This window comes from Schistocerca americana, chromosome 4 (genome assembly GCF_021461395.2).
Source record: "Schistocerca americana isolate TAMUIC-IGC-003095 chromosome 4, iqSchAmer2.1, whole genome shotgun sequence".
Classification (NCBI taxonomy): Eukaryota; Metazoa; Arthropoda; class Insecta; order Orthoptera; family Acrididae; genus Schistocerca; species Schistocerca americana.
This window is the reverse complement of record NC_060122.1, coordinates 64,620,092-64,764,270: the sequence shown is the minus strand read 5'-3', so window position 1 is coordinate 64,764,270 and position 144,179 is coordinate 64,620,092. Positions and strand designations below refer to the sequence as shown.

Sequence of the window (144,179 nt, the reverse complement as noted above, 5' to 3'; positions counted from 1 at the left end):
ACAGCTCTTACGGGTCGTTGAACATATAACACATGGCTTCAACACAAACAAAGCAACAGGGGTGGTGTTCCTGGACATCGAAAAGGCTTTCGACCGTCTATGGCACAACGGCCTCATTCGCAAACTCAGCGACGCGAGTTTCCCCGACGGGCTGGTACGTCTCATACACTCATTCTTCACAGACAGGAGTTTCAACACTGACGTGCAGGGAAAACAATCAACACGACACAGTATACACGCGGGAGTACCCCAGGAAAGCATCCTAGGGCCCCTACTGTTTAACCTCTACATAAACGACCTCTCAACCCACACAACACAACGATGGCAACCTACGCAGATGACACAGCCATCCTCGCGCAAGATTGGAAACCACCAAACATTACGTCACGCTTACAGACCACACTCAGAGTAGCTGAGCCTTGGTAAGAGAAATGGCGTGTAAGAGTAAACCTCGACAAGTGCGAAGCCGTTCTGTTCACTAGAAGACCGAAGCAGCTGCGCAAACACCGATACTGCAGACCAAGAACTCTACATGCACGCCCAATACGTTTTCGCGAGAAGGTCAAATACCTCGGTGTTTGGCTGGACCGGAAATTACTTGGGGGGACCTCATACAACACATGACCAAGCGAGCAAGCGCGAGGCTCAAACAGCTCTACCCTATGCTCAACAGGCGTAGCACACTGAACAGAAGGGTGTCGAGGTCCATGTACATGACACTTATTCGACCCCAGATGACGTACACAGCTGCTGTATGAGGATACGCTGCGCCCACACGCCTGCGCCGTCTGCAGCTCATACAAAACAAAGTACTCAAAATCATAAGCAATGCTCCACGATACACACGTATCGCGGACCTTCACCGGGAATATCGCCTTGAGACTCTCACGGAGGTAATCCACAAACTCACCACAAGACTATACAGAAACTCCAGACATTCGCAGAACCTGTTTATTCTAATTTTGGGGAACTTCGACCACAACCATAGATGGAAACATAAAAGATCAAAAGACATACTTGTAAGGACCTAACATCTATGGCCAAGTACACGCAAACACAACGGTACAGGTTAGGCCCTGTTAATCAGACGCCATTACTGGATATCCATCTGGAACACACTTGCCGAATAACCGGACCACGCAGGGAAGCCGTACCGTACACTACATGCAGACAAGCTCCACACACACCCCACACACTGAGATTATCTATGACCGATCTCCCGCTACTATATAACGATCTTGATTGTTCCAGGAATGCAGCGGCTGCACCAAACTCGGATACATCGTCATCGCTCGCCACGGTAATGATGCATGATACCCATACTAACAAACTCAACCTTGCATGAACTATCGCAGCTAGTAAGCCACTACTGCTCTTACTACCCATCCTACTGTCGCAGAGGCTTTTTTCCCACGGCCCGAGCCTTGGCACTTTTTTCCCCTCTGTTCTTCAAATTGCTACCCTCATTCGCGTTTCGTCCACTATCTATCACCTGATGGACCGTGTTAATGCGTACGCACGGATAACGTCACAGCTCAGCACCCTGTGATCCACCTATTAGATAACTAACATGTTGACGGAGGTGACAGTAGAACTTTTGGTTTGGTCACCACGTAGGTGCGGGCGTGGAGGGCCCCCATCTCTATTATGCGCCTAGCAGCGGCCAGCTGCCTATTGGTCCACATCGCAGACGATGAGCCGTGATCAAGTCCAGACCTGACAGCAGCGGCGTCCCACTTATGTAAACAAACAGCGTAAATGGGATGGTCGGACAGAGGGGGAGGCGGACCATCCGAAGTCGAATTAGTGAGGTTCTGCTGTAATTCTGTTCTGTGGGTTACTGGGAAACACCGAAGCTCCAGTCTTTTCAAAAGATGCAGCAGGGACCTGTGAAAAACAGGCAACGCAATCAAACAGTTTCGGCTATGTAACCTCACGCAACTGTAGAACCTCGCCTACTGTGCGAGGGGCGCGGCAGCTTAGCCGGGCGCTAAGGAGCGGGTGCCCGGCGGCCGACCGGTGACCTTTCGGGAGAAGCGTGCCAGCGCTGTTAGACCCGTTTCACAAATATGTGGATCCATTCGGATGGTTGATTCGGGGGAGGAGAGCACCAAACAGTGAAGTCAGCGGTCCCAACGGATTAAGGATGGGTGGGGAAGGAAGTCGGCCGTGCCCATTCAAAGCAACCATCCCGTTATTTACCTGAAGCGATTTTGGGGCTATCACGGGGGAGGAGAGCACCAAACAGTGAAGTCAGCGGTCCCAACGGATTAAGGATGGATGGGGAAGGAAGTCGGCCGTGCCCATTCAAAGCAACCATCCCGTTACTTACCTGAAGCGATTTTGGGGCTATCACGGGAACCCTAAATCAGGGTGGCCGGACGCGGGATTGAACCGTCGTCCTTCCGAATGCGAGTCCAGTGTGCTAACCACTGTATCACCTAGCTAGGTGTTCCTTTCGGTTCGGTTCCTTTTAGGCTGCAACCGAAAACGAATCAAATCCTTTCACACACACACGATTTTCACATAGTTCATATTAGGTTTTGTATTTTCTTCCGTACATAGACTCAGTAGTTGAAAGATTAGTCCATGACTAACTTCAATAAGTTGGCAATTTTCTAAAACCTGGTGTACTGTGTTACAATTTGATATGTATGTAAAATAAATGCCATTGTTTATTTCGCTGATTTGCAAATTATTTGCTGTTGAATTTCTTCAAAATGCTGGTGAGTTCTAACGTACTACGTCTCTTATTCGACAAAAATGAATTTTTCACTACTTTCTCAATTCCATTTTTTAGTGACGGAAGATTCATCAAAGTCGCTGAAAAATTCAACACAAACGTCTATCCATGTTTTTTGCGTCTTAAATTTACCCTTTTATTCTTCAAAAGTTAAGTCCCACAGCAGTGGGTTGGACTGCACTGCAGAAATTAACCAATGAACATCAACATCTGGTAAACCGCCTCACTTTAACATAAAAACTCGGACAACAGTTTTGAAAAAATGATAATAAGAGGTAATTTTTAAAGAGACCCACTCACTTTCAGTTTAAAACGGAAATTGAACCGTGTGTGTGTGAACGCCGTGATTAATTTCTGTTCGCTGGACAGGACGGAGCATTCGCTGGTGTACTCTTTCTATCAGGCAGCGAATAGAAACCGAAGCACCGTTCCACACAGGTTGGCAGCTGCCGAAAAAGGTACCGAAAAGGAACCGAAACGGATGAAACAGCATACGTGTGAAGCAAGCCTTAAGCCGTCGGCACACGGACCGTGCTGTCGAACGTTAACGTTGAGAGTGCAAAGTTCGACGTGCTGCTGAACTCTCAGTAACGATGCGACTTGTGCACATGGTGCGTCGGCCCCAACGTGGTACACGCGATCGCAACGCACTCCAGCGGTATTTTTGTCATGTTTCTAGTCGTAAATTACACTGTTTCCTCAACGGGCGCGCGTAAAATTCCCACGTTAGCTCTGTTAAAACGCACATTTCCTCTATCGTCACACGAGGATTATGAAGCGTAAAAGAAAAAGGAGCAAAAAATATTTATACAAGTAGCGCAAGGTGTCCTGTAGATTAAGCCAATCGAACAGCCATCCCCTCAGAAGGAGAACTTATATTTACATAACATCAAATATTATAGTATATATCTACATCTTCATCCATACTCCGCAAGCCACCTGACGGTGTGTGGCGGAGGGTACCTTGAGTACCTCTTCAGTTCTCTCTTCTATTCCAGTCTCGTATTGTTCGTGGAAAGAAGGATTGTCGGTATGCCTCTGTGTGGGTTCTAATCTCTCTGATTTTATCCTCATGGTCTCTTCGCGAGATATACGTAGGAGGGAGCAATATACTGCTTGACTCCTCGGTGAAGGTATGTTCTCGAAACTTCAACAAAAGCCCGTACTGAGCGTCTCCCCTACAGAGTCTTCCACTGCAGTTTATCTATCATCTCCGTAACGCTTTCGCGATCACTAAATGATCCTGTAACGAAGCGCGCTACTCTCCGTTGGATCTTATCTATCTCTTCTATCAACCCTACCTGGTACAGATCCCACACTGCTGAGCAGTATTCAAGCAGTGGGCGAACAAGCGTACTGTAACCTACTTCCTTTGACCGAGCGAGGTGGCGCAGTGGTTAGCACACTGGACTCGCATTCGGGAGGGTGACGGTTCAATCCCGTCTCCGGCCATCCTGATTTAGGTTTTCCGTGATTTCCCTAAATCGCTTCAGGCAAATGCCGGGATGGTTCCCTTGAAAGGGCACGGCCGATTTCCCTCCCCATCCTTCCCTCACCCGAGCTTGCGCTCCGTCTCTAATGGCCTCGTTGTCGACGGGACGTTAAACACTAATCTCCTCCTCCTCCTACTTCCTTTGTTTTCGGATTGCATTTCCTTAGGATTCTTCCGATGAATCTCAGTCTGGCATCTGCTTTACCGACGATCAACTTTATATGATCATTCCATTTTAAATCACTCCTAATGCCTATTCCCAGATAATTTATGGAATTAACTGCTTCCAGTGGCTGACCTGCTATTTTGTAGCTAAATGATAAGGGATCTTTCTTTCTATGTATTCGCAGCACATTACACTTGTCTACATATTAAACTAATAATAAAGTATCAGAACCTAATAAAAACGCGAATGTTAGGAAAAATTTGAATGTGTCCAGACGCGAACCACCGCCCCCACAATCAACTGAAGAGTGGACAGTGACGCTAAGCATTACGCTATACCAAGAACCGCTCATGTTGTATCTAATTACATTATGTTACCCCTTGCTGAGCACCTTAATCGTAGATTTGGTACTATTTGAAATTTAATTGTAACAAATTGTACCAAGAACAATGCGTTTTGGGTGGATCTTCAGTGTGTCGCTGCCTTCAAATAGCCTACGCTCATAATACGCAAGTTACAATAATTCTTTTGCCACGAATATGATGTTTCTCATTATTTTATTGGGACGAATCACACAGTTAACAACGGGTTTTCCAGTGATTCTCAATTTGCTGGTGCTCTGAAACGGCATTGAAATTAATGCCAATATGGCGCCTCACAACTCTGTACTGAAGGGAGACGGCGTGCGTGTGACGTAGATGGCGTAGTGCCATCTCATTGGTCAACGCTCAGACGCACGCTCAGAATATCTGACATGGCAGATATTGCTCTGCACGTTCGGAAAGACTCCCGAACGTGCTATTCCACGGTATGACGTCAGAAACTCGGCACGCTCAACGTTCGGATGCACGGTCCTTGTGCTGACGGCTTTAGCCTGCTGGCTGCGGCCGCCCTCGCTGGCGGTCAGGGGGCTGAGACCCGCCAGCTTCTGCTCTGTCTCTGGGGGGGGGGGGGGGGGGGGGGGGCGCTGCTGCGACGCCTTCGGTAAGAGAACGTCGGCTGCTAATCGCACGTCTGTGCACTGTAGCTCACTATGAAATACCCACACTATGATGTTTGTGTGGTGTGTGCATTCACAAAACCCGCGACGTCACGCCTAAACTTCGCATACCTGTTATCTCCTCGATGAAGCCAACTCACATCACCAGAATCCATAGCACTGTGCCCACACAGATGCAGGCATTCGTTCAGGATCATTTCATACGAGCATCGTCAGAGATTACTGCATACAGTCATCGAGGTACTGAGCTCTAAATGCAGAAAAATGTATGTTAATGCCGATGAGTAGGCGACACAAACCCATAATGTTCGAATACAGCAGTAGCAGAGTTCTTCTTGGCACAGTCACGTCATTTAAATATCTGGGAGTAACGCTGTAAAGCGATATGAAATGGGATGAGCAGGTGAGGATTGTGGTAGGGAAGGCGAATGGTCGACATCGGTTTATTGGGAGAATTTTGGGAAAGTGTGGTCAACTGTAAAGCAGACCGCATGCAGGACGCTATTGCGACCTGTTCTTGATTACTGCTCGAGTGTTTGGGATCCCCACCAGGTCGGGTTAGAGTAAGACATTGAAGAAGTTCACGGGCGGGCTGCTAGATTTGGTACCAGCAGGTTCTAACAACACTCAAGTATTACGGAGATGCTTCGGGAACTCGGCTGGGAATCCCTGGAGGGAAGGCGACGTTCTTTTCGAGGAATAGTATTGAGAAAATTTACAGAACCGACATTTGAAGCTGACTGCAGAACGATTCTACTGCCGCCGATATACATTTCGCGTAAGGACCACAAAGATAAGATAAGACAAATCAGGGCTCATCCGGAGGCATGTAGACAGTCGTTTTTCCATTACTCTATCTGCGAGTGGAATAGGAACTAAAGTGACTAGTAGAGGTGTAAGGTATCCTCCGCCACCCACCACGTGGTCACTTGAGGAGTACGTATGTGTCTGGAAATGTGGAAAGAACAATTTACGACAGGGACTACGTAATCTTAAGCGATTGCAGCTCCGACGAATGTGAAACATGTTTCTCGGATTAATCCGCTAATCGGAATGTGAATTAACCTGGTTGAATTTAAGCATCAAAGATCGGTCAAATATGGTAATCGGATGCGTCTGTAGACCGACTGGATCAGGAGTTGTATTGGGAGAGCTGCTTCAGAGAGAATTTACAGAATATCGTTAATGACTTTCATGACCATATCGTTGCAATGGAGGGTGACTTCAATGTGCCGCATGTAGACTGGGGAGTCATGCTATCAAAACTGGTTCCAGAGACTGGGATTCGTCGACATTATTTTGAATATCTTGTCCGAAAATTGCCCCGAGCAGATAATTAGAGAACGAACTCTTGAAGGTAACGCCCTAAACCTCCTGGCAACAAACAGACCCGGACTAACCGAATCAGTTAACGGAGAGGAAGATATCAGTGATCATAAGGCTGTGATAGCAGCTATGACTACGAGTATCTAAAGGAAGGCTAAGAAAGGTAGGAAAATACTTTTTCTGAGCAAGAATGACAGGGTACACAAGTAGAGTGAGGGAGTAGTAGTCAACATTAGATATCCAGTTCTGTGCACGAAGATGTGGAGCACAAATGGAAAAAAATCCAGAAGTATCGCTCAATATGCCATAGACAAGTACGTTCCGAGCAAGGTCTTAAGGGATCGAGAAGAGCCACCGTAGTTTAATAGCCGTATTAGAGAACTGCTACGTAAGCAAAGAGATCTTCATCACAGATTTAAGAGAATTCAAAATCTAACAGACAACAAAAGCTGAACGAAGCCAAAGTGAGCATCAGCAAGACAATGAGACAGCCATTTAATGACTTTGACAATAAAATTTTATCAACCGATTTCACTGAAAGCCCTTACAGGTTTCGGCGATACATACAGTCAGTAAGCGGTTCGATAACATCTATTCAGTCACTCAGGGACCACACTAGCACCGATACGGAAGAAACGGAGAGAAGGCCGAAATACTGAATTCGGTCTTCCGAAATTGTTTCACTGTGGAAGATGGGAGTACGACCCCACCTTTCAATCATTGTACGGTCATCGAAATGGCAGATATTGAAATAACCGATTGCGGAACAGAAAAGTAACTACAATAGCATACAAGGGAAGAACCTCAGACAAAGACAACCGGTTCATTTTTGACAGATCTGTTGTGTGTGAACAGAAAGTAAGGGCTGTAAGATATTTCGGCTCGTTACCTCCCAAAATTTGAGAAAAACGCCCTTAAAGTTCATGACATTAAATCAACTCCAAATTGACTGGATCGACAGATAATTGTGAACTGAATGTTTTTCATCGTCATACATGTCGTTCGAAAACGTATATTTTCCGAGAAATCAAGAAACTTTTACGGCTGTCACTTTTACACGCATGAGGGTAAACATGCTCCAGCGAAAGCGCTGCTAACAGAAGGAACAAGACACCTGGTTCCTGAGCGAAGATTCCGTGTTCGATTCCCATACGGATGCTGCAGTCTTTGTTTTTGCATATGTAACTTTCTTGATTTCGGAATTGGTAAATTCATAAGGAAAATAAGTCAATAGATAATAATAACAGGGCAGGTGAATCAATCTCAAGCAGTCTCAATAGTGGAGAATTAATCTTTTAAGCCTTGCTGTATGAAAACAGTTCCGAAAAAGGACTACTGTGTGTTCTTCACGAGGAAACACAGTAGCTGACCACGAGACGCTTTGTTCATATCGAGAAGCGGCAAAGAGTGAACGCAGATACAATAACCTACGTATGTTGCCCTTGTCATTGGTTGTGAGTAGTTAACATTCGAGGAATGAGGATTTTCACCAGGAAAGAGTTGCTTTCCACGGTTAGTCTGTCGGAAGCCTCTAGCGTATTTTGTATTATAATAAAAAAATAATTAAAGGAAAAAATTAGAGGAATTGATTGTTAATTGCCCTTCGCTTGCAATGAAAAGAGAAAATTAGTACGATTGCATTATTTTGAAATGTTCTGAGTGTACGAAATTGTGCTCTTTTTTCATTCACTTTACGTTGCGTCGTTTCTTTCTCTGTGGCCATCACTATATATATTTTGATTATATTTCTCGTCTTCTGAAAGCTTCTCCTGTTAATTTTACGAAAATATGACCGTGGACTTCTTTTCCTCCGTTTCAATTGTACATGCAGGCAGCCGACTCCAGGGAACACCAGTGCCTCTCAAGATGATTTAAAATATTAAGAAGGAATTCTTGTTTACCTGGTTCTATTTCACTTTAATAAAAATACTGAATACTGTTATTAAGTCTTTTCTTATTCAGAATCACACATGATACAAAGCACTCTTAGCCCGTCATACTCCGAGCAGTACAGCTTAACGAAAGAGAGTGAAATAAAATCGGGTACAAAAAAGTGAATGATGTCTTATGGTCATTTGTCTACGCTTTACTGCGCATTCATAACTAATGTCTTTGCCGACGCTTATAGTCGGTCTTTGACGCTGTCGTTATCGCTGTTTCATTTGTTAAATAAATTTTGACTTTACCATACCCGGGGGATCTTCCACCATGTACCTGCACAACTTGCAGTGAACTGTTGTTACATTGCCGGCTGTTGTGGTCGAGCGGTTCTAGGCGCTTCAGTCTGAAACCGCGCGACCGCTACGGTCACAGGTTCGGATCCTGCCGTGGGCATGGATGTGTGTGATGTCCTTAGGTTAGTTAGGTTTAAGTAGTTCTAACTTCTAGGGGACTGGTGACCTCAGATATTAAGTCCCGTAGTGCTCAGAGCCATTTGAACCATTTTGTTGTTGCATTCCACGGAATACAACACTTTTTGTGAAATAATACAGTGATCTTTCGCGAGTGATATATGTCTACGCCTAGTGCAGTAAGTAAGTTGAGCAAAAATCCATGTGTTGCATCAAGCAGTAATATCATATTGTTTACCATAATGTTGCAGTTGCACAGCTGTAATAATGGATGGCGTGCAGCCTGCGGCCAGCGTCGCATGAGTACTTGTGAGCCTGTCACAGAAGCAGTTTGGCTCTAAGGGGTTGGGTTGGGTTGTTTGGGGGAAGAGACCAAACAGCGAGGTCATCGGTCTCATCGGGCCAGGGAAGGAAGTCGGCCGTGCCCTTTCAAAGGAACCATCCCGGCATTTTCCTAGAGCGATTTTAGGGAAATCACGGAAAACCTAGTCCGCCCCCGGTAGCTGAGTGGTCAGCGCGACGGACTGTCAATCCTAAGGGCCCGGATTCGTTTCCCGGCAGGGTCGGAGATTTTCTCCACTCAGCGACTGGGTGTTGTGTTGTCCTCATCATCATCATTTCATCCCCATCGACGCGCAAGTCGCCGAAGTGGCGTCAAATCGAAGGACTTGCACTAGGCGAACGGTCTACCCGACGGGAGGCCCTCGTCACATGCCATTATTATTACGGAAAACCTAAATCAGGATGGCCGGACGCGGGATTGAACCATCACAGAAGCAGACAAGTGGAGAGTGGCTGTGTTTCGGTTTGTGCAAGATTTACGGGACAGATGCATCATCAGTGCAAATTGTCGTCTAAAGTTTTCCTGTGTTTACAAGAAAACTAGCGTTAAATTTTGTTCTGCAGTTACACAACCGGTCAATCGCTTAACTGATTCTCTAAAAAATGTTTAGCTTTCCTGCTCCAAATCCAAGAAATCGACAAATGCAATTTACAGAACGTATCTTTTGAACGTTGTAAAACCGTACACTGCCGATAACGGGTTTTGTCTCACACTAAATTCCTGGTGTGAACGAACTAGTACTGTCACATATGATACCATGTTTACAGGCGACGATGGTCAACCGACTCGCACAGTAAAAGTAATACCGCCAAACGGTATACCTATGTGCCAGCCGCGTGATGTTTATTTTTATAGCCAAGTCAGAAACTTTATTTCAAGGCGTCAAAATTGCCATTGGCTTCTGGAAAACAATAGGGAATTTCACAGCCGTGCAGACGCTATCACAGTCTGTAGCATTATTCATGATCAACTTTCGGCAACGTTTTTCGGGCGATGTTATCGTATGCACGGTAGGCATCAATATTAATGCCGATAAAGAAATATTTTTAAATGTTAACCGAGTCTGTTTTCCGCCGAATCTTGGAAAGGTATCCTATAGTTGCTTGGAAATTGCGTTAAGTAGATGTGTTTAGTGCAAGGAATATACAGGATTATTACAAATGATTGAAGCGATTTCACAGCTCTACAATAACCTTATCATTTGAGATATTTTCACAATGCTTTGCACACACATACAAAAACTCAAAAAGTTTTTTTAGGCATTCACACATGTTCGATATGTGCCCCTTTAGTGATTCGGCAGACATCAAGCCGATAATCAAGTTCCTCCCACATTCGGCGCAGCATGTCCCCATCAATGAGTTCGAAACGGTAAGGCTTCTGCTTTAGCCTTTTCCGTAAGATTTTCCAAACCGTCGGCTGTGGTACGTTTAGCTCCCTGCTTGCTTTATTCGTCGACTTCCGCGGGCTACGCGTGAAACTTGCCCGCACGCGTTCAACCGTTTCTTCGCTCACTGCAGGCCGACCTGTTGATTTCCCCTTACAGAGGCATCCAGAAGCTTTAAACTGCGCATACCATCGCCGAATGGAGTTAGCAGTTGGTGGATCTTTGTTGAACTTCGTCCTGAAGTGTCGTTGCACTGTTATGACTCACTGATATGAGTGCATTTCAAGCACGACATACACTTTCTCGTCTCCCGTCGCCATTTTGTCTCACTGCGCTCTCGAGCGCTCTGGCGGCAGAAACCTGAAGTGCGGCTTCAGCCGAACAAAACTTTATGAGTTTTTCTACGTGTCTGTAGTGTGTCGTGACCATATGTCAATAAATGGAGCTACAGTGAATTTATGAAATCGCTTCAATCATTTGTAATAGCCCTGTATTTGCTTCCAATGTTTGTACGGTGAGAATCATCCATCTACTTGCTCGAAGAACTGTGAGGATAAGTAACAGTGAGCATTAGAGCAACTGCAAACTATTAGGATGAAAAGTGTAATTATTCAGTAATCAAAGTTATTCCAATATCATTTATTTGTTATATTCCCTATTGATTTGTGTATTGTGTATTGAACTGGGGACCTAGAAGCGACGGAGAGGCTTCGTCCTGCCATAGCCCTCAGTGGTCCACAACCTCACAACAGGCCATAGCGGTCCACCCATCCCACCGTCGCCGCCCTACATCGAACCTAGGTTTATTTTGCGGTTCGCCCCCCCCCCCCCCCCTCAGGGAACGTCTCACACCAGACGAGTGGCCAATGTTAGCGTGGTAGAGAACTGAGGTGGAATAAGGGGAACCAGCCCGCATTCGACGAGGCAGATGGAAAACCGCCTTAAAAACCATCCACAGACTGGCCGACACACCGGACCTCGACATTAATCCGCCGGGCGGATCCGTGCCGGGGATCTTCACGCCTTCCCGCTCGGGAAGCAGTGCGTCAGACCGCACGGCTAACCGGGCGAGCCTCTTCTGACTTAGTAGCCTTATGAACCCCTCAATTACAACCAATTCCGAAACAGAGAAAGTTACATATACAAAAACAAAAGCAAAAAAAACTACAAAAAATGCGGTATCCATGTAGCAATCGAACCACGTGTCTTCATCACTCGCTTCACGCCACCTTCGCTGAAGTATGTTAGTTTCATGCGTTCATAAGCGGCAGCCGTGAGGTGTCGTTTCATGATTTCTCAGAAAATACGCCTTTTCGGGCAACATGCACGATGATGAAAAATGCTCATGTTACAATTATCTATCAATCCATTTAATCCTGAGTCGATTTACTGTCAGTTTTCTCAAAATCTGAGACGTAGTGAGCCAATGTCTCTTACACTCCTTACTTTCTGTTCACAGACAAGAGAGCTGTCAAAAACGAACCGAATTGGTTGGCCCTGTCTGGGGCCCTTCCCTTGTTAGTAGTGGAAAGGCATCGGCAGCAATCTACAAAGATTATGCGAAAGCAATCGTTTATCGTACTTCGGTGCAGTATAACACAGCGACTAGATAAAAACGCCGGTCATTCCCGTTTTCAAGTAGGGCAGATGCACGTAATTATAGGATTACATTGTTGACGACAATCTGTTGTAGAATTATTGAACACTTTTTAGGCTCAAATTATGACGTTTTTGGAGAACGAAAATCTCCTCTACCAGAATAAACATGCTTCTGCAAACAGAGATTTAGCGAAATTTAGGTCGCTCTGTTCCTCCATGAGATCCACAGTGCCGTAGACAACGGCACTAAGATTCATGCCGTGTTCCTTGACTTCAGTGACTTCAGGAAAGCATCTGACACCGTCCCGCACCGCAGTTAACTGAAGATAGAAATACGAGCATGCCGAGTATCGGACCAGCTCTGCGACTGGATTCAAGACGTCCTTGCAGACAGAACTCAAGACGTTGCTGTTAACGGAACAAAATCGACAGATGTAAAGGTTATTTCGGGAGTACCACCAGGAAGTGTGACAGGACCTTTAATGTTTACGGTGTATGTAAGCTGTCTAGTAAAAAGCGTCGGACGCTAAGACTGTTTCCGGATGATGTGGCTGTGTATAAGAAAGCAGCAAGTGCAGAAGACAGTATCGATTTGCAAAATAATCTACAGAGAACTGATTCTCTGGAAGTTGACTGTGAACGTAAATAAAGATAACGCACTGCATATTCATAAGAAAAGAAATCCACTACTATACGACCACACTATTGATGACAAATTGCTGGAAACAGTATCTAGCGTAAAATATCTAGGAGTGACTGTCGGGATCGAGCTTACGTGGTATGACCATATAAAACCAATAGTTGGGAAAGTAAATGCCAGACATATCCATACAGAGTCTTAAGGAGATGCTACTCATCCGCTTCTTGAGTAATGTTCAGCCGTATGGTATCCTTAGTTACCAGGTAGGACTGATAGAAGAGAGAAGGAGTACCTTCGGGAAAGAGTCGGATAACATATTACTTCCTTCAACGTACATCTCGCGAAATGAACACGACGAGAAAATTCTAGAAATGTGAGCTAATACAGAGGCTACTGTAATGCTAAGGGATTGGAGGGGGGGAGGGGGGGTCAGTTAGTGGTACCAGAAGTACCTTCCGCCACACACCATCAGGTGGTTTGTGGAGAATTGATATAGTTGTGGATGTGGATATTGTGTATTGTGCATTGAACCGGGGACCTGGAAACGACAGAGAGGCTTCGGCCCGCCGTAGCCTTCAGTGGTTCACAACCTCACAGCAAGCCACAGCAGTCCACCCACCCCACCGCCGCCCCACACAGAACCCAGGGTTATTAAGCGGTTCGGCCCCAAGTGAACCCCCCCCCCCTCCCCGGACGAGTGTATCCCCAAATGTTTGTGTGGTAGAGTAATTATGGTGTATGCGTACGTGGAGACAGTGTTTGTGCAGCAATCGTGCTGGGGACCGGCACGCCATCCTGCTCGGGAAGCAGCGCGTTAGACCGTGCAGCTAGCCGAGTGGGATGGATGTGGATACTACAGCAGATTGGAAGATACGTCTGTTTCCTGACTGATTTTTTTGGTAGTGAATGATACTGAGTGCAACATCAGCACTGTATCAAATAGAGCAGTAGAAGGCGTTAGTTTGTGAGTTGCAGAAAAGAAATTGAAGATAAATCAAAATAGGACTCCGCCGGCCGCGGTGGTCTCGCGGTTCTAGGCGCGCAGTCCGGAACCGTGTGACTGCTACGGTGGCAGGTTCGAATCCTGCCTCGGGCGTGGATGTGTGTGATGTCCTTAGGTTTGTTAGGTTTAAGTGGTTCTGAGTTCTAGGGGACTGATGACCACAGCTGTTAAGTCCCATAGTGCTCAGAGCCAAAATAGGACTCCGTTTTTATGGTTTCTGGCACGCAACTGAACTAAAACTGACATTTTGATCAGACATAATAGGTGTATCATTAGTCAGTCCGAACCATCCAAATTCTTAGGTGTTTAGGTGGGTGGTAAGCTGACAAATAAAACCCACGTTCAGTATCTTGTTTAAAAACTTAACGGTGCTACTTTTATCACTGGAACAGTACCTGAAATAAGTGATAGCCGAACACGAGAATTAGTGTACTTTGCTAATTCTGATTAACTTATGATTTGCGACGTTATACAGGGTGTATCAAAAGGAATCATCTCATACGGCACGTCTATATTTCTGAAACTAATAAATGCATACAACGAATTTTGTTTCTTGATGAATGGGAAAGTAAAAAGTTTTTTCGTACCTTTTCGTAGATGCATTAAGATGCATGGCACATGTCAGTGCTGTATTCAAATTGTTCCCACACTGCAGCGAGCAGTCATGAGTTACAGATTCCACAGCTGCTGCTATGCAGTGCCTCAGTTCATTCATTGTTGTTGATAACGGAGGCGCACAGTCTTTTATAAATGCCTACAAGAAAAATCACATACAGTCAGGTCCAGTGACCTTGGAGGCCAATAACGTAAGGCTGAATTATTTGGCACAGTGCGACCGATCCATCGTTCAGTAATCCTTTGATTTAAAAATTGCCGCACTTCCAGATGCCAGTGTAGTGGTGCCCCATCCTCTTGGTAAATGAAGTCGCTTGAATCAGTCTCCAACTGTGGGAAAGAAAGTTCTCAAGCATATCGAGATATGTGTTCTCGGCAAAGAAAAATGGACCATATGCCTTTTCCCGCGAAACTGCACAAAACACGTTAAATTTTGGAGAGTCTCCCTCATGTTGTACAACTTCATGCAGTTGTGCCATACCCTATATTCTCTCACTATGATGGTTCACCTTTCCATTTAAGTGGAATGTTGCCTCATCATTAATCACTAAGTGTGGAAGAAAACTGTCATCCTACATCTTGCCAAGAACGAAATTACAGAACTCCACACTTTGTTGTTTGTCACCTTCATGAAGAGCTTGCGGTAGCTGAATTTTGTATGGTTTCATGCGTAAACGTCGACGCAACACACTCCAGACAGACAACGCGGGCATGTTGAGCTGTCGAGCTGCACGGCGAACGGATTTCTTCTGGACTCCTTATGAAACTATGGCGGACATGTTCAGTGTCTGTGACAGACACTTGGGGACGGCCCAGTGATTTACCTTCACACAAACGACCTGTTGCTCGGAATTGTTCATGCCATCGTCTAATGCTATGTGCTTAGGAGGATCCACACAATACCTACTAGTAAAGTCACACTGAAAAGTTATTACTGACCCGCACTGTGCAGAACGTAGAACACAAAACACTTTTTACCAGAAATGAAGTGGGTGCAGACTGATGCTAACTAGCAGGAACCATGTAAAATTCGAGAGCTTGCTCTTTCTAACAGTATCGTGTTCACTAACATATCTCAAATAACGTAATAGTTATGATTTTTTTTTAAATCGGATGATTCTCTTTGATACTCTGTATTGTGGTGCGAATTTTTTTATTCCCTAAGGCTCAGAAAAGGGCAAATAGAGCAAACCGTGGCGTAATTTCACGAAACTGTGGTCGACCCCTGTTCGGGAGTCTGAGTGTTGTAACACGGGCCTTTCAATATGTGTTTAAACGTCGTTTGTTGTTAACAACGTGTAACTGTGTAAGGTGGCAGCTTGAACGAATGTTAAATTCGCACCTTACATGAGATTCTATATGTCGTAACGAGTAGAGTGATATGTCACATGACATACTTCGGTGATAGCAGATTTGCCTATCAAAATGTACTGAATGTACTGCTAAAAGGTGTGACACTCGATTCTGTGGTATTAACATACCGAACCCAAATCCTGCATGTCAATGAGCAGAAGGTGAAAAATGAAGCTGCTTGAAGAGATGCTCGAGTTTGGGACGGACTCGGGTTGCCCGGCCACTGCCCGTGTACAGCGAAAGGCTTTTGAGGGTGTGGCCTGCGGTGCGGGAGATGGCGAATGCACCAGGTCGTCCGTCGAAGGGAGCAGGTAACGGCCAAGCGCTCCCTGTGACGGAGAAATTCTTTAGAAAATTGCTTTGGGGAATTTCCAGATGGATACAAACAGGCCTGAGACTAGTTAAATAGAGTCGCATTTTCTGACCACATGAAAGGTCTGCGGTGCTCTTGTGGTGTACTCTTATAACTTTTAGGCGTGTGGAGCGGGCGCCAAATGTCCGATTGGCCGAAATAAACTCGGATGGAGTAGAAATGGCAAGATTATGGCGAAGTTTGAAGGTATGCATCTTGCGATTGGCGGGGTAGTTTCTACTAGATGGAAGGAAGCTCCCATTGGTCTAAAAAGCCGTGACGCGAATCACGAAAGGACACAGGCGAGGGACAGTTTGGTACGAAAGACAGAACACCGAAAACTTTGGGGACTCTTCTCTGAACCAACGTCCAGTGTGGAACAGGGCGAATCATGCTCTGCACGATGCAAAAAAAGAGGAATTCTGTGTAAACACTGCGTTCACTTTGACTGGCATTCAGCTGGAAATTAGCTGAAGAGCCGTTGAGCTCTGATAGCGGAGACACGAAATAGCCGTGTAGTTTATTGTTCCTGCGAGAATTGAGAGGGCATCGAAGTATACACACTGCTCCACCTATGCGCGTGTATATCGCCATGGTTTCCAGACTAGGGATGAGTACATGTTTTCTCGCCTAACGAGAAATACAGGGCAGTGTCAGCTGATAAATTCAGTAAGGCTTTTGATTAGCTTTTTACAGGATTTTCAGAGGGCGAGGGCAGCCATACAACCGACAACACGTCGCAGCTAAAGGTAAATGCCGCTGGCAGAGGCGTAAAAATATTGGATCACCAACTTGCGTCCGCTGTGAACACGAGCAACCTTGAGTAATCTTTTGCATATCTTGTCACAAAAACTAACCATCCTGGAATCGGATGACTTGACATAATATTGAGCAACTCAGACAGTGCTTCACTGTCTAGATGCGTCTGCAGCTCGTGGTCTCGCGGTCGCGTTCTCGCTTCCCGAGCACGGGGTCCCGGGTTCGATTCTCGGCGGGGTGAGGGATTTTCACCTGCATCGAGATGACTGGGTGCTTGTGTTGTCCTCATCATTTCGTCATCATTCATGCACGTGCCAAGACTGGACTGAGAAAAGGTTAGGAATTTGTACGGGCGCTGATAACCGAGCAGTTGAGCGCCTCGCAATCCAAACATCATCATCACTGTCTAGATGTAAGAAAACTTGTAGAGAACCTTCTATTTAAATTTGATATTGTTGTGTTCAGTGTTGTTTCTGCTAACCAGGACGTAATACGTTATCTTGAAAACTGTCATGAAATTGTCATGTCACATTCTATGTAAACCAGTGTGCTTCATTGTCAGCAATACAGCAAATAAACCAGTTTTGTACAGCTAAATACCGATGTGCTCTGTCGTAGAATAAGGGTCCACTCGTGTCCCATTAATTTATTCTAGTGACGCTAACGCACTTACAGGGTGTTTTTGCTGATGTCTGACGAATGTGAAAAGCAGTGGAGAGTCGGAACTCCCATCGACAATTAGTGGTCTTCACTCAGTTAATACTAGGCGGAAGTCCACCCTGTATTTCAATTGTACCTCCTTGACTCGAAAGGGCAGTTTTGCCCATTTTCAGTAAGCTAGCAGAAGAATAAAACAGTGTTAGAGGAAATTCACATACTTCCAAGTCTAGCCTGGAGAATGTTCATGACTTACTCCTGTTCTGACGTCACTACTTGGATAAAAATTAAGCAAATTAATGTGTAGTATTATTCTTTACGATAGACATTAGTTAGCTGCTTGTCATATGGGTACGATTTTATCTGTCGTCAGGGATTCAGGCGTTAATTTGACGTACTGGCTCGTTCCATCATCATACAAAATTGCTGTTCAGTGTGGTGATGTGCAACTAGAAGAGTACAATAAAAGAAAAATAGATAAATGACTTCTGTTACTTTAATCCAGTGCAAGACTCGCCTTGATTGATCGATTTTATTGTTTTCATTCATTTTTGCCATCCTGTTTCAACTTGTCCTCATTTCTTTCCCATCTTTTCTTCAGACGCCCTACTCCCTGTAGCACTGCCCCAGATGCCATAGACCACTCACGTCCTTGTTATGACCGCTGGATTGTTTGTTTAATCGAGGCAGCCGTTTCTCAAAAGGCGTTACTCCAAAATCTTAAGTTCTCAGGAACGAAGGAAAACATTCCGTCGATGAGTGTGTGCAATGTAACAGGATGGGCTTACCACTCATTAAAGAACAGAATGAAATCCATTAAAAAAAGGCCAAAATCTTGGGATAAGGTCTTCTTCTTGAGAAAGTAATTCATATGTATAGTCAAGTTATATATTAGGAGTGTTTTAAGTTGCTTTTTTTTACCTATTCAATTTCACAGTATTATAGCCCTAATAAAAGTTTATAAAATGGTTTCATCGGTTATTATCATCAAAATCAGCAGCAGCAGCAGTGTTACATACAGGCCATTTCATAAAATCATCATAGAAATACCTATATTCATGCCGAATATAATCAAGTAAATGTTGAATGCCTTGAATTTTTTTCTTGTTATCGCCCACTTGTCCAGTGTAAGAATTTTCAGAATTAAAAACAACAGACACTTCCGGAATTAAAACATCGAATATACACTTCTGTAATCCTCCTGTGTGTTTAGAAGCAGGACGGTGTGGCCGAGCGGTTCTAGGCGCGTCAGTCTGGAACCGCGCGACCGCTACGGTCGCAGGTTCGAATCCTGCCTCGGGCTTGGGTGTGTGTGATGTCCTTAGGTTAGTTAGGTTTAAGTAGTTCTAAGTTCTAGGGGACTGATGACCTCAGATGTTAAGTCCCATAGTGCTGAGATCCATTTGAACCATTTTTTGTGTTTAGAAAAAACAACACGTGACTGTATCATACTATATTGAAAATGCGTAAAGGAACATGGTTCAGATGTATAGTATACTCATGATAGTTCATTACTGCTGTTTTTACAGCATTTTGTTCATAATTTCCAACATTTCGATTTTCTTTCTTTCTTTTTTTGGTATTTCCACTACATTCCAGTTCAACACTTCACGTCACAACACATATTCAGAAACAACAACAGCTGAACTACGAAAAGCAAAACATAAGATATAGTACATTAAGTGTTCGGTCGATGGCATGCGAAGTTGATCACCACCGGATGGGCATATTCCAGGAGTAAATCCCTTTCATAAATGACGACGCTGTAACTGAGTCGCAAAAACACATTTACAGTAACTTGAATAAAGCCCTTTTCATGCAAAAAGATACATCTATTTGTGTAGGATCTGTTTCAGTTCTTAAGTGGTTGAGAAGGGAATGAGACAGGCTTATAGCCTATCCCCGATGTTATTCATTCTGTATATTGAGCAAGCAGAAAAAGAAACAAAAGAAAAATTTGGAGCAGGCATTAAAATGCATGGAGAAGAAATAAAATCTTTGAGGTTTGGCGATGACATTGTATTTCTGTCAGAGCCAGCAAAGGACTTGGAAGAGCAGTTGAACTGAATAGACAGTGTCTTGAAAGGAGGATATAAGATGAACATCAACAAAAGCAGATGCAGGATATGGAATGTAGTCGAATGAAGTCAGGTGATGCTGAGGGGATTTGATTAGGAAATGAGACACTTAAAGTAGTAGATGAGTTTTGCTATTTGGGGAGCAAAATAACTGATGGTGGTCGAAGTAGAGAGAATATAAAATGTAGACTGGCTATGGCAACGAAGGCGTTTCTGAAGAAGAGAAATTTGTTAACATCGAGTATAGATTTTAAGTGCCAGGAAGTCCTTTCTGAAAGTATTTGTATGGAGTGTAGCCATGTATGGAAGTGAAACATGGACGATAAATAGTTTAGACAAGAAGAGAATAGAAGATTTAGAAATGTGGTGCTATAGAAGAATGCCGAAGATTAGATGGGTAGATCACGTAAGTAATGAGGAGGTACTGAACAGAATTGGGGAGAAGAGGAAATTGTGACACGACCTGACTAAAAGAAGGGACCGGTTGGTAGGACACATTCTGAGGCATCAAGGGATCACCAGTTTAGTATTGGAGGGTATCGTGGAGGGTGAAAATCGTAGAGGTAGACCAAGAGATGAATACACTAAGCAGATTCAGAAGGATGTAGGTTTCAGTAGTTACTCAGAGATGAAGAAGCTTACACAGGGTAGAGTAGCATGGAGAGCTGCATCAAACCAGTCTCTGGACTGAAGACCACAGCAACAACAACAACATGTCAATGTTACTTTCTTGTAGCAGTACAGCTATGAATGTGTATCTGTAAACGTTTTAGTGTGATTTCCATATGAAGATGTCATGTGACGGCAATAAACGTGATGTTGCTCACAAGCAACTACTTAAATTGCATGCCTCTGGAGTAGCGTCTTAGTTGCGCAACTGGTTTCGTGATTTACCATCAAACAGATCACTGTATGTAGAAATCGACGGAAAACAGTCGAGTGAAACAGAAGTGATAGAAGTGATATCCGGCGTTTGCATGGAAGTGTTATAGGCGCTCCTCTCTTCCTGATCTAATAAGCGATTAAGGAAACAATCTGAAGAGCCCTCTTAGACTGTTTGCAGATGGCGCTGTGATTTACCGTCTTATAAAGTCATCAAATAGTAAAACAAATTAGAAAATGACTTAGACAAGATATTTCTATGGTGGGAAAAGTGACAATAGACTCTAAATAGTGAAAAGTCTGAAGTCATCCACATGAATACTAAAAGGCGTCTGCTAAATTCGGTTCACAGGACAAAATACACGATTCTATAGGCTGTAAAGTCAACTACATACTTATGGATTACAATTCCAAACAACTTAAAACGCAACTATCACGTGGGTTGCGTTGTCTAGAAAGCAATCCAAAGACTGCGATTTATTGGTAGAACACTAAGAAAATGCAACAGGTCTACTAAAGAGACTACTTGCACTATGCTTTTTGGCCCTCTTCTGGAGTATTGATGGCAGCTGGGGATCCACAGCAAATAGAATTGATCGAAACAGTTTAAAGAAGGGCACTTCGTTGTATATTTTCGCGGAATGGAGGAGAGACTGCCACGGATGTGATGCACGAATAGGGATGGCAATCATCAAAACAAAGGCGTTTACCGTTGTGGCAGTCACCAACTTTCTCCTTAGAGTGTGAAAATACTTTGTTGGCGGCCACCTACATACGGAGGAATGTTCATCACAATGAAATAAGAGAAATCAAGGCTCACAAGGAAAGATAAAAGAGTTCGTGTTTCCTGCGCGCCGTTCGAGAGGGGAACGGTAGAGAAATAGCTTGAACATGGCTCTATGAAGGCTCTGCCAGGCACTTAATTGTAGATTGCAGAGTAACCATGTAGGTATACATGCTTCACAAGCAGTCGAGGAGGTTTATGTCCAGCATTTACAACTTCCTCAAATGTGAATCTGAAAGCGAAGCTTCTATTTTTGACATGTTGAAGGCTCAAGAACGAATTGCAGAAGCACACGTCGGCAAGAGAACTGTACAGAGAACAGTAAACAAAAGTGTCGGAGCTGTAGAAACCTCAGGAAAATTTGTTTTCGTGTCGTCTGAAAATCATCCAAATCGTAAGAAACCTGTACACAAATAGATGACTTTGACAACGGTGCTTTAAAGCGTTCCATGTTTGAAATATGTATAAGAGGGGAATACCTAACATCACAAAAACGTGTTACAATTATGCCTGAGCATATTGGCTTCAAAGGTAGCGTCTCGTCAAGGTAAAACATTTTAAAACACATTGGTATTAAACATGTTAAGAAGAGAGTGTTTAATTGAAAGAAGTGACATAGAAGCAGCACGAAGCACGTCCGTTATAAATATGCACGATAGAAGAGGAGAATGTAGTTCTGCAGCATATTACCTTGATGAAACCTGTGTGAATCAGAATCATTCCATGAATACCTGCTGGAAAATGAGTGATGGTACTGGCGGTTTTAAAGTTCTCTTAGGAAAAGCTTCACGGATACTTATTCTGCATGCTGGCTCTTCTTCTGATTTGGTTCCAGAGAGTAAGTTGCACACACATCAAAAAAAGTTTTACATCACCTAGGACCCGAGAGTTCCGGAACCTGTACATAAAATTGGAATAGAGATCAATATAAACATCACTTCGGCTTTTTTTATTACTCATGAAAACCACACATTGCATGTTGTACCACCATACAGCGAGACCTCCGGAGATGGTGGCCCAGATTGCTGTACACACCGCTACCTCTAACCTAACCTAACCTAACCTAACCTAACACCCAGTAGCACGTGCTCTTGCATTGATACATGCCTGCATTCGTCGTGGCATACTATCCACAAGTTCATCAAGGCACTGTTCGTCCTGATTGTCCCATTCTGCAACGGCGATTCGGCATAGATCCCTCAGAGTGTTTGGTGGGTCACGTCGTCCATAAACAACTCTTTTCAATCTATCCCAGGCATGTTCGATAGGGTTCATGACTGGAGAACATGATGGCCGCTCTAGTCGAGCGATGTCGTTATCCTGAAGGAAGTCATTCACAAGATGTGCACGATGGGGGCGCGAATTGTCGTCCATGAAGACGAATGCCTCGAAAATCTGCTGACGATATGGTTTCACTATCGATCAGAGGATGGCATTCACGTATCACACAGCCGTTATGGCGCCTTCTATAACCACCATATAATGCTACCCCAAAACAGCAGAGAACCTTCACCGTTCTGTACTCGTAGGACAGTGTGTCTAAGGCATTCAGCCTGACTGGATTGCCTCCAAACACGTCTCCGACGATTGTCTGGTTGAAGGCAGATGCAACACTCATCAGTGAAGAGAACGTGATGCCAGTCCTGAGCGGTCCATTCGGCATGTTGTTGGGCCCATCTGCACCGCGCTGCATGGTCTCGTAGTTGCAAAGATGGACCTCGCCATGGACGTCGGGAGTGAAGTTGCGCATAATGCAGCCTATTGCGCACAGTTTGAGTCGTAACACGACATCCTGTGGCTGCTCGAAAAGCGTTACTCAACACGGTTGCGTTGCTGTTAGGGTTCCTCCGATCCATAATCCGTAGGTAGCGGTCATCCACTTCAATAGTAGCCCTTGGGCGGCCTGAGCGATGCATGTCATCGACCGTTCCTGTCTCTGTATATCTCGTCCATGTCCAAAAAACATCGTTTTGGTTCACTCCGAGGCGCCTGGTCACTTCGCTTGTTGATAGCCCTTCCTGACACAAAGTAACAATGCGGTCACGATCGAACCGCGGTATTGATTGCCTAGGCATGACTGAACTACAAACAACACGAGCCATGTACCTCCTTCCTGGTGGAATGTCTGGAACTGATCGGCTGTCGGACTACAGACAACACGAGCCATGTACCTCCTTCCTGGTGGAATGTCTGGAACTGATCGGCTGTCGGACCCCCTCCGTCTAATAGGCGCTGCTCATGCAAGGTTGTTTACGTCTTTGGGAGGGTTTAGTGACATCTCTGAACAGTCAATGGGACTGTGTCTGTGATGCAATATCCACAGTCAACATCTATTTTCAGGATATCTCGGAACCGGGGTGATGCAAAACGTTTTTTGATATGTGTATTTAGGTGTAAGAAAAACTGTAGTGACTACCATTCGGAAATGAACGCTGTCACTTTCAAGAAGCGATTAACTGAACATTTTTAGTCATACCAAGCTTCGAAGTCAGTTATTGTAATTACCGTGCCAGTTATAATTCAGTTGTTACAGAGAAATGACCAAGTACGAGCACGAGGAAAGTGGATATTGTGCTCTGGTTGAAAAATAAAAATACTCCGGAGAATATAAGCCAGACTCGTGCAAACTCCTTCAGCTCATTAATTTATAAAAGTCACGCGACAGATTGTAAACATTTCACTTTCTTGCATGTGAATGTGGTCACACAGTTTTGCGTTTACCCACGTTCTCTTTTTTTTTTTTTTTTGGTCATCAGTCTACTGACTAGTTTGATGCGGCCCGCCACGAATTCCTTTCCTGTGCTAACCTCTTCATCTCAGAGTAGCTCTTGCAACCTACGTCCTCAATTATTTGCTTGACGTATTCCAATCTCTGTCTTCCTCTACAATTTTTGCCCTCTACAGCTCCCTCTAGTACCATAGAAGTCATTCCCTCATGTCTTAGCAGATGTCCTATCATCCTGTCCCTTCTCCTTATCAGTGTTTTCCACATATTCCTTTCCTCTCCGATTCTGCATAGAACCTCCTCATTCCTTACCTTATCAGTCCACCTAATTTTCAACATTCGTCTATAGCACCACATCTCAAATGCTTCGATTCTCTTCTGTTCCGGTTTTCCCACAGTCCATGTTTCACTACCATACAATGCTGTACTCCAGACGTACATCCTCAGAAGTTTCTTCCTCAAATTAAGGCCGGTATTTGATATTAGTAGACTTCTCTTGGCCAGAAATGCCTTTTTTGCCATAGCGAGTCTGCTTTTGATGTCCTCCTTGCTCCGTCCGTCATTGGTTATTTTACTGCCTAGGTAGCAGAATTCTTTAACTTCATTGACTTCGTGACCATCAATCCTGATGTTAAGCTGCTCGCTGTTCTCATTTCTGCTACTTCTCATTACCTTCGTCTTTCTCCGATTTACTCTCAAACCATACTGTGTTCTCATTAGACTGTTCATTCCGTTCAGCAGATCATTTAATTCTTCTTCACTTTCACTCAGGATAGCAATGTCATCAGCAAATCGTACGATTGATATCCTTTCACCTTGTATTTTAATTCCACTCCTGAACCTTTCTTTTATTTCCATCATTGCTTCCTCGATGTACAGATTGAAGAGTAGGGGCGAAAGGCTACAGCCTTGTCTTACACCCTTCTTAATACGAGCACTTCGTTCTTGATCGTCCACTCTTGTTATTCCCTCTTGGTTTTTGTACATATTGTATATGACCCATCTCTCCCTATAGCTTACCCCTACTTTTTTTCAGAATCTCGAACAGCTTGCACCATTTTATATCGTCGAACGCTTTTTCCAGGTCGACAAATCCTATGAAAGTGTCTTGATTTTTCTTTATCCTTGCTTCCATTATTAGCCGCAACGTCAGAATTGCCTCTCTCGTCCCTTTACTTTTCCTAAAGCCAAACTGATCGTCACCTAGCGCATTCTCAATTTTCTTTTCCATTCTTCTGTATATTATTCTTGTATGCAGCTTCGATGCATGAGCTGTTAAGCTGATTGTGCGATAATTCTCGCACTTGTCAGCTCTTGCCGTCTTCGGAATTGTGTGGATGATGCTTTTCCGAAAGTCAGATGGTATGTCGCCAGACTCATATATTCTACACACCAACATGAATAGTCGTTTTGTTGCCACTTCTCCCAATGATTTTAGAAATTCTGATGGAATGTTATCAATCCCTTCCGCCTTATTTGACCGTAAGTCCTCCAAAGCTCTTTTAAATTCCGATTCTAATACTGGATCCCCTATCTCCTCTAAATCGACTCGTGTTTCTTCTTCTACCACATCAGACAAATCTTCACCCTCATAGAGGCTTTCAATGTATTCTTTCCACCTATCTGCTCTCTCCTCTGCATTTAACAGTGGAATTCCCGTTGCACTCTTAATGTTACCACCGTTGCGTTTAATGTCACCAAACGTTGTTTTGACTTTCCTGTATGCTGAGTCTGCCCTTCCGACAATCATGTCATTTTCGATGTCTTCACATTTTTCCTGCACCCATTTCGTCTTAGCTTCCCTGCACTTCCTATTTATTTCATTCCTCAGCGACTTGTATTTCTGTATTCCTGATTTTCCCGGAACATGTTTGTACTTCCTCCTTTCATCAGTCAACTGAAGTATTTCTTCTGTTACCCATGGTTTCTTCGCAGCTACCTTCTTTGTACCTACGTTTTCCTTCCCAACTTCTGTGATAGCCCTTTTTAGAGATGTCCATTCCTCTTCAACTGTACTGCCTACTGCGCTATTCCTTATTGCTGTATCTACAGCGTTAGAGAACTTCAAACGTATCTCGTCATTCCTTAGTACTTCCGTATCCCACTTCTTTGCGTATTGATTCTTCCTGACTAATGTCTTGAACTTCAGCCTACTCTTCATCACTACTATATTGTGATCTGAGACTATATCTGCTCCTGGGTACGCCTTACAATTCAGTATCTGATTTCGGAATATCTGTCTGACCATGATGTAATCTAATTGAAATCTTCCCGTATCTCCCAGCCTTTTCCAATTATACCTCCTCCTCTTGTCATTCTTGAACAGGGTATTCGCTATTACTAGCTGAAACTTGTTACAGAACTCAATTAGTCTTTCTCTTCTTTCATTCCTTGTCCCAAGCCCATATTCTCCTGTAACCTTTTCTTCTACTCCTTCCCCTACAACTGCATTCCAGTCGCCCATGACTATTAGATTTTCGTCCCCCTTTACGTACTGCATTATCCTTTCAATATCCTCATACACTTTCTCTATCTGTTCATCTTCAGCTTGCGACGTCGGCATGTATACCTGAAATATCGTTGTCGGTGTTGGTCTGCCCTCCGATGTCACACAGACAACTGCTGCGGAGCAGTGGACCCAACCTCTAGACTCACAAGTAAGATTCCTCTCATGTAGGCGATTGATCGAAATCAGGTTTAAAATGTATTATACCCTCATAGATTTGAACGTACAATACAATGTACTGAAGGCAAATGATCATGATTGTTGTCTGCAGCAACACAGTTCGGCAACATGGACTTCGTTTGCCCTGTCTCTGCCGCCATGCATACACAAACCTCATCCCCTCCATTCCTCCTTATCGCTCCGCCTCTATGTCACACAGATCCAGCTACTCGTGGAGCCGGCTCATTGGTGTAATGGACTGTCGACCTATTCAGCTGAACCCAAAACCCAACCACCCAATGGCTCAATTGAGGAATCTGCAACATACACTGTCGCAGATCTGTCTGAGCCTCTGATTGAGACCCTCCACTGAGCTCTGTACCAGAGGCCTGCAATCAGTCCTGTCGACTGCACTGCAAATGGTGAGCTCTGCTTTCATTTCACAAGCAAGACTGGCAGTCTTTACCACTTCTGACAGCTGGTCGAAACCAGAAAGAATCTTCTGATGCAAAGTGACACACATCACTGGCAGGGACATGACCCCACACTTGCAGTTGGCTGCACCCTGTGCTCTTCATGGCATCTGAAAGGATCCATTCCTCATCTGGAATGACTCCACACGGTATGCACACAGAGTGAACATTGGCTTTCTTTCCCTCCTTGGCAGCCATACCCCTAAGAGACCCCATAACGTACCTAACACTGAAGTTCTCAGCTATCTATAATCCCACCTTCTGTGACTACCCAGATCTTGACACTGTTGTACTTTACTAATGTGATGTTGCCGGATGTAATACTTAATCCACACAGAAAGGATTTGTTTCTAGCTTTCCTCATGACGGATTTACGATTTCTGCCTCCCCACTTGACTATCATATGCTGGAAATTCGCATCACAGTGTACCTTTCGCTTCTACTTTTACAGTCAACTGTGCAGAAATCTGCAACATTTCCAGAGTATCCTTCAGAATTACGTAACTCGAACCAGTCTTAATCAGTGAATGACCGTCATTAAAAATCCATCTTAAAAGCATATTAGTAAAATGTGACACACACCCAATTTATAGCAGGACTGTTCATCGTTTCTATTTTCATAAAGCGAAATGGCACACAACAGTGGAATGAGATATCTCCGTATCTCCATATACAATTAACATTTTGAGTTTGACTACAGAGTGCTGCATTAGCACAGACATAATACTAATAGACAGAGACACAGCTCACGATGCCAAGTACGTTCCTCAATAACATACATAGCATCAGAGCTATCAGACAGGAACTAACCGCTCTTTGCCGGGAGGAGTTAGTGTCCCTCCACATTTGCACAGAAGTTATGACGAAATGACATGTCAGTCAATGTTCCCACGACAGTCAACAGCAACAGACAAATAAAGAGTCTTCGAGATGCTTATTGGATTTCGTCATCTTTCGTAGTTTTCGTACTGTAACTAGCGTGTGATGATGGTGCGCTGTTTCAAGGCAATGCGTATTGAATATTTGTCACAAACACGCCAGTCTTGGTACGATTTGTTATAATTAAATGCCAGTTAATGACACATCGACGGTAAAACCCTTCTGCAGATGAACGACACTGTTGTTAAAATTTGAATGTGTTTATTATGGTGGAGTGCTCAGGGACGTGAGTTATGGAGTCTAAAGGAGTAGGTTCGCGTTTGTAACACATTATGGAAGTTTCCTATTAGTGTAATCGAAGTATGTTTTGCAATATTCGATATCACTTACGTTTATGATCATTCTCTCTCTGGAATGAGTTTTTTCGATTTTGTGACTAATCTGGACAAAAAACAAAGATTAAGTTGCTGTGAATGAGATGAGTAGCCATGGCAATTATTTTCTTACTTAGCACAGATAATATGGATTGTTTGAAGACCACAGTGCTTTACTAAGAATTGTCCTACTGAAGATAGTATGCCCTAGGCATCCTGTGGCACTTTTCACTGACTTACCCCATACGTTACATGGGAATCTACAATTTAACAAGGATTTCATACTGCAGAGCAGTTAAGAATTTTTCACATAAGCATGTCCTTGCAAAGGTGAAAAAAATTATATGTGGGAGAAAAATTCCTATGGGAGACTAGGATTGGGTTATAGACCTTTACATCTGTAGTCTGGCACTTAAAAGCACACAGAAAGACTTCATAAAAATAGTGTCACATTAGTTATAGGACTGGAGGATATAAGCTTACTCAGTTTTCAGTTCTTGGCAAAAAAGCTTGTATTCAAATTTCACAATAGAGATAGCAACAGATATCATGCAAAGTACTTCCTACTTTCCTGGTAAACACAAGAGTCTTACATGCGACTCTGTGAGAAGACATCAAAAGAGCACTAAAAGACCTCACAACAGAGTCCCCAGAGTGGATAACATTCTATCAGAACTACTAATAACCTTGGGAGAGCCAGCCATGACAAAACTATTCCATCTGCTGTGCAAGATGTATTAGAGAGGCAAAATAGACTTCAAGAAGAATGTGATAATACCAGTTTGAAAGAAAGCAGGTGCTGACGGTTGTGAATATTATGGAATTATCAGTTTAAGAAATCATGGTCACAAAATAATAACACTATTCTGTATGGAAGAATGGTAAAACTGCTTGAAGCCAACCTTGGGGAAGATCAGGTTGGGTTCCAGAGAAATGTAGGAATACATGATGCAATACTGATACTATGGCTTACCTTAGCAAATAGGTTAAGGAAACGCAACCCAACACTGAGAAAGCTTTTGATTGTTGAAAATCTGAAGGTAGCAGAGGTAAAATACAGGGAGAAACAGAAATCACATAGCAGCTAGAATAGTTGAGGGACATCAAAGGTAAGCAGTTGTTGAGAAGGGAGTGCGAAAGGGTTGTAGCCTTGCACTGATGTTATTCAATCTGTACATTGAGCAAACCACAAAGGAAACCAAAGAAAAATTTTGAGTAGGAATTAAAATCCAGTGAAGAGAAATAAAAACTTTGAGGTTTGCTGATGACATTGTAATTCTCTCAGAGACAATAAAGGACTTGGACGAGCAGTTGAACGGAATCGACAGTGTCATGAAAGGAGGATAAGACATAGAAACATCTACAAAAACAAAACAAGTATAATGGAGTATAGTAGATTTAAATAAAGTGATGCTGAGGGAATTAAGAATAGTAAACGAGACACATAGTAGTAGATGAGTTTTGCTGGATGGGCAGCAAAATAACTGATGATGGCCAATACACAGTGGTTGTAAAATGTAGACTTCCAATGCAATACACGAGTTTCTGAAGAAGAGAAATTTATTAATATCAAATGTATATTTAAATGTTCGGAACTCTATCAGAAAAGATTGTATGGAGTGTAGCTATGTATAGAAGTGAAACATGGACAATGAACAGTTTAGACAAGAAGAAAATGTAAGATTTTGAAATGTGATGCTCAGAAGAATGCTGAAGATTAGATGGATAGATTGGATAACTAATAAGGAGGTACTGAATAGAATTGGGGAGCAAACAACCTAACTAAATGAAGGGATTGGTTGATAGGGGACACTCTGAGACATCAAGGGATCACCATTTTTTATTGGAAGGAGGTAAAAATGCTAAGGGAGACCAAAAGATGAATACAGTAAACAGATTCAGAAGGAATCTGTTGTAGCAGTTATTCGGATATAAAGAGGATTGAACAGGAAAGAGTAGCATGGAGAACTGCATCAAACCAGACTTTGTACAACAACAACAATCAGAGAACCTGAAATTTATCAACTGCTCAGGAAGATTTTGACTTCCAAATATTTCAGATGGAAATAGATTTGTATACAAACTAATGGGCTCTTAGATAAGACAAAAACTGCTTCCAGGACACCAAGAATGTGGATAGCTTTGATCACAACCAATAGGTCTACAGGAAATCAGTGTATAGTCCATAAAGCACCAAACAATACCCACAGAAAAGCAACAATTTATAAAATATGTGAGACTTGTTTACAGTCAGCAACTGGACAAAGTGACGGGGAATTTTAAATCAGACATTCCTCTGCAACAGACTAGTAAGTCTCAATGGCCACATTCAAACAAAACACGCTATCCTTCACACACATTAAATAAAATTTTAATGATTGCAGCAGTTAAACAAAAATCAAAGAATGACTCTAACATAGGAGAGAGTCTTCACACCTGTTTAACTATTACACAATGGTGAATAAGTGTAAATTGTGACAATTTTTGTCTTAGATCTACTAAGGGCATCAACCGTCAATATTTAACAAATGCTAAAAAGAATGACTTATTTTTGATAGATCTTCAGTGCATCGTTGCCCTGAAATTGCATACTTTTACAACCTGCAAAACCTAATGTGAAAGCAATCAAATACAATTTTTTACCACTAACATAACGCTTTTCGTCATTTCGTCATTTTGTTATCACAAATTCTACCCGTAATGACACGTTTTCGTACAGCGCTCTTTCCGGAGTAAATTGTCACTGTCTATAATTTCCAAATTAACCAAGTAAATATTCAAAACAAGCTAGTAAAACAACGTGACACCTCGAATAAAAAACATAGAAAAGACTGACACACATTAAAAATAATTAAAATGTGGCTTAGTCTCAACTGTCTGTGAATGATAAAAGAAAATTCCATACTAATTGTTTTAGGAGACTTATTTTCTAAACAAGAGTATTAATTAGAGTAAATAGCCTATGCAGATGACATATATTCTATTAACGATACAGGAATGTGCCAGCTGTTTTTTTTTCTCATAGTTTCAGTTACTTTCAAGTGGAAAGAGAAGACACTTTTCTGGCAGTGAATTGTGATTTTACACATAAATTAGAACATAACTAATTTATTTACTTTGACTTCTGGCCTGATGTGATGATATCTCCAAATTAAGACATGCGTCACACAACTAGTGCATTTCCAGAACGAGATTAAAACTGTGTGCCTGACCATGACTCGAACCTGAAGTTTCAACTAGCACATTTGTTTACCATTAGAAAGTTTCTAGTTTTACATACTTAAATAACGAGTGTGAAGTAGGTAACTTCTGACTCTCAAAGAAAGAAGAGGCAGCAATAGTTTCCAAAATTACTGTGACTAAGCCAGCTGAAGATATAATGACAGCTCCTGCTTTAAATCGTTTGCTACAATGGCTACCAAAGTACATCTGAGAAAGGATCGCAGCCAAAGTACCTCTCATGATGTACATGTTACTGTAAAAGTAAGACAATTGGAAAAACCTAGAATTAATTGGTGAAACCTGAGATTTACCATCGCGCTATGGTAAAAGTCCGAAAATTTCCTTTATATGCATAGATTTCGAACTCTTACCAAGAGACATTGGTAAATCTTAAGATTTACCAATGCAAATTGGTAAAAGCTGGATCAAAGACTCCTGCCTCCGTCGTGCAGGTTCAGACAAGTTTCATTGTTGTCTATTTTGTGTTCAGATAAGTTTCTTTATTAGCAATTTTGAGTTCTTAATCCGCTTATCACTTCGTAGCTTCATTCAGTGCTGAGCATCATGTGAACTGTAATCTTCGTGACTCATCTTAGTGGTGTTTGTTCTGCAGCTTTGCATCAGAGTGAGTGATGTTATGTGTAACAGATTTTACGAATTTTTAAGTGCATCAATGAATAAGAATAAGGACATCAATTTTTATGTCACTGGTGAGCAATATAATATTCTGTTAAGCGAAAAATTCAAAAATCATTTGCGATAAAAAGTCTGTTCACTACAGACATTTGAAGTGATACGACACTCTCAACATCAGAGGTGAAGAGAAATTCGTAGCACTGGCGTCTGTTGGAAAAGAAGAAATTCTTTATTACATTTGTTTTGATGAACTGCTTAACGTACTACATGAGACCCACATTGCTATAGGCCATGGCGGGCGAACACGGATGACTGTGGAACTGAGTCCTAAGTACAAGAATGTGCCTGTTGAATCAATCATTACTTATCTGAGATTATGTGAACCATATCAGAAAAAGCAAAAAACATTGAAAAGGGGCAGTGGCGGATTTATATATAGGCCCACTAGGCATGGGCCAAGGGGCGGCACTTTAGGGGGGCGGTATTTTTTGCTCTGTACTCATTTTAAGCTTTTACTTTTTAAAATAACTATGCTTACAAACAACAAAAATTTTTAATATTGTTAAACAACTTGCTAGTTTAAATAAGACTTAAGAAAGAAATTCAACAATACAAACATGGAAATATAATTAGTTTACTTAGTGACTGAATGGAAATTTAACTTCTGTTTCTGTCTGGTGTCATCTTCATGATTGTTCAAAATATTTTGAAGTAAGCTGTCAAGATGGTAATCTACAATACAATGTTTGAAACATTATTATTCTGAGACTGTTTTTGTCTTCTACTTAACCCTACAATATTTTCACCATGAAAGTACAGGAACCCCTCTAAAGCTGTGATAAACTAATCAGGAGTTTCTCAAATACTGTAACATGTGTGGGCCTCTGTACATAAAACCCCACTTTACTTAAATATCTTGTAGAAATTATGGGGAAGTATCAAGTCAATCCTCCATTACTGTAATTAATGTGAAAACTCTGTGGTCTTCAACATCTGAGCTATGATTTAATGACACCCATTTAACAAAACATGTTGATACTGGGAATGTTTTACATTTTTAAAAACGTGTTTATATGGAAAGAACATAAGCAGAATTTCTAATAATGTGTGAAATACACTTTACAACAGTTTAAAAAATTTATCTATTTATTTACTTAGTAATCTTTTTTTGGCAAAAAAAGAAGAAGAAACCAACTTTTGTTTGTCTCATTTATTGTGCTGCAGCCTGCACAATATCAAAGTTCTCATTCTGTGCAATCAAATAGTACATGGCATTGCAAATTTTCTTACCTAAGCGTTTTTTCTATGAGGAAAGGTTATTTTTATTTCATATTGCAACAAAAGGGGCAATTGCGTCTAGACATAACAGCAGTGTTCACACCCCATCAGCTGGCAACAAGACTACTTAAACTTTGTAGTCTGTCTTCTCTGCCCACAGAAATCGCTAAAATGTTATAAGATTAAGTGGGATAAGAGTCGATCAAAAAAAATGGTTCAAATGGCTCTGAGCACTATGGGACTTAACATCTGTGGTCATCAGTCCCCTAGAACTTAGAACTACTTAAACCTAACTAACCTAAGGACATCACACACATCCATGCCCGAGGCAGGATTCGAACCTGCGACCGTAGCAGTCGCGCGGTTCCGGACTGAACGCCTGAACCGCTAGACCACCGCAGCCGGCAAGAGTCGATCCAGCAAACATCAATGCAAGAAATTATAAAAATTATGTGCTTTTTAAATTAGAAAGACAGTGCCAAGAATATTCAGAACATATCTGTGTCCCAGCTAAAATAACAGCGATGCGGGAAACAGATGCCAAAAAAGGAACCATCCCATTTTCTTTACGAGACGAATTCCAGCCGGCAGGTGTGCTTCTACTGTTCACTGCCAACAGAGGAACAGGTGACAATGAAATTAAGTTATTCTACATTGTCGTTCTTTCATAGCACAGTTAAGTAGAGCAGTCCGAGTTGATCAGTTCATCGCTCTGTGTTTAAGGGAAAAATCTTTGTGCTCGTATTCCGTGTTTGAAGTAAAAAATGTTGTGCTCATGTGCGGTGTAGTACGATCGTAACTGGATACAGTCTTTCTCTGTTTCCTTTTACAGATTTTTTCTTTTGTTTTGACTGTTGGTTGACAATTATGTAAGTATCTTAGCATGAATAACAGTGAAAGAAGCAAACGTGCAAAATTAAGTGGCGCGGTATTTCGGAAATGCGAGAACGAGAAGCCAATGGTCTAAAAACGCTTGGCAGAGTAGATAAATTTTTCGCAAAAAATGTTCCTGGTTCGATTTCGAATTCAAGTAGTACAGATGATATTTCTGGCACTGCAACTGTTGTAAAAGAGGAAAATTCAGACGAAAAACATGAAGGAAAGCAAATTGTTCCTAATTTCGAGTTTCACGAAAAACTAAGTGTCGAGTCAGAAATTACAGAAGAAAATAACCTCATTAGTGATGATCCTGTAGAACAGTGTGTCAATGAATCAACAATCGACATTCTCTTACAACGTGACATTAATCAAAATTGTAATGGTGATTTTTCTAATTCAAGAAGGTCAATAGGCAATAAAACCAGATATTCGAACAAAAATGTATTTTACCGTAAACTTTTAAAAGGTGAATCAACTTTGTGTGATTTTCTTGTATACTACTGTAGCAACGGTGCTGTTTTTAATGCGCCATGTAAATTGTTCTGAGGTATGGCTGCGATTGCTACTAATGGTATTACAGATTGGAAAGATATTTCCAATATTTTACCTTATCATGAGAATTCAGCTGAGCACAAAAATTCTGAGTTATCACTCTTAACATGAATAAAGTCACTTAGAACAATAGATAACCATTTCGAGTCATATGCTGAGACAGAAAAAATGTACTGGCGCAGTGTGTTGAGGATGTTTGCAGTACTCAAGAAACTAACAAGTCAAGGACTTCCCCTACGTGGTCACGTTGAAAGATTCCATTCATTACATAATGGTCAATTTATGATGTCTCTTGCACTTATAGCCGAGTTTGATACTTTTCTCACAGACACATTGAACGATATGGAAATCCAGGGCAGGGACATACAAGTTATCTTTCTTCAACAATCTGTGATGAAATAACAGAGCTTCTTTCTGAACGAGTAAAAAGAATTATCATAGTGAAATAAAACATACCAAATATTTCTCTATAATAGTAGATTCTACTGTGAACATTTCACACATCGATCAGTTATCTTCCACATTAAGATATGTAAACGAGAATGGGAAACCTCTTGAACGTTTCCTTCTGTTTTTACCAAACCCAGGATAGAAGTCCGAAAACTTAGCTGAGGTCATACTATACGTCCTGTCTACAAATTCCACTGAAATTACTGACTGTAGAGGCCAATCAAATAACAACGCAAGCAATATGTCAGGAACCTACACTGGTTTGCAGGCATGCATTAAAGAACGAAATCCGAAATCACGTTATGTGCCTTATGCAGCACATTCTTTGGTCGGCACTAGCGCTGCAAGCTGTTGTCGGGAAGCGTGTTCATTTTTCAATGTAGTGCAGAACCTTTGCAATTCTTTCTCTGGTTCTACACAGCACTGGGATAAACATCTTTCTTTCATTAAACCAGGAAGCAGAACGTAAAAAGTTTATCAAAAACACGTTGATCAGCACGAGAGGAAGCGTGTGTAAGTCTATATGAAAACTGGGAGGGCCTTATTAATGCCCTCACACATATTGACAATAATACGTTTGAAAACCACTCGTGCATAACGAGGCTTCAGCTTTATTGAATCAACTCAGCAGACTAGAAACAGTATTCATGATAACAATTTGAAAAGAAATACTGCAGAGATTTAATAGTGTAAACCTGAAACTGCAAAGTGTAAATATTGATATTAAAATAGTGCATGAATGCACCTATAAAAGTTCACGAAAACGCAAACTTCATGATGACGAAGAAGCGGACTTTGAAGAAGTTTTTCTGACTGGAAGGGAAAAATTTAGACTCGAAACATTTCTCCCAGTACTCGACAGCATGTACGCCCAATTAGTGAGAAGTAAGGAAAGCTATAGAACCCTGTTGGACTCCTTTACAGTTTTCAGTAACCTTAAGAACACTTCACCTAATGATATTGCTGAATGTGCAGCAAAACCCCAAGCGTCATATGACAGATTTAGAGCCTTGCTTCCCTAGTGAATATGTACATTTCGCGAAACTTTTGAAATCTTCTGAGATTAGTGATATACCAGTCGAAATGAGTAAATTTTTACAAAAATAGAGGTTACAGTCAGTATTTCCGAATGTTGACATTTATCTTAGAATATTTCTGCGTATGGCACTTACAAATTGTTCAGCAGAACGCTCGTTTTCGGCTCTTAAACGATTGAAATGGTACCTATGTTATACGTTGTCTGATGAGGGACTGAACGTCTTGTCCATTCTTCCAATCGAAGCTGATCTCCTAATTGATAACCGTCTGAACTATGAAGATACGATCAACGAGTTTTCTGCTGCCAAAACCAGATGCAAAATTTGCTGACTGGTTAGTTTGTTTATTTATTCATATTACTTCTAAAAAGTTAAAATTGTAATGTGATTTTTATTGTAATGTAGAGCACATTCATTGGGTTTACACACTACGTATTACCTGTTTATTTTACAACTGTTGATGGCAGAACGCGGAACTAAACCTCGTTTACGTGCAGACGTGACCGAAGGCGTCCAGAAAATACTAAACAATACCGGAATGACCCAGGTCGCTGTACAGTCAGGTCATACTGATACTGTATAGTATATTACAACTGATGCGTATTCTTGGCATCTGCTGAAATGTGTAGTTATCGCGGAAATATACGTTATCGGAGAGTACACTCAGATGAGAAAGTGTTAATAAATAATGTAGTTCAGTTCTGTCGATAAATATGTAAAAGCTTTCCTAATACTGTTAGAATGAGCTATGGTGAGAACAGTAGCTGAAGTACAAAACTGTCCAGACCTTATATGTATTGAAGGTATTATGTACACTTACTATGCAGCATCTAGCTACACAGACTCTGATGCTTTACACGTTAACTATTAGACTATAAAAAAATGATTTTTCCATACTAGTCTGTAAAATCATGCAATAGCAAATCTAGTTCTGTGTTTGTTCGTCTACATTTAGTTATTAGTTCATGCACCATAATCTCTATTTTATTTTTATTTCTTGTGCTTTCCTATAGATTCTGTATTAATACCGAATGTGTTTTTTTTAATCTGCTGTACATTCTAGTTATTAGATCTTAAAATGACAGTTTAATTTTAATTTTGAATGTGTCTCTGTAAAAGTGCGTATTAATTTCTAATGTATGACACGTTCGCTTCAATTTTTAGGTCATAACACAACTTTTTTATTTTAATTTCCACCGCTTTCGCGTAAAAGAACATATTAAAAGTGAATGTATAGCAGAAATCCATTGTCTCCTACATGCCTTGCTGAATTTTTAGACCATAAAAGGAAAGTTGTTTTCCTTGTGTTTGTTTCTGTTGTCTTTTGACAGAAGAATGTGTTAACACAATGCAGTTGTAGGTTTGTTTTATCTGCTGCCATACACCAAGTACAGTTCAGGAACCATCTTACATTTTGATTGAGAGCGACTAGACCACTGAAGCGTCCTTCAGAACAACGAACAGCAGAGTATGGAAACAGGTCACAGTGCTCTCACCCAAAATGGCAATTGTGAAGTGATCGGGTAATAGTTATTATTTAAAACATGTTTTTTTGGGGAGGGCGCAAAAATTTTAAATCCGCCACTGAAAAGGGGTGTTGTAGTGAAACCTATCATACACAGTGAAATGAATTCACGATACCAAACTGATTTAATCGATAAGCGGGCAATCCTGGACAAAAAGTCGAAGTTCATACTGGAATACCAAGATAATTTGACAAAATTTGTTATCCTTCGAAAAGGAGTGATTGAGTAGCAAATCATCTTTTGGCCATTTTTACCACCTTCGGTTCCCCAAGTATCCTTCATTCTGATAATGGTAGAGAGTTTTGTAACCAAGTCATTCACAGTTTATGTGGGTTGTGCAATGATATAAAGATAGTCCATGGGAAGCTGGGGCACATTCAGTCTCAGGGATCACTCGAAAGAGCAAATCAGGATATCGAAAATACGTTATCAACTTGGATGGAAACAAATGAAACTTCAAAACGGTCTGAAGGGCCGTGGTTTGTGCATGCAATGAAAAATAGTGCTTATCATGAAAGGATCAAATTCAAAAATGGCTCTGAGCGCTATGGGACTTAACATCTGTGGTCATCAGTCCCCTAGAACTTAGAACTACTTAAACCTAACTAACCTAAGGACATCACACACGTCCATGCCCGAGGCAGGATTCGAACCTGCGACCGTAGCAGTCGCACGGTTCCAGACTGAGCGCCTAGAACCGCTAGACCACCACGGCCGGCATGAAAGGATCAGATGTTCATCATATGAAGCCATGTTTGGGGTTCCAATGAAAATAGGCATTGCAACCTCAGTTGTTCCATGTGATTTAATAAAAGAAGACTCGGAAACAGTGTCAAACACAACTTCCACTGACTCACAGGAAATTGAAAATGATGGGCTATGAATTGATGCCAGTGAATCAAGTACTGGAACAGAAGGGACAGAGGTAAAAAGTGCAGCTGCAGCAGGTGAGGAAGTACCAGAGACACAGAATTTGATGACAGTTAACAACTACACACCGGCACCAGCTGATGGTTGTGACGAGACGCTGACAACTTCCAATGGTGTTAATAAAGTGAAGCGGATCCGAGAAGCTGCCAAAGAAGGTCTTCAATTGCAGGCAAAGAAAATGAAAGCAACCTCATGTAACAAAATGCCAAAAGTTTCATTTGGACAGAATGTGAGAATTAAAGCACCGGATGTAGACAGGGCAAAAATTATTGCAAAATCTATAATAGCTGTAGTGATAAATATTCAGGGTGATGAATTTCATCAACTTGGTACCAAAGCTGATTAACTGAAGTCATTGTACACGAGGAACCAATTAACATTGTGTAAGGAAAATTTTATCAACGGCGAAGAAGTAGCAAAAGAAGAAATTAGTCTATAGGAAGCGGTTGCCAAACAATATTTTGTTGAAGTATAAGGGTTCAAAAAGTGCAAATGCTTAAAAAAGTTTTGAATTTAAAAAATGCTTGTGTAAATCGTTTTCGATATTATGGAATTCGAAATGCCACAATAGTCAGCCTTGTTGTAACGAAAATTAACGTTACAAGTTAACATATTGTACAACATTTTTCACTAATATGTAATATTGCTCATTATATTCACATTGGAATGAAAGAAAGTTAAAAATGCATAAATTTACAATAAATATTAACCATTTCAATAAATTTCTAAGCTCATTTTTCTTAATAAATACGGTTTTACCAGTTGGCATGGGTACATCCTAAGTTTTAGGAACGTCTCTAGGTAAAAGTTCTAAATCTATGCAAATTTCGGCCTTTTACCACAACGTTATGGTAAGTTTTAGGCTTCACCAGTTAATTCTATGATTTACCAATCATCTTACTTTCACAGTAACATATATACAAATAAAGGCAGATGTTAATAAGGGCACGGCACCTCGGTACGCACGGCAATCTTTGATCAAGTCACAGATTTTGCAATCCTCGCTCGCCTTAGGTATCGATATCCTCATAGGTTGTTTACTCACTCAGGTGTAGGGTAAACAAGTATACACAACGACAACGTTGCCTTCAAGCGCATCTGGAGCATCGTATTTGTAGCTGAAAAGGTGGGTGCTTGCGTTTGGGATATAAGCTACATATTATTATGTGTATTTAATTAACCCACTGGATCATATGCGTTTCAGTGTAGATTACAATCTGGAGTTTGCATGTCTATATGATAGAAACTCAGTTATTGAATATCATAGGGCTACTGTAGATATTTTCTTAGAAATTTATCAGAAGCCTTTTTATTTGCAATGCATTTTATGTCTTATAACTTCTTGAACAATTTTATTCTCATAGCGTGTGCACCTTTCTGACACATAAACTGGCTGAGTTAAAATGAAAGCTTCCTTTTACTCTTGTGTTGTGAATGTGTATGCGTGAACAGTCTTCGTCATACTGTCAGCCTTCGTCACAATTTTTGGATAGCATGTGATATATGATAACTGTCTCCCATCGAAATCTTGCTCCGCTAACAGAACACTGTGTAGCAGCATTTGATGTCGGAGTTGGATTGCTTCGTGGTAATCTACATGAGTAATGGTTTAGCCAATATATGTGAAGGCGAAATAAATTTATGTGGCAATAGATTTATCCGTAGCGTAGTCCGATGTCTACGTTCGCGACATATATAACGCACATTTCATTATAAAAACTCCAAGATAAACTAATAAAAATTGTTTTACATAACATAAAATATTTGACGAATATGCCCTATACTAACTACGAAAAATGCAAGAGATGGTCCCTATGTAATACTGACTCTGAATGGTCGAAAGGAACACCTAAAGGACTTGACATTTGGCAAAGCTTGTAAATGATGTCGTGCTTGAGAGCTCAATTTTGTTAGGAGAATGTTAGAGATGCAAGATAGGAAGAAGGGCAGCATCAGTTGTACATTTTTAATCTGCTTATTGCAGGTTGATTTCACTGCTGTTTAGCTATCTTCGCTGCAGTCTTATCCAAGTCATGATGACTCATTGTAAATGTCATTGTTTCTTATATGTGATGTCTATGGGAGTACTATGTGTGATTCTGTTTATGATGAGTCATCGTGTCTTGGATATAATTGCACTGAAAATAGCAACACAGTAGCTAAAATCAATCTACAGTAAACAGATTAAAAATTTACAACCAGTGCTGCCCTTCCTCCTATTGGATCTCATGAACCATTTTGGTGCCTGTTGGGGATATACTTCCTACTAAATGTTTTTCTGTACAGCGTTTAAAGGAATACTGTACGCACAAACAAAGTTGACACTCTGGCGCAGTGGCTGATGGGAGCAACTTCAGAGGCATTTCCCTTTTACAGCTGCTCCCATCAGCCAGTGCACTGAGTGTCAGCTTTGTGTGTTTAATGTGTGGTACCACTTCTGTACGCCCCTGGCATTTAGTGGCAGTCCGCTGCACCAACTGTAGTTTCTGTTTGTAGTGAAATATATCCTTCAGGACTGTGGGAAGTATATATCCCACCAAACAATGGTGTTTTAATGATTATTCGGAAATATTGATGCCACCAAAATAGTATCTGGAAGGGGCTCGAGAAGTATACTTTCCACAAAATTAATCTGTCATTTGTGGTCCTTGGGAAACATACTTACACCAACTTAGGGGTATCCCAAAGCTTTTGGGAATACTTCTTCCCACCTCTGTTTATGCCTGACTCCTTGTGCTAGTACACTGCACCAGGTGTATGAAAACTGCTACAACGATCAGTTTTTGTTTGTCAAGGGATCACTATTGTTGTTGGAACACACTGCTTCACTTCTGCAATATACATTATTGTGACCTGTATCAGCTCATTATTGTGTGATAAAGTTTCAAGGATTGTTTTCACATTGTGGTAGGTAAACTTATTTTTTAAATAAAGTAGGTAAAAAGAAAACAGAAAGGGGAAGTGGGAAATCCATTTACCACCACAGTTTTAATACCTCACAAAGTTGCTGTGGTGATATGTGTACCAGCATAGTTTTTGGTCCTAAATCACAAAAATTAAATTATCGAAAAATAAATATAGCCAGTTGACCACAATTCTAATACGATACCAAAAAAAAAAAAAAAAAAAATCTTTTCTGATGCAAAAAATGTGTCCGGGAAATGGTTAATAAGCTTATGTAGCAAGTTGTTCCTGATGGAAACAAACGTGAAGGGTGTTAAAATTTATCATGTTGATTCCTTTAGATTAGTCCTAAAATGTGCATGCTATTTACTGTTTTTTCTTTTTTTGTGTATATTGCTTTCAAAACTGTGTAAATGCCCTTTTAATTAACTCAGTGGATAGAATTCTGACTTCCTAAACACTGCTGGGAATTAATTTGGTTGAATTTTGATAATGAACTTTATCAACTTATTGTTCATTACTTTATCCAGTATATTGATAAAACTAGAGGATTTGTAGTTGATTGATAGATAATCATTATATCTTTCTCACTAGCTGTGAAAGTAGTTTTTGCTTGGATATTTTAAACACTCACAGAAAAGACACCTGATTATAGTGCACAGTTTCATATGGGTGAGGAAGAGGCACAATCAGTTTTGGTTTTCTGTGTGGGATATGATCTGTTCCTGCTGAGTATGTTTTTCTTAGTTCTTTCAAGGCCATTACAGATCAATCATAGGTTGCAATTCCACATATCTGCTTTGACCCATGACTTAAGTGTGTTGAATGTCGAATCAAAGCCGGCTGCGGTGGCCGTGCGGTTCTAGGCGCTGCAGTCCGGAACCGCGGGACTGCTATGGTCGCTGGTTCAAATCCTGCCTCGGGCATGGATGTGTGTGATGTCCTTAGGTTAGTTAGGTTTAAGCAGTTCTAAGTTCTAGGGGACTTATGACCTAAGATGTTAAGTCCCATAGTGCTCAGAGCCATTTTTTTGTCGAATCAAAACACTGTTTAAATTTCAATTTATTTTATTTGATCAACCAGCTTCAGCACTACATTACAGCATCTTCAGGCCCAATGACTGACATGTAGGAGGAATCCCATTTCTGGTCCAGCCGAAATAAGTGCCAGCATTCAGTGACTGGTATCCGTAGATTTCTTCATACAACGCTGATCCCTTCAGTCATCGCTGTGTTAAGAATAAATCTATAGATACAATCACTGAATGCTGACCCTTGTTTTGGCTGGACCATAGGTGGGATTCGTGTTATCCATAGGTCAGCGGGGCTGAAATGACGTAACATAGTGCTGACATTGGTTGCTCAGATAAACTAACAACTGGAAATTCAGACAGCTGGAGGTTTTTCTTTTTATTTGACATCTTCTATTGAACAGCCGATGCCCCACAACCATCTGTATAAAGATGATCTGACAGAGACTTAAGTATGTTGTTTCGTGTGAAATCATTGAGGCTTTGAAACGGATGGTGTTTGTAAAGGGCATGCTGGAGGAAGTAGTGACACACGCTAATGTTTTTATTGATTTTATTTTATGGGGAATGGGGGAAAGAAATACAGTTGAAGAAGAATGGGTAGCTTTGAGGAATGAAATAGTGAAGGCAGCAGAGGATCAAGTAGGTAAGAAGACGAGGACCAGTAGAAATCCTTGGGTAACAGAAGAGATACTGAATTTAATTGATGAAAGGAGAAAATACAAAAATGCAGTAAGTGAAGCAGGCAAAAAGGAATGCAAATGTCTCAAAAATGAGATTGACAGGAAGTGCAAAATGGCTAAGCAGGGATGGCTAGAAGACAAATGTAAGGATGTAGAGGCTTATCTCACTAGGGGTAAGATAAATATTGCCTACAGGAAAATTAAAGAGACCTTGGAGAAAAGAGAACACTTGCATGAATATCAAGAGCTCAGATGGAAACCCAGTTCTAAGCAAAGAAGGGAAAGCAGAAAGGTGGAAGGAGTATATAGAGGGTCTATACAGGGGCGATGTTCTTGAGGACAATATTATGGAAATGGAAGATTATGAAGATGAAATGGGATACATGATACTGTGTGAAGAGTTTGACAGAGTACTGAAAGTCAAAACAAGGCCCCGGGAGTAGACAACATTCCATTAGAACTACTGAAAGCCTTGGGAGAGCCAGTCCTGACAAAGCTCTACCATCTGATGAGCAAGATGTATGAGACAGGCAAAATTCCCTCAAACTTCAAGAAGAATACAATAATTCCAATCCCAAAGAAAGCAGGTGTTGACAGGTGTGAAAATTACCGAACTATCAGTTTAATAAATCACAGCTTCAAAATACTAACGCAAATTATTTACAGACGAATGGAAAAACTGGTGGAAGCCGACCTCGGGGAAGATCAGTTTGGATTCCGTAGAAATGTTGGAACACGTGAGGCAATACTGACCCTACGACTTATCTTAGAAGAAAGATTAAGGAAAGGCAAACCTACGTTTCTAGCATTTGTAGACTTAGAAAAAGCTTTTGACAATGTTGACTGGAATACTCTCTTTCAAATTCTGAAGGTGGCAGGGGTAAAATATAGGGAGCGAAAGGCTATTTACAATTTGTACAGTAACCAGATGGCAGTTATAAGAGTCGAGGGGCACGAAAGGGAAGCAGTGGTTAGGAAGGGAGTGAGACAGGGTTGTAGTATCTCCCCAATGCTATTCAATCTGTATATTGAGCAAGCAGTAAAGGAAACAAAAGAAAAGTTCGGAGTAGGTATTAAAATCCATGGAGAAGAAATAAAAACTTTGAGGTTCGCCGATGACATTGTAATTCTGTCAGAAACAGCAGAGGACTGGAAGAGCAGTTGAACGGAATAGACAGTGTCTTGAAAGGAGGGTATAAGATGAACATCAACAAAAGCAAAACAAGGATAATGGAATGTAGTCGAATTAAGTAAGGTGATGCTGAGGGAATTAGATTAGGAAATGAGACACGTAAAGTTGTGAAGGAGTTTTGCTATTTGGGGAGCAAAATAACTGATGGTGGTTGAAGTAGAGAGGATATAAAATGTAAACTGGCAATGGCAAGGAAAGCGTTTCTGAAGAAGAGAAATTTGTTAACATCGAGTATTGATTTAAGTGTTAGGAAGTCGTTTCTGAAAACATTTGTATGGAGTGTAGCCATGTATGGAAGTGAAACGTGGACGATAAATAGTTTAAACAAGAAGAGAATAGAAGCTTTCGAAATGTGGTGCTACAGAAGAATTCTGAAGATTAGATGGGTAGATCACATAACTAATGAGGGGGTATTGAATAGAATTGGGGAGAAGAGGAATTTGTGGCACAACTTGGCTAGAAGAAGGGATTGGTTTGTAGGACATGTTTGGAGGCATCAAGGGATCACCAATTTAGTACTGGAGGGCAACATGGAGGGTAAAAATCGTAGTGGGAGAACAAGAGATGAATACATTAAGCAGATTCAGAAGGATGTAGACTGCAGTAGGTACTGGGAGATGAAGAAGCTTGCACAGGATAGAATAGCATCGAGTGCCGCATCAAACCAGTCTCAGGACTGAAGACCACAACAACAACATTTTATTTTTTATTTATTTATTTACTTTTTTAAGTGATGGTAATGCTGCAGTGGAGTTTTCCCTATGTAGTTTTTTGGTGATTTTCGAGGTTCTTGGTTGCATGTAAAGTGGTTATTTAATTTCAGTAGTTACTGGATAACAATTTCTTTTTTTTTGGGGGGGAGGGCGCTTTTAGTTTTTCTTTTGAAATTTATTTGTTGAATTAATTTTTGTGTTTGTCATTCATTTTTAGGTGTAATCTAACCATTGAATTCAACATTTGTTTGTTGTTGGCTGTGATAGTGCAGGATATGGGTGCCACCACAAAGTTTTAAAGTTGTACGGTGTAATTTTCCAGTGTGTTCGGTGTCACCAGTGTGGTGCATCGATGCAGTTAACAAGAGGTCCTGATTATTGAACGGAGAACTTTATGTGTGGGGGTAATGTTTGGAGATCTGTTTAGAGATTTCTGGTTAAAGCAATCTAGGTTAGCCTTGCAGGATATTGTGTTGTTAACTAGCCATTGGTGTTATTGTTATTCTGTTGCATGCACGATAAGAGTGTGACTGATAGGTGTGACCTGAATTGCTATTCTTTTTGTCGTGAGGTACATAATAAGGTTTTTTTTTTAGTAGAGGTGTATTTAGAGGGCTGGGAGTAGTTGTAGAAATTGAAGAATTGCAGTTTGAGAAGATTAAGCATGAGAGGGGTGATAGAAGTGTATTGCAGAGGGGTCAGCTATAGTTGGATTGTTTTTCTTCATTTAGGGATTTGGGTAGTAGGGGTTTTCATCATTTAACTGTAAATCGTAGTGTAAAGACTATTCAATGAGGGACACATTAAAGATCTGGTGTATTTACCACCTCTATCATGTGATGTAGCAGAGCTCCAGGATAGAATACGGGAAGCGACTGCCACAATCGATGTTGCCATGCTGGGATGGCTCTTCAAAATGCAGTATGTATGACATTTGTACAGTGTTTAGTTCTTGTGCAATAAATAATTGGAAGTGTTCCCAGACTTTATGTAGAACCTGTAAGTGCTGAATTTTGTATCTCTCATTGGTGAAGAATTAAAGTAGTTTATGCTATCGCGATGAAAATTCCTGCACTTGGAGCGTGCTGTTCTTTAATAGTTCTGAAAGTAATCTTAAATAATCAAGCTTCACGGTCATTGAATTCTGTATAACTTTTATAGACGACATGAATTTATGTGTACTGTGGAACTTCAATTATACGCCCTCCAATTTTATGTTTTTTGTCATTCTATGCCATAAATTCATTTCCCCTGTGAAAAACACTTAAGATCAATGCTAAACATTCCTTGAGTTTGCATTTCTTCCCAGTAAGGTTGCCTCAATTCTAAGTTCCTACCTGATGTCCTGCTTGGCTTCATAACGTTTTCTTCCTATTGACATTTGATGTGACGCAAAAGACAGATGGTTTGTACCACGGATGGTGGTGGAGTTAAGGGAATATTTTAGGCAGTTGCGGTGAGGTAAGACGTGAGAAAGGAAATGCTGATGTAATCCATGATCAGTGTTGCCACCACAACTTCCAACATTTAGCTTAACCATGCAATTATGATACAGCTACTGCTAGGTTGCAGTGATAATGGAAAAACAAGACAGTCGACACAGTGTTTGGACCTAATCAATATATGACAAAGAGGTTCAGCCACCACCTTTTCTTATGCCATTTATAACTTGGTCTCAACTTTTTGTATTTCCGATGTGCTGTATTCAGCAACAGTATCAATTGTCAACCTTCTAAATTCAAACACTGAATGTGGAAGAATATGCTTGATTATAATAGAGGAAACATCACCCATTTCTGGCTAATGAACTCTTATTGGCTGGTGAGCTGTTTTTGGCTGGTGCCTTGTTAAGTCACCCAATAGCCAGTACAGCCACCACACCACACTAACACATGTAAAATGAGCTTGCCTACTGGACATGTGAAGAGGGGGAGTGGTCCTTCAACAATGGGAGTGCAGTTAGGCATGAAAACATTTTGTGAAGTGCTGCAAATATATTTCTTGTGCAGATGATGTGCTATCACAGAGATGTGACATGGAAATAGAACAAGGGTTTTGCAATAGCACATTTTTAAAGACTTTTGTGTTCAAATCTGATATGATACAGTTGCAACAACTATGTACACTACTCATGTATACACTTTGGACCATGCACACCACACACTGTAGATTGCAAAGACTGGCACCAGTGATAGAGGGCGTGTTGCAAAACTGTAGCACTTGAGCTTTCTTTCACGTTTACATTTTAGGCAGTATACAGAAATTCACTGAGCCAACTTCTAACAAGCTTGTATTGGCAGCTGGGGAAGTAAACGCATTTTTTCATGTCTCTGTTTCTCTAATCAAGCCTAAAATAACAATTTAATGCTGGTGAGCATATGAAGTGCGGCTCATGAGAAAAGCATTAAGCAGAAACAATGATGGTGCCAAACTTTGTCATTGAGAAGATGTTCACATTTATTTTTATTGTTTAACCCCTTAGCTGCTGTAATGTTTTTGGTTTAATTCAACATATTCATCAATTTTTGCTTTTTTTGTGGGTGAGCCCGAAGGATGATATCTCAAAAACGCGTGTGTTGAATGTATAATTTGTGGTCATAGCATGTCGGAAAATAGCTCGATTACCTTGTACCCTGGTACCAATTTCAGTTTTTTGATGAGTTTTTACTTGCCGTTGCACATCTGTGATTTTTTAAGAACTGACGAAATTTGTTACCACAAATTATAGTACAAACATTGTATAGTACATTTAATTTTTTTCACCTAGACAGATTTTATAGGAAGTATTGCAGGGGATTGTGATTTTTTATCATATACATGCCAATTAATTGTGATTTTGCTCTTATTTTGGGAGGCTTTAGCATTTTCCTCGATTCTGAATTTTCCTCAATTTTTTCTTTTTTAAGACTGGGCTGCACAAAAATGTAAAATAGGGGTTTCAGTATATCACTCAATATTTGGCCCATCTCTGATTGATTGGTCCTTGTTATAAGATTTATAGGGTGATTGATTCTGTGGATACTGGATGTCAGGTGTGTCCCATGACATAATGACAGTGTGGCTTGTGACGACATAAACACGCAAAAGGAAAGAGAACAGAACACTGACAGTATTTCTTATGTGTCTTTAGTAGTTTTTGGACTATAGGTTGTGGTGACAGTGTAATTTGAGGTCTGTGTTAGGTTGAATGGTGGAAGCTTGGTGGTGACATGGTATCAGATGCTTCTGTCAATCCAGATTTGCTGTAACAGTAAAGTTGTATGGCCTGATGAAGTCCAATACAGTGGTCTACTTTTTACATTTACTAAGGAAGTAAAATGTAAATGTCGTGTGACAAGGGCCTCCTGTCGGGTAGTTCGCCGGGTGCAAGTCTTTCTATTTGACGCCACTTTGGCAACTTGCGCATCAATGGGGATGAAATTGTGATGATTAGGACAACACAACACCCAGTCCCTGAGCGGAGAAAATCTCCGACCCAGCCGGGAATCGAATCCGGGCACTTAGGATTGACATTCTGTCGCGCTGACCATTCAGCTGACGGGGGCAGACTAAGGAAGTAAACATTACAGAATACCAAAGACCTAGGCGCTCTGCAACTTCTATGTACCTATTTTATTTGTTTGACAAACCCTGTTGTCAGGGCTATATTTTATATGATTAATGTAACTATGCAGATGTTTGCCTAAACGATAAGGACATATCACTTCATGTTGTTATAATACTGCATCTTCTGAAGAAGATAGATTTATATCTATTGAAACCTAGGTAAAGATTGCTTTATCCTTTGCAACTGGTCGGCTGTTCTTAGTCTGATTTACGTGGAACCATTGCTGTAGCGCAGCTATGTTTAAAGACCTAATAGAACTTACCTTGTTTGAGAATCATTCCATTTTCTCCAGAAATTATGCTAAATTTTCTGATGGGGAATGGGAGGTCTATAGAGCAGCTATAATTAAGTTTTTGATTTTTATTGCTGCTATTGCAAAATTGTTTTCACTGCTCTGGAAGTACAGTTGATATCTTAATGACTTCTGTATCATAGATTGCTACTTACTGTAAAGGAGACATGTTAAGTTTGCAGGCACACACAATTAAGACAAAAGACAAACACACACCATTCATACACACATGACCGCCACCTCCAGCATCTTTAACTGGAATGCTGGAGCTGATTGTCAAGTGTGCATGAGATGTGCTTGCTTGTGTGTATGAATGGTGTTTCTCTTTTGCTGATTAAGGCTGTGGCCGAAAGCTTTATGTAAGCATTTTTTAACTGTGCCTGTCTGCAACTTAAAATGTCTCCTTTGTGGTAAGTAGCAGTCTGTCTTTCCCTACATTGTTGATGTTGTGGATTGGCAAGACAGCCAACCCACTATGAGAGGAAGCCGAAAGGCACGCGTTTTAGCTCACGCAGGCTGTCGTGAGGTCTGGAACAGGTCAAGGAAATGAGACTAACAAAAAACGTACGTAGCTGCTGGAATATTAACTTTAATCCATAATTGGTGAACATCGCTCTTGACAGTGCATGGTTTACAGCATCAATAGTAACTGGTAATGGCGCTTTGCTAGGTTGTAGTAAATGACGTAGCTGAAGGCTATGCTAACTGTCGTCTCGGCAAATGAGAGCGTAATTTGTCAGTGAACCATCACTAGCAAAGTCGGCTGTACAACTGGGCGAGTGCTAGGAAGTCTCTCTAGACCTGCCGTGTGGCGGCACTCAGTCTGCAATCACTGATAGTGGCGACACGCGGGTCCGACGTATACTAACGGACCGCAGCCGGTTTAAAGGCTACCACCTAGCAAGTGTGGTGTCTGGCGGTGACACCACAGTTGATGTTCCACTATTTGACTTATATATGTCAGACTTGAAAATAGTGTTAAGGGAAGGAAAGTAGATGTATATGAGATGAGAGAAGTAATGTTGTAAGAAGAATAAGACTACCCACAGAATGATTGAAGGCAATAAAAGGCCCCTGGAGAAGAAAACATTTTCTCTCAATTATTGAGATGCTTGATAAACACAGTATAGCAGCACTTGGGGAAAATGTGTTATTAACCACCAGCTGTTTATTATGAACCTATGTGTGTACCAGCTTCAGTTATAGACCATCATCACAGGATGCAAAGTGAAAACAGATAAAGTTAAAGCATATTTCAGGTTCCTTATGACCTCATGTAACATCAGTGTTACCAAAGTGGAAGTGTATAGTCAATAGTAGAGTGCAACATTTCCAATAATTACACAATATCATAGTTACTGTGCAACTATTGTAAATGCTGCGCTTTACCATTGACTTTCATTGTCACGATGTTACATGAGTCGCAAGGAACATGAAATATGCTTTCATCTGATCTATGATTATGGTCTGTGACTGTTTATAATAAACAGCTGATGATTAATACTGCGTTTGCTCAAGTACGTAACAGCTGTTGGTTGTCACTTAACCAAAATTTTAAATCACATGACTTAAACTGTTCCACCTGGTATGCAAGATTTATGAGACGGGCAAAACAATTTAAGAAGAATGTAATTGGTTGCAAAATGCTGACATGAATTATTTACAGAAGACTTCAGAGAAGATCAGATTGATTTCTGAAGAAACATACGAACGTGTGAGGCAGTACTGATCCTACGATTTCTTCCAGAGAGCAGTTCTAAGATCTGAAAGACATGAGAGGGAGGCACTGGTTGAGAAGGTAGTGGGACAGCATTGTAACCTATCTGCACTGTTCTTCTGTCTGTACATTGAACAGGCACTAAAAGAAACCAAGAAGAAATTTGGAAAGGGAATTGAAAGTTCAAGGAAAAGAAAACCGTTGTGGTTTACTGATTACACTGTAATTCTGCCAGAGAGAGAAAAAAGGACTAGAAAGAGCTGTTGAGTGGAACAGGTAGCCTTTCGAAAATAGTTTTAGGATGAACATGAACAAAAATAAAATGAGGAAAATGGATTTTAGGTGAATTAAGTCAGATGATGCTGAAGGAATTAGATTAGGAAATGAGATGAGTTTTGTTATTTGGGGTACAAAATAAATGACGGTGGCCGTAATAGAGAGGATATGAAATGCATATTACCAATAGCAAGAAAATCATTTCTGAAGAAGAAAAATTTGGCAATTTCAAATTTAAGTTTCGGAAGTCATCTCTGAAATTGACTGTGTGGAGTGCAACCTTGTATGAAAGTGAAAAGTGGATGACAGGCAGGGCAGACAAAAAGATAATAGAAGTTTTCAAAATGTGGTGCTATAAAATAATCCATGATGATTAGATGAGTAGATTGAGTATCTAATGTCAAGGTACTGAATCAAATTGAAAAGAAAAGAAATTTGTGATGCAAATTGACTAAAAAAAGAGATTGGTTGATAGAACATATTCTGAAGCACCAAGGTATCACCTAAAACTGTAGAGAGATGAAGGCTTGAGTGTAGTAAGCAGGTGCAAATGGATGTAGTTGTTTTGGTTGTACAAAGATGAAAAGGCTTTCACAGGGTAGCACAGCATTGAGAGTGTCATCAGGCCAGTCTTGGGACTGAAGGATAAAACACCACCCTCAGGGGCTCACCACTCTTTGGTGAGTAGATGTGTGGCTAGAAGGGGGGGGGGGGGTCCAACCTTTGCTGCACCACTTCCTCTTTCTGTGCCGCAAACCTATTCTTCACTATCTCATACCTCCTCTGACTTTCCGCCAGATGGCCGGCCCTTTTGGTGCAGACCATAACCTGGACTTGATTCCTGATTTTGGTCTTGATTTACAGCTTCATTCCCAGAGCGATCTTCATCTCCCAGTAACAATTATGTGGTCCCCATTATTGCATTTGACCTGTCATCTATTCCAAATTTTACAGAACTGTGTGTTGTGCAGGCAAGTTCACTCGCTGTGGTATATGCGGTGCCTCGCTGGGGAGCTTTCAGAACGAGTCTGGTGACCAGTGTCCTGGTGAAGGCCGGAGCCCCTCCATTGAAGATTAGGCGTGCACAACTGCTCGCCAGTTTCTTTGCACACATTCATATTTCTCTTGTGCGTCTGTATTACCGCGTTGGCGGCCCCAGGTCAGGGCTTACGATTATGGTTTGCGTCCGGTCCCTTCTGTCTGAATTGGAGTCCTTCCCCTTACCACCTTTCCTCGAGGTACACCTCCATGGTGTACACCTAGGCCGAAGATTCTTCTGGAGCTTTCACATGGCCCTAAGGAGTCCGTTAGCCCTACAGCTCTCTGCTATCACTCCCTCTTGATTCTCGACATGTACCAGGGTCATGAAGTGGTTTACACCGAAGGCTCGATGGCTGATCATTACGTAGGCTTTGCGTCATGGAGGACATATTGAACAGCACTCTTTGCCAGATGGCTGCAGTGTTTTCACTGCAGAGTTGGTGGCCACATCTCATGCTCTTGAGCACATCCACTCGTGCCCTGGCGAGTCATTTCTCCTGTGTACTGATTCCTTGAGCAACCTGTTAGCAATCGACCAGTGCTTCCCTCGCCATCCTTTGGTAGCATCCATTCAGGAGTCCATCTATGCCCTGGAGTGTCCCGTTGTTCAGTGGTGTTTGTGTGGACCTCAGGACACATCAGAATCCCAGGCAGTGAACTTGCCAACAGGCTGGTCAAACAGGCTACGCGGAAACCACTCCTGGAGATGGGCATCTCCAAAACTGTCCTGCGTTCTGTCTTACGCTGCAGGGTTTTTTGGCTTTGGGAGATGGAGTTGCATTACAGGTACACACAACAAGCTGCATGTCATTAAGGAGACTACGAATGTGTGGAAGTCTTCCATGCGGGCCTCTCGCAGGAAATCAGTTGTCCTTTGCCGGCTCCACATTGGCCGTATGTGGCTAACACACGGTTACTTCCTCCGTTGCGAGGTCCCACCTCGGTGACACTGTGGCTCACAAATGACGGTCGTCCACCTCTTGCTGGACTGCCCACTTTTAGCCACTCACCGGCGGACTTTTAACTTTACCAACACCCTACCTTCGGTGTTGGGCACCAATGCCTCAACAGCAGCTTTAGTTTTATGTTTTATTCGTGGGGGTGGGTTTTATCATTTGATCTAAGTTTTAGCGCATGTCCTTTGTCCCTCTGTGTCCTCCACCCTAGTGCTTTTAGGGTGGAGGTTTTAATGTGTTGCAGAGTGACTGGCTTCTCCTTTTAATTCTCATGGTCAGCCAGCCATGGTAATCTGCTCTCTTCTTTTGATGTCTTCTACATGTTTCTTACACCTCTCTGTGGTTTTCTTGTCCGATTTTGTCCATTTTAGTGTTTGTTGCCCTTCTGTCATTCTTGTGGTTTTCTCCTTTCTTCCAGCTGTGTTCTGTATGTCTCAATTATTTTACTCCCAGCCTTGTGGAATTATTTTAATCGGAACAAGGGATCGATGACCTAGCAGTTTGGTCCCTCCCCCCTCTCCTAAACCAACCAACCAACCAACTATCACAATTCAGCAAAACCCAATATTTTAATTTCACGAAATGGGCATATGATTAGTGAAACTGAAAAGCTGAAATCTGTAGGTGTTCAGATAGATAGTAAACTGTCACGGAAAGCCCATGTTCTGGATCTTGTTCAAAGATGTAATGCTGCCATTTTTACTATTTGAGTGGTATCTGAAGTAAGTGATTGCTCGACAGCAAAAGTAGTCTACTTTGCCTATTTTTATTCGCTTATGATGTATGGTATTATATTTTGCGGTAACTCTTCCCATTCTCAAAGGACAGTTTTGGCTCAGAAACGGGCACTTCGGGCAATAAGTGGTGTATGCTTGCGAACCTCTTGTCGACCCCTGTTCATTAGTCTGGGTATTCTGACATTGGCCTCTCAATATATATATTCTTTATAGCCATTTCTCGTTAACAATATCAGCTTATTCCCAAGAATTGGCTTTGACCCAGTTAATACTACGCAGGAATCCAATCTGCTTTTGGATCATACTTCCTTGACTCTTGTGCAGAAAGGTGTGCAGTATGCTGCTGCATCCACTTTCAATAAATTGCCACAATAATTCAAAGATCTTTTCAGTAGTTGCAGGGGCAACAGTCTGGATGATTGACTGATCTGGCCTTGTAACACTAACCAAAACAGCCTTGCTGTGCTGGTACTGCGAACGGCTGAAAGCAAGGGGAAACTACGGCTGTAATTTTTCCCGAGGGCATGCAGCTTTACTGCATTTCTTGGGTAAAATATTCCGGAGGTAAAATAGTCCCCCATTTGGATCTCCGGGCAGGGACTACTCAAGAGGACGTTGTTATCAGGGGAAAGAAAACTGGCGTTCTACGGAACAGAGCGTGGAATGTCAGATCCCTTAATCGGGTAGGTAGGTTAGAAAATTTAAAAAGGGAAATGGATAGGTTAAAGTTAGATATAGTGGGAATTAGTGAAGTTCGGTGGCAGCAGGAACAAGACTTCTGGTCAGGTGAATACAGGGTTATAAATACAAAATCAAATAGGGGTAATGCAGGAGTCGGTTTAATAATGAATAAAAAAAATAAGAGTGCGAATAAGCTACTACAAACAGCATAGTGAACGCATTATTGTGGCCAAGATAGACATGAAGCCCACGCCTACTACAGTAGTACAAGTTTGTATGCCAACTAGCTCTGCAGATGACGAAGTAATTGAAGAAATGTATGATGAAATAAAAGAAATTATTCAGATAGTGAAGGAAGACGAAAATTTAATAGTCGTGGGTGACTTGAATTCGGTAGTGGGAAATAGGAGGGAAGGAAACGTAGTAGGTGAATATGGATTGGGGGTAAGAAATGAAAGAGGAAGCCGCCTGATAGAATTTTGCACAGAGCACAACTTAATCATAGCTAACACTTGGTTCAAGAATCATGAAAGAAGGTTGTATGCATGGAAGAAGCCTGGAGATACTGACAGGTTTCAGATAGATTACATAATGGTAAGACAGAGATTTAGGAACCAGGTTTTAAATTGTAAGACATTTCCAGGGGCAGATGTGGACCATGATCACAATCTATTGGTTATGAACTGTACATTAAAACTGAAGAAACTGCAAAAAGGTGGCAATTTAAGGAGATGGGACCTGGATAAACTGAAAGAACCAGAGGTTGTACAGAGTTTCAGGGGGAGCATAAGGGAACAATTGACAGGATTGGGGGAAAGAAATACAGTAGAAGAAGAATGGGTAGCTTTGAGAGATGAAGTAGTGAAGGCAGCAGAGGACCTAGTAGGTAAAAAGACGAGGGCTAGTAGAAATCCTTGGGTAACAGAAGAAATACTGAATTTAATGGATGAAAGGAGAAAATATAAAAATGCAGTAAATGAAGCAGGCAAAAAGGAATACAAACATCTCAAAAATGAGATCGACAGGAAGTGCAAAATGGCTAAGCAGGGATGGCTAGAGGACAAATGTAAGGATGTAGAGGCTTATCTCACTAGGGGTAAGATAGATAGTGCCTACAGGAAAATTAAAGAGACCTTTGGAGAACAGAGAACCACTTGTATGAATATCAAGAGCTCAGATGGAAACACAGTTCTAAGCAAAGAAGGGAAAGCAGAAAGGTGGAAGGAGTATATAGAGGGCCTATACAAGGGCAATGTACTTGAGGACAATATTATGGAAATGGAAGAGGATGCAGATGAAGATGAAATGGGAGATACGATACTGCGTGAAAGGTTTTATAGAGCACTGAAAGACCTAAGTCGAAACAAGGCCTCAGGAGTAGACAACATTCCATTAGAACTACTGACGGCCTTGGGAGAGCCAGTCCTGACAAAACTCTACCATCTGGTGAGCAAGATGTAAGAGACAGGTGAAATACCCTCAGAGTTCAAGAAGGATATAATAATTCCGATCCCAAAGAAAGCAGGTGCTGTCAGATGTGAAAATTACCGAACGATCAGTTTAATAAGTCACGGATGCAAAATACTAACGCGTATTCTCTGCAGATGAATGGAAAAACTGGTAGAAGCTGACCTCGGGGAAGATCAGTTTGGATTCCGTAGAAATGTTGGAACACGTGAGTCAATACTGACCCTACGACTTATCTTAGAAGCTAGATTAAGGAAAGGCAAACGTACGTTTCTAGCATTTGTAGACTTGCTTTTGACAATGTTGACCGGAATACTCTCTTTCAAATTCTGAAAGTGGCAGGGGTAAAATACAGGGAGCGAAAGGCTATTTACAATTTGTACAGAAACCAGATGGCAGTTATTAGAGTCGAGGGGCACGAAAGGGAAGCAGTGGTTGGGAAGGGAGTGAGACATGGTTGTAGCCTATCCCCGATGTTATTCAATCTGTATATTGAGCAAGCAGTGAAGGAAACAAAAGAAAAATTTGGAATAGGTATTAAAATCCCTGGAGAAGAAATAAAAACTTTTAGGTTTGCCGATGACATAGCAATTCTGTCAGAGACAGCAAAGGACTTGGAAGAGCAGTTGAATGGAATGGACAGTGTCATGAAAGGAGGGTATAAGATGAACATCAACAAAAGCAAAACGAGGATAATGGAATATAGTCGAATTAAGTCGGGTGATGCTGAGGGAATTAGATTAGGAAATGAGACACTTAAAGTAGTAAAGGAGTTTTGCTGTTTGAGGAGCAAAATAACTGATGATGGTCGAAGTAGAGAGGATATAAAATGTAGACTGGCAATGGCAAGGAAAGCGTTTCTGAAGAAGAGAAATTTGTTGACATTGAGTATTGATTTAAGTGTCAGGAAGTCGTTTCTGAAAGTATTTGTGTGGAGCGTAGCCATGTATGGAAGTGAAACATGGATGATAACTAGTTTGGATAAGAAGAGAATAGAAGCTTTCGAAATGTGGTGCTACAGAAGAATGCTGAAGATTAGATGGGTAGATCATATAACTAATGAGGAGGTATTGAATAGGATTGGGGAGAAGGGAAGTTTGTGGCACAACTTAAATAGAAGAAGTGATCGGTTGGTAGGACATGTTCTGAGGCATCAAGGGATCACTAATTTAGTATTGGAGGGCAGGGTGGCGGGTAAAAATTGTAGAGGGAGACCAAGAGATGAATACACTAAGCAGATTCAGAAGGATGTAGGTTGCAGTAGGTACTGGGAGATGATGAAGCTTGCACAGGATAGAGTAGCATGGAGAGCTGCATCAAACCAGTCTCAGGACTGAAGACCACAACAACAACAACAACAGCAGTAATTCACATGCTTTCAAATTGAAACTGAAAAGTTTTCTCGTGGGTCACTCCTTCTATTCTGTCGTGAGTTCCTTGAAAAATTAAGCTGGTTCCTGTGTTATATTGTTGATTGCATTTAAATAAACTTAGGGCTTGTCTTTTTTGGGTTATAAGCATTTTTTTCTGTTATTACTTTCATGTTGTAATTTCATGTACTGGCACATTCCCTGACCTTGAGATTTGCTCCTCAATGTGGTCCTATGGAACTAGACATGTAAAATAGAAAATAAAATCAAGTACCACCCAGTGATCGCATTCTGGGTACCTGCTCTGCACACTCCCCATGTGTGCCACGGAGTATGTGCCCCGTCATGACTGGGACATGGGTACTACTGGCAATGGATTAATGGCCAGGTAGCCATTGCTGTGGCAGGTGGCACGATGCCAGATAGTTCACACTTGAATCAACTTAAACTTTCTCCTGCTGGTGCTCACACGGCTGCAGCAGTCTGTTCAAATTGAAAGACCTCGTACGATGTAACAAAGTATGATCCCAGTGCATTCCCTTCACTGGCCATGCAATCAAAGGAATGCAGGACTTGATGATAAGGAGCAAATCCTCCCACTAATACCTGTGTGTACCAGGACCACTGGTGACACCTTTTTGACCACAAAGGCCTGCCCAGTCATAAGTGCTGCTCTGTTGTGGAAAGTTGGGTGACATTCTTGTGACTGTCACTCCCCGCAAGAGTCTTAATATGGTCCAGGCTGTCATCTTTCTCTGTGATATGCTTTTGCAATCTGACGATGAGCCGTGGGCCAACTTAGAGTTACAGGATGTGCATTTCATGCATCGTGTCCATTGCGGGTTATACATTGCCTGAGAAAGTCAAGGTGATGGTCTACTGGTGTGATGTGAAACTCTGTGTTTCTCCTCCCATGAGAGGCTTCAGGTGTATGAAGTTCAGATGCATGTCTCTGTGTTGCATTGCTGCCCCTGTCTGCAGGGATTGTGGATGTCCACTACACACAAATGTTCTGTGTGTCCCTCCCTCCATCTGTGTAAACTGTGGCGAGCTCCACTCTCCCTGCTCACCAAATTGCTCCATTTTTAGGTGTGAGAAGAAAATCCTGGACAAGCTGTCATATAAGGGGGCCAGAAAAAAGTATGTATTGTCATCCAGGAAACATGATTTCCAGCAACTCGAATTCTCCCCTTCATGGCTAATGAGGTTATTTTAAGAACTGTACCGACTATGAGAGGGTATCAGGTGGAGTTTACATGTATGTGCTGGACCCTATACACAATGCCTTGATCTTTGGAGGCTGTGGCTGTTCTGGTAAGGGCACATCAGGATTTTACCATCTGCAATGTTTATCGTCCTCTCAGTGATGTCGTGTCCCATTATGTACTGTCTGCATTATTGTCTCAGCTGTCCCCACCTTTCCTAGTCTTGAACGACTTCAACATTCACAACCCTTTGTGGGGTGGTACAATGATCACTGGCTGTGGTAAAGAAATCAAAACTTTGCTTACCCAGTTTGATCTTTGCCTCTTGCCCTCATACACTTCAGTGTGGCACATGAGACTTATTCAGTTGTTGATCTTTCCTTTTTTCAGCCCTGATCTTCTACCATCTATCTACTGGACAGTCGAGGATGGCCTGTGTGGTAATGACCATTTCTTGATCTCCCTGTCCCTCCCATCCCGTCGATGCCCACCCAAAAGGGTTCTCCGTAATGCAGACTGGGATAGGTTCACCTCTGCCCATACTTAGCTCCCCCGTTGCAGGGCAGTATGGATGCGGCTGTGCAGCATACGATGGCAGCCGTTCTTTTGGCATTCAACCAAGCCATTTCATCTTCCTCGTCTGAAGATGGTACCTTGGTGTCCCCAGGGACTGCTGCTTCTATTAGAGATCGAGATCGTAGGAGGGCTTTCCAACACTGTAAGCAGCACCCTTCACAGGAGCGCCTCATTGCCTTTAAACGGTTCTGTGCCCTCACCTACTATCTCATAGAACAACAAAAGCAAGAATGCAGGGAGCAGTACGTTTCCACCTTTGGATCACATACCTCTCTATCACAAGTATGGGCAAAGATCAGATGCCCCTATGCTTCCAGTCCGCTGCAGGTGTACCAGTTATTTCCTTAGATGGTTCCATTTATAACGATCAAGATGCTGTCACTGAACATTTTGCTGAGCATTATGTTCGTGCATCTGCATCTGAGAACTACCGCCATGCCTTTCAGCTAATTAAACAGCAGGTGGAGAGAATGCACCTATATTTTACTACCCACCACCTGGGGCTCCATTAAGCAAATGGGAACTCTCCAGTACTTTAGTCCATTCCCCCATATGGCCTCAGGGCCAGACTGCATCCACAACCAGATGCTGAAACACCTCTCCTAGAGATGGACAGTTACCACCCAATCAGCCTTACTGACATGAGTGGGGTCTGCGGGATCCACTCCCGATTTTCGTCTAGAACTTCCTGTTGCATCATATGTTCTGGGTTCAAGTGGGTGCTTCACTCAGTACCCCATATCTAAGAGAACAGGGTCCCGCAGGGCTCTGTACTAAGAGTTAGCCACTTTCTGGTGGCCATCAGTGGTCTAGTGGTGGCTTTGGTGTCTTTGGTATCACCCTTCTTATATGCCAATGAATTTTGCTTTCAATATTTCTCCTCTAGTATGTGTGTTGCTGAGAGTCACTACAGGTCACCATAAGAAAGGTGCAGTCGTGGGTTCCCAACCATGGCTTTCGGTTTCCTGCCGCAAGACTTGTGTCACACACTTCTGTCCATTGTACTGCCCACCAACACCCAGAGCTTTACCTTACTTCTTGTAGTTGAAACGCACCAGTTTTTGGGAATGGTCTTCAATTCCTGACTGACGTGGCTTCCCCTACCTTCGCTAGTCTAAGCGAAAATGCTGACACACCTGTATACACTTCACTGCCTCAGTAACAGTATCTGGAATGCAGACCACTCTACCCTTTTGCTGCTCTACAAACCCCTGATTCTGTTCTGTCTTGATGATGGGAGTCTTGCGTATGGTTCAGCATCACCCTCAGCATTGTTAATACTGGACCCCATTCATCATTGTGGGGGCTGAGTTGCGACAGAAGCCTTCCGAACTAGCCCTCTAAACAGCCTACTAGTCGAAACTGGAGTCACTCCATTACCTATGAGGTGCCAACAACAGCTGCTGGATTATGCTATATGCGTTCATATAGCATAACTACCGTGTCCTTTTTCCTAGAATGGAACTCCAACTCACATAACAGCGACACAGGACTGATTTTACAAATGCTGCCCGCATCCAGTGTGTCTGTTCGGAACTGCAGTTTCCTCCACTGTCACCTGCCCACATGGCTTATATCCCAATCTCAGATTTGTATCAAAGTATGGTTTGGCCAATAAGATTCTGTTGACCCCATGATTTTTTGTTGCCTGTTCTCGGCTGTTCTAGAGCCATATCCGAGTTCTTGGTAGAAGGTAAGGGAAGCCACGTCAGTCAGGAATTGAAGACCATTCCCAAAAACTGGTGCGTTTCAACTACAAGAAGTAACTGATCGTCTAGGTAAAGCTCTGGGAGTTGGTGGGCAGTACAATGGACAGAAGTGTGTGACATGAGTCTTGGGTAAAATATTACGGAGGTAAAATAGTCCCCCATTTGGATCTCCGGGCAGGGACTACTCAAGAGGACGTCGTTATCAGGAGAAAGAAAACTGGCTTTCTACAGAACAGAACGTGGAATGTCAGATCCCTTAATCGGGCAGGTAGGTTAGAAAATTTAAAAAGGGAAATGGATAGGTTAAAGTTAGATATAGTGGGAATTCATGAAGTTCGATGGCAGGAGGAACAAGACTTTTGGTCAGGTGAATACAGGGTTATAAATACAAAATCAAATAGGGGTAATGCAGGAGTCGGTTTAATAATGAATAAAAAAATAGGAGTGCAGGTAAGCTACTACAAACAGCATAGTGAACGCATTGTTGTGGCCAAGATAGACACGAAGCCCACACCTACTACAGTAGTACAAGTTTATATGCCAACTAGCTCTGCAGATGACGAAGAAATTGAAGAAATGTATGATGAAATAAAAGAAACTATTCAGACAGTGAAGGGAGACGAAAATTTAATAGTCATAGGTGACTGGAATTCGGTAGTAGGAAAAGGGAGAGAAGGAAACGTAGTAGGTGAATATGGATTGGGGGTACGAAATGAAAGAGGAAGCCGCCTGATAGAATTTTGCACAGAGCACAACTTAATCATAGCTAACACTTGGTTCAAGAATCATGAAAGAAGGTTGTATACATGGAAGAAGCCTGGAGATACTGACAGGTTTCAGATAGATTACATAATGGTAAGACAGAGATTTAGAAACCAGGTTTTAAATTGTAAGACATTTACAGGGGCAGATGTGGACTCTGATCACAATCTATTGGTTATGAACTGTACATTAAAACTGAAGAAACTGCGAAAAGGTGGCAATTTAAGGAGATGGGACCTGGATAAACTGAAAGAACCAGAGGTTGTACAGAGTTTCAGGGGGAGCATAAGGGAACAATTGACAGGATTGGGGGAAAGAAATACAGTAGAAGAAGAATGGGTAGCTTTGAGAGATGAAGTAGTGAAGGCAGCAGAGGACCTAGTAGGTAAAAAGACGAGGGCTAGTAGAAATCCTTGGGTAACAGAAGAAATACTGAATTTAATGGATGAAAGGAGAAAATATAAAAATGCAGTAAATGAAGCAGGCAAAAAGGAATACAAACATCTCAAAAATGAGATCGACAGGAAGTGCAAAATGGCTAAGCAGGGATGGCCAGAGGACAAATGTAAGGATGTAGAGGCTTATCTCACTAGGGGTAAGATAGATAGTGCCTACAGGAAAATTAAAGAGACCTTTGGAGAACAGAGAACCACTTGTATGAATATCAAGAGCTCAGATGGAAACACAGTTCTAAGCAAAGAAGGGAAAGCAGAAAGGTGGAAGGAGTATATAGAGGGCCTATACAAGGGCAATGTACTTGAGGACAATATTATGGAAATGGAAGAGGATGCAGATGAAGATGAAATGGGAGATACGATACTGCGTGAAAGGTTTGATAGAGCACTGAAAGACCTAAGTCGAAACAAGGCCTCAGGAGTAGACAACATTCCATTAGAACTACTGACGGCCTTGGGAGAGCCAGTCCTGACAAAACTCTACCATCTGGTGAGCAAGATGTAAGAGACAGGTGAAATACCCTCAGAGTTCAAGAAGGATATAATAATTCCGATCCCAAAGAAAGCAGGTGCTGTCAGATGTGAAAATTACCGAACGATCAGTTTAATAAGTCACGGATGCAAAATACTAACGCGTATTCTCTGCAGATGAATGGAAAAACTGGTAGAAGCTGACCTCGGGGAAGATCAGTTTGGATTCCGTAGAAATGTTGGAATACGTGAGTCAATACTGACCCTACGACTTATCTTAGAAGCTAAAGGCAAACCTATGTTTCTAGCATTTGTAGACTTGCTTTTGACAATGTTGACTGGAATACTCTCTTTCAAATTCTGAAAGTGGCAGGGGTAAAATACAGGGAGCGAAAGGCTATTTACAATTTGTACAGAAACCAGATGGCAGTTATAAGAGTCGAGGGGCACGAAAGGGAAGCAGTGGTTGGGAAGGGAGTGAGACAGGGTTGTAGCCTATCCCCGATGTTATTCAATCTGTATATTGAGCAAGCAGTGAAGGGAACAAGAGAAAAATTTGGATTAGATATTAAAATCCATGGAGAAGAAATAAAATCTTTTAGGTTTGCCGATGACATAGCAATTCTGTCAGAGACAGCAAAGGACTTGGAAGAGCAGTTGAATGGAATGGACAGTGTCATGAAAGGTGGGTATAAGATGAACATCAACAAAAGCAAAACGAGGATAATGGAATGTAGTTGATGTAAATCGGGTGATGCTGAGGGAATTAGATTAGGAAATGAGACACTTAAAGTAGTAAAGGAGTTTTGCTATTTGGGGAGCAAAATAACTGATGATGGTCGAAGTAGAGAGGATATAAAATGTAGACTGGCAGTGGCAAGGAAAGCGTTTCTGAAGAAGAGAAATTTGTTGACATTGAGTATTGATTTAAGTGTCAGGAAGTCGTTTCTGAAAGTATTTGTGTGGAGCATAGCCAAGTATGGAAGTGAAACATGGATGATAACTAGTTTGGATAAGAAGAGAATAGAAGCTTTCGAAATGTGGTGCTACAGAAGAATGCTGAACATTAGATGGGTAGATCATATAACTAATGAGGAGGTATTGAATAGGATTGGGGAGAAGGGAAGTTTGTGGCACAACTTAACTAGAAGAAGTGATCGGTTGGTAGGACATGTTCTGAGGCATCAAGGGATCACCAATTTAGTATTGGAGGGCAGTGTGGCGGGTAAAAATCGTAGAGGGAGACCAAGGGATAAATACACTAAACAGATTCTGAAGGACGTAGGTTGCAGTAGGTACTGGGAGATGAAGAAGCTTGCACAGGATAGAGTAGCATGGAGAGCTGCATCAAACCAGTCTCAGGACTGAAGACCACAACAACAACAAATCCGAGTTCAAAAGTGGTATTCACAGATGGCTCAACAGCCGACTGGTGAATAGGGTTTGCAAACACACATGCACAGTGCTGTCAACTCCACTCTCTGCTAAACAGCTGCAGTGTCATCACTGCTGAATTGATGGCCATTAAACTAACCCTTAGCCATGTTCATTCTTGAAATGGGAAGGCTATGCTAATCTGTAGTGACTCCTTAGCAGCTTTCACACTATAGACCAGTACTACTCTCCTCACTCACTGGTTGTGGCTATCCAGGATCTTGTCACTGACCTCCAACAAGCTGTACGATCAATTGTTTTTGTTTGGACTCCCAGTCGTGTTGGTTTTTGCAAAATGATGGGGCTGACCTATAGGCCAACGTGGCCACCAGAATGTCGATTTGGATGTTTGGGTTCCAGAAGCAGACCTTCAGTCACTTATATGCCATCAGTTGCTGGAAGTCTGAACTTGGAATGGTCTGCCTTGATCTCCCCAAACAATGTGAGGACAATTAAGGAGATCACGACCATGAGGCAGTCTTCCCTGCATGTCTCTCGCAGGGAATCCACTGCCCTCGGCGACTCTGCATTGGCAACACTTGGCTGACCCGTGGCCACATTCTGTGCCCTGAGGATGCTGAAGCAGAGCCCACCTGACAGTGGCCTACTTACTCATAGACTTCTCTAATTTGGTTGCTTTGAGGTGACATCGTAATCTTCCTGACATGCTGTCTCTGGTGCTAGCAGACGACGCCATGCAGCTGATCTGGTGTTAAGTTTTGCCCTTAAAGGCTGTTTCTATTCATCCCTTTAAGATGTGGCATTTTTGCCTCATTGACTGCCTGAGGGTTTGGTGGGGCACCCCTCCACCCCTCTCCTGCCCCCCCTGCCCCTCCTCCTCCTGGGTTCCCTTGTCGGCCCTTGCTCTGTGGCCCAGCCTTTCCACCTTTTTATTCTCTTTATTCTTTTTCACTTTTCGGGTTTAATGCCTTTGTTGCTGACCTTGTCTTAGCTGTCTTTTTTCTGGGCCTTTATCTCTCTTTTTTATTGTGTTAGTTATACTTAATAAGGCTTTCCAGTATTTGCCTTTCACGTCCTTCCTTTGATGACCACTCCTGGTTTGCCAGTTAACAGATGAAGGTGCTGATGACCTTGCAGTTTAGTCCCTTTCACTCCAAACCAACCAACCAACCAACCAACTACAACAATAATGTGCCATTGTTAATGAATATGCTAACTTCTCTGCCGTGACTACCGGAGCTATAGTTGCGGCTATTTTACCTGAAATTTTGCAGAGAGATTGAATTTATTATGTTGACCCGAAGCCAACATTTGAAAAGACTAATTATCAAAACATCATCTACTGCAGAAGTTAATAATATGTTTGTTTCTAATGGTGTCAATTTCTCCTTAGATGGTCTCCTTGTCCAACATCAGTTCTTATCTTGAATTTTCTGGACACATCTGTGAATTTTACTTTGGATGTCATATTGGTCAGTTTTTCTTTCAAAGAGTTCAAGATCTTATCTACACCCGATTTGGTTCATGTGCAGAAGAGGGAATATTTGCCTACGAGTTGGGCCTTTTGGAAGTCAACAGATTTCTACTTGAGGTGAGGCTTTGTTGGATATGAGTTGGGGAAATAATCATCTGGATCTTCTCTTCAGTTGGTGGGAATCTCAGAGTACAACTTCTCTTCAGGTTGAGGAGTTTGGTGAAGTATTCTGAGATTGCTACCCTGCAGTCCTTCTTACTGAGTTTAAATTTCCCATCTGGTCCATGGAGGTGAAGTTTCTGGGCCAAACAGACAGTTACTGGCAGATGGATAGTTCAGTGAAGGTCTCTGTTGGTTTTCTTCTGTAAGGCCCTTTCGATGATGTCCTTGTACACTCTTTCTTGGGTTTTATGATGATCTTGGCTGTGATTTTTCTGATTGTTAGGAAGATTGTATGATTAACTGTCCTTTTATTGGTGTGTCACTTGAGCCACACTTGCTTGTATACTCAATCACCTTGCCACATGCTGTTGTCTGCCACGGATATTTGTTCTTCTTGGCCGCTGGGATAGTAGCAATTGTTGCATGTCATGGTTTTTTGTAGTTGTTAGCTAATGTGTTGGTGAGAATGTCATTATCTTGCAGACAGGCTGAACTGAATCTCTGAATTGTGAATTTATTGCAGTTATTATTTCTGTGCTTTGTGAGTGGGAATTAATTTCCTCTGACCAGTGACTGATGTTGGCACGTCTCAGTACCTTCATATTGAGTATTTTATTGCCATTTTTCCTGCTAATAGCAACATGACCCACTTGAAACACCCCTAATTTAGTGTTCAAACAATGGAAAATCCAGGATGGAATGTGACAATATTATGAAAAGGAAAGTTGCAACTCATTATATAGCGGAGATGCATCTTCCTTAATGTAGTGTTGTGACATTTCCATGTCTTTCATGGGAAAATGTTCAATTGCTGTAGATCTAGGGACCAGCTTATAGTTTCTGCACAGGTGTACCGGTCCTGTTTCTTCTATTGTGGGCGGGGTACTCTCCAGCTATTCTTGAGTTTCTTCTCCTTCTCTATTGTTTCCTACTTATCCATTGTTTCTTCTAGTTCTCTCCAGAGTTTTTGTACTTTTTCAATATCCTTCCTGTCCATATCATTGGAGGGAGCATGGAAGTTAATGATTGTATAGGCTTTATTGAGAGCTGTGAAGGATATGGCACATGTTCTTCCATTTGTAGATGAGAAAAAGTTGATTCTATCACTGACAATGAGAACTGTACCCAGGTGTGGTATGTTCTTTGTCATTCTGGTAACTGGTTGTCCTTTGTAGATTCCATAGCCATGTGACTCCATCGCATCTTCATCTATGAATATAGTATCTTGCAGTGCTAGTATCAGAATAGTGTGTTCATGAGAATGTCTGAAGTATATTTCAGTTTCCCTGGTTGTAGGCGGGAAATGATGTTGGTGGTTGTCTGGTAGTTCATTTGTTTCTTGTTCTTGTAAGAATGATGAGGCTCTAAAGAGTATGCAGGTAGGCTTACCCCAACATATGTGAATGTTGACTGATTACCACCTGGTGTATACATTCCGTTTGTTGTTTGTCCATGTTACTAGAAGTGTGAAAAAGTTTGCATGTGGTTACCTGAAGGGAACATTATGTTAACTGTGAAGGTTTTAAGCCTAGAAGCCACCAGTATTGATTGGTTTGCTAACATAGTTTTCAGCTGGGATTGGTTACCCAATCTTCCGCTTCTGGTGTCTTGTGTGGGTTACATGCTGGAACAGGAGTGAAAGAGGTTAGTTGATTCTCTTGCTGAAACCAATATGTTACCACTGCAGATGATTGGCAAATGATAGTGAAATGTGTTGTTGCCAGAGTCAAGGCCTGGTCCCATGTTGATTCCTGGGATTTCATTTATTATTTTTTCATACACTTTTTAAGCTGTGGACCTTGAAATGTTACCAGGATACTGAAGAATCTGTGTTGTTTTGGCTGTGCAACCAGTCATCGTTTACTACCATGCACAATATTTCATTTAGGCACCTGGCATCAGGTGAGCCATCAAACACAGATATCGGCTACATACATTGCTCAATTCATTATCATACTATACGCACTTTGTGCATGTGTCATAATCATAATTGCCAGACCGACCACACTGCCAGTAGGCAATGCCATCAGTGGTGAAAACTCAGATGTCTATTGGGTTGCCGCTCGCTGTGTCCCTTGGCTTACTCTGTTGTGTCCACTGAGAGCAAATCATGGAAATAATAGGATTCCCTGTGTTAGCCAATTGATAGCCACTGGTCTGGCTAAAAGGTTTTGTGCCTGATGTATATTTTTGTTTCATCATATTCAGTTGTATGCTCAGTGGATATGTAATGTTCAACAGTGGAAATTTCATTGGTTGCAACACGCAAGTGCTGCATTGATAGTGTACATAATGTTTTTCCACTGTATGTGTGATCTGAACTATTATACCGTATCACACTGACAAGGGTTTACATGTAAGGACTGTTCAAAAAGTATCTGACTTTTATTGATAAAATCAATTTTTATGCAGACACAGTTGTTTGACAATAGTCACCTTCAAATTAGTCCCCTTTGACTTCTAAACATCTCTCCCAAAGCTGCTGCCACTTTTGAAAGCATCACAGGAAAGCTTCTTTTGACATGGTGCACAGCTGCTCTGTCGAATTCTGCACCATGCCTCCCCAGGGGACTCGCCAGTCTTTGGTGGATTCGTGCTTGGTTGCCACGGGGCCCTAGCCTTTGCAGCAATTTTTCCCTTCCCTGTTGCATGTCTGTCCTGTTGGTATTTTTTTTCCCCTCCCTTGGGGAACATGTCTGGGGTGTTATTGTGAATGTTCAGCATTGTCTATCGCTGACATAAGAACAGTCTCATCCCTGTTTTTTGTTCCCTTTTCTTTTCTTTGTTTCCTTCTCCTCTCATTCCTGCGCTTCTTTGTTTGAGGTTCCTCTTTTTCTTCTCCCTCCCTGTGTGCACCTGAAGGCCAGCCTGTGTGTCTTATGCGTAACAGGTGACTGGGTAACATGTGAGTCCCAGCCTCGGGTCAACAGACAGGGTTTGCATATACCAGGGGGTCGCTCCTTTAATGGTGTTGCCACATGATACTTAGCCTGGCCGGGCTCTGTGTTGCCGGTGCGCACCACCAACAATTTTTCTGCGTTGGACCCCACAGACCGGCAGAACAAGCAAGCCGATGCTTCTGTGGACCCCATGGAGCAGGATTCTCATGCTTCTGTGCCCTGTAGCAGAGACTCTTCGCAGACTGTCACTTGCTGAGGTGATACCCTTTCGTCACTTCCTCATCATGATTCTCCTCCAGTGGAACATTCGTGGGCTTTGGTCTCACAAAGAGGATTTATAGCTGCTTTTAGCATCGCAGCATCCCCTTGTACTCTGCCTTCAGGATTCAAAATTGTGTCCTCATGACCACTTTGACCTTTCATGTTTCTTCCCAGTTCGTTTTGACCTTCCCTCTGAGGTCAGCATACCATCTCGTGAGCATCATGCTGCTCATGCGGGATGACATTCATAGTCAACACATTTCCCTGACTACTCATCTTCAAGCTGTTGCATTTTGCCTTTTCCTTCCTCACCTGACTTTCTCCCTCTGTACCATTTATGCCCATCCATCATTTGATGTCACCAGGGCAGAGTTCCTTCAGCTTATTGGGCAGCTGCCCCCCCACATTTCTACTACTCGGTAACTTTAATGTGCATCATCCCCTTTGGGGTACTCTCAGAACCTGTCAGAGAGGTGCCCTCTTAGCTGATCTCCTTAATCAACTCAACTTCTTCTGCTTGGAACACCCACATTCCTTTCAGACTCCTCGCACACCTATTCCTATTTGATCCTATCCTTCTGCACTGCCCAGCTTGGCCGTCATCTTGAGTGGTCCATTCTTTCTGATACCTACTCAAGCGACCATTTCCCATGTGCTGTCCATTTGCTGACTCCTACCCCACCTGAGTGCACACGCAAATGGCAACTTACTAAGGCTGACTGGCGGCTTTACTCCTCCCTGGCGACCTTCGAAGAACAGGATTTCCCCAGTTGTGATAACGAGGTGTGCAATCCTTACTGCTGCAGAACATCCCATTCCTCGCACTTCCTCTTTACCACACCGTGTCCCAGTCCCATGGTAGACTGAGGCATGCCGCAACACAATTCGTGCACGGAGACATGCTCTCTGTATTTTTAATCATCATCCTACAATGGCAAACTGCATTCATTATAAACAGATGTGTGCAAACTGTAGTCGCATTCTCCGGGATAACAAAAAAGCTAGCTGGATTTCATTCACTAGTTCTGTCGTGTGGGCCAACTTCCGACAGCTCTCTGGGACCAAGATCCGTTTGCCAGTTTCCGGCCTGACAGTAGCAGGTGATGTTATTGTGGTCACTATTGCTATCTCCAACACCTTGGGCCGCCATTTTGCGGAAATTTCAAGTTCTTTCCACTAGCACCCTGCCTTCCTCCACAGAAACAAGTGGAGGTGGCTCGGGCGATACCTTTCTCATCTCAGAATCGTGAGTGCTACAATGCCGCCATTACTATGAGGGAGCTAGATCATGCTCACAGTTCCTCTGCCCCAGAGCTAGACGCTGTTCACATTCAGATGTTGCAGTAGCCTACTTTTCTCTTGTGGGCTAGGACTTTCTGCTTAACACGTACAACCACATCTGGGCAGAGGGCACATTTCCCGCACGTTGGCGTGAAGCCACTGTCATACCCATACCTAAGCCTAGTAAGGATAAAAACCTTCCTTCTAACTACCGCCACATCTCTCTCACCAGCTGTGTTCGCAAGGTGATGGAATGTATGATTCATGCCTGGTTGGTATGGTGGCTCACGTCGTGCAATTTACTAACGACTGCACAGTGTGGATTTTGAGTGTGGTGTTCTGCAGTTGACCTTCTTGTTACTTTGTCCATCAATGTCATGAATGGTTTTCTTCGAAAATCTCAGGCTGTGGCTGTGGTTTTTTGATTTGGAGAAGGCCTATGACACCTGCTGGAGAACTGGTATTGTCCGTACTCTTTACACGTGGGGCTTCCATGGCCATCTGCTCTGTTTCCTTCGGGGATTTTTAAAACACCGAGTTTTCAGGGTGCTTGTGGGTTCTGCCTTTATCCAGGAAAACTGTGTGCCTCAGGGCTCTGTCCTGACCGTCATCCTCTTTGCTATCGCCATTAACCCTATAATGCTCTGTCTCCTGCCGGGCATTTCCGGCTCCTGTTTTGTTGACAATTTTGCCATCTATTGCAGTTCTCCATAGACCTGTCTCACTGAGTGGTACCTTCAGTGCTGTCTTGATTGTCTTTCCACTGACAAAACCATCTGTATGAATTTCTGGTGGCACAAATGGTTTCTCCCATCATCTTTACATGTTGCACCTGTTGCCCGTCTGTTCATTGAAACTATGAAATTCCTGGGGCTCATGCTCAATAGGAAACACTCTTGGTCCTCCACTTGTCTTACCTGGCAGCCCGCTGTAAGCAGTCCCTCAAGTCCTACTTGTCAATAGTACTTCCTGGGTGCCAATTGAACCACCCTCTTCTGTTTGTACTGGTGTCTTGTCTGTTTGAAACTTGATTATGGGTGCTTTGTTTATGTGTCTGCATGTCCATCCCTCTTACATTGTCTCGATGCTATCTTCCATCGTGGCATCAGTTTGGTCACTGGCGCCTTTTACACTATCCCGCTTGAGAGTCTGCATGCTGAAGCTGCTGAACTACCACTGTGCTACCGCCATGAGTTTCTTCTCAGCAGCTATGCATGCCATTTTTCTGCCATGGATAGCCACCCATCCTATGCCTCCTTCTTTGATGATTCCATTGATTGCCAGTATGGGGCGTGTCCCTCTTCTCCGTTACCTCCTGGAGTCCGCTTTTGGCATTTGCTTCGGCAGCTTAACTTCACACTACTTGCAACTTGCCTGGTGGGTGTGAACCCTTCACCACCTTGGCTTCATGAAATGGCCCATGTTAACCTTGGCCTTCATTCGCTTCCTGAGTATGCTATTCCAGCCTCGCTGTCGCCTTCAGTTTCACGACCTTTGCATGGAATTTCGCGATAGCACCTGTGTGTACACTGATGGCTCTCAGACTGACCATGGTGTTGGTGTGCCTTCATCATTGGCACCCAAATTTTTAGATGTCGGCTTCTGCCACACTGCTCAGTATTAACAGCTGAGCTCTTCGCCCTGTAGCAGGCCACGGAGTATATCCTGCAACACCGTCTTTTCAATTGTGTCCTCTGCTCAAACTCTCTAAGCGCCTTTCAAAGTCTTATGTGTGCTGTAAACCACCCATCCGCTAGTGCAACAGGTCCAGGAAAACTGTCACTTGCTCGTCCTTGGTAGAGCCACTGTGAAGTTTATGTGGGTTCCTGGTCATGTTGGTCTGCCAGGAAATGAGGCTGCTGACGCTGCAGCCCCAAGGCTGCAGTCCTCGTACCTCAGCCCACTAGTTCCTTTATTCCCTCCAATGATCTCTGTGTAGCAGTCTTTCAGGAGGTGTCCTTTTGGCATCACCATTGGTCCTCCCTTCATGGGAATAAGCTCAGGAACATTAAGCCTCTCCCAGTGGCTTGGACGATCTTCTCTTGGCTCTCCTGCCGGGAGGAGGTCATTTTTAATAGGTTGCGTATTGGGCACTGCCATTTTAGTCATCATCATTTGATAAATGGCACTCCCCCACCACTTTGTACACATTGTGCCCAAGTTTTAAATGTCTGCCACTTCCTAGTGGAATGTCCATTTTTTAACCATTTACTTTCCTGATGGGGTTTGCCATCTGAGTTATCGGTCATTTTAACAAATGATGCGCAGGCTGTCGACCACATTTTACCTTTTATCCATCAAAGCAATATGCCGAAGGTCATTAAATTTTTAGTTTTGGACCACTGTTACTGTATGGTGTCTTTCATAGCCCTTTCTCCATGTCCTTGTTTTTTGCTATCTTCTGTTATGTCATTTGGGATTAATGTGTAGTCATTTTTTAACTCCTTTCTGTTTTCATGTTCTGTGGTTTTGATGTGGGCATGTATGACCCCAGTTGTTTCTGCACCCTAAAACAAAACGAAACAAAACAAAACAAACAAACAAACAAACAAACAATGCCTTCCCTGTTCTGAAATCTGGACCCTTTTAGGATCAGTTTAGGGGAAAGCCAGAAGTCACTCGGTGTTAGGTGAGGGGAATCAGGAGGCTGACAAAGCACAGCCAAGTGGTGTTTGGTCAAAAAGTCTGAATTAATTGAGGGTGACAAGTGGGTGCATTATCATGGTGAAGGTGCCAACTGCTTGCTGTCCTCAAGTCTGGCTGTTTGTGTGTCAGTGCTTCACAAAGGCAGTGCAGAATGTCTTGGTAGTATTCATTATTGACATGAGTACTTTCAGGGGTGTTCTTGTGATGGACCATATCATTGGGGTAAAAAATAAAAAGGACAGCATAACTTCCACATTGCTGCAGACCTGCCTCTCTTTTTTGGGTTTCAGGGTTGATGGATGCTTCCATTGCAGTGACTGGAACTTTGTAACTGGATTGTGCCCACAAACTCAAAACTAATCACCAGCATGTCCTGTGTGATCACCAGACAAAGTTGCTTCTGTTCCACTCATTAACAACTTTGGCACAAATTTTGCTGAGACCCTATTGAGATCCAAATGTTTTGTTAAAATGGAATGGATGGGTCCAGTACTAATTTTAACCTTGTCTGCAAGTTCTCTGATTCTGATTTGTCTTTCCTGTACTGGCAGTGTCCTCGCATTTGTGGATGTTTAGAACCTACCTGACTGTGCTTCACTCGTCACTGATCAGCAGCAGTTTTTGAGATTGGTGTATCATTTCTTTATCTGTGTGGTAGCTATCCCCTTGTCCTCAAACACTTCTTAAATCTTGCTGAGTGTTTCAGCTTTAGAATTGCCAAGCTTAAAATGGAATTTGATGCAATAACATTGTTCCACTTTTTCTGTCGTTTTATCTACAGCACACAATCCAATGACTACCATTTACATGTGTTCACTTATCAACGGTTAGCCAGCTACTGTTTGTTTTTGCAGGTGTGAAAAAATTGGGCAGCTGCCTCACTTGTGCCTACAAACAGAAAGTGTTTGTCTGGATATGATTCTTGATATCTAAAGTAAAAAAACATTGGATATTTTTTGAATCGCCCTTTTATACTCCATACTTCTGCAATAACAAAAGTAATCCACTGATCAAGAATGTCCTCAGTCTTGGATGGTGGACAGAAATCCACTGTCACTTGAATTTTAATAGGACCCTGCCTGTCTTGGTAGAGATGTCACCAACAAACGAAATGAAACTGTGGATTTTGCTGGCTTACTGTCGTCATTGTCAGAGTTTTTTTCTTTTTCTTTAGTTGATGACATCCTTTTGGTCTACCAAATGGAATATCAATTTTTCTTAAAGAGGGCTCTTAGATGGTAGAGTTTCTTAAGCACTCTCTCAGAATCAGAAGACTATTACAACTGGAAGACTAAATATAAATGCATGTGATTGGGCTTACCGTGAACTGAATGACGTTGAGAACCATCGTCCTGTCTAATCAGAACATCATAGAATGGGAGATAAGCATATTTTTCTGTTGCTATAGTAAACAGGATGGGGTTATGAATTAAGCTGAGATGATGCAAAAACTACATTAACAGGTTCTCTCTGAGGGGTGTCCACTATAAAAGTGTCATGAATATATTGCCAAAGATGTTTTGGCTGAAGAGCTTCCGATTCCAGGACACTTTCCTCAAAACCCTACGTACATAAGATGGCCACTAAGGGTTGGAGGGAGGTGAAGTGGGAGAGGGGCAGCTTCCCACAGAAAAGCTATCATTTTCTTCAAAAAGTGTCTTGTTAAACATTATAGAGGTTGAGGCAGAAGAATGCAAGAATAAGGCTGTGATGTGTACTTGAAATTTGTTGCCAATCGGTCCCAGAACTTTACGAGTCGGGCTGTTGTAAAAAGATAGAACACATCAAAGCTAACTTGGAACAGCTCAGATAACTACGTCTCTTGATGAAGTCCATCAAGTTGCAAATGTGGTATGAACATTTTCTCACAAATGGTTTCAAAAATGACAAAAGATGTTTAGCTAAGTAATATCTATGAGCACCAATATTTCTTGCTCTCGGCTGTAATATTTAGACCCTTGTTATGAATTTGAGTAAGTCTATACAATATGGGTGGAACACAACTCTGTTCTCTTCAGTGCTGTAGTTTATTTTCATTTATTTCTGTTCTTATCTTGTACTTTGTATCCTTTTTTTCCCAAGCCATTTACTGTTTGTTTCTGTACAACTGTCTGCTGATTATTACTTCTTCTATTTGACCAGTAGTAACCCATCCGCATAGATTTGATTGTTATTATTACTATCACTGATCAAATTAAGTTAGAAAAACTTCTACTTAACAGAATATTGACTTTTGTCTATTCCTGTGTACCAGTTTTTTTTCCAGCTTCCTGTCACTGTTTATTCATGTGTGTACCCATTGCAAAGTACATTATATTTGTGACGCTAACAGTTTTCTTGTATTTTAGGCCTTCAAAATGGGTAAAGTGAAAAGATTGAGGAAGAAATTTCATTTATCAAGAGAGGAGCCTGAAGTAAAAGATGCTGGAAATTTCATTGTCTCCCTGAAGGATGAAACTATCCCACAGAAAACAGATACTTTAACACCCCTCCCAAACATATCAGAGAATAACATTTTTGCTGGAATGGATATAAAATTTGAAGACTTGAAAAAGGACCTCAGTTTTGATGACTCAAGAAGTGTAGTCTCAGTTAGCAAGAGGGAATTCAAAAACCGTATTACATCAAAGAAAGAAAGGAGACTTGCCAGGCATGAGACCTTCATTAGCAGTAAGTAATAAGTGTGAACTACAGTTTTACTATGTTACCTGACAATAAAATTACCAGTTTACTTTCTGAACACAAAGCATTGCGCGCGCGCGCACAAACACACACAGTGTCATTGTTGACAGTAAATTTCTTCAGTGTATGAATGTGCTGTGAGGCTGTAATTAATATTCCAAACTTCTTAAACAGTCATTACAATGTGTACTCTGTTTGATCTCACATGCAGTTCAAAGTACTCCCTCTTGTGTACTTATAAATTTGTTGACAATGGCATCCCCAAAATGTTATTCTGTATTACATGTATGAATAAAAAGGTGCAAAATATATTAAATTATTTCCTTGAAGATGAAATTTATTCTCATGGTAGGAGCAGCTGAATCTAAACATTTTAGCAGATCTACTATGTACTGTTCTTCCTCCAGTTCAACCATACACTGTATTTTGTAAACCCCATAATGCTGGAATAGTTTATTTTTCCAAATTATATAAAGTCCAGTAGTGCAAATCTAGTCACCTATGTTAACCAATATGTTTTTTATTAGTTTATTTGTTGATAGCAATAGAGACTATTGTACAAAGTGTGGTGCTATTTCACAGTAATGGTTTTTATAGTAATCTGGATTCCTTGAAGGGATTCTAGAAATTGATGAAGAAATCTGTTACAGAAATAAATGCAATTCAAAAGTTAAAGATGGAGGAGAAGGAAAAACGACGACGTCAGAAAAGAGCAGTAATAGGAGATTTAAAGCCTCTAGTTGATTCTCTGCCAGCCATTGAATGTCATAAAAGTAAAGAAAGAAAAAGACCTGCACCTAAGAAGAGATCAGTTCCAAAACTAAAATGGAGGCAGAAAAATATGTAAGACATTATTTCTATTACATTTCTTGCATGGAGATATTTTCAGTAAGCTTTTTGTGATGTCTCCCCCTAATTCTGGCTTCAGTACAGGCATGTATTGGTAGCCAAATTTTATCATTTGTGACAGTGTCTGTAGAAACTCGGTTCACCACATAATACTCAACTTGGTAGTTGTAGTAAATCATAAAGTACATACCAGATAGCAAAAATATGTTTTAAAAATCATAATTAACACTTTTTATTATAGTTTTAATTCATAGTAGTTTAGAAATCTGTATATAAATTGATAGAAATGCATAGAATATACAAAGCAGTTTAAAACTTGGTTGCCTTTCATGTTATGCAGGACTTACAAAAAATTGCATACTTCTCTAAGGCTGTCATTGGCAGTTTCAGCTCTTTTGAAATTGATTGGGAACAGATGGAGAAGGAAAACTTATTGTGTAACTGTTCTAGAGGCATTTAATAAAATGATTTCAGCATTAGAATTTCAACACTTTCCTCCTGGCTACAGGCACTGCCCTATAGATGGCTGCTGCACATGCTCCATTAGTGTGATTTATGGTATCATTTACATCTACATCTACATTTATACTCCGCAAGCCACCCAACAGTGTGTGGCGGAGAGCACTTCACATGCCACTGTCATTACCTCCCTTTCCTGTTCGAGTTGAGTATGGTTCGTGGGAAGAACGACGCTCAAACCTCTCTAATTTTACATTCGTGATCTCCTCGGGAGGTATAAGTAGGGGGAAGCAATATATTCGATACCTCATCTAGAAACACACCCTCTCGAAACCTGGACAGCAAGCTACACAATGATGCAGGGCGCTTCTCTTGCAGAGTCTACCACTTGAGTTTGTTAAACATCTCTGTAATGCTATCACGCTTACCAAATAACCATGTGACAAAACGCGCTGCTCTTCTTTGAATCTTCTCTATCTCCTCTGTCAACCCGACCTGGTACAGATCCCACACTGATGAACAATACTCAAGTATAGGTCGAACGAGTGTTTTGTAAGCCACCTCCTTTGTTGATGGACTACATTTTCTAAGGACTCTCCCAATGAATCTCAACCTGGCACCCGCCTTACCAACAGTTAATTTTATATGATCATTCCACTTCAAATCGTTCTGTACGCCTACTCCCAAATATTTTACAGAAGTAACTGCTACCAGTGTTTGTTCCGCTATCATATAATCATACAATAAAGAATCCTTCTTTCTATGTGTTCGCAATACATTACATTTGTCTACATTAAGGGTCAGTTGTCACTCCCTGCACCAAGTGCCTATCCGCTGCAGATCTTCCTGCATTTCACTGCAGTTTTCTAATGCTGCAACTTCTCTGTATACTACAGCATCATCCGCAAAAAGCCGCATGGAACTTCCGACACTACCTACTAGGTCATTTTATATATTGTGAAAAGCAATGGTCCCATAACACTTCCCTGTGGCATTCCAGAGGTTACTTTAACATCTGTAGACGTCTCTCCATCGACAACAACATGCTGTATTCTGTTTGCTAAAAACTCTTCAATCCAGCCACACAGCTGGTCTGATACTCCGTGGGCTCTTACTTTGTGTATCAGGCGACAGTCTGGAACTGTATCGAACGCCTTCCGGAAGACAAGGAAAATGGCACCTACCTGGGAGCCTCTATCTAATATTTTCTGGGTCTCGTGAACAAATAAAGCGAGTTGGGTCTCACACAATCGCTGTTTCCAGAATCCATGTTGATTCCTACAGAGTAGATTCTGGGTTTCCAGAAATGACACGATATGCGAGCAAAAAACCTGTTCTAAAATTCTGCAACAGATCGATGTCAGAGATATAGGCCTATAGATTTGCACATCTGTTCATAATTGGATGCTTTCTCTTTTACAGTTCCATTGTATAATTTTTCTGAGCATCTCATATTTTTAGAATAAAAGCATTTGGGTTAGAACTTGTGGAGCGTAATGTGTTTGAAATTTGTTACAAACATTAAATTAGGTAATGAAATCAATGTTGAAAGGTGTGTGTATCTACTGACACCTGCAGTTCTGCAGTGTTATTCTTTGCTTCTTTTCTCACCTGCTGCTGGCAGTTTGGTAGTTGATTTCTTTCAGTTTATGGCGATATACGTAGAACTGGATCTTGTTTGTTGTTGTTGTTGTTGTTGTTGTTGTTGTTGTCGTCGTCATTAGTTGGAAGACTGGTTTGATATATCTTTCCATGCTAGTCTATTCTGTGCAGATATCATCTCTGTGTAACAACTGCAAACTACACCAATTTGGACCTTCTAACTGTACTCAAGCCTTGTTCTCCCTCTACAGTTTTTATCCCCACACACTTCCCTCCAGCACCAAACTGACGATTTCATGATGTCTCAGAAAGTGTCCCATCATTGTGTCCCTTCTTTTGATAGAGTTTTGCCTCAAAGTCTTTGGTCGTAAATTCAATCAGCACCTCTTCATCAGTTATCCAGTCTATTCATGTAATCTTCCACTTTCTTCTGTAGCAGCACATTTCAAAAGCTTCTATTCTGCTCTTGTACAAACTGTTTATTGTCCACTTTTCGCTTCCTTACAGGACTACGGCCCATACAGACATCATTAGAAAAGACTTCCTTACACTTAAATTTTATTAAATGTTAACAAATTTCTCTTTAGAAATGCTTTTTTCCTATTGTCAGTCTGCATTTTACATCCTCTTTACTTCAGCCATTATCAGTTATTTTGCTTCCCAAATAGCCGAACTATTCTGTAACTATTAGTGTCTCATTTTTCTAATCTTATTCATATAGCATCACCTGATTTAATGAGACTACATTCTTTTACCATTATTTTACTTTGGCTTACATTCATCTTATAACCTTTTAGCAAGGCACTGTCCATTCTGTTCAACAGGTCTTCCATGTCCTTTGTCATGTAATAGAATTATAATGTCATTGGCAAGCTCAAAATATTGTATTTCTTCTCCCTCAACTTTAATTCCTTCAAATTTCTCTTTGATCTCTTTTAATACATGCTCAATGAACAGATTGAATAACACCAGTCATGGAAACAACCCTGTCTCACTCCCTTCTCGCCCCCTGCGGGTTCGGGGGTAAGAATAGGCCCGCGGTATTCCTGCCTGTCGTAAGAGGCGACTAAAAGGAGTCTCAAACGTTTCGGCCTTCTGTGATGGTCCCATCTTGGGTTTGACCTCCTTTTTTTTTTCCAAATTTCCGTTGTTAGTGCGTGCCATTTGGGGAAGGACACCTTACGTGGTGTTTTTCTATTGGTCCATCATGCTCCACCATCTTGCATGTTACCTATTGTCGTGTGGGGGGGGACTACGCCCAACATCTTCTGGGTTGTCTCCTTCTCGCCTTGTGCGCACTCTTCTTCTTAGCGCCTACGACAACTGTGGACCCTTTCAACACCTAAAATCCAGCACGGTAGCCAGTCCGTTGTGGTGGGGTCGTCATGTACCCTCTTGGTGGTAGCCCCCTGACCACGCAGGGATCGCACTACAGATGCCAGAGCTGTTTCCTCCCCATGCATGCCAAGGAGTATGTGCCCATCTTGTCTGGGGCACGGGGACTCCAGGCAACGGGATATCGGCCAGGTACCCGTTGCTTTGGCTGGGTGGCGCCCTTGGGAGAGCCCTCGTTCGGAGTAGGTGGCATCTGGGCGGATGTGGCGCAATGAAGCACAATAAATCACACCAAGCTGGTGGTCACATGGCCACCAGCGTCTCTAAGTGTGGTAGAGTCGACTTTGATGCTGCACAATATGACCCTCAGTCTTTCCCCTCGTTGGCTGCGCCATGGGAGGGACGCCGATCTAGTGCCAAGCGGGAGCCTTACATACCGCAATACCTTGTCTGCAGCAGGACTGATGCTGACTCCTTTCTTATGACGAAGCCTCTGTTTTTTGTGGAACACCTGGAGGATAAGTTTGGGGAAGTGGCGGGGTTGTCTAAAATGAAGAATGGGTCCATCCTCCTCAAGACGTCCTCCCCAGCCCAGTCACGAGCGTTGCTCTTGTGCGATAAGCTGGGTGACGTCCCTGTTACCGTCACTCCCCACAGTAACTTAAATATGGTCCAGGGGATTATTTACCATCGTGACCTCTTGTTACAATCCGATGACGAGCTGAGAGCCGACTTGGAACGACGTGGTGTACATTTTGTCCGTCGTGTACGTAGAGGGCCCAAGGCTAACAGGGTGGCCACCGGTGCCTTTATCTTGGCCTTCGAGGGTGATGTCTTGCCCAAGAAGGTCAAGGTGATGGTTTACCGTTGCGACGTGAAGCCATACGTCCCTCCCCCGATGCGGTGCTTCCAGTGCTGGAAGTTTGGGCATATGTCCTCCCGTTGCCCATCCAGCGCTACATGACGAGATTGCGGACGCCCCTCTCATCCCGATTCTCCATGTGCGCCTCCGCCTGTATGTGTCAACTGTGGGGAGCACCACTTTCCATGCTCGCCGGATTGCCCCGTTCTTCATAAGGAGCGGAAGATCATGGAATTTAAGACCCTGGACCGGCTTACTTATCGAGAGGCAAAACTGAAATATGGAAGGTTGTATCCTGCTTCCATTCGACCATCTTATGCTGCAGCTACGTTATCGTCGCCCACGCGAGCGACGGTTGTCGCCTCGTCTGTGCCGCCTTCAGTGGGCCCTCGGGGCCGTGTATCTCTGTCTGCCCCCCTCGTGTCTGGGGGCAAGCCTTCCTCTGTTGCCCCCTTAGCAGTTGCGGGCAAACCCTGTTCTGTCGCTCCCCCCACGCTTACTTGGGGAGTGACATCTGCTCCACAACCGGGAGGCTCGATTCCTCCCCCTCCTTCTCCGCCGGCGTTGCCTCCGCCGGTTCCTCTCTCGCGGAAGGGGTCCCTCGGGGCTCTCCCTTCCTCCATTTCTTCTCCTTCCCAGCCAGATGTCAGCCAGTGGCTGAAGGTTCCGCCACCTGCTGGTCGTAGGGCTTCTGCGTCGTCGTCAGCCTCCGACGCTCCTTCAGAGAAGCTCTCCCAGCCCTCTCACCCTAGGGGCTGACGTGAGAAGAAGGAACGGCATGTGTCCAAGAAGGACGTTCCGGCAGTTTCAGCACCGCCTGCTGTACATAGTCCTGGCTCCGGGGATGAGGTGGAGATCCTCGCCTCTGCCGCGGATCTCGCCCTCACGGAACCCTTGGGGGCCTCTCCTATGGACTCAGCTGTCTCTCCCCTGGTGGCGGCAGTTGGCTCTGAAGCGCTGTCTGCCTCTTAGTCGCATTCACGCCCTCCCAGTCCCTTCCTGCTTCCATTCTCCAATGGAACTGCGGCGGTTATTTCCGCCACCTGCCTGAGCTCCGGATGCTTCTGAGTGATTCCTCTGTTCTCTGCATTGCTCTGCAGGAAACTTGGTTTCCTGCACTGCGGACCCCCGCCCTTCGCGGTTATCGGGGATACTATAAGAACTGTGCTGCCTGTCAACGAGCGTCAGGTGGGGTTTGCCTCTTTGTTCACCACTCTGTCTGTAGCTCGCCAGTACCCCTTCAGACGCCTTTAGAGGCAGTTGCTGCCAGGGTTGAGCTCTCGCCGGCTATTACCGTTTGCTCTGTTTACATTCCTCCGGATGGGGAGCTCCCCCGACATGTCTTGGCTGCGCTGCTGGCTCAACTCCCGCCACCATTGCTGCTTCTGGGCGATTTCAATGCCCACAACCCTATATGGGGTGGGACTGTCTCTGATGACCGCGGTCGGGCCGTGGAGCATTTTTTGGCTCAGCTCGACCTTAGCCTCTTGAACACCGGTGCTCCCACGCATTTCAGTGTTGCCCATGGCTCGTTCTCGGCCATCGATCTCTCTCTTTGCAGCCCCGGACTTCTCCCATCCCTCCACTGGAGGGTGCACCCTGACCTGTGCGGTAGTGACCATTTTCCCTTCTATTTGTCACTACCCCAGTGTCGTTCTTCTGGGCGCCTGCCCCGCTGGGCTCTCCACAGGGCAGACTGGCCGGCTTTTACTTCTGCTGCAACCATTGGGTCTCCCCCACAGGGTGACATTGACGAGGTGGTCCGTGTTTTAACCACGTCCATCATTTCAGCGGCCGAGGCTGCCATCCCCCGATCTTCTGGCCTCCCTCGGCGGAAGGCTGTACCCTGGTGGTCGCCGGAGATTGCTGAGGCTATTCGCGACCGTCGGCGGGCTCTCCAGCGTCATAGGTGGCACCCGTCTCTCGAGACCCTCATCGCCTTTAAGAGGCTCCGTGCCTTGGCCCGCCGTCTTATTGCACGGCGTAAGCAGGAGTGCTGGGATAGGTAAGTCTCATCCTTGGGCTCCCATCTCTCCCCCTCACTCGTGTGGTCCCGGATCCGGCGGATTTATGGATACCAGACCCCTATGGGTGTCCCTGGGCTCTCCTTGGACGGCGCTGTCTGCACGGACGCTGCCGCCATTGCTGAACGGCTTGCCGCGCACTTTGCTCAGAGCTCTGCGACTGCATCTTATCCCCCCGCCTTTCGCTCTCTAAAGGAGCGAGCCGAGCGGACGCCGTTCTCATTCCACACGCGTCGTTCTGAAACATACAATGCTCCTTTCAGCGAGAGGGAATTCCTCGCTGCCCTCGCCGATTGCCCTGATACAGCACCAGGCCCAGACTGCATCCACGCGCAGATGCGGAAGCATCTCTCCAGGGACTGCCAGAGACACATTCTCGCGATATTTAATCGCATTTGGAGCGAAGGCGTGTTCCCGTCGCAATGGCGAGAGGGTGTTATTGTCCCCATCTTGAAGCCCGGTGCGGACCCACTGGCGGTGGACAGCTATCGTCCCATTACCCTCACCAACGTCTTGTGCAAATTGCTCGAACGTATGGTGGGGCGGCGTTTGTGTTGGGTCCTTGAGTCGCGCGGTCTCCTCGCTCCATCCCAGGGTGGCTTCCGTCGGGGACGGTCTGCAGTGGACAATTTGGTGCGGCTGGAATCTGCTGTCCGTACGGCCTTTGCCCGACGTCAGCATCTCGTTGCTGTATTTTTCGATCTGCGGAAGGCGTATGACACCACATGGAGGCATCACATCCTCGCCACGTTGCATGAGTGGGGTCTTCGTGGTCGGCTCCCGGCTTTTCTTCAAAGCTTTTTATTGCGCCGCTCTTTCCGGGTGCAAGTCGGTGCCACCTCTAGTTCCTCTTATATACAGGAAAATGGGGTCCCGCAGGGCTCAGTGTTGAGTGTCTCCTTATTTCTAGTGGCCATTAATGGTCTGGCTGCAGCAGTGGGGTCGTCGGTGTCTCCTTCTTTGTATGCCGATGACTTCTGCATCTCATTTAGCTCCACGACTACGGGAGTTGCCGACCGCAGGCTGCAAGTCGCCGTTCGCAAGGCAGCATCATGGGCTCTGACTCATGGTTTTCAGTTCTCTGCACCCAAGACTCGAGTTATGCACTTCTGCAGCCGTCGGACGGTCCACCCTCATCCTGAACTTTACCTCGACGGCCACCTGCTTGAAGTGGTGGACACTTGCCGCTTCTTGGGACTCGTGTTTGATGCCCGGCTCACATGGGTTCCTCATGTTACTCAGCTGAAGCAAAAATGCTGACGGCACCTCAACGCCCTCCGCTGCCTTAGCCACACGTCTTGGGGTGCAGATCGCTGCACGCTGCTGCAATTGTACAGAGCCCTTGTGCAGTCCCGGCTTGATTATGGGAGCCTGGCCTATGGGTCTGCGTCACCCTCAGTGTTGAAGTTGTTAGACCCCATACACCACTGTGGGGTTTGGCTTGCCACTGGCGCTTTTCGCACTAGCCCCGTGGATAGTCTACTGGTGGAGGCCGGGGTTCCCCCACTGCGGATTCGCCGCCATCGTCTGCTCGCCGACTATGCTGTCCGCGTGCATTGCTCGCCAGGCCATCCCAATCGTCGCCTGCTTTTCCCTGCCATGGTCCTCCATCTGCCCGAACGGCGACCTAGGTCTGGGCTTTCCGTAGCTGTCCGCGTCCGGTCCCTGCTGTCGGAACTGGGGTCATTCCCTCTTCTGCCTCCCTTCCGGGTCCGTGCACCTACGCCTCCCTGGTGTTTGCCCCGGCCGTCCGTCCGTCTGGACTTGGCGCAGGGACCCAAGGACTCGGTTCCGCCTGTGGCCCTCTGTCGCCGTTTTCTTGCGCTCCTCGCCTCATTTCCGGGCTGTGAGCCTGTCTACACTGATGGTTCCCTGGTTGATGGTCGCACTGCCTACGCTTTTGCTCATGCTGCCCATGTTGAGCAACGCTCGTTGCCGGCTGGCTGCAGTATTTTTACTGCAGAGCTGGTGGCCATCTTACGCGCTCTTGAGCATATGCGTTTCTGCTCAGGTAGATCCATCGTCATCTGCAGTGACTCCCTGAGCAGCCTTCAGGCCATCGACTGCTGTCGTTCGGTGGTCTTGGTTTGGACGCCAGGTCATGTTGGCATCCCGGGGAACGAACGTGTTGACGGGCTGGCCAAAGGGGCGATCGACGCCCCAGCTTTGGAGATCGGCCTCACAGCTCGCGATCAGCAGCTGGTGTTGCGCCGTAAGGTGCTTGGGGTGTGGTCTGCTGAGTGGCGAGGCATGACGGTGCCTAATAAACTGCGGGCTGTCAAGGAGACGACCGATGTGTGGTGCTCCTCCCTGTGGTCTTCTCTCAGGGACTCTGTTATCCTGTATCGGCTGCGCATCGGCCATACATACCTGACGCACGGCCATCTTTTGCGTCAGGAGGATCCCCCCCTGTGTCAGTGTGGGTCCCGGCTGACGGTCGCCCACATTTTATTGGAGTGTCCCCGACTGCGCACCCTTCGGCAGTCTTAATCTCCCGGGCACCTTGCCTTTGATTTTATGCGACGATGCCTCCATGGCTGACAATGTTTTACATTTTATCCGTGGTAGTTCCTTTTATGGTTCCATTTAGGGGTGTCCTGCTGCTTTCCCTTTGTGTGTGTCTCTAGTCCTCGAGTCTCTCGTTTTTGGTTGCAGATTTTAGTGTGTAGTCGGTTGGTTGACTCTTTCCCTTTTTTGTAGTCGTGGTCAGTCAACCAGTCTCCGGCCGTCTTCTTTTCTTCTGTTTCTTTTTGTGTGGTGTTCATCTGTCCTCTTCGTGTCTGTTGTGTTCGTTACCGCATTTGTGTTCTTTTAGGGCCTGGGGGGGAGTATCCTTCCCCTTGGGGTTTTATCTGCTCCGCGCCTTAATGTCTCGCCTGTTTTTGTATGGGGGACTGATGACCTTAGCTGTTTAGTCCCCCTTAAACTTCCCAACAACCACCACCACCACCACCACTCCCTTCTCGTCACTGCTTCTCTTTCCTGCTCGTCAATTGTATAACTGTCATCTGGTTACTGTACAAGTTGCATAAGGGATGCTTAGGTGAAAATGAGACAAACAGAAAAAAATTAAATAAACTGTTCATTATTTCAAACAGAATTGCCATGACAGTTAATACATTTAACCCACTGAGAGACCATACGAGTAATGCCTTCATGGAAAACTGTTTGCAGTTCCCTATGTAACCATGATTGTAATCAGCTTGCACTTCTGTGTAGGAAGCATATCGGTGGTCACAAATTTCTTTCTTCAGGGCTCCAACATTATGGAAATCACGTGGTGAGAGATCGGGACTGTATGGAGGATATATAAGGGCTTCCCAGTGAAACTTTTGCAGCATAGTCGAAACAACCTTCGCAACATATGGGCAGGCAGAAGAAATGAAATTTGCAGTGATACAATAATGGAAAATATTGATTAGAATGCAAGCAGTGGCAAATGAAAAGTGCTAGTTTGCGTTTGTTCTACAGTATTAATTTATTTTTTTAAACCAGTTTTTTGGTTACAAGGCCATCATCAGACATTTACTGACTGTTGTCGCCAGAGAAGCTACAGTGTTTGTAAATGAGATTGGGAAAGGATGGAATGTAACAATATTAGAGAAGGAAAGTGGCTACTCACCATATAGTGGAGATGCTGAGTCGCAGATAGGAACAACACGAAGATTCTCACAATTATAGCCTTCGGCCATTAAGGCCTTTGTCAACAATAGACAGACACACACTCACACCTACACTCTCACGCAAACGCAGCTCGCACAAACGACTGCAGTCTCAGGCAAAATAAACCACACTGTAACAGAATTATAATGTGTGGTTTCAGTTGAACTGTTAACAGAATTATGTGTGGTTTCAGTCGCTTGAGACTGCAGTCATGTGTGCAAGATGCATTTGTGTGTGTGTGTGTGTGTGTGTGTGTGTGTGTGTGTGTGTTGTTGACAAAGGCCTTAATGGACAAAAGCTATAATTGTGAGAATCTTTTTGTTGTGCCTATCTGTGACTCAGCACCTCTGCTATATAGTGAGTAGCAACTTTCCTTCTCTAATATGATTACATTGGAAAAGGAGCTACACATCTAGATTGAACCATACACACAGCAAATGACATCTTTGGCGGTGTGGTGGTAATACAATGTAAGAAGTAAAAAGTCGAACAACAAATAAATATAACGGAAATAAACAGGAAAACTCTTTAACATGAATCTGAAAAAGCATGTCTACATAACGGTTTATATTAATAAACAAAATCAGTAAACTAAAATAAAATTAGTACTTGACAATGCTACTTTAAGAGGTATAAAACATGGAGACTAATACACAAATTAATTAAAAGAAAGAATTATCAACTGTAACTACAGAATATAGGAAGAACTGAACCAGTATCAGTAAGATAAACAGAATGAATAAATACAGGAAAATGGTGGAATCTGGGGGAACGTGCAGTAAATGCGATCTTTGAGAGTGAGAGTGTGGTGGTACTGCATTAAAAAAATTGAACAGCATACAAATATAAAGGGAGCATTTTTTTTTTGGGGGGGGGGGGGGGGCGTCAGTGAGTTAGTACTGTTGTTTGCAGCAGATGCCTAGAGACCATATTGATCATCTGGAAATGACTGCATGCTTTTTAGGTAGACACAATGCATTTGCCTCTAAAAAGACAGTGTGCAATTCTGTTGCATTCTCCTCAGGTTACCTGTGAGCCATAACCTTCACTTACTGTTAGTTAACTGGTGTTGTGGGCTGCAGGCAACCACTACAAGGTGGATCTTGAGTATTTTGTCTCTCACAATAGCACTTTGTATGTTCGAGTGATGTCATATGGTATATGTTGAATCTTGGCAGCTTTCCATTTTGTGATAAATTGCCAATGGACAAAGGGTCTAGCCTTGATAAGACCCTTCAAGGCATGTTGACACACATAACAGTGTACAGAGGCTGCATTGTCCCATTCACAGTTAGAGATGCTGCACATACTATTGAACCACACTCAGAATGCTAGATTACTTTTTCATTTGTTAAATGTGTGGGTGCACGTAATGATTTCTTGTGGCCAAAAGAGTATTAAGAAAGAGGCATTCAACCATCATAGTAGTAGAGTTCCGCTTAACAGGAGTGTAATGCCACCAGTAGCCAATCAAACAAAACTCACACACTATTTCTATGTCAAAGTGCATGTTATAAGGATAATGCATTTTTCATTTGATAAAAGGGCGAACTAAAATTTTGGTGGTGTGCCAGCTGGGATAAGTTGATGGATAAATCTGCTAGATTACCAGTGTGGCAGAAACAGTTGATTATTCTCATGTTTCTTTATCCTTTATCTGATGTTGTTATGGTTAAGGCACTTGATTCATATTTATTACATGTGGGGTTAGATATCTTCCAGCCTATCCTCAGCCATGGTTTGCTATATCATTTCTGGCAAATGCAAAAAACAGTCTGAGACCATTGTTGGTTTCCATTTCTATTCTCATTCATCTGAGATGGTGCTCCATGTCAAATGACTTCTAAATTGAAAAGGTGTTAAACTCTCTTTTGACAATATACAAAAAGGATAGATTGCTATTCACCATATAGAGATGTTGAGCCATAGACAGGCACAACAAAAAGACTGCTAAAGATTTGAGTTTTTGGCCCAAAGGCCTTCTTCTAACATAGAAAACACACAGACATGTATGTGCACGTGTGTCCTCCCTCCCCCCCCCCCAACTCCACAACCCCTGCGCCCCCCCCCCCCCACAAACACACACATACACACACATAGATATGTATATATGTTCATGCAAGCACAACTCACACACACATGACCACAGAGTCCAGCCTCGTTTACCAGAGACGTGTGTGTGTGTGTGTGTGTGTGTGTGTGTGTGTGTGTGTGTTGTGTTTTGTGTGTGTGTGTGTGTGTGTGTGTGTGTGTGCGTGTGTTCCCTGCATTAGGAGGCCTTTTGACTGAAAGCTGACATGTTTAGCAGTCTGTTTGTTGTGCCTGTGTGCAACTCAACATCTCCTCTGTCTGGTGAGTAGCATCTGCTCTTTTCATAATAGTACCGTTATTCCATCCTGGATTTTCCATTCTTTAAACTGTCTTCCCTTCCATTCTTTTTATTTACAAATTTGACAAAGCAGTGCAAGACATAAGCTGAAACAAGACCATTGGAATTGATGACATCTCTCTGAATTGTCGAGATCCTTGTGAGAGCCAGCCATGAGGGCAAGTATATGAGAAAGGTGACATCCCCTTAAACTTCAGAAAGAATGTAATAAATCCAATTTCAAAGAAGGCAGGTAGTAAAGGGTGTGAATATTACCAGAACATTACCATTAGTCATAGTTGCAAAACACTGAAGCAATTTATTTACAAAAGACTGGAAAGAAACTGGTAGAAATCAACCTCGAGGATAATAAGTTTGGGTTCCAGAGAAATGTAAGAAAATACCAGACAATACTGATCCTATGACTTATTTTTAGAAATACACTGAAGGAAGATAATCTATTTTCATAGCATTTAGAGATCTACTTCTTCACTGTAGAAGCCATCTTAGGGGGTGTGGCACAGATTATTTCTGGTACCCTTATCGCCCCCTTTCCTCCCCTCCCCCTTCTCCCCCTTCTCTCTCCCTCTCTCTCTCTCCCTCTCTTTCTCTCTCTCTCTCTCTCTCTCTCTCTCTCTCTCTCTCTCTGTTATCCCTCTTCCATATGGAAATGGCACATGCTGCAATCATTTTGCATGGCATATGTGGAAGGAAGCAATATGTTGCCCTACTCTTCCCAGAATATGCTCTCTTGGAATGTTAATAGTAAACCTCTCCGTGATGCACACCACCTCTCTTGTAGTGCCTACCACTGGGGTTTGTTGAGTATCTTCGTAACACTCTTGCACTTACTAAATGATCCCATGAAAAAACATACTGCTTTTCAGTGGAGCTGCTTCTATTTTGTCTATTAATCCAATGCAGTAAGGATGTCAGACTGATGAGCAGTATTGAAGAATATGTTGAACTTTGTTTTGTAAGCCACTTCTTTCATGGATGAATTATGTTCTTTAAGTGGATCTCAGCCTGGCATCTGCTTTTCCTACAGTTTGTTTTATGTGCTCATTCCACTTTTGATCGCTCGGGATGATTACTTCTAGGTATTTTTCTGTAGCTGCTGTTTCTAATAATTTGTCACCAACAGTGTATTTGTGCAGCAGTAGATTTCTTTGCATAATTATGTGTGATAAGGTACATTTATTTTGGTTCAGGATCAACTGCCAGTCCCTGTACCAGTCATTGATCCTCTGCAGATCATCCTGCAATTCGCTAAAGTCTTCTGGACTTAATGTCTCCTTATAAGCAACCACATCATCTGCAAACAACTGTACGGAAAAGGTTATCCACTAAATCATTTACATGTATTGTAAACAGTAACAGTCCTATCACACTTCCTTGGGGTACTCCTGAAATGATCTTTATATCTGTTAATTTTATTCCCTGAAGAGGGATGTGTTGGCTTTCCTCTGCAAGAAAGCCCTGAATGCATTCACAGGTCTGATCTGATGTTCAGCAAGCTCATATTTTGTTCACTAAGTGACAGTGTAGAACTGTATACTGTATCAAATGCCTTTCTGAAGTCAAGTAACATAGCATCAGTCCGGGTGCTTATGTCTACAGCTAGAGAAATCTTTTGATAATATTGACTGGAATACCCTCTTCATATTTTAACTGTGCTACCTTCAGAATTTCAGAGAGTGAAAAGTTAGTTACAATATGTACAGAAACTAGACTGCAATTATGATTTGAAGGACATGAAAAGCAAGCAGTAGTTGAAATGGCAGTAAGAAGGGTTGTGACTTATCCTCAGTGCTATTTAAGTTGTACATCTAAAAAGCAGCCAAGGAAACAATGGAGTATTTTGGAAAGGGAATTAAAGTTAAGGAAGAAGAAATAAAAACTTTGATGTCATCCAGTGACATGTAATTCCATCGGAGACAGCAAAGGACTTGGAAGATCAGTTGGACAGAATTCATAATATCTTGGAATGTGGTTATAAGATAAATGTCAACAAAAGTAAAACAGTGGTAATGGAATGCAGTCTAATTAAGTCAGGAGATGCTGAGTGAATTAGATTAAAAAATGACACACTGATAGCAGTAGATGAGTTTAGCTTTTTGGACAGCAAAATAACTTACTATGGCCAAAAAAAGAGGATATAAAAAGCTGACTGATAATCGGAAGAAAAGAATTCCTAAAAAGGACAAATTTATGCACTTTCAGTATAAATTTGAAGAGTTTGGAAGTTTTTTCTGAAATTATTTGTACTGAGTGTACCTTGTACGGAAGTGAAACAAGGATGATAAATGACTCTGACAGAGAGGGAACAGAATCTTTTGAGATGCAGTGCCTCAGAAGAATGCCAAACATCAGATGGGTAGATCGAACAAGTAATGAAGAGGTAGTGAATCAAATTTGAGGGAACAGAAATTTATAGCATAACTTGATTAAAAGAAGTAAGTAGTTGAGAGGACGCTTTCTGAGACATCAAGGAATTGTGTCGATTGTTGTACGTATGCAGAGATGAAGAGGCTTGCACAGAATAGACATTGCGGAGAGCTGCATCAAACCAGTTTTAGGACTGAATACAGCAACATGTGTTTCCAGTTTGTAACACTTATCTTTTGATTTACGAGTTTTCAGTAGACCATTGTCAGTACTCTTCAATCTTATTTACTTCTGATGATGTTCATAGAGTTAGTCTTTCAGTCATGATTTACAATTCTGCATAATTTTAATTCTTGAAACAGTTTGTGATTTTTTTCTGTGCCTTTAGTCTTTACTCTGTCCAATTTATTGCCCCCAACTCACACTTTTTGTCTGATTACATTTCACTGTACATAGCTCTAGTCGTTCATCTTTTAACAGCTGATGCCGTCTTTTCCATGTAATGTAAGACATAGTCTTTGTCCTGATTAGTAGTGAAGTAGCTTTCATCGTGACTATATGCTCTCTATCCATAGACTTACAGGGCCAATACAGAAATCAACAGAAAATATTACAAAATTATTGTTTTACTTGAAATGTTTTAGTATCAAAGGTAATAAGGTGATCTCATACCGCCTTTGAAATCCATTTTAAAATAATTATAATCGAATCTTTTTCATTTGTTACTTTACAGTTGCTTGAAGCAATTAATGTCATTGTAATAGTCACATCTCAGAATTTTCAAAAGGTGCAGTAGATACAATTATTCTCACATTGTCTGCTATCAGGTTGAAAGAACTTTTGTAATATTTGCAAGTTGGTAGCAGATAGGACAATGAAAGTTTTTTTCAGATTTATTTAATACATTGCACATATTAGAAGTTGACATGCACTACCAGCAAAAAGACATAATCTTTGCCTTTGTATTTGGAAGTCTCTTGCCATTCTGTGTTCCACTTCTTTCTGATTGTTGATTTCATTACACTTAAAAGATCTGTAGCTGGTAATTTCATGTGTACTCTCATTTCATAATAGACAACCGCTTTGACTATCTTGTCTACTGGTTCATTGCCAGGTATGCCACAGTGTGCTTTTACCCAGTGCATAGTAACTTCCTACTTCCTATAGGTGTTATGTAACATCACTTTCATGATGTCATGTGCTATTGGATGGCTGGATCTTCAGCAGTGCAAATGTACTAATAGTCCTAGTGCCGATCTCGAATTGGAAAGGCTAACTCAGAACCCAAGCGTTTCTTGGCATATTGAAGGCCTCAAAGACTAACCGAAAGCTCAACTGTTATAATCATGAGTAAATGTGTGTCCAGAGCTGACCCAGAATTAAGACAAGCATAATCCATGTACGGATGTACCAAAACACCATACAGTCATAGTCCAATGTCTATGTAATGTGTGTCCTTCACCAAACTTTGTGGTCAGTATGGGGTCTACAGTATGAGTCTAAAATAACTGACCACTGCCTTGTAGTTTTACAGTTCAGGCTTCAATGTCTCCATATGAGGAACCTTGTGTCTTTTGAAGAATGGAACCAAAGACATGCCAGGTGTTATATCGAAACCTTCCTTCACCATATATATTGTGTTTAGGTATGGTGTGATCCATCTTCTGCAGGCCACCAGGAAGGGTGGCACTCACTGAATATAAACACAGATCATCAGCATACTGTAAAACTGTTACATTTTGTGGCAAAGTATCATGTAAGTCCAACATAAATATATTGAAACCAGGGGAGAGATAATTGATCCTTCAGATAGCCTTATACAAGTCATCCTTGGCCCCGCATTGCCATTCCCACAATTTAGTACCAGTGATCGATAGGAAAGTATGTGGATAAGTTTGCTCACAAAGCTGCCAGAAACATTCTGCATCTGCATTTTGGCAGCCAGCATTGATAAGGTTTCATTATCATATGCATTCTTTTTATCATTAAAAACAGCAACAACATACCCATTGTGATTGAGACTTAACTGTATATTGGTCACTAATTTTATTAGTATTTCATTTGTGCCATATCCTCTCCAAAAACCAAAATTTGTTTTGGGGAACAGGTTGAGATGCTACCACTACTCAAATCTTGTGTTTCAACATCCTATCCAGCACTACCTGTACATGGCTCACGAACATTATTGGCCTATACGAGGTTGCTTTATTAGGTGGTTTACCATGTTTTCTTGTGGGCTCTGTGTTATGTCTTCTGTTCAGGGATATCTATTTTGTTGTTCCAGAAATCATTAAAAATGCTACAAAGATAGTTCCTCCCATTCCATGTTGAGGAAGAGGCGATGCATTAATGTATATTGTCAGTCCCTGGGCCACTACTACTCTCAAATAACATGACCCTTTTGAATTCAGCAGTATTAAAGCATTTGTTCAGAAAATGGTCTCTTTCCTCATCTAGGCCATGTTGGGATACCCGGCAATAAACATGTAGACTGCCTGGGCAAATGGGCCATCTCTGGACATTGGCCTCCCGGAGACTGATTTGCAGGCAGTCTTACGCTGCGCAGTTCTCACGCTTTGGGACGCTGAATGGCGCGATTTGACCACACGTAATAAACTCCGTGCTGTCAAGGAGACGGCAGCTGTGTGGTGATCATCCATGCGAGCCATTCGCAGGGACTCAGTCGTCCTTTGTCGGCTCCACATTGGACACACCCGGCTGACGCATGGATATTTACTGAGCCGTGGGGACCCGCCTCTCTGTTCCTGCGGGGTGGTTTTGATGGTGGTGCACATTTTATTGTCCTGTCCACTTTTAACCGTGCTCAGGCAGACATTTGCACTGCCTGATATGCTCCCTGCCCTTTGAACTGATGACAATGCTATGGCAGGCTTAGTTTTGCGTTTTATTCAGGCAGGGAGCTTTTATCACTCAATCTAAGTGTTTGTCCTTTTGTATTGATTCTGGCCTTTGGCCAACGATTTTAGTCTTGAGTTTTTAGTGTGTTTTTTCTTTCGGTGGTTGGCTTTTCCTTTTTTGTCTCTATGGTGGGTCAACCACTGTCACTCTCTGTGTGATTTTGATTCGTTTTGTCTGTTCTCTGTCTGAGTCTGTCTTGTCTTTGTCGCCTGTTGTCTCCATTATTCGTTTTTACTCTGTGTGGGTGTTTTTAAGTTTTGGAACAAGGGACTGATGACCGTAGCAGTCTGGTCCCTTTAATCCCACAAACCAACCAATCTTTCCTCATCTAGGTATTGTTCAATTGAGTGTGGTGCCAAATGTTTCAAGAAATAATCCCCTACTTCTTTCAGAAGTGCTGTTATACTATTGTTGTTCCAAATTCTACATGTATACTTAATTTGTTACCAGATGGTTGAACTGAGCATGTCTTTAAGGTTGTTACAAAAGTTTATCCATGCAGATTTCTTCCTATTTTTGAATAGTTACTTTATTGTCACCTACTACAGTCTATTGAAGTTTATGCACTTTTCTTCTGAAGCATGCCTTCTGTACAGTTTTAGTGCTTCCCTTCATTCCAGCAGTGCATTGTTGCATTACTCATCCTGCCATATCGATTATGTTTTCCTTGTCAGAACAAGAGCTAGATACTGTTGCAGCTTCTTCAATGAAAACAGTGGAATTTGTGTAATCTGTTCTTGTTTCTCCACATTCTGAAAATGTCTGTATCTTTTCTGAAAGTCTAGCAGTATGCTTTTTCAGTCTGCTTTCTGACTGTTCCATTTTTAGGCTGGCCATATGGCACCATATATTGCACCCTGTGTCACATCTGAAAATTGTGGCTAAGTGATCAGATCCACGGAGTTCTGCGACTAGCTCCATGTGAAGTCTAATGTTAAACTCGGTGACACTGAACATACACCTACATCTATAGCCCTCAGTCATTGGTTTGGTGCAGTTATCCTTGACGGGGAACCACCGTTTGAAATGATAGTGTTATCTTCATCGACAATCATTTCTGTCACTCTTCTGGCTTTGTTTTCTGGGTGTGAGCCCCAAGCTGGGTGTTCCACATCAGAATCGCTTAATGTTTTCTTGAGATGCTCTACAATATTAAAATACTCAGTTGCCGCTTCATTAAAGTCTCGCTTTGCAAGCAGTAAACTGACATTACATTTATTTCATTCCATAATACTATGGAAAGAATAGTTGCTACTCGCCATATAGTGGAGGTGCTGAGAAGACTGTCAGAAAGCAAGCTTTTGGTCAACAACACCTTCACTGCTGATAGACCACACACACACACACACACACACACACACACACACACACACACAGTCCCTGGCTGCTCAGGCCAGACTGCGAGCAGCAGCGCACGACAGGAGAAGCAACTTCGCAGTGGGGATAAGGTGGAGGCTGTTGTTGGGAGAGGGTGGGTTAGCAGGGTAGGGGTAGGGACTGGTAAAGCACTGCTTGTGGGAGCACACAGGGGTGAGGTGGAGAGAGGACAGGGCAACTAGGTGGAGTTGGGAGGCTAGTTGGGGGAGGGAAAAGGAGAGAAGTAAAAAGATTGTAGGAGCTGTGGTGGAATAGAGGTTTGTGTAGTGCTGGAATGGGAACAGGGAAGGGGCTAGGTGGGTGAGGACAATGATTTAACAAAGGTTGAGACCAGGAGAGTTACAGGAGTGTAGGATACATTGCAGGGAGAGTTCCCATCTGCACATCTCCAAAAAGCTGGTGTAGGTGGGAAGGATCCACCAGATGGCACAGGCTGTGAAGCAGTCATTCAAATGAAGAATGTTGTGTTGGGTGGTTAGCTCAGCAACAGTGCGGTCCATCTGTTTCTTGGCTACAGTTTGTTGGTGGCCATTCATCTGGACAGACAGCTTGTTGGTTTTCATACCCACATAGAATACAGCACAGTGGTTGCAGTTCCTCTTGTAGATCACATGACTGCTTTCACAGATAGCCCTGCCTTTGACAGGGTAGGTGATGCGTGTGACCGGACTGGAGTAGGTGGTGGTGGAAGGATGTATTGGACAGGTCTTGCATCTAGGCCTGCTATAGGGATATGAACCATGAGGTCACAAGTTAGGAGCAAAGGTTGTGTAGAAATGGACGAGACTATTATATAGGTTCGGTGGGTGGAGGAATGCCACTGTGGGAGGTGTGGGAAGGTCTGCGGATAGGACATTCCTCATTTCAAGGCATGATGAGAGGTAATCGAAACCCTGGTGGAGAATGTGATTCAGTTACTCCGATCCTTGGTGGTACTGACTGAGTCATGACGGGAATACTCTTCTGTGGTCAGATGGTGGGACTTTGGGAGGTGGTGAGTGACCAAAGAGATAAGGCACAGGAGATCTATGTTTGTACAAGGTTGGGAGGGTAATTACAGTCTGTAAATGTCTCAGTGAGACCCCTGGTATATTTTGAGAGGCCTGCTTGTCACTACAGATGTGACGGCTACAGGTGAGTGGGCTGTATGGAAGGGACTTCTTGGTATGGAGATTGTGGCAGCTGTCAAAGTGGAGGTTGGTAGGTTTGGTACTGATGTAGCCATCTTTGAGGTGGAGGTCAGCATCAAGGAAGGTGTTTTGTTGGTTTGAGTAGGACTAGGTGAAGTGAATGTGGGAGAAGGTGTTGAGGTTCTGGAGTAATGTGGATAGGGTGTCCTCAGGCTTGATCCAGATCATAAAGTCTTCATCAGTGCATCTGAACCAGGTGAGTGGTTTGGGATTCTGGGTGTGTCGGAAGGATGCTTCTAGATGGATCATGAACGTATTGACATTGGGTGGTGCCATGCAGGCACTCATAGCCATACCTCAGATTTGTTTGCAGCTGATGCCTTCAAAGGAGAAGTAATTGTGGGTGAGGATATAGTTGATCACGGCAACTAAGAAGGAGGTTGTAGGTTTGGAATCCATTGGGCGTTAGGAAAGGTAGCATTCAGTTGTGGTAAAGCAGTAGGCATTAGGATATTAGTGTAAGGGAGGTGGCATAAATAGTGATGAGCAGGGCACCATGTGATAAAGGAAAAGGAACTGTGGAGATTCAGTGGATGAAATGGTTGGTGTCTTCTACATAGGAGGGTAGGTTGCAGGAAATAGGCTGAAGATGTTTGCCTACAAGAGCAGGGACTCTCTCAGTGGGGGCACAGTAACTGTCCACAACCTGGGTCGTTGAGTTTAGGACTTTAGAAAGCATGTAGAAGGTAGGAGTGTGGGGAACGGTAGGTGTGAGGGGAAAGATGGGCTCTGGTGAGAGGTTCTGTGGCATTAATGGCCAAACCAACAAACTGTGGCCAAGAAACAGCTGGACCACCCAGTTGTGAGCATGCTACCCAACATGACATTCTTCATTTCAATGACTGCTTCATGGCTTGTGCCAACACCAGCTTTTCGGAGATGCGCAGGTGGAAACTCTCCCTGCAATTTATTGTACACTGCCACAACTCTCCTGGTCTCAACCTTTGTTAGTTATTGTCCTTACTCAACTAGCCCCTCCCCTGTTTCCATCCCAGCACTACACAGCTCTCTATTCCACGAGTGCACTCACAGTCTTTTTACTTCTCTGTTTTTCTGCAAACCTCCCCCCCCCCCCCCTCCAGCTCGTACCCTGCCCTCTGTCTAACCTCCGAGCTGCAAGTAGATGTAGATGCTCTATCCTCTCTCCAGCTTGTGCCTGTGTGCTCCCATGAACAGAACTTAACAACCCCCACCCCTACCCTGCTATCTCTCCCTCTCCCCACTCCAGCTTCCTTGCCCCCACCACCTGGCTGTTTCTCCCATGATGCACTGCTGCTCACAGTCTGGTCTCAGCAGGCAGAGACTGTGTTCATGTGTGTGTGAGCTGCATTTGCATTAGTGCATGCATGCAAGTGTTTGCGCGCGTGCGTGCGGGCGTGCGTGCGTGCGTGCGTGCGTGCGTGCGTGTGTGTGGGTGTGTGTGTGTGTGTGTGTGGTGGTATCTATTTCCGGTGAAGACCTTGTTGGCTGAAAGCGTATTTTCTGGTAGTCCTTTTGTAGTGCCCATCTGTGACTCAGTATCTCCGCTGTATGGTGAGTAGCAACTATTCTTTTCATAATATTATCATAGTCCATCCTGGATTTTCCATTGTTTGATTATTTATTTCATTCCCGTTTGTATATAATGTCACTATTGTAGCTTGAAGTGATGTCACTTGTCAATCATCTCCTTGAATTTTATGTGGCATTTCTTTTCTCATGAGAAGTGCACTTCCCCATCTTTGATGGCTTGAATTAAATTTACCCCAGGGGTAAAAATTGTTTGTTCGGCAGCAGCCATGTTTCAGATATCACACTTATTGGTATCTAGTTGGAGCATAAAATATGTGGGAGGCTGTGTTTGTTACTGCTAATGGGATTTAACATATCTTGCCATTGTTGAGACTCAGGCTCCGTAGCAATCCTGTGATGAACTTTTTTTACATTACTGTTATTCAGTCTTGCATGTGGTGTACCCATTGTCCGTGAACCTCCTGCACGATGCAGGAGAGAGGTCAGCAACTTATTTTGTTTTATTGAAACTACTATTTTTGAAGCTGTCAAAGTTGCTATGAGAAATATCCTTTATTAACAGTGACTAGTTATTATCATCAAACCATCACCTATAAACAAATTACAATGGTTCTTATTATAATCTTTCTCTTAAAGTGAACATTTACATAAAGAGAGGATGTAGTTCTCACTTACATAGACAAAGAGTCACATACATTCATCCTAAGTACTGAAACGCAATACAACCAGTAATATGCTAAAAGCCATAACTAGAATTCATAAGTAACATGCATAGATCATCTACTACATACAATCAATGTTTCTTGTTAACAGCATGAGGAGCACCGATACAAACAACAACAGCAGCTCAAAGGTAAAATCGTCAGAGGTCACTAGAAGTGGCACGAGAGCAAATAAGTGTGCTCAGGCATGCCATGTCAATTACCCTTACAATGGTATTGCTACCTAGCATTAATCATAGATATTTGCTTTTAAAACCTACCACTAATTATAATCTACTGATGAAACACAATTATTCATCACACTCAGAACGACTTCCAAATAGTAATTGGCTAGAGTTTACAGTGCCATACTACGCTGCAATGTAACCACATAACAAATGTTTAAAACATTCTAAACAAGTGTCACATAATAATAAATTTTGTTATTTACAAAACACCATTAGCAAGGGGAAACAAAAATGGGATGCCTCATTCTGGCACACCCTAAATGTCAATATTACAAAAACCAGTAACTGATTGACGTACACAGTTCCATACTACAGGGTAACTCTAATGACATACCAAAATGCATAAAACTTGCTAGATAAGCATCAAATAATGTACAAAAATGCCATTGAAATGAGCAGTGCCAATGGTGTGCCACATTTCGGCATGTTCTAAATGCCAGAAATTCATTATTCATATTAAAAGTCACAGTCAGTCATAACTAAAGCGAGAGCAGTCCCTGTAGTGAATAGAGTCTACATATGTACACCTTAATGTCCTAATGATCCAGATTCAACAAGAATTAAATAACCAAATAAAACTTCCAACCACTGTTAAGCAGTATTACTACAAGAAATTTTATTCCAGCAGAATCATGTGACACAGACCTAATGAAAACTGAACATACACCCTACTTTCCTTTTTATTTTTCACTTCTATTTTGGGTCTTCAGTTATATAGGTACAATGGATGACAACATTCACTTGAGTACATATCCTCACGAAGATCAAACAATGGAAAATCCAGGATGGAATGTAACAATATTAGAAATATGAGTTGCCACTCACCATATAGCAGAGATGCTGAGTCGTGATAGGCGCAACAAAAAAGATTCACACAATTATAGCTTTTGGCCATTAAGGCCTTTGTCAGCAATACACACACACACACACACACACACACACACACACATGCGCGCACACTCACTCACACAAACACAACTTGCACACATGTATGCAGTCTCAGACAACTGAAACCACACTGGCAGTGTGGTTTCAGTTGTCTGAGACTGCAGGTGTGTGTGTGTGTGTGTGTGTGTGTGTGTGTGTGTGTGTGCGTCTTGCTGACAGAGGCCTTAATGGCATAAAGCTATAATTGTGTGAATCTTTTTTGTTGTGCCTATCATGACTCGGCATCTCCGCTATATGGTGAGTAGCAACTTTCCTTCTCTAATACTGTTATATTCTTACAAAGAGTGAGTCTTCAGAAGTCTAATTTCATGTAGCAATTTTTGAGGACAGGATGTATGTTCTAAATGGTCATTAAACTGGAAGACATTGGCCATGATCAAAATGTGGAACAAGAATAGATTTACAGATTAAAGCTTTCCAGGTATGAAATAAGAGAGGCATGTGATCTCAAAGATGGGGTTGAACAAATGCATGTGTAAGCTTCATCTGAGAGTTCTTGCACTTAAAAAATGGCATTTGTACAATTTTGTATTTTTAACAAGAAAGTGGATGAGGTTGTAACCAAGTTAGGCAAGGAACTGCTCTTGTTAATCAATCACTTATAGTAATAATAATACCAAGAAGGTGATGGAAGTCCACTCTTTGTGATAAGGTTTTAAACTTAACCAATGTAAAATTCACAGAGGAGGAAACAGAATTACTTAATAAAGGCATGCAGTTTGCTTGTGCTAAACCTGTCTCTAACAGTGATGTAGCTGATGTAATAGCTGAAATTAAGACTGTCTGTGTGTAAGAAAGATTAACTGGTACAGAGGAGGCAAAGGTGGCTGTCAGGGCTCAGAGACTGTTGTCAAATGTAAAGTACAGACAGGGAAGAAAGTAATGATTATCATGTACAGATAGGATTAATAGAAAATGACAGGAGATTGAAGTAATGGTAATTATAGTGGATAAAGGGAATACATTGGTTGTTGTAGAGGAGTATTGCAATATATCAGTGAAAACAACAAAAACATTACGGATGAAGACCCCACTAAATTTTTCCAAGTATCTCTCGAAAAGAAAGTAGAAGGTATCCAATTCCTATTGCTCCTATTTGAGTAACTTAGATTTATTACTGTGCCCCTGTTGAATGCCCCTAATATGCCACACAAGGAAAGCAGAAGTATGTGTATTATAGTGAAAGGGAGCAATGCTCCTATGGTAGAGCTAAACAGACTTTTGTATAGAAAGCTGAAAGTTGCATCCAAGGTTCAGTTTAACTACTGCATGGCAAGCAGTGTGATTTTTGTGAATGAGGCCAAAGAAATCCAAATTACTAGTGACATGCTACTGGCCACATTTGACATTGTAAAATTTAGTACAAACGTCCCCATCAAGAACTCTATAACAGTTATTTGAGAAAACTTAACACCTTATGTCGTCGTGTTGGACTGTCCTAAAGAACTATCACTGATGACAATAATAGTTCAAATAAGAAAAAGTTATGAAAAAGGATAGTTGCTACTCACCATATAGCGGACATGTGGAGTCACAGATAGGCACAGCAAAAAGAGTGTCACAAAATAAGCTGGTGGATAATAGTTGGTGGTGACTTTAAATTATCCTCAATATGTTGGCAAAAGTACATGTTTAATTCCGGAGGTATGCATAAAATATCATCCAAAATTGTGCTGAACGTATTCTCTGAAAATTATTTCGAGCAGTTAGTTCATGAGCCCACGCGAATAGTAAACGGTTGTGAAAACACACTTGACCTCTTAGCAACAAATAATCGTGAGTTACTAACGAGCATCAAAACTAATATACGGATTAGTGAACACAGGGTTGTCGTAGCGAGATTGAATATTGCAATCCCCAAATCCTCGAAAATAAGCAAAAAATATACCTATTCTAAAAAGCAGATAAAAATTCACTTGACACCTTCCTAAGAGAGAATCTCCACCCATTCCAAATTAATAATATAAGTGTACACCAGGTGTGGCTTAAATTCAAAGAAATAGTATCGGCAGCTATTGAGACATTTATACCAAATAAACTAACAAATTACAGAGCTGATCCTCCTTGGTAGACAGAATGGGTTAGAACACCTGTTGCAGAAACAACAAAACAAACATGCCAAATTTAAATAAAATCCCCAAGATTGGCGATTCTTTACAGAAGCTCGAAATTTAGTGTGAAGTTCAAAGCGAGATGCCTATAACAGTTTCCACAACGAAACTTTGTCTCGAAACCTGGCAGAAAATCCAAAGAGATTCTGGTCGTATGTGAAGTATGTTAGCGGCAAGAAACAATCAATGCCTTCTCTGCATGATTACAATGGAGATACTATCGAAGACAGTGCTGCCACAGCAGAGTTACTAAACACAGCCTTCCGAAATGCCTTCACAAAAGAAGATGAAGTAAATATTCCAGAATTCTAATCGAGAACAGCTGGAAAAACATGAGTAATGTAGAAGTAAATATCTTCGGAGTAGTGAAGCAACTCAGATCACTTAATAAAAGCAAGTCTTCTGGTCCAGACTGTATACCAGTTAGGTTCCTTTCCGAGTATGCTGATGCATTAGCTCTATACTTAACAATCATTACAACCGTTCGCTCGACGAAAGATCCGTACCCAAAGACTGGAAAGTTGCACAGGTCTCACCAATATTCAAGAAAGGTAGTATGAGTAATCCACTAAATTATAGGCCCATATCGTTAACATCGATATGCAGCAGTATTTTAGAACATATATTGTGTTCGAACATTATGAATTACCTTGAAGGAAATGATCTATTGACACACAGTCAACATGGGTTTAGAAAACATCGTTCCTGTGAAACATAACTAGCTCTTTATTCACATGAAGTGCTGAGTGCTATTGACAAGGGATTTCAGATCAATTCCGTATTCCTGGATTTCCGGAAGGCGTTTGACACTGTACCACACAAGCGGCTCGTAGTAAAATTCCGTGCTTATGGAGTATCGTCTCAGTTATGTGATTGGATTTGCGAATTCCTGTCATAGAGGTCACAGTTCGTAGTAATTGACGGAAAGTCATCGAGTAAATCAGAAGTGATTTCAGGCAGTCCCCAAGGTAGTGTTATAGGCCCTTTGCTGTTCCTTATCTATATAAACGATTTGGGAGACAATCTCAGCAACCATCTTCGGTTGTATGCAGATGATGCTGCCATTTATCGACTAATAAAGTCATCAGAAGATCGAAACAAACTGCGAAACGATTTAGAAAAGATATCTGAATGGTGCAAAAAGTTGCGATTGACCCTAAATAATGAAAAGTGTGAGGTCATCCACATGAGTGCTAAAAGGAACTCGTTAAACTTCGGTTACATGATAAATTAGTCTAATCTAAAAGCCGTAAATTCAACTAAATACCTAGGTATTATGATTATGAACAACTTAAATTGGAAAGAATACATAGAAGCTGTTGTGGGGTAGTCTAACCAAAGGCTGTGTTTTATGGGCAGGACTCTTAGAAAATGTAACAGACCTACTAAGGAGACTGCCTACACTACGCTTGTCCGTCCTCTTTTAGAGTACTGTTGTGCGGTGTTTGATCCTTACCAGACAGGACTGACAGAGTACTTCGAAAAAGTTCAAAGAAGGCAGCACGTTTTGTATTATCGCGAAATATGGGAGAGAGAGTCACAGAAATGATACAGGATTTGGGCTGGAATTCATTAAAAGAAAGGCGTTTTTTGTTGCGACGGAATCTTCTCACGAAATTCCAAACACCAACTTTCTCCTCTGAATGCGAAAATATTTTGTTGACACCGACCTACATAGGGAGGAATGATCACCACGATAAAATAGGGGAAATCAGAGCTCATATGGAAAGATATAGGTGTTCACTCTTTCTGCACGCTATAATTGTAAAGGTGGTTCGATGAACCCTCGATGTAGATCCTTCCCACCAACGCCAGCTTTTCGAGATGTGCAGGTGAGAACTCTCCCTGCAATGTATCCTATGTTCCCATAACTCTCCTGGCCTTAACCCTCATTAGTCATTGTTCTTACCCATTTGGCTCCTTCCTTGTTCCCATCTGAGCACTTCGCAGCCCTCTTTTCCAAAAATGCTCCCGGTTTTTTTACTTATCTCCTTTTCTGCTACCCCCTCCCCCCCCCCCCCCTCCCACGCCCCCTCTCCACCACCCTCCATCTAACCTTCTGACTGCACCTAGCTGCCCTACCCTCTCTCCATCTTGTCCCTGCACGCTCTGACTACCAGCACTTTACCGTACCCCATGCCTGCCCTACTACTCATCCACCTCCCCACCGCAGCTTCCTCCTTAACCCCACCTGGTTGCCTCTCCCAACATGCACTGCTGCTCGTAGTCTGGCTTTTGCTGCCAGAGAATGTGTGTGTGTGTGTGTGTGTGTGTGTGTGTGTGTGTGTGTGTGTGTTTGTTTTGTCTATTTTTGACAAGTACCTTGTTGCCTGAAAGGTCATTTGTGACAGTCTTTTTGTTCTGCCTATCTGCGACTCAGCATCTCTGCTATATGGAGAGTAGCAACTCTCCTTCTTGTAATATTGTTATGTTCCATCCTGGATTTTCCATTGTTCAAATAAAACAATTATTTATGTCAGTCATTGTTTTTATTTCATCCCACAATGTGTTTGGAAGATTTTACACATTCGTCTTCAGGTGGAAAAATTATTTTGTATTATATATTTGCTAGCTAGATGCAGTGAGTTGCCTGTTATGGTTCCATTTTGTACAAAAACATTAACGGACACTTGCACTAAGATTATAAATTTTAAGTGGTGAAAGAATTACTTACAATCTGTTGCAGGGCACAGAACTCTGCGGCTAATCATAAATATACAGATCACAAACCAATGACATAAACAAACCAAAGTTCATAACAATGTAAAGATACAGTGTCTTACCTTAGAGATCATTCATTACTAACTTACATTGTGGCCCTTAGGTACATATGATAGTTATAAAATTGTTTCATTCTTTACAACAGTGTGTTAAAAGTATTACTGTTGCAAATAAATGACAGTAAAGACACAAATAATAATTAAAAAAATGCAGACTTAGTATCAACATAATCTAATTTTTGCTGTTTGGGAATTATCTTTCATTAAGGTCACTCAGGAAGTTGAAAGTGAAAAAAGTGCATCATCGAATATATCTGTGAAGCTATTAACGAAGCTCACTGCCATTGTTTCAGCTATTTCGTGTAGTGTGTTCTGTCCATGTTTTCTATTGTGAATGAAAACTTCCAGTTCTTCATAAAGGCTGAGTTTGTGGATTTATTTTGTGAAGTATTATTAGATTTTCCTCTGTTATCAAAGGAATGCCCTGTGTCCTGAATGTGCGTAGCTATGGCAGATTTATTGAGTGTGATTTATCTGAATGCATTAATGTGTTCTGTGAATCCAGTTTGTAGCTGTCTAACTGATGTACTATATAGGGCATTGATTGCATTTTATTTTGTATACACCTGAGCTGGAGAATTTATCTTCACTGGTTTTTGTATTGTGTGGCAGTCTTATTACCTAATTTATTGTTGGTGGAGAAAGCAACTCTTACATTGTATGGCCTCAATACATTAGCATTTTTTTGTGAAACAGTACGAAAGTAGGGAAGGTGTACTTTCCTGGTGTCTGTCTGCTTGTTGTTTTCATTCATGCTTATGTCTGTTTCTTTCTTAACTTTCTTCTACATTTTTTTTCTGCAAGTGTAGGTTGAAAACCATTTGCTGCTGTTACCTGTCAGATGACTTCACTTTAAATTTGGAGCATTTCATTGCTTAATAGCATTTTGTGTGCCATGTGCAACATGGATCTGTAAGCTGCCAATCTGTGTGTGTGCAGGTGGCGTGAAGAAGCGTGGGTATTTACATCTGAAGTTTTGGGTTTGCTGTAAATATAAATATTTTTTCTGGTGATGGTGGGGTCCAAAAAGTCTATAGAGTTCTGACTTTCATATTCACATGCGAACTGAATGTTCTTGTGCTTGCTGTTGAATGCTTGAATTATTGCCTCAACACCTTGTGTGTTTTCCCTTTCTGTTATTAGTAATGTGTTATCCCCATCTTTTGTAAAACTTAATGTCTTATATATATGGGCTGTTGCTACCGAATAATTTTTGCTCAAGATGGTTAATGAATATGTTAGCTGTGGTCCCTGATATGCTGGAGCCCATTGCTTGACCATTTGGTTGTCTGTATTCTTTGTTATTGAAAGAGAAATAGTTGTAATTAAGTACCAGTTGAAGCATATCAATGAATTCAACTATTTCAACTACTGATAGCTTTTTGTGTTTTATAAGTTTTTTAAATAACCTCCCCTGCTTCATCCATGGCAGTGTTTGTGTATGAATTGGTGACATCAAGTGATAACATCTGGCACTTGTCAGGAATAGGAGTGTGTAATAGCTCATGTTCGAAAGTATAACTGTTTCCAGTAGAGTAGTTGATGTACCTTCACTCATGATGCTCATGATTTCAGAGATTGTTCTTAGGTCCACTTATAGAGACCACCTGGGACAGCAATCATGGCATACTCTGGTGAGCCACCAAAGAAACAGTGTTATTTAAGTTATCACAAGTGAATGCTTGGCCTATTCTGTAACCTGCATTACTATTGTCCAGTCAGTGTGTTCTGCTTCTTGCTGTAGCAGTAGTTTATTTCAAATGTGTAGCTGTGCATCAGAATCTCATTTAGTTTGTGTGTCAACCTATAGCGTAGGCTGTTTCTAGAGTTAACACTAGGTCTCACAGGTTCTGTCATCCTTGAGAAGCTGTAACTGTGATCTCAGTTGTGTTGTGGTGCATTTGGGTTCATGTATATACGTTGGTATTTCTGCTTCTCAGTAAGTAAGAAGTCAGTTTTCTTTAAGAGTACCTTGAGCTCAGCTTGGAATTTGTCTGTTGGGTCTTTCTTTATCTGTTTAAAATAGTTTTTGTTAAAGAATTCTAATGTTTTATTTCTCAATATAAGTTTGTTCATGTAGTCACATGTATAGCCCTTGTCTGCTTTTGTTGCTATTACTTTGTGTTATGTTAGTTCACTATTAATCATTTTGACTGTTTTGCTGCCATTATTGGCTTTAAAAATACTGTGTTTAGTGCCATTGAGTTCTCTTTCTAATAAACTATTTACCTTTTGTGCTATTGTAATTTTTGTATTATTGTCAACCTTTGCTGCATCTGCTGCATTCTTTGTGGCTACTATTATGTGTCATTGTGCCATGTATTTGCAGTATTAATACTTTTAACAATTTGTTGTAAAGAATGAAACAATTTTATAATTGTTATACACATCTGTTGTCCTCAGTGTAAGCTTGTGATGAATGATCTCTGAGACAAGACACTGTATCTTTACATTGTTATGATCTTTCATTTGTTTAGGTTATTGGTTCGTTTTCTGTGAGAAAACTTAAGTTAAAATGTACATTTATGATGAAGCACAGGGTTCTGTGCACTGGAACAGATTGTAAGTAACTCTTTCACCATTTAAAATTTATAATCTTAGTGCCATGTTATGCTAATAAATGCCTGTTATATGTTCTTGTAGCACAATGAAACCATAACGAAGCTAGCACATACATTATGCAATATCATTGCTCCACCTGAAGACGAGAGTATAAGCTCTCAAAACATATTGTGGGATGAAATAAAAGAGTAACAGATGCGTATAATTGTTTTATTAAAACTTAACATGTAACGGCTCTGTGGGTATGGGGGAAATTGTTGAATTTCTTGATCTACTCGAAGTCAGTTTAGAGTACATTTTCTTTGAGTTTGATGAGAAAGTTTACCAGCAGAGAGAAGGGCCTGCAATGATAAATTTCCTTTTTGTCTTGTTGGCTAATATTTTCATAAATGACGTGGAAATGAAGGTATTCGTGAACAATCCATGGTTGGACTGACAGATATTCTTTTATAAATGGTATGGGAATGGCACTTTTCTTCTAATCATATATGCCTTACATTCTATTCTTAACCAGCAGCACACTGACATAAAATATATACTCAAGAGGGAAAATAATAATAAAATAATTTATTTTTGATTTGACTGTGACTAGGGAGGGATAATGATTAGGTTTCACAACATCTTGCAAACCCACACAAACCCCCACAAACCATCTGGTGCCACACAAAAAAGGCTTTTTCCATGTGATAGTTACCTGTCTTTGCAAGCTACTTCTTAAAGAGAATGAAGTACAGAATCGACTTGGTATTATCAGACAGGTAGCAGTGGCCAATGGTTATAAGAGTAATCTTGTCATGCAAATATATTGGAGACATAAACAGGCTAAAGTTCCACAAGAGGAGAAAAATTTTATGGCACTACACTGCTGTGGGCCTCTAACAGGAAAAATTATATTAGCTTTTCCGAAGAGATTTCAGATAGTGTTTCAAATGGATGGGCTTTTGAAGTATAGGTTAAACAGTAGATTGGGAAAGAAGCGAAGGAATAGTAATTTGAAGAAATATGATGTATATTGCATCTAAGTATTGCATTGAAGTATGAAACCTGCAATAAATTTTACATCGGTCGTGGGAAGATGTTTCACAGCTAGGTTCGGGAAACATGTTGCCTCTGCTAACAGTTTTGGTCAACATTTGTGTTGTGAGCATCACTTAGCTAGCATAAGATGATGAAGAGATTACATGGTGCCCCTAAGGGCTTAAAGATCGACACTTTGGAGGAATTTGAGATCTGTAAGAGTAAGATTAAGGAAGTGGGTAAGCTGGTTAAAGAGCTGTCTGATTCGAATATGGTGCATATTTCACTTTCTTCAAAAAAGAATTCTAACATAGCCAGATCTTCTGGGTTTAGTGACCAGCTGTGTTGTATGTCTTCTGTACGTAAGTGCCAATGTATATATAGTTAGCCTTCTGATGGCTCACTGTTTGTGAAGAATATGAAAATGAAATATGGATTGTCATCCTGCATACTTGCATAAGTGAAAAGTAAAAAATATTGTTGCGGTCTCCATCCAAACACTGGTTTGATGCAGCTCACCGTGCTACTCTACCCTGGTGCAGGCCTAGTCATCCTCAGATAACATCCCCCAGGCTGTGGCTAAACCATGTCTCCGCAATATCCTTTCTTTCAGGAGTGCTAGTTCTGCAAGGTTCGCAGGAGAGCTTCTGTAAAGTTTGGAAGGTAGGAGACGAGGTACTGGCAGAAGTAAAGCTGTGAGGAGGGGGCGTGAGTCGCGCTTGGGTAGCTCAGTTGGTAGAGCACTTGCCTGCGAAAGGCAAAGGTCCCGAGTTCGAGTCTCGGTCCGGAACACAGTTTTTATCTGCCTGGAAGTTTCACCGGGGTTGGGCTACAACCCTGTCGCACACCTGCCTCAACCACTGCTTCCCTTTCATGCCCATCAAATCTTATAATTGCTATTTGGTTTTTGTGTAAGTTGTAAATAGCCTTTCACACACTTTATTTTACCTCTGCTACCTTCAGAATTTCAAAGAGAATTCCAGTCAACATCGTAAAAATCTTTCTCTAAATCTACAAATGCTAGAAACATAGGTTTGCCTTTCTTACCTTTTTTACCAAGTGAGGTGGCGCAGTGGTTAGCACACTGGACTTGCATTCAGGAGGACAATGGTTCAATCCCATGTCCGGCTATTCTGATTTAGGTTTTCCGTGATTTCCCTAAATCGCTTCAGGCAAATGCTGGGATGGTTCCTTTGACAGGCACAACCGACTTCCTTTCCCTTCCTTCCCAAATCCGATGAGACCGATGACCTCGCTGTTTGGTCTCTTCCCCGGAATCAACCCCAACCCCCCCAGCCTTTCTTTAACCTATATTCTACAATAAGTTGGAGTTTCAGTATTGCCTCGTGTGTTCCCACATTTCTTCAGAATCCAAACTTATTTTCCCTGAGGTCAACATCTACTAATTTTTCCATTATTTGGTAAGAATTTGTATCAGTAAAATGCAACCATGACTTAAACTGATAGTTCAGTAATTTTCACACTTGTCAACATCTGTTTTCTTTGGCAATGGAATTACTATATTCATCTTGAAGTTGAGGGTGTTTCACCTGTCTCATACATCTTGCACACGAGATGGAAGAGTTTTGTCATGGCTGACTCTCCCAAGGACAAATTCTGATGGCATATCGTCTACCCCCAGAGTTTTGTTTCAACTTAGGTCTTACAGTGCTCTGTCAAATTCTTCTCACAGTATCATATCTCCCATCTCATCTTCATCTACGACCTCTACTATTTCTGTAATATTACCTTCAAGTTCACCTCTCTTGTATAGACCCTCTATGTACTCCTTCCACCTTTCACTTATCCCTTCTTTGCTTAGGACTGGTTTTCCACCTGAGGTCTTGATATTCATACAGCTGTGTCTCTTTTCCCCAAAGACCTTTTTAATTTTCCAATAGGTGGTATCTGTGTTTCCCCTAGTGAAATATGCCATGTTCTTTAGCCATTCCTGCTTAGCCGTTTTGCGCTATCTGTAAGTCTATTTTTTTAGACCCCTCAGGGGCTCAGCATTGATTTGCTGGGTACGGGGTTGGTAACCCTGGGGTTCCTGAGCTGGGGACTGGTAAGCACCACCAGTCCCCTGTCACCGTAAGTTCTAAGCATGCTTCAGCATCCACCACATAGCTTGGCAGAGGAACATTGTGTGTCTCAAGGAACAGAGATGTTGGCTTGACTGCCCGGATCGTGAGGACGGGATAAACCTCTATAAAAAGCCCCTCGATCTCAAGGTGTGCTGCGTGCTGATGGGATGCATGGCTGTTGTAATGGAACAGTCATTAGCAGGCAACCTCTGGGGCAAACTGCCGCACCTAAGTTGTATGAGGCTTACTCAGGCATGCGTGGCTCTGTCTGAGTGGACCCTTATTTCCCTAGCTGCTCGTGGGACCAAGATGGAACCCTCAGAATCATGATCTCCTCCCAGTGGGAAGGGTGTACCGCCTGGGAGTATTCGGAGGCATTCATCCAAAAGAATGAGAGAGGCTAGTCCTCCTGATAATAAGAATACTTTGGACTGCAGTAACAGGGCTCATTAGTCATGAATAACAATGTGTTTCTGGTGGTAAAGAGGAAGGAGGGGACATTTGAAAAAGTGTCCCCCTTTTATATCCATAAGGGTTTGGAAGGCGTTGCTGAAACATTAAAATCTATAAAACGATTGCGTAACGGCTCATTGTTGGTTGAAACTAACAGGTCAAAGTAGGAAGACCTTCTTAAGAAATCACTGAAACTGGGTGACTATGATGTCATTGTTGAGATGCACACCTCTCTCAACTCCACTAAGAGCGTTGTCACATGCTGAGATATCATGGACATGGACATAGCAGAACAGAAGCACGAATGGGCATCCCAGGGAATTGTCGATGTGAAGCAACAAACTCAGAGGAATAATGGAGCAACTGAAAAGACTGCCACTTTCATTGTCACATTCAGTTCTTCGACACTGCTTGAACATCTTATGGCGGGGTTCCTTTGGCCTTACATTCCAAACCCTATGCAGTGCTATAAATACCAGCGTTTTGGCCATACAACCATGAGTTGTGGAGGTGAAGCGATCAGCGGGAGTTGTGGAAAAGCCACTCATGACTCTGGGACTGACTGCCCATCTCCGGCGATCTGCATCAACTGCCCTGGGAACTACCCAGTCTGGAGCCAAAACTGCCTTGTTTTTGCTGAAGAACACAAAATACAGGATATAAATGACCAAGCAGAACTCCTATGCTGAAGCCAAAAAAGAATATAAGGTGATGAACCCCCCCCCATCTTTACCATCTCATAGTCTTCCATGGTGCTAAAACATATTTCCAAGGCAGACACTTCGACACGGACGATGCCTAGTGTGCCTGTATCCACCACAAGCACCTGTACGTGCACGTGTACATGTCAAAAGAGAAAGAGTAAGGACAAAGCAATCCAGGAAGCTGCACCAGGAAAGACAAATGACAATTCCGCAGCGAGCATCCAGAAGGTACAAGAAAAGCAGAGTGCCTCTCGACACCCACTTTCCGCCTCATCCTCAAAGGTCATCTTAGGAGGCGACCAGTACCATGGTGGACAGATGAGTGCCGTTCCATGATCCGAGAAAGGTGTGTGGCTCTTTGACATTTCAAATGCCGACAGACAGCAGATAACCTTAGGGCCTTTCGAGTCACAAGGGCCAAGGCTCGACGTGTCATTAGGAAGGGTAAGAAAAGGTCATGGCAAGTGTTCCTGGACTCCATCAATTGTTCCACTTTTTCTATAAAAGTATGGCAAGCCACCCGGAGGATTTCTGGTAAAGACAGCTGTTTACTGATAGCAGCAGTGCTGAAGCATGGGTGCCTCCAAACAACACCCAGAGACATTGATCAGATGCTGTCCAAACATTTTGTGTAAACTACTTCCAATGCAAGCCAGGATCCGGTGTTTTGTCGCTATCGTGTGACTATAGAGAGGGAAAAGTTGGACTTCAGGTCCAACAGTTCTGAGGCCTGCAACTCCCCTTTCTCCATGTGGGAGCTCGAATTGGCACTGACAGATTTGTGACACTGCACCCAGTCATGACTAAATCCAGTACTGCATACTTCGACATTTGCCGGTGGCACCAAAGGAAATCCTCCTTGAATATTATAATCTAATATGGCAGACAGGCAACTTCCCCAACTCGTGGAGGGAGGCAATTTTGTGATCCCTCTCCTCAAACCACGAAAGGACTGCACATGGCTCAGTAGTTATTGTAGTGTAGCTTAATGAGCTGTGTAGGAAAGACCCTGGAGCAAATGCTTAACCATCATCTGGTCTGGTTGTTAGAGACCAGGCAACTCCTTAGCCTCTCCAGTGTGGAGAGTGTAAGGCATACGATACTACTTAGCACTCCGTCATCAGGTCACAAGTGGCCCTTTGGGACCATCTGACCACCATGTCATTCTCAGCTGAGGATGCGGATAGGAGGGGTGTGTGGTCTGCACACCACTCTCTCTGTCATTATGGTGGTTTTCTGTGACGAGAGCTGTTACTATTCGGTCGAGTAGCTCCTCAATTGCATCACGAGGCTGATTGCACCCCGAAATATGACTTGGAGGCACTGTATTCTTGCACAACTGCACCAATGGGGCTTTCATGGCCACCTCCTCGCCTTCACACTGTATTTTCTGTCTCAGCAGTTTTTTAGGACCCGAGTTGGCGACACACTGTGTGATGGATTTGAGCAGGAGAATGGTGTTCCTCAGGACAGTGTTTAAAGTGTTACTCTCTTTGCCATAGCCATCAACAGCATCACATCTTTGATAAGGAGTCCTGTACAGTGCTCCTTATTTGTAGAAGACTTTGCTGTTTTCTGCTCCTCCTCCAGTGTTGCAATGGTGAGCCGTCAGTTGCAATTTACAGTGCGGCAGTTAGAGGAGTGGACTGCAGAGACAGGTTTTCAGTTTTCTGCAGATAAGTGTGTGTGTGTGTGTGTGTGTGTGTGTGTGTGTGTGTGTTCATTTTAATCGTTCTCGTTGTCTTTTTAATTTGCCTGCCTTGAATATGGGTACACCATCAAACATTTTAGACACACATTGCAGTTTCTGGGCCTCATTTTTGACTCCATGTTGTTGTGGTTACCACACCTGTGGGACCTGAAAGCCAGAACTCTGAAGGCACTGGACATCATCAAGTGCCTTAGCCACAGGTCTTGGGCAGTGGTCAGGGCAGTTTTATCGGTCATTTGTTCATTCGCGGCTGGACTATGGTTGCACGATGTATGGGTCAGCGAGGCTCTCTTACTCGCATGCTATTGGCACTGTCCATCATGAGGGGATTCGGCTGGCCACGAGTGCTTATCGGACCAGTCCCATATAGGTATCTGTCCTGAGGCGGGGGAATGGCCACTTACCATCTGGCGCCAGCTCCTCATGGTGCGTCAGGCTTGTAAGTTCCTTGCAGCTCCAATGTCACCCACACACCATACTGTTGCTCATCCACCTCTGGAACACCCTTTTTCCAACTGTCCACGAGCCATGACGCCATTTGGGATCCGTGTGCAGCATTTGCTGGAGTCACTTGACGTGGAGCCAGTACGACCCCAAATCCAGGGTTTTAACCGCCTGCCGCCCTGGTTACTGGAGAGGCCCAGAGTGATTTTAGATTTGGTGCAGTACAGGAGAGAGAGCACTCCTGCTTCTGTTTTTAATGCGATATTCTCTGTATTTTATCTGAGTACCATGACCATGTAGCTGTTTTTACAAATGGGGACTCTGTTGGTTGCTCTGTCATTTTCCCGAATCGTTTCCTCCAGAATTTACCATCTTCGACACAGAATTTTATGCGATCTTGCAAGCACTGGAGCAGATGAGACATTCTCCTGGTGTTAGATTTCTCGTCTGCTTAGATTCTCTGAGTGCCCTTTACTCTCTCCAACTTTTGTACCCAGCAGATACAGTAACCCAAAATATCCATGATGCCCTCCAGCAACTACAATGACTGGGGAAGGAGACGTCTTCCTGGTGGGTACCTGGGCACACTGGAATTGTGGGGAATGACAGGGCAGATTGAACAGCCAAGGACGCATGTCTTGATCCTCTGGTATTTCGGTGCACTAACCCCTGCATGCCATCGGCTTGCTGTTGAGGTACAAAGTTATGTGTCGATGGGAAGACGAGTGGCTGGACTGCATTTTATTTGCTGATCAGCAGGCTGCGGCGGATGTACTGGTTGATCTGCTGTCTATTTTATTTAATGACCAAATAATTGTGGTTAGGGTTTTAAAGTATTGTAAATTGTCCAACGTTTTTAACAAGATTTTAGGGAGATTTTCTTAATGTGTCAAAGGGTGGCTGTCTCATCCTAGATTTTTGTAAGTGGTCAGCCAACCGCATTTCCCTGTGCTTTTCTTTTAGTTCTTCTGTGTTTTGTTTTCTCTGTGTTGTAATTCCTTGATTAGCTCTCTTCCCTCCTAATTGGTTTTAGTTATGTGAGAGTACATGTGATACGGAATGGCTGTGTGGTCATTTCGAGTGCATGCGTGTACAACACTTTTAGTTCATCTCCATAGTCTTTTGTTTTTGTAAGTGTAAATTTTTTGTCCTTTCATCAATTAAATTCAGTATCTCTTGTATTACCCAGGGATTTTTATTAGGCCTTGACTGTTTACCTATTTGATCCTCTGTGATGTTCACTATTTCATCTCTCAAAGCTACCCATTCATCTTGTACTGTATTTCTTTCTCTTGTTCTAGTCAGCGTGAAACTCTCAACAGCATTTGGTTATTTCAACTTATCCAGATCCCGTCTCCTTACTTTCCTATCTTTTTGCAATTTCTTTAGTTTTAACATACAATTCATAACCAATAAATTGTGGTTAGAATCCACATCTGCCACTGGAAATGTCTGACAATTTAAAATCCAATTCCAAAATCTCTTACCATTATATAATCAATCTCAAACTTCTGGTGTCTCCAGGGCTCTCCCACGTATACAACTTTCATTCTTAAAGTTCACTATCTGAGTAATTTCTTTTATCTGATCAGACGTTTCTTAAATCTCTCCGTCACCTGTGTAGTTAGTTGGCTATAAACTTATACTACTGTGGTGGGTGTTGGCTTTGCTTCTGTCTTGGGTATGATAGTGTGTTCACTATGTTGTTCATAGCAGCTTACCTGCAGTCCTATCTTCTTATTCATTATTAAATGCGCTTCTGTGTTACCCCTGTTTGATAGGACACATTCTGAGACATCAAAGCATTACCAGTTTAGTATTGGAAGGAATGGTTCAGAGGAGTGAAGTCAGAAATATATAATAATAAAAAAGAAAAAATAACTAGTAAAAAGAAAATACACTCCTGGAAATGGAAAAAAGAACACATTGACACCGGTGTGTCAGACCCACCATACTTGCTCCGGACACTGCGAGAGGGCTGTACAAGCAATGATCGCACGCACGGCACAGCGGACACACCAGGAACCGCAGTGTTGGCCGTCGAATGGCGCTAGCTGCGCAGCATTTGTGCACCGCCGCCGTCAGTGTCAGCCAGTTTGCCGTGGCATACGGAGCTCCATCGCAGTCTTTAACACTGGTAGCATGCCGCGACAGTGTGGACGTGAACCGTATGTGCAGTTGACGGACTTTGAGCGAGGGCGTATAGTGGGCATGCGGGAGGCCGGGTGGACGTACCGCCGAATTGCTCAACACGTGGGGCGTGAGGTCTCCACAGTACATCGATGTTGTCGCCAGTGGTCGGCGGAAGGTGCACGTGCCCGTCGACCTGGGACCGGACCGCAGCGACGCACGGATGCACACCAAGACCGTAGGATCCTACGCAGTGCCGTAGGGGACCGCACCGCCACTTCTCAGCAAATTAGGGACACTGTTGCTCCTGGGGTATCGGCAAGGACCATTCGCAACCGTCTCCATGAAGCTGGGCTACGGTCCCGCACACCGTTAGGCCGTCTTCCGCTCACGCCCCAACATCGTGCAGCCCGCCTCCAGTGGTGTCGCGACAGGCGTGAATGGAGGGACGAATGGAGACATGTCGTCTTCAGCGATGAGAGTCGCTTCTGCCTTGGTGCCAATGATGGTCGTATGCGTGTTTGGCGCCGTGCAGGTGAGCGCCACAATCAGGACTGCATACGACCGAGGCACACAGGGCCAACACCCGGCATCATGGTGTGGGGAGCGATCTCCTATACTGGCCGTACACCACTGGTGATCATCGAGGGGACACTGAATAGTGCACGGTACATCCAAACCGTCATCGAACCCATCGTTCTACCATTCCTAGACCGGCAAGGGAACTTGCTGTTCCAACAGGACAATGCACGTCCGCATGTATCCCGTGCCACCCAACGTGCTCTAGAAGGTGTAAGTCAACTACCCTGGCCAGCAAGATCTCCGGATCTGTCCCCCATTGAGCATGTTTGGGACTGGATGAAGCGTCGTCTCACGCGGTGTGCACGTCCAGCAGGAACGCTGGTCCAACTGAGGCGCCAGGTGGAAATGGCATGGCAAGCCGTTCCACAGGACTACATCCAGCATCTCTACGATCGTCTCCATGGGAGAATAGCAGCCTGCATTGCTGCGAAAGGTGGATGTACACTGTACTAGTGCCGACATTGTGCATGCTCTGTTGCCTGTGTCTATGTGCCTGTGGTTCTGTCAGTGTGATCATGTGATGTATCTGACCCCAGGAATGTGTCAATAAAGTTTCCCCTTCCTGGGACAATGAATTCACGGTGTTCTTATTTCAATTTCCAGGAGTGTAGATTGTATGGTCAATTCCCATTAGGTTCATGTCGTATGACCATTGCTATTTAATACCCGTGTAATAAAATTCTTGTAGTAGCCCTGCTTACCAGTGTTGGAAGCTTTATTCTACAAGTCTGTTCTTGTTCTACATTTTGCTCATGGCCAATGTCATCTGGTTTAATGATAATTTTGATTGTACATCGTGTCCATGAGAGAAGCTATGTGAAATTGAACTTTTGATGACTCACTGTTCAAGGGAATACATATAACAAGCATACAAGTGTATCTGTATAAGTGAAAAGTAAAAAAAAGGCGTGAAAAAGGAAAAAATGAAAGTGGGATGTATGTACAGTTTTCATTAGATCTGTGTGTCCGCCCCGGCAGCTGAGTGGTCAGCGTGACAGACTGTCAATCCTAAGGGCCCGGGTTCGATTCCCGGCTGGGTCGGAGATTTTCTCCGCTCGGGGACTGGGTGTTGTGTTGTCCTAATCATCATCATTTCATCCCCATCGATGCGCAGGTCGCCGAAGTGGCGTCAAATCGAAAGACCTGCACCAGGCGAACGGTCTACCCGACGGGAGGCCCTAGCCACACGACATTTCCATTTTTCCATTAGATCTGTGTCGTATGACCACTGCTTTAGATTGTAATGTAACATTGCTTAACAGTGGATGGAAGTTTTATTTTGTTATTTTATTTTTGTTAAATCTGGATCATTAGGACATTAAGGTGTACATACATAAACTTGACTCGCTATAGGGAGTATTCCCACTTTTAATAATGATTGATCATGAGCTTTAATATGAATAATGAATTTCTGGGATTTTGAACATGCCAAACTATAGGGCACCGTAGGTGTTGCTCATTTCAATGACTTTATAAGTGAAAGATTTTTGCTGTTTATGATTTCATGCTTATCCAGTAAGTTCTAAGCATTTTGGTACGTCATTTTAGTTACGCTGTACTATGCCGCTGTGTATGTAAATCGGCTATTGGTTTTTATAATACTTATATTTAGGATACAGATTACGCTGTAATGTGGAGGTCTGTATTTGTTTCCCATTGCTAATGACATTTTGTTTTTAACATTTATTGTGTTGTTACAGTTTGTACTGGTTGTTACCTATCTCGTTTCTTGATAACTGAATGTTCGTAACATTTTCAATAATCCCGGACGACGCCACCATATTGTACTGGTTGTTACCTATCTCGTTTCTTGATAACTGAATGATGTGGAATCTTTCGCGGTATATTGTGGTAGGACCACATTCGCACCACGTGTATGTAATTGATAATAACACGAGTAGTTCCAGCACAATTTCAGCAAGGCTTATTTATTAGTAGCTGCTGAAAGATTACACACTGCAGATCTCGTTTGTCTAGGGGTTTTGTCTGCAAAACATTACTCTAACAAGCATGGCCTGGGTTTTCTTCTTGTTTGAAATAAACACTACCGGATTCGAATTACTTTCGGCTAAAATAATATTTATTCGTACTCTTTGTTTAGTAACTACAATATTTTCACTTCGAACATTGATACCCTAAAAATGCATTACACTGTACTGGTCACTTAAACACGTCCATCTCCCTCCAATACCGACAAAGAAGTGGCGTGCAAGCCAACATGTGCCCGGAAGTTGCAGACATTCCTGCATTCCAGATTCTTTGGTCTTCTGACATTAATACACTCCAAAGACACATAAATAAATACATATAAATATACAACATTTATCATCTCAGACAAATCCATTATTTATCATAAAAGAAAATATTCATAAATAAATAAATTAAACACATTGTATGGCAACATAATGAAGTTACCTTAACTCTCTACTGTGGGCATCGTACTTTTCGCATGAGATAAAGTTTATCTCCGACATTTAATTACATTACAATAGTCCACCAGGACTTACAAGTGTACCTTGGTCCACTTGTCAGTCCGATACAGAAATTGCATCATTGTCTTGTATACAACTTTTTATCACAACTGTAGTAAACTGTTTATTCTTTCATCCTCCTTTGTCTCACAACATAGATTACATACATATGTCAATTTGTAGCCCAGAAATTTACTATAAAATAACACTAAAGTTAAAACATTTTCTCATATTAGAACATAGTACTAACTCCTATATCATCAGTGAGTTTGCAAAAGTATTTCAATTCAACAACACTATTCTCTCATGAGCCTTGTAAATTATGTGATATCAAAAGTAAGAGGCAAAATAAGCCAACAAAGTATCTTTATGGGGTTATAAACAGAGCTGAATAAAAACAGTTATGGTGAGCATGATGTAAAACAAAAGCACACTTGCATATACAAGAAAATATATTCTATTAACTATACAATTTTTTTTTTTACGCATTATGGTCTATTTAAGGGGAGTTGGAATGCCGGAAAATGGAAAAAATTCACATTTTCAGTTTTTAACCTTATAACTTAATTTGAAATTTTCTGCTTAAAATGGTGCAAAATTTGTTAAGAAATTCCAATTGGAAGTATTTTTATTTAATTTTTCAAAATTACATGTGCGCCCAGCAAAGTTACCCATCTTGTGATTTGTACACATTTAAATCTTCGCATTTCCGAAAACATTACATATAGAAGGCTGTGGATTTCACTCTTCAGTTGTAGAATCTTTGATCCTTCCATAGGTACCATTGTTTTTACGACTAGCTGTGTTTATTGTTCAGTTTTTGATCTGTGAGTGTTTGTTTTGAGCCTCGAGTTTAGTTTGTCGCTCATTTGGAGTTTGTTATCCGTCTTGTTTTGACTTTCAGTGGTGAGTGCGTAGTTTCTACGATGCCTAGGAGTGCATCATTATTTAAAAAGCGAAAGTTTCGCGGTAATAGATTTACAAATAACGTTTGTTCAAGTGATTCTGCTTCAGCACCTGTTGATGCTGGTGAAAGTTCTGACGTTTGTACAGCTGAGATGTGTGAAGGAGACACGCCCACCAGTGCATCAAAAAAGAAGTTATCAAACTGTGCAAGTGAAATTACAGATGAAGCTTCTAATGAACAATATGTTTTAGTCGACTTTCCTGTTTTTACTGAGTTTATGAAGAAATGTTTGTGTTGTAATCTTTGTGGAGGTTCTTTTGATATGAACATAACAAAATCTATAGGACTTTCCTGCAAAATTGCTATAGTTTGTGCCAGTTGTGAAAATGAGACCTGTTTTTGGAGCTCTAAAACATGCAGTAGCAATTTGTTTGAGAGTAATATCAGGCTAATGTATGCAATGAGAGCAATTGGTAAAGGACATACTGCTGCTCAAACATTTTGTGCCATAATGAATCTTCCACCTCCACCTGCTAAAATTGACAATTACACTGAAGTGATAGGAGATGCTGTTCAGTCTGTAGCAGATTTATCAATGAAAGCTGCTGCCAGTGAAGCAAAATATATAAATGAAGGAAACCCAGATATCCCTGTTGCTTTTGATGGAACCTGGCAGAAAAGGGGTCACACATCCAAAAATGCTGTTGCTACTGTTACTAGTGTGGACAGCGGTAAAGTTTTGGACTATGAAGTGCTCACTAAACATTGTTACCATTGTGCATCTGGTAAGATAGAAGCAGCTCACATATGTAGCAAGAATTATGAAGGTACGAGTGGAGGCATGGAGGCTGCCGCTGCTGTGAAAATGTTTAGCAGATCAGAAAAAGAACGGGGAGTATTTTACACAAAATTCCTTGGAGATGGGGACTCCAAGGCATACAAAAGTGTTACAGAATCCATGCCATATGTCAATAAGACAATAACTAAACTAGAATGTGTCGGTCATGTTCAGAAACGAATGGGCACTCGTCTAAGGAAACTGAAACAGAATCTGAAGGACAAAATTTTGTCAGATGGTAAAACCATTAGAGGTCGCCTGTCAGATAAAATTATAAATGAATTACAACAATACTATGGTATGGCAATAAGAAATAATGCAAATAATTTGCAGGAAATGAGACAAGCTGTATGGGCCACATATTTACATCGATCATCAACTGATGATAATCCTCAACATTTTGCTTGTCCAGATGGTCCTCAGTCATGGTGCAATTATAGAAAATCTCAAGCTACTGGGGATCCTTATCACCATAAAAATTATATTCCATTGGCTGTTATGGAAGTAATTAAACCAATATATAGAGACTTGGGGCATCCTGATCTTCTGCGAAAATGTCTTCATGGTTGTACCCAGAATCAAAACGAGTCGTTCAACAACCTCATTTGGACTCGTGTACCTAAGAATGTATTTGTTGGGATAAAAACATTGAAATGGGGAGTCAGTGATGCTGTTATTTCATTCAATGATGGTCATATGGGTAGGCTAAAGGTCATGGCAAGGCTCGGCATTGCTCCTGGTATCAACACCATCAGAGGTCTTCAGCTTCTGGACAGCGTGCGAGTAAGGAAGGCTCAGTATGCAGCTGAATTTAATACAAAAAAAGCAAGGGCAGCAAGGAGAAGAAAGCTTCTAGGTGAAGAAGAAGAACTAGAAGATGACCCTGATTACTCTGCTGGACACTTTTGATAATAGAATAAAAGGTATTTGTGAATTTTCATAATAAATTACTTTAATCGCATTTTCTGGCATTTGACATTTTTAGTGTTACAAGTACCTTTATCTCATAAACCACTCAACCAACAACATTCAAATTTTCAGAAATGCTGCAAAACAGTTCAAAGAGGCCACTGAACTAGAATCATGACAAGAACTGGCTTATTCTCTGAACTAGGGAAGTTTATGTTATACTTTTTCCAATAAAAAATGGCTTAATGGTAAAAAATTCATAAATACTATACCAACAAAAAGAAAACATTGGTTCTAGTTCAGTGGGCTCACAATATATGCTGAAAACCTCTGCCAGAATTTCAAAGTTCTGAAGATAATAGTTCCAAAGAAAAAGGTACACAAAGTTAGCAAATTTAACATTGGCGAGATAGGGCATTCCAACTCCCCTTAAGTGAATGAACAAGATTTCAAAATTTATGAGATTTGCTATTCTCAAACTGTGAGGGTGGGTGACATGTCTTGTCTCCTAGCATCATCAGTAAAATAAAATCCCTTATTTATCAAGTTTACACATTTTGCAATTCATTAAATACTGTAAAATTACTTAAAAAAAAAAAACACATAGGAATCATGAAATCTAATCTTATAATAGAATTATGTGACAATCAGTCTAGATACAACATCGTTTCGCGTGACATGAGATGTGTTACATGGCATAGTATGGTGACTGCAAAATAAATAAATAAATAAATAAATAAATATATATATATATATATATATATATATATATATATATATATATATATATATATATATATTTTTAACCTCCAGTAAAATTCTTTCCAGATAAAGGCATGTTTGTAGGCTCAGTTTGCTCTTTTCTCAATATAAGGCTTCAAAGAAACAACATTCCTAAGACCAAACAGCTTTCTCGACTTGGGATATACTAATCGGTACGCATTTGGATGGGGGTTCTCAATAATCTCAAATGGCCCAATGTAAATGTCAAAGAACTTCTTGAGTTCCGCTGTTAGCAACTTTGATCGTTCGTGGGATTTCACTAAGACATGGTCACCTACTCTGAATGTGGTAGCCTTTATTTTCCTATTATGTCTGTTTTTCCTAGCTTCACCTAGTTTCTTCATGGTTTTCTTTACAATCTCTTCACGTTCTTTCATTGATATTAAGCTACATTGTGGAAAGTCTATTAATTCAGAAATAAGATTTGCTGGTCTGAGGTGAAACATAATTTCATATGGTGAAAACCCAGTAGAGCTATGCTGCAAGCTGTTCATGATATCCTCGAAGTTGTTTACATGGTCGGACCAACTAGGATGTTTGTGACTACAATATGTCCTACAAAGTCTCCCTATTTCTCTCATGTACCTTTCTGCTGGGTTTGAAGATGGGTTGTACACGGATATCAAGATATGTTTTGTGTTAGTTTTTTCCATGAATGCTTTCCAGTTTTTTGAAACAAATTGTGAACCGTTATCCGATAGTATAGCTTTAGGTTTCCCTACACTCTTGAAGTAATCTCTCTCAATTTTTGCAATGATCTCTTTACTTGTAGCTTTTCGCACAGAATAAAGTTTAATTAGTTTGGAAAATACATCAACCATGACGAATATAAAACAATGGCCACCTTTGCTTTTAGGTAAAGGTCCATAAAAGTCTACAGCTACTAAATCTAATGGTTTGTCTGGAATGATGTTCTGCATTTCTCCCTGACATGTTCTGTTGCTTACTTTTACTCTTTGACATTTGTCACATGTTGATATTTCGTTCCTCACCTTCTTTACCATGTTATAAAAGTAGATATTTTCTTGTAACTTTTTTACACATTTCTGTATTCCACAGTGACCATAACTCTCATGGGTGTACTTTATTAATTTGTCTGCCTCACACTCTGGCCAACATAGCTTCCAATTGTCAGAGTCCACATCTGTTCTTCTAAAGAGTGTTCCCTTAAAAACCTTATAGTACTTGTCAAGTTTATCGTACCCTCTTTTGCCTAAACAGTCCTTAACCAATTTCCAATTAGGATCGTTATTCTGTCCCCTCCTGATGTTATTGCAAAGTGTCTTTATGAGCTTTTCATCCTGGATTCCTTTCATGTATCTTATTTTAAATTCCTTTTCTTCCTCTTGATCAAACATTTCCTGATCTCCTCCTACTGGTAACCTGGATAAAGCATCAGCTACTACATTTTCTGATCCCTTAATATACACAATTTCGTAATCAAACTGTTGCATGAACATTGCCCACCTGGTTAATCTACTGTGATATAGTCTACACTCCTGCAAGTAACTTAAAGCTTTGTGGTCTGAATAGACTTTTATCTTGTGTCCTAACAGGTATGTTTTAAATTTTGTAAATGCCCAGTGTACTGCGAGTAATTCTTTTTCTGTGACAGTGTATGTTCTCTCATGTTTAAGTAACATTCTGCTGGCAAATGCAATGGTGCAATGAAGATTTTTATCATTCACAACTTTCTCCTGAAATAGTTCTGCTCCTAGTCCATAATCACTACTGTCAGTGTGAAGACAAAATGGCAAACTAAAATCTGGTCTGTGTAAAAGACTGTTCTTACAAAGTGCATTCTTAATTTTATCGAATGCTTTCTGGCACTCTTCAGACCAATTCCATGGACTATTTTTTCTAAGTAAGTTGCTTAAACATGTTACATTAAGGCATTGTCCATTTACATATTTTCGATAGAATCCACAGAGTCCGTAGAAAGACTTTAATTGTTTCCGGTTTCTAGGAGATGGAAAGTTTACGATAGATTTTATTTTCTCAGGATCTGCACTTATCCCTTCCTTAGTAATAACATGACCTAAAAATTTGAGTTCTGACACACCAAATTTACATTTTTCCAGTTTTAATGTCATACCACCTCTTCTGAGTTTCTCACACACTTTTTTCAATAACTTCAAATGATCCTCCCAACTTTGATTTGAAACTAATATATCGTCTACATAAATTGTTAATTCTGACACAACTTCTTGGCCAAGTACATAGTCTAGTGCCCTTATAAATTCGGCGACTGATGAGTTTAATCCGAAAGGCACTACACAATACTGGTAACATCTCCCATTGTATAAGAAAGCAGTGTACTTTCTGGAACTAACTGCAAGAGGTACTTGATGAAAACCTGAAGTTAGGTCAAGGCTTGACATAATTTGGATATTTTTAAATTTATATAACAACTCATCGATGTTCTCTGGGTGGTCAGTTTCTCTGTATAAACATTTGTTTAACTGTCTGGAATCTAGTACTAGTCTGACTTGTCCATTAGGTTTATTTACAGTGACTAAGGGATTATTATAAGGGCTTATACTCCTCTCAATGATTTTGCACACTTCCATCTTTTGCAATTCTTTCTCCACTGCTATCCTTTTTGAGATTGGAATACTGTATGGTTTTGTAAAGAAAGGTTCATGTGGCTTCAACTGTAAAGTACATTGGTATCCAATTACTTTACCTGGTATATTGCTAAATACATCACTATATTCCCACAAAAATAATTTCAAATCTTGTTTTTGGTTCTCAGTTAGTTCTCTAGCTTCGGCTACTTTTTCATTTACCAACTTTTCAAACTCTATCTCGTCTGTATCAAAATCTGTGACATGGCTTTCAATGTACTTACCTTCTTTTGTAACTTCAATACTGTTCACAGTCTTACTTATACAAAACAAATTTGATTGAAGAAGTTTCGTAGTGATGACTTCACCACTTGGTAGAGTCATCATTAATTTCTGCCCTGCCCAATCAAATGCTGCACTTACTTTTGTTATCCAAGACATGCCTAGGATAAAATCCTCTGTGAGATCAGGGATGACAAGACACCCATGTGACCATGATACTCCTTCAATTTCAAAAGTAATAAAAGCCTGACTCCTTATTGATTTACTGTGCTTCCCGGTAGCACCTCTTATTTTAATTCCTACCACAGGTAACTCGACATAATCCTTATTAGTTTTCAGTTTTTTACTTAATGATTCTGATATCCCAGATACTTGACTTCCTGTGTCTACTAAACACTTTCCTTTCCATGATCCTATCTGCACATCAATAAACGGACTGCTTACATCAAGGTCAAATTTTTTGTTAATATTCTCATGTAATAAGTCATCTTCAATTTCACTGAATCCATATCCCTTTCCAGTATCCTTACCTGTATCATTACTACCAGAGTTATATGCTGTTATTACCCTAATTGCATTTTCTTTGGCCTGATTACTATTTCTGAATATTTCATTAATCCAACTACATTCATTTGTGCTATTGTGTGTCTCTCCTTTATATTTCTCTCTTAACATTTGTGCAATGTGATACTTAATTCTATGCCACCAGTCTGGATACAAAGTTTCACATATATCAAGTGTTACCTTTCTGAAATTTTCATCATCCTTAATGGCACTACTGTTAATCCATAAATTAAACAAAAATTGCTCACTATCTGACATTTCATCATCTACTCCCCTAATGCTGTTAAGATTACCTGCTGTCAATTCCTTCTCATTTTTCTTCCATGTATTAAGATCAAATAACTCATTGGCTGAAATTCTGGCATCCTTATCATTGAAATTGTCAAGTGTGTTCATGTGTACCTCGCTAATTTCATTGCTATCCTCTTTTATATTAGTAATCCCTAAAGCTTCCAACTCCTCACTTACACCAATAAAACATCTATCTTCACTACTATCCTCAATCTCCTTTTCTTCCCAATCAACATCACAAAAATTATCATCTTTATCCTCTGCACTCTTACCTTCAGTATGCAGATACACATTTAAATCATCCTTACTAGGTGCTCTTTTCATTCCTAGCCCACCAGACTCTTCCATAAGTTCTCTAATTCCTAATACACTTTGATCATTTGAACAACTATTTTCCAGCAAGGTGCTCCTCTCAGCCCACTCATAGAATGAATCTAAGTTTACTTCTTCACAGTTTTCTAAGCAATCAGTGTCTTTAAATAACTTACCTTTTGTTTCTGGTTTATTTCTATGACATATATTATTTGTAACAGATACTACATTAATGGGATAACACTTCTCTTTAAAATAATTACTCATTATGTCAGAGGTATCTTTCTGTTTAGTTAGACAGTTTGGGTTGGCCCTTTCCATTTGTGTATAAGTAGCTCCTACCTTGCGGACCGCCAATGGAGCCCTATTCAGTTTTTTAACTCTTGTTCAGTTCTCCCCATACCATTATGACTATTCCACTCCTTTGGTTTACTTCCAAAGTGCCTGTTACCAAATTGATTATGACTATTTCCATATTGACCCTTGTAATGGTAATTGTGTCCTTGTGATCCCTTGAAGTTGTGCTGGTGATTTCTCTGATGAGAATCACTACTTCCAAAACTGTGTGGTTCCTTTTTATCATGTGTGTTTCCCCAATTTGTATGCCCTGTCTTTTGAAAATGGTTTTGACTATGGTGTGGTGGTTTACCTGTTTTCTCAATAATTCTGTCTAGTTTGTCAACATATTTCAAAAACTGATCAATTGTGTCATCTGGGCCATAAGCTAACTCCCACTGTAGTTCACACGGTAGCCTCCTTTTAAGTGCATCAATTTGAGTGAGTTCGTCAAAAGGTTTGCTTAGGTGAGTGAGTTTCCTTAACTGATTTCTGCAAAATTGCTTCATGCTACCAAATTCATGTTTATAAACAGGTCCATTCAAGAATTCGCTTTTTATTCTTGCTTGTTCTGTCTCTGACCAGAATTTACTTAAGAACCTCTCCTCGAACTCTGCAAAAGACATTCCCTCGGTACAATAATGATTAGTCCATGACAATGCTTCACCTTCTAGAAATCTTTTCACAAATTTAATTTTCAAATTATCATTCATATTTGGAAAAAAGTTATCCTTGCAATGCTGCAGGAAATCTACCGGATGCATACTGCTCTCATCTGAAAAGTTTTTTACTGGAATATTGTACCACAAAGTGCTAATATTGTTCGGCAAACTATTTGTGACCATATTGCTACTAACACTTTCAAGTTTCTTAGTGATGTCATGAATACTACTTTCTAAACTCTTGACTTCATTTTTGTTTATCTGATTATTTACATCTATTTTTTCGGTAATAATTCCTATCTTTCGTTCAAATTTACTTTCTACTTTAACAATTTTATCATCTACAAGAGAAATACGCTCAGATACTGTTTCTTCTACATGTTTGATATCTGAATGCACAACGTTAAACGCATTATGGATTTTCTCTCTACCTGTAGTAACTTCAATTTTCAGATTTTTTACTTTTGCATCTACATTTTTAACTTTTCTCCCGACATAATTGACCTTACCCGTGATCTTAACCATATTACGACTCAAACTGGATATTTTTGCTTCTACTTTTTGAAAGTGATCGTCATTTTTCTTTTCATATTCTTTGAATTGTTTTTCAAATTTATCACTCATGAGCTTAAGAGTCTGGTCTAACTGAGTGGCGGCGTTTTGCTCCATTTGATCCAAACGAATCTCATTAGCATCGAGTCTGTCTTTAATATTTCCTAACCACTGTCCGTTTTGTCTGTTAGTGTCATCAATTGCCTTAAATTTTTCCTCCATATAATTCATTATTTTTGATAGCATGTCTTTAACTTCATTCTGTCTTTCCGTATGAGTTTCAACTTTGTCTACAGGATTCGGACTATTACTGTTGCATTCAGTTTCGTATGATAAATTTACATCTGTACTAGCGTTGGCGACACCGTCGTCAATACTTTCCTCTTTTACAATAGTCATCTTTTTACACAGGAATAAACAAAACACAACAAATTTATCTTTTCTAAAGGATACTAAACTATTTTACTCACAGTTTACTTATTTTCTTATAAGGTCTTCTTTGTTGATTGGTGCGTGATGGAATTCACAACACTGAAACACTACACTTATATGAATATTGCTTTTTTGGTTGCACAACACTTTACACTTTTTTCTTCTTTCGTGATTTATTGCGCCGTTATTCTTGCTCCAGTAACTGCATCCCGTTGTCTTGAAGGTATCAGCATTCGATTTCCTTTGTCTTGAAGGTATCAGCATACGACTTCCTTGAACATTTTCATCCAGGATGTACGAATTCTGTCGTTTTCTTCGCAATCTCGGTGGTAGTTTATTTCGGTAACATTTTCAATAATCCCGGACGACGCCACCATATTGTACTGGTTGTTACCTATCTCGTTTCTTGATAACTGAATGATGTGGAATCTTTCGCGGTATATTGTGGTAGGACCACATTCGCACCACGTGTATGTAATTGATAATAACACAAGTAGTTCCAGCACAATTTCAGCAAGGCTTATTTATTAGTAGCTGCTGAAAGATTACACACTGCAGATCTCGTTTGTCTAGGGGTTTTGTCTGCAAAACATTACTCTAACAAGCATGGCCTGGGTTTTCTTCTTGTTTGAAATAAACACTACCGGATTCGAATTACTTTCGGCTAAAATAATATTTATTCGTACTCTTTGTTTAGTAACTACAATATTTTCACTTCGAACATTGATACCCTAAAAATGCATTACACTGTACTGGTCACTTAAACACGTCCATCTCCCTCCAATACCGACAAAGAAGTGGCGTGCAAGCCAACATGTGCCCGGAAGTTGCAGACATTCCTGCATTCCAGATTCTTTGGTCTTCTGACATTAATACACTCCAAAGACACATAAATAAATACATATAAATATACAACATTTATCATCTCAGACAAATCCATTATTTATCATAAAAGAAAATATTCATAAATAAATAAATTAAACACATTGTATGGCAACATAATGAAGTTACCTTAACTCTCTACTGTGGGCATCGTACTTTTCGCATGAGATAAAGTTTATCTCCGACATTTAATTACATTACAAGTTGTGCCATAGTATGGCACTGTAAACTCTAGCCAACTATTGCTTGCAAGATATTTTATGTGTGATGAATAATTGTGATTTATTTGTAGATTGTAATTAGTAGTAGGTTTCAAAAGCAAAAATCTATTATGTGATTAAAGTTATGTTATAATATAATTGTAAGGGTAGTCAGCAGAGTGTACCTCAGGGCATACATGTGTTCTCATGCCACGTTTAGCGACCTCTGACAAGCTTACCTTTGAGAGCTGCTTTTTGAGGTATCAGTTGTCCTAGTGCAGTTGACAGGTAACATTGGTCATGTGTTGTAGATAATATGTACACATTACTTACGATTGCTGGTTATGGCTATTGCATTTCAGTAGTTAACGATTAAGGTACATGACTGTTTGTTCATAAAAGCATTAACTGTATCCTCTGGTTGTGTAAATGTTAATTTTAAATGAAAGTTTGAAATATTTATTGTCATTTGTTTGTATGCAATGGTTTGATGTCTGCTTGTGTCTGTATATGTGTGGATGGATATGTGTGTGTGTGTGTGTGTGTGTGTGTGTGTGTGTGTGTGTGTGTGCGCGCGCGCGCGAGTGTATACCCGTCCTTTTTTCCCCCTAAGGTAAGTCTTTCCGCTCCCGGGATTGGAATGACTCCGTACCCTCTCCCTTAAAACCCACATCCTTTCGTCTTTCCCTCTCCTTCCCTCTTTCCTGATGAGGCAACAGTTTGTTGCGAAAGCTTGAATTTTGGTTGGTTTTTGTAGATTTGAAGTAGACAGTGTATATCCTATGATATTCCTTTTCAAGTAATAATAGTGTTACAACATTTTACTTACAGGTTACATGATGTGGCCAGTTTTAAGAGGCTGCTTCACGACCCCAGTTTTAAAAAGGACCCATCAGCAGCTGTTGCAAACCTCATTCAGGAAAAGATCAAACAAAATGTAGAGAACTCTTAATATATAATGTACTAATTTATACAGTAAATTATTGCATATTATTGTACATATCTCTCTTTAGATTAAAAATAAATTTATGAACTGTTTTGAATGAGTTTATACAATGATGACCATCTACTTTCAGTGTTTTAAGTTGTAAAAGTACACTTTCTGAATGTTACTGTGAGGTGGCCAGCTTTTTGACAGTGAAGGAACGATTATGGTCCTGTTGTGAAGTATATGCTGACAAAGAGACTGGGAAATTACTCAGATGATTGCTTTTCTAAAGGCGACAGAAACTTTCCACATGCAAGAGTAAGAAAAGTGATCTGATGCAGATTATACACACATCAAAAAAAGTTTTGCATCACCTCAATTCCAAGAGCTCTGGAACTTGTACAGAAAATTGGAATAGAGATCAAGATAAACATCATTTCCGCCCTTTTTATTGCTCATGAAAAGCTCACATTACATGTTGTACCACCATACAATGAGACCTTGAGAGGTGGTGGTCCAAATTGCTGTACACACGGGTACCTGTAATACCCGGTAGCACGTCCTCTTCTGTTGATGCATGCTTGTATTAGTCGTGGCATACTATCCAAAAGTTCATCAAGGCGCTGTTGGTCCGTATTGTCGCACTCCTCAATGTGGCAGTTTGGCGTAGATCCCTCAGAGTGGTTTGTGGGTTACATTGCCCATAAACAGCCCTTTGCAGTCTATCCCAGGCATGTTCGATAGGGTTCTTGTCTGGAGAACATGCTGGTCACTCTAGTCGAGTGATGTCATTAACCTGAAGGAAGTTATTCACAAGATTTCCACGATGGGGGTGCAAATTGTCATCCATGAAGACTAATGCCTCACCAGTATGCTGCCGATGTGGTTGCACTATTGGTCAGAGGATGGCATTCACGTATCGTACAGCTGTTACAGCACCTTCCATGACTGCCAGTGGCATACATCGGCCCCACATGATGCCACCCCAAAACAGCAGGGAACCTCCACCTTGCTGCACTCACTGGACAATATGTCTAAGGTGTTCATCTTGACTGGGTTGCCTCCAAACACGTCTCCGATGATTGTCTGGTTGAAGGCATATGGGACACTCATTGGTGATGAGAATGGGACACTCATTGGTGAAGAGAATGTGACACCAACCCTGACCGGTCCTTTCGGCATGTTGTTGGGCCCATCTGTACCGTTCTGCATGGTATCGTGGTTGCAAAGATGGACCTCACCCTGGATGTCGGGAGTGAAGTTGTGCATCATACAGCCTACTGGCACAGTTTGAGTCATGACACGACGTCCTGTGGCTGCACAAAAAGCATTATTCAACATGGTGGCATTGCTGTGAGGGTTCCTCCGAGCCATAATTCGTAGGTAGCGGTCATCCACTGCAGTATTAGCCCTTGGGGGGCCTGAATGAGGCATGTGATCCACAGTCCCTGCCTCTCTGTATCTCTTCCATGTTCGAACAACATTGCTTTGGTTCACTCCAAGGCCCCTGGACACTTCTCTTTCTGAGAGCCATTCCTGGCACAAAGTAACAATGCGGATGCGATTGAACTGCGACATTGACTGTCTAGGCATGGGTGAACTACAGCCAACACAAGTCGTGTACCTCCAGTGGAATGATTGGAACTGATTGGATGTTGAACCCCCTCCATCTGATAGGCGCGGCTCAGGCATGGTTGTTTACATCTTTGGGAAGGTTTAGGGAAATCTCTCAACAGTCAGAGGGTCTGTGTCTGTGATACTATATTCACAGTCAATGTCTATCTTCAGGAGTTCTGGGAACTGGGGTGATGCAAAACTTTTTTGATGTGTGTAGTTACCACAACTATTTAGCAAACCACTACACATTCTTGTCATGTTTATTTTGTCTACTGTCCTTATGGCAAGAGGGGATTTCTGACTGTAAAAGAAGGCTTGGTGCAGCTGCTTCACTTGACTGCCATGACCAATCACATAATATGATTTTGTGTACATTCCTATGGCAATAACTTAATGTTGCCCCTGTGATAGGCAGATCTGACTTTTGGTCGACGTTGCAGTAGCCATTTGCACTTTGTGGCCTTAAGTTGGCTACAGTGCTGGTAGCTGTCAGAAATCTTCTTTTGCTGTACAGATTATAAGCAGTAGAAATTTATACATTTTGGTCTGTGACATTCCTCAAACCAACAGACATTACTGCTACCGTTGTTCTGTGCTCCGGCAAGTGTATTTCCTATACTGGTACTTGTTATGAGTAGGTGTATAGTTGTCTCTGATACTAATCAGAAATGTCCATCATCTAAAATAACTGACCAATTGCAGGTGAGTAATAAGAACTACACCCTAAATAATTAGAGCCCATCTTCTAGCAGATAGACTTTGCAGCTTATAAACAGAATGCACATTGTCAGTACCTCTACTTAACTCAGGTTATTGAAAGACATTTCAGATAAGACTGGTGTTATCTACACACATAGTAGGAAGAAAAGAATGTATCATTTGTGTTTCTCAGTGACATAGTTGTGCACTGCTGTTGCTTGCTTTGGTAATATATTGGTGCCTCTCAACAACATGAGAGACAAAATGAAGAAAGATACATTGCAGAGAAGGTGGCTTGTTCTGTATTACAGGTAGGTGAGCTGTTTCAACTTAGTGTGCAAGATAATTCTTGTCATATCCATAACATTCTGTAGGCTACACCTACTTACTCCATAGATGACAACTGTGGGAACTTAGTGATGATGATTCAGATCAACTTTAACAAAACATGGGTATCTGAATTGATGGCAGACCACTTGGACATAATGGAGTCTGCCCGAGTAGACTAAATTTTCCTCACTTCTTATAGGGTTTCCACAGTGAAATGCGGTGAGCTGTGGAATTTCTATAATTTAATTTTTTTCTGTGAATCTTTAAACAGTAGGTTGACCGCTTATCTTTCAAAGAGAACAACTTCCCTGCATTTCTCTAATTGCAGCTGTTCTGTTTTTGGCATAAGGTCACAATCAAAAGGAATAAATCTGTATTTTAATTATTCTTATTACAGTATGCCATTTAATAAATCAACAGCAATGGTTATTTCTATTACTTTATTTATTCCATAACTTATGACATTGAACCTATCAGTTCACAAGCTCAGTTGATAAGCTGTGTTCATAAGTTTATCAGAACGGTATACAATAATAAGCAAAAGTAAAGCTCAGGCTGATAGACATCAACTTTTGTTTTACGTCTTTCGTATTTGTAGTAACCAGGTAACACATAAAACTGATCCAAGTAACAAAAATATGGCTTTATTCAGAAACCCCTTAACAACGGAAGTAAATAAGCCTCTTGTGACTCCACGCATAACAAGACAAAAGAATCATACAGAAGGTGCAACATAAGTGATATGTGGAATGTTTGATATGAGCGGTTCAAACTGAAAGAAAATAATGTGGGGTGTGTGTCAGTGCTACTCCGCTTATATATAAGCATGAGTCGCTGGTAGGTGGCATGGCAGGGACATCTAGTGGCTGCTCCGTGCTGATACAGTGGTGGTTGATTTAAGTACACACGTGCAGTTATACTACACTCGGTGCACTCACAGTTGCATGCAGAAGTGGCAGGAACAGTACACCTCTCCCTCAGGCAGTGGAGGAGACACCGGTGTTTTGATGAGAGACACATCCATCGCATCAAGAGTGGTGGCAGCTGGTACTGACAGTGAGGTTGGGACAATGTGCCATGTGGGCACTGGAAAGCTGGAACCCCAGGGTGCCACACATGGAAGAGACAGCCAATGGGATGGGGGCACCTTCACAGCAGGCGACAGTGGGCTTGAGGTAGAAGGTAGTGGGGCAGGCTGCAGTGAGGAGGGCCACACTCACAAACCAGCAGCTTCCAACAGTGAGCAAGTGCTCAGCTGATCGAAGTGGCATGCCACCAACCTGTTCCGTATGGACATCAAAGAGACAGTGTCACCAGTGGTGGACAACAGTGGCCGGTATCCACTTGGGCTGGTGACCAGACCCGTCCACTTACACCAATGATTCCGGTGCGAAGGAGCAGGATGAACCCAACCTTGGCAGGTGCAGCGCACGCCTCAGAAGGTGGAGGAGTGTGCGTGGCTGCTGGCTGTGAAGCAACTCAGTGGGCTCCGCTCCCACATAGGCGTGAAGCAATAGGTACTCAGAAAATGGAGAAGGGCATTGTTCTGTAAAGAATCCACGAAAAACTTTTAATTTGGGACTTAAACATACGCACTAGTCGTTATGCCTCGCTGTTTGATTGAGGGTAGAATGGTGGAGCCGTAACATGACGAATGCTGTGATGGGAATAAAACAATGGAAAGTTGTGAGAAACAAACGGGGATACATTCTCGGAAACTAAGGTACAAGGCAACCCTTCAATAGGGGGAAAAAAAAAAAAAAAAAAAAAAAAAAAAACTATGCCCTCAGCTGACAACGAACGCATGCCAGAGAACGTAAGAAAACCAGGAAAATGCACCTAGAAATGAAGAGCCAATAGGAATTCAAAACGGGACCCACATGCGTTCCTTTGGATGGCGTGGAGCAGGCCAGGGGGACAGAGATGCCCTGGAAGCTGCCTGCTGTCAGTCAAACTGCTCCCAAGCCGCAACAAAATGGGAAATTTCGCCATCAATCCCTGGCCAAAAAACATGTTCTTAGCGAACAGTTTAGTGTGCAAAACTGGCCAGTGGCACAGGTGGAGAAGACGTAGAACCTCGCACTGTAACACGGCGGGAATGATTACTCTGAGAGACAGGTCTTCCGTGGACAACAGTGAATCACTGTCAAAAACACAGAGGCGATACAAGTAACCCAGCATGTAGGGCATGCCAAATATTCATGCTGGACAAAACAGAAAGTACAAGATGGAAACAGAGAACACTGATGCTGGTGCTGTGGCTTTCGTGGCTGCCTAGACCTGTCTTGGTCTGCCCGGCACTGTGCCCGCATGTTTACTGCTGCCACTGCCACTTCCTCGTGCAAGGTATTTGTCATCCTAGTTGCACATCTTGTGACCCTACTGCCACACTGCCTCACACTTCAGTTTGACCATCCGCTGCCTGGGAAACTTCAAAAGATTGCATAAGAGTAATTATCTGCACCAGTAATGAATTGACATGTATGGCTAAAGCTGTGAAGTTCGCTGCCTGTACCCTGTATGATTGGTTTGTTTTCTTGTGGTATTGGTAGAATTGAACTCAAACAGCTATGATGTGTTCATTTATGATGGTAGTTGGACAATAAACTGCACATGTGATCAAAAGAGCTGCTGATTCTTGTAAAGGGGCAAGCTGGTACAGTAATTGATACACCTTTGGTGGAATCCACGAGAGGAATAAGGCTTTGCACAAATTTGAGTCCATCACCCTGAAAGCCAAAAACTGCTGACTGAGCCTTTTCTTGTAAGCTTTCCAATCCTCGGCTGAATCATCATATGGAGGTACAGTGTGGGGACAGACTGGTGGAATGGTACGCTGTCTGTTACTAAAAACCAACAAAGTGGTGACTGATGAAGTAAGCTGTATGAAACCACACTTAAAGACTGCACACGCGGAAACCGGTCCAAATTTATTGCCAATCATATAGTAACTAAGTAAAAGATGAAACCAATCCAAGTAACACAAATTGGGTTTATTCATAACCTCTGAACAATAACAGAAATAAGCCTCTCATGACTCCACATGTAACAAGACAAATGAATCGCACAGAAGGTGCAACATAAGAGATACACAGAACAGCTGATGTGACTGGTACAAACTAAAGGAACATAGCAAGCGTGAGTCAACGCTGCTTCATTTGTGTATAGGTTTGAGATGCTGGTTGACAGTGCAGTGGAGATTTAGCCGTGTGCTTGCTTTCCACAGGATGCCTCTAGTGGCCATCCCACACTGATACATTTAGCAGTTGATTTAAGTACACATATGTGGCGACACTACACTTGGGACACTCACACGTGCCAGTAGCAGGATACGATGGTACTGTTACCCGTGTTGTCCCTAGAGCTGCACCTGGGTGTAGTACTCTGAGGTTCCCCTACGCACTTGGTACGGCACTGGTAGCAGCATGCAGCATATGCTGCAATGGGCTTTCTGTTTCTGAACTCCACCTCTCGCATGTTGCCCAAGGAATACATCACATGAAATTATACAAAACATGAAATTCATATCAAAATAAATAAAAAACTATGTTTATACAAAATATTGATGAACTAAATGCCTATACATTTTGGGCCTTCACAGCTGTTTCTGTATAAGACAATTAAATTAACATACAGACAACAAGGGCATAGAAATATGTGCACATTTGTCTCAAAATGTAATTCTTCTGAATTCTTGCATGCTGCCTCATTTAAAAAATTGTTTCTATTTTTATATATTCTTGACCTATTTCTTATACTGCCGTGAAATAATTACTTTCAGTTACACAACAAACATAATTTTTTCCCATATTTTCGTTCACTAATGTTAATCCACTCAATAAATGTGAGTACTGTTCCTAGTTTGTCTTATAATACCACTAGTTTATTAATTTTTCTCAGGATAAGAAGCCATATGGAATTTACTGTCACTACTTCCTTTTCAGTAGTTGCAGGGGCAACAGTCTGGATGATTGACTGATCTGGCCTTGTAACACTAACAAAAACAGCCTTGCTGTGCTGGTACTGCATATGGCTGAAGGCAAGGGGAAACTACAGCCGACATTTTTCCTGAGGGCACGCAGCTTTACTGTATGGTTAAATGATGATGGCGTCCTCTTGGGTAAAATATTCCAGAGGTAAAATAGTCCCCCATTCGGATCTCCGGGCGGGGACTCTCAGGAGGATGTCGTTATCAGGAGAAAGAAAACTGGCGTTATACGGATCAGAACGTGGAATGTCAGATCCCTTAATTGGGCAGATAGGTTAGAAAATTTTAAAAGGGAAATGGATAGGTTAAAGTTAGATATAGTAGGAATTAGTGAAGTTCGTTGGCAGGAGGAACAAGACTTCTGGTCAGGTGACTACAGTGTTATAAACACAAAATCAAATAGGGGTAATGCAGGAGTAGGTTTAATAATGAATAGGAAAATAGGAATGTGGGTAAGCTACTACAAACAGCATAGTGAACGCATTATTGTGGCCAAGATAGATACGAAGCCCACGCCTACCACAGTAGTACAAGTTTATATGCCAACTAGCTGTGCAGATGACGACGAAATTGAAGAAATGTATGATGAAATAAAAGAAATTATTCAGATAGTGAAGGGAGATGAAAATTTAATAGTCATGGGTGACAGGAATTCGGCAGTAGGAAAAGGGAGAGAAGGAAACATAGTAGGTGAACATGGATTGGGGGTAATAAATGAAAGAGGAAGCCGCTTGGTAGAATTTTGCACAGAGCACAACTTAATCGTAGCTAACACTTGGTTCAAGAATCATAAAAGAAGTTTTATACATGGAAGAAGCCTGGAGGTACTGACAGGTTTCAGACGGATTATATAATAGTAAGACAGAGATTTAGGAACCAGGTTTTAAATTGTAAGACATTTCCAGGGGCAGATGTGGACTCTGACCACAATCTATTGGTTATGAACTGTAGATTAAAACTGAAGAAACTGCAAAAAGGTGGGAAATTGAGGAGATGGGACCTGGATAAACTGAAAGAACCAGAGGTTGTACAGAGCTTCAGGGAGAGCATTAGGGAATGATTGACAAGAACAGGGGAAAGAAATACAGTAGAAGAAGAATGGGTAGCTCTGAGAGATGAAAGAGTGAAGGCAGCAGAGGATCAAGTAGGTAAAAAGACGAGGGCTAGTAGAAATCCTTGGGTAACTGAAGAAATATTGAATTTAAATGATGAAAGGAGAAAATATAAAAATGCAGTAAATGAAGCAGGCAAGAAGGAATACAAACATCTCAAAAATGAAATCGACAGGAAGTGCAAAATGGCTAAGCAGGGATGGCTAGAGGACAAATGTAAGGATGTAGAGGCTTATCTCACTAGGGGTAAGATAGATAGTGCCTACAGGAAAATTAAAGAGACCTTTGGAGAACAGAGAACCACTTGTATGAATATCAAGAGCTCAGATGGAAACACAGTTCTAAGCAAAGAAGAGAAAGCAGAAAGGTGGAAGAAGTATATAGAGGGTCTATACAAGGCCGATGTACTTGAGGACAATATTATGGAAATGGAAGAGGATGTAGATGAAGATGAAATGGGAGATATGATACTGCGTGAAGAGTTTGACAGAGCACTGAAAGACCTGAGTCGTGACAAGGCCCCGGGAGTAGACAACATTCCATTAGAACTACTGACAGCCTTGGGAGAGCCGGTCCTGACAAAACTCTACCATCTGGTGAGCAAGATGTATGAGACAGGCGAAATACCCTCAGACTTCAAGAATAATATAATAATTCCAATCCCAAAGAAAGCAGGTGTTGACAGATGTGAAAATTACCGAACTATCAGTTTAATAAATCACGGCTGCAAAATACTAACTCGAATTCTTTACAGACGAATGGAAAAACTAGTAGAAGCTGACCTCGGGGAAGATGAGTTTGGATTCCGTAGAAGTATCGGAACGCGTGAGGCAATACTGACCCTACGACTTATTTTAGAAGCTAGATTAAGGAAAGGTAAACCTACATTTCTAACATTTGTTGACTTAGAGAAAGCTTTTGACAATGTTGACTGGTATACTCTCTTTCAAATTCTGAAGGTGGCAGGGGTAAAATACAGGGAGCGAAAGGCTATTTACAATTTGTACAAAAAGCAGATGGCAGTTATAAGAGTCGAGGGACATGAAAGGGAAGCAGTGGTTGGGAAGGGAGTGAGACAGGGCTGTAGCCTCTCCCCAATGTTATTCAATCTGTATATTGAGCATGCAATAAAGGAAACAAAAGAAAAGTTTGGAGTAGGTATTAAAATCCATGGAGAAGAAATAAAAATTTTGAGGTTTGCCGATGACATTGTAATTCTGTCAGAGACAGCAAAGGACTTGGGAGAGCAGTTGAACGGAATGGATAGTGTCTTGAATGGAGGATATATAAGATGAACATCAACAAAAGCAAAACAAGGATAATGGAATGTAGTCGAATTAAGTAAGGTGATGCTGAGGGAATTAGATTAGGAAATGAGACACGTAAAGTTGTGAAGGAGTTTTGCTATTTGGGGAGCAAAATAACATGATGGTCGAAGTAGAGAGGATATAAAATGAAGACTGGCAATGGCAAGGAAAGCGTTTCTGAAGAAGAGAAATTTGTTAAAATCGAGTATAGATTCAAGTGTCAGGATGTCATTTCTGAAACTATTTGTATGGAGTGTAGCCATGTATGGAAGTGAAACATGGATGATAAATAGTTTAGACAAGAAGAGAATAGAAGCTTTCGAAATGTGGTGCTACAGAAGAATGCTGAAGATTAGATGGGTAGACCACATAACTAATGAGGAAGTATTGAATAGGACTGGGGAGAAGAGAAGTTTGTGCCGCAACTTGACTAGAAGAAGGGATCGGTTGGTAGGACATGTTGTGAGGCATCAAGAGATCACCAATTTAGTATTGGAGGGCAATGTGGAGGGTAAACATCGTAGAGGGAGACCAAGAAATGAATACACTAAGCAGATTCAGAAGGATGTAGGTTGCGTTAGGTACTGGGAGATGAAGAAGCTTGCACAGGATAGAGTAGCATGGAGAGCTGCATCAGACCAGTCTCAGGACTGAAGACCACAACAACAACAACTTCCTTTATCACCATGAAGTCTTTATGTGATCAATTATCATAACCATTTCGCTACAACTCACACTTAGTTCGTACCATGTTTGACTTCAGCATTTACTTTTCTTACATCTGACTACCACAGTCTTATACTGTAAAGAGTGTCTATTGGCCTTTCAGTGGCCATAATCATAGGGAAGAGTTCACCTGTACCTAAACAAAATAACAAAGTGATTGACAGTGGCCTGTTCATCAGAACAACAACCAAACGGAGAATATGTTTGGTCCCATGATGTGCTCACTGTTGCCAGATCACTCTGCCCCCCACCACAGGTGTTGTTACAAGTTGGTTGTTGACAAAACTTGTAGCTGCGAACTTTAATATTGTCACATAGAGGAGGGTGTAAGTAGATGATGAATGATGAACACTAACTTCACCTAACAAAGGTTTATTCAGCACTTGCACATACAAGAGCGTGGAGCGAACTGCCTCTGGCCGGAACACATACAGTATATATACAGCTACAGAATATTCCAGTACGTGATTCTTGCTATTTGTGGATACTTCTAGAATGTACTCGAATTGAATATAGAAATTAAAATTGTACAGTTCAGGTGAGATTTGAACTCTCGACCTTCGATGCAACAGTTTAGTATCATATCCACTACACAACAGTGCTACTCAGCTTCTTCTACGACATTGCTCCCTACTTAAGAGAACAGCGTCTCGGTGTTACATCCTCCTTGTCCGGGAACGAGTCATCAGTCTTGCGCACTCGACTCCCGATGACTGATGTTCGCCCTGGTGGTGATCTTCTTAGAACTTCCCTTGTCACTATGTTCTTTGTTACCATTCCGCTTGTTGCCTATCGCCGGAGCTTCGAATTTACCCTGGGTTGCAGGATCCTTATAGGGCATTATTCGAAGGACATGGACCGTATCTCTGATCTCTCGTCATCTTGTGTCGGGGTCAAAATTTTCAACTTCATAAGTAACATCAGACAACTGTCTTACAACCTTATAAGGTCCGAAGTAGTGTCTGAGGAGCTTCTCAGAGAGACCAACCTTTCAAATAGGAGTGAAGATCCAGATGAGGTCACCAGGCTGGTGGACAACAGGGTGGTGGCTCGCGTCATACCTTCAGTGATCATTTTCTTGAGCCTGCAATGTGTGGAGTCGAGCTAACTGCCGAGCTTCCTGAGCTCTGGTTAACACCTGGCAAATGTAGTTGTCGTTCACGTCATCAGGATGTAAAGGAAACACAGTGTCTATCGTCGTCATCGCTTCATGCCCATGCACCAGGAAAAATGGCGTAAATGATTTGGCCATTTTCATGGCATAATCAGATAATCAGTGCCAACAATAATCCATCTATTGCCAGTAGCAGACCGAAATCGTCTGAGGAGGTCAATCCCAACATGCTGTAAAGGCGTTTTGGCTGGTGGAATTGGTGTGAGTCAGCCAGGTGGTTTCTGATGAACTACCTTTCTCCTATGGCACTCTCGACAGTGCGATACATAGTGACGGACTATCTAAATAAACCTGGCCAGAAAAATCTCTTGTGGATCCTATCGTATGTCTTAATAAACCCTAAATGTCTGGCCTCAGGTGTGTCATAGAATGTCTGTAGAACATCTAAGTGCATGTGCTTAGGAGTCACTGGTAGCCACCTCTTTCCAAATGGATCATAGTTTTTCTTGCAAAGTAATCCATTAACTGCCTTAAATTGTCCTTTCACATCCCCTGACCAATTTAAGGCTAGCATAATTTGAGGTATCTTGGCGTCCTCCTCCTGCTCAGCAGAGAGATCCTGGAGTGCAGCGAGACATTCGCTATCTTCATCAAAGTCTTGATGGTGTTGCACAGGGTTTCTTGAGAAACAGTCGGCATCTTGGTGTTTTCTTTCACTTTTGTACACTATGGTAATGTCATACTCTTGAAGATGTAGCGGCCACCTGGCGATTCGTCCTGTTGGATCCTTAAGACCTGTCAGCCAACAAAGTGAATGATGGTCTGAAACAACTGTGAATGGCCTTCCATAGAGATAATGTCAAAATTTGCACATGGCCCAGATCACAGCAAGACATTGTCATTGAGTAGTTTCTCTTGGCTTTTGTAAGTGTCCTAGAAGCAAAGGCTATAACCTTCTCTTTTCCATCCGAAATCTGCACCACATCAGCACCGATCCCATACCCACTGGCATCTGTGTGTAGTTCTGTAGGTGCTCTCTCATCATACAAACCAAGTACAGAGTCAGTCGTCAGAGCTTTTCGCAGCACATCAAAAGAATCTTGTTGAGCACCACCCCAGATAAATTTGTCATCGGCTTTTAACAACTCTTGTAGTGGCCTGACTTTGATACAAAAGTCTTTGATAAAACGACAGTAATAAGAACACAATCCGAGGAAGCTTCTCACATCTATAATACTTTTAGGCATAGGAAATTACGCTATAGCTCTCACATTTTATGGGTCTGGCCGCACACCTTCATTTGACACGAGGTGCCCAAGTATTTTGATTTCTTTTGCTCGAAAGAGACACTTTCTTCGATCAAGTTTCAGTCCGGCTTGCTGGAGACTTAAGAACGGCCCTCAGTCTTTTTGTGTGTTCATCGAATGTCTCTGAGAACACTGTAATGTCATCTAAATAACAAAGACACGTAGTCCATTTCAGGTGCCTTAGAAGATTATCCATCATCCGTTCAAAAGTTGCTGGTGCATTACCTTAATCTCATACATGCCCTCAGGGGTGATGAATGCAGCTTTCTCACGATCAGCCTCATCTAATTCGACTTGCCAGTATCCCGAGTACATGTCCATGGTTGAGAAAAACTTAGCCCCCTTCAGACAATCTAGTGTATCATCAATTCGTGGAAGAGGGTAAACGTCCTTTTTAGTTATCTTATTAAGCTTCCTGCAATCAACATAAAAATGCCAACTACCACCATTTTTCCTGACGAGAACCACTGGTGGTGACCATGGGCTCTGCGGAGGCTGAATGATGTTGTTCTTCATCATTTTCTCTACCTCATCATGAATTATTTGACGTTCCATTGCTGACACATGGTATGCTCTCTGGCTTATTGGTTGATGGTCTCCAGAGCTAATCCGGTGTTTCACCATCGATTTGTCTAATTTGCTCTTCACCTGTGGATTGAAGCATTCAGAGAACTCTTGAAGAATGGCACGTAGCTTCACCGAATTTATTCTTAAATGAGAGGACAGAGGCTGGGATGATCAAGTTATTCTTCAGTGGTATGCTTCTCTTACATTCCACTACAAGATCCATGGGTTGACGCATGGCATGACGCATGACAGCTACCTTTCTAGCACTAACTACAGGGATGACCACTTCATCCAGCACACATAGTCTCCATACACTCGGATGCGCATCTTCCTGTCCACAGTATCTCATCTCGTCTAGCATAATCTTCGAGTGACCACAATCTATAATTGCTTGAGAAGCTTTCAAAAAGTCCCATCCGAGAATGATTTCATGACTACAATCTTGTAAGACGATGAATTCTAAGGGCTTTGTGTGGCCACATGAATGACAAAATCTTCCTGTAGGTTTTACATATTTCCCATTAGCCACCTTCAGCAGAGATGTTTTGCTGTCGATGAATGCTGTTTTCTCCAACTGGTGATGGTACTTCTCTGAAATGACTGAATATGATGCTCCAGAGTCCACAAGAGCTTGGGCTGGTCAGCCATCTATGAGGATATCGACGTAGTTTC

The 144,179-nt window shown here is 41.9% G+C and overlaps 1 protein-coding gene across 1 annotated transcript; it reads left to right on the top strand.

The window, feature by feature from the left end:
- Nucleotides 1–40,136: 40,136 nt before the first annotated feature.
- Nucleotides 40,137–130,850, top strand: LOC124612804 (ribosome biogenesis protein SLX9 homolog). The gene is made up of 4 exons (XM_047141221.1): nt 40,137–40,282; nt 75,468–75,789; nt 76,452–76,644; nt 130,644–130,850. Exons 2-4 carry the CDS (start codon nt 75,477–75,479, stop codon nt 130,762–130,764), a joined length of 627 nt encoding a protein of 208 aa, XP_046997177.1. The 5' UTR covers nt 40,137–40,282; nt 75,468–75,476; the 3' UTR covers nt 130,765–130,850.
- Nucleotides 130,851–144,179: the final 13,329 nt, after the last annotated feature.

Excerpts from the sequence above, each read along its gene's own strand:
- LOC124612804 (XM_047141221.1), top strand. The coding sequence starts at position 75,477 with ATGGGTAAAGTGAAAAGATTGAGGAAGAAATTTCATTTATCAAGAGAG. Across the intron at positions 75,790-76,451 it reads GCATGAGACCTTCATTAGCA|AAATAAATGCAATTCAAAAG; the intron begins GTAAGTAATAAG and ends AATCTGTTACAG. Across the intron at positions 76,645-130,643 it reads AAATGGAGGCAGAAAAATAT|GTTACATGATGTGGCCAGTT; the intron begins GTAAGACATTAT and ends TTTTACTTACAG.